General features: G+C 41.4%; 4 protein-coding genes across 4 annotated transcripts in view; all 4 read right to left on the bottom strand.

The window, feature by feature from the left end:
- LOC136706699 (interferon-induced very large GTPase 1-like) overlaps window positions 1-17,525 on the bottom strand; it is a 26,015-nt gene extending 8,490 nt beyond the window's left edge. The window contains exons 1-3 of the mRNA XM_066680292.1: window positions 17,377-17,525; window positions 9,196-9,277; window positions 3,734-3,868 (exon numbers count right to left, since the gene is read on the bottom strand). Of these exons, the coding sequence (XP_066536389.1) occupies window positions 3,734-3,868; window positions 9,196-9,277; window positions 17,377-17,525 (366 nt within the window). The remainder of the gene's footprint in view (window positions 1-3,733; window positions 3,869-9,195; window positions 9,278-17,376) is intronic.
- A 6-nt stretch (window positions 17,526-17,531) lies between these two features.
- On the bottom strand, window positions 17,532-47,337 carry LOC136706698 (NACHT, LRR and PYD domains-containing protein 3-like). Its single transcript, XM_066680291.1, has 13 exons — window positions 47,291-47,337; window positions 45,601-45,852; window positions 43,883-44,080; window positions 39,704-39,977; window positions 38,055-39,646; window positions 36,161-36,331; window positions 35,784-35,954; window positions 34,117-34,290; window positions 29,766-29,936; window positions 28,420-28,593; window positions 26,057-26,103; window positions 24,612-25,115; window positions 17,532-17,767 (listed from the first exon to the last, which is right to left on the bottom strand). The coding sequence occupies exons 1-13, from the start codon at window positions 47,335-47,337 to the stop codon at window positions 17,532-17,534; spliced, it is 4,011 nt and encodes a 1,336-aa protein (XP_066536388.1).
- A 10,377-nt stretch (window positions 47,338-57,714) lies between these two features.
- Window positions 57,715-95,286, bottom strand: LOC136707085 (NACHT, LRR and PYD domains-containing protein 12-like). The gene is made up of 11 exons (XM_066680967.1): window positions 95,167-95,286; window positions 92,614-92,683; window positions 79,200-79,946; window positions 73,152-75,176; window positions 69,206-69,376; window positions 68,565-68,735; window positions 65,650-65,820; window positions 64,521-64,694; window positions 63,951-64,112; window positions 61,090-61,136; window positions 57,715-59,182 (listed from the first exon to the last, which is right to left on the bottom strand). Exons 2-11 carry the CDS (start codon window positions 92,661-92,663, stop codon window positions 58,665-58,667), a joined length of 4,236 nt encoding a protein of 1,411 aa, XP_066537064.1. The 5' UTR covers window positions 92,664-92,683; window positions 95,167-95,286; the 3' UTR covers window positions 57,715-58,664.
- A 5,945-nt stretch (window positions 95,287-101,231) lies between these two features.
- LOC136707089 (NLR family CARD domain-containing protein 3-like) lies at window positions 101,232-138,086 on the bottom strand. The gene is made up of 9 exons (XM_066680975.1): window positions 138,001-138,086; window positions 133,862-133,934; window positions 133,250-133,708; window positions 126,038-128,101; window positions 119,975-120,145; window positions 117,716-117,886; window positions 108,788-108,961; window positions 107,273-107,319; window positions 101,232-102,166 (listed from the first exon to the last, which is right to left on the bottom strand). Exons 2-9 carry the CDS (start codon window positions 133,906-133,908, stop codon window positions 101,628-101,630), a joined length of 3,672 nt encoding a protein of 1,223 aa, XP_066537072.1. The 5' UTR covers window positions 133,909-133,934; window positions 138,001-138,086; the 3' UTR covers window positions 101,232-101,627.
- Between the last annotated feature and the right edge of the window lie 6,093 nt (window positions 138,087-144,179).

Genomic DNA, 144,179 nt, shown 5'->3' with positions numbered 1-144,179 from the left:
ATGGTCAGACATGTGCTGGGAGTATTTTTGTTCACCGTGTGATTCTTATTTATGTGCATAGTGGTTTATTTTGGGTTTACATTGTGTACAGGAACCCTGTGATCCAACTAACTGCTAGTCTTTTAGGCCAATTTTACTGTTTAATGCAGGAGACTCTGGCTGCACTGAGCAGTGCGTTCAGTGACAGACTGCTCCACCCAAGGTTTATGAAGGAGCGTTATCCCAGACCTTTCCTCTCTGCTGCTGTCAGACTGTACAACCAACACTGCTCCCAGTAGACACACTCTCTCTCTGACACACACACTCACACACACACTGTTAATACTACTGAGTGCTTCGCTTTCCCTTTACTGCTGTAACTCTGTGAATCTCCCAGAACTGGTGGTTTACTGTATATTAATATATAATTACTAATAGTCAACATTTTAAAATGTAACGCTTATAATGTCATTCTTTAAAGCTTTTTTCTGAGAGTGTTTGAAATAACAGGCTTTAATCATTTGTTGCCAAGTTTCTTTACCAAAAAATATTTCTGACCTGTTCCCTTTAATTGTACCCTGACTTTAGAAATGTTTTCTCTTTCCGTTTTAGGATAAAGGTGTTTTTCTTTCGTTAGAATTTCTTTAATTGAAGTGTGTTCCTTCTGAACTGATATGAAGTAAATGAATCATAGGGAGAACCTACAGGGGCCTCTAAACAAACCCCATTTCCAAAACTGTTGGGACACCAAATGTATAGTTTGAACAGAGACACCATTTTTCTAATTTGGGTTCTGTACATTACCACAATTCATTTTGAACAAAACAATTCAGATGCAGTTGAAGATCAGACTTCAGCTTTAATTCAGTGAGTTGAATAAAATGTTGCACAAAAACATAATGAATGCAATTTTAAACACAATCCCTTCATCTCAGGGGCTCAAAAGTCATTGGACAAATTAAATAATAGTAAATAAAATGTTCATTTCTATTACTTGGTTGAAAACTGATGTCTCATGGACATCACCAGACGCTGAGTTTCCTCCTTTTTAATGCTCTTCCAGGCCTTTACTGCAGCGGGTTTCTGTTGCTGTTTGTTTGAGGGCCTTTCTGTCTGAAGTTTAGTCTTTAACGAGTGCTCATCTTGTGCTGAGATCAGGTGACTGACTTGGCCGTGCAAGAATATTCCACTTCTTTATTTTAATAAACTCCTGGGTTGCTTTGGCTGTGTGTTTTGGGTCATTGTCCGTCTGGATTATGAAACGCTGACCAGTCAGTTTGGCTGCATTTGAGCACACAGCATGTCTCTGAATACCTCAGAATTCACCCGGCTGCTTCTGTCCTGTGTCACATCATCAATAAACACTAGAGACCCAGTGCCACTGGCAGCCATGCATGTCCAAGCCACCACACTGCCTCCACTGTGTTTCACAGATGGTGTGGTATGCTTTGGATCATGAGCTGTACCACACCTTCACCATACTTTGTTCTTTCCATCGTTCTGGTAGAGGTTCATCTGGGTTTCATCTGTTCAAAGAATGTTCTTCCAGAATGGTGCTGGCTTTTTTAGATGTTTTTTAGTAAAGTCCAGTCTAGTCTTTTTATTCTTGATGCTTATGTGTGTCTATGTGTGCCTATGTGTGCCCCGTGCAGTGAACCCTCTGTATTTCCTTTAATGCAGTCTTCTCTTTACGGTCGATTTGGATAATGATACGCCTGCCTCCTGGAGAGTGATCTGTTGTGAAGTGGTTTCTCTTCACCATGGAGATTATTCTCCCATCGTCCACCACTGTTGTCTTCCGTAGGTGTCCAGGTCTTTTGCATTGATGAGTCCACCAGTGTTTTCTGTCTTTCTCAGGACGTACCAAATTGTAGATTACGCCACTCCTGATATTGTAGCAATTTCTTTGACGGTTTTTGTTCTGTTTTCGCAGCTTAAGCATGGCTTGTTTCACCTGCATGGAGAGCTCCTTTGACCGCATGTTTTCTTCACAGCTAAATCTTCCAAATGCAGAACACCACACCTCTAATGAACTCCAGGTCTTTTATCTGCTTAATTGAGAAAGACATAACGAAGGAACTGCCCATACCTGCCCATGAAATAGCCTTTGAGTCAACTGTCCATTTACATCTGGTCCCTTTAAAAACAGTGTGGCACGTGTTAAAGAGCTGAAACTCCTGAACCCTTCATCCAATTTTAATGTGGATCTCAAATGAAAGATGAAAGTCTGGACTTTATGTCCATTATATAACTATAACTTGAATGTGTTTCAGTAAACAGTTAAAAAAAAAAAAATTGTGTCAGTGTCCAAATATATATGGACCTAACTGTATGTAAAATAGCTATTGTTCTGTATAGTGCCATGTTTTTTGTGGTAAATCAGAATGGTTTAAAATTGCACCGCTTGCTCTGATAGACTCATATTTTAAAGTTTAAATAAAATAAAATAAAAACCCATATCACTAATATGTTCTCACACATAACGTGAAGTGTGTTTGTATTTCCCCTACTCACTGTTCCCTACATTACTCATTATATAGTGCACTATTATACGGAACTGAATTCAGGACGATAATGAAAGATTTCAAACACAAAGAGACAAGAGAAAATGTCATTACATGTGAGTAATGTGATATATATTTATTAAATTGCCAGTTGTGATGTCATGTACCTTTCCAACTGTTTAACTGTGAGTTATTTGTGAGGGCCGACTGATAGAGAACCGTTTATATGTCACACCTGTCTCTGTGGACGCCTCGCTTCCTCCCTCACTTCATGCCGGATTACCACTTGAGTCTGTGAATTACTCTCGGGACTTCAGTTCCCATGGTTCAACGGATGGTCACATGACTCCATCGGCCAATGGGAACTCTTTGGTGCCCTCTGGGTCACCTGAGTTTTAAGTAACAGCTGTTTTGTATTTGGTCATAATCATTCAGTTAAGTGTATGAACCCAGGCTTTTGCATCTGCCACTTGTGAAGTATTGCTAACTCTTTGTTACTTACTGAGCGAACCTTGTTCATGAAACCCAACCCGTGTATGACCATTTCTTACGTTTCTCTTGACTCTACGTCTAAAGACGACTATTAGACGTATTTTGGACGTCCACTGACGTTATCGATTGTTCACCACTTACATTAAGATGAAATTTGGACGTCAATTGACGTTTAAAGTATGCCCTTGACGGACAGACTACTTTTAGACCTATTTTGAACGTCCAGGGACGTTCCTTGTTTACTGGGGTGTGTTTTTGGATCCGGACTGCTATTGTTTGATACGTTGTGTTTTGACCTCAGCCTGTACCTCACTATTCTTTGGATTGCCTTTTTGTTGTGACTGCTCTCTCTTTATGGTTTGTTTTGCACGTTAACATCTCTGAAGTAAATCTGTTCCTGCTAAAAACCCGCGAGCGTCTCTCCTGTTTAACATTATATGTTAATGACCACAACTGACTGTTCACTCACTGCAGAGGTAAATTAAATATTACAAAAAATGTTCATAATGAACTTCTGGGTTTAAACATCCACAAACACTGTACAGTATGTAGACAAAGAGAAAGCTTTATGCTGCCATCTAGTGGTTAACGGTATTGCTACATGAAATTACCAAAAGGGAGGTGAAAACTCCTCAGCAATGTCAGTGTCGAGGTAGTTTCCTGAATTATGAATATTACTGTTATTTTATTATTATTTTGTTAATTAATCTCTAGTTTACCAGTTTTCTTGCTCTTAATTTAACCATTGAAAGTGTTACCTCGGCTGTCTCCTCAGCTGTTGCCTCCCTGAGAGGTTTGGCAGGAGCCACCACTGGACGAATCGCTCTGAAGGAGGGAAGTCTGGTTGAGACGGGGCGGTATGGTTGTGGAGTTGAGGACGAGGCCCCTATAAACTGAGTTGGGGCAGAAGGATAGAGACATTCTTTAGGGTTTGTACCTGGTCAATTCTCCACTGCTGTTTGATTTTTGACATTATACCACTTTTTCTTTATAATTTGTTTTCATTTCACGAAGGAAAACTTTTTGACTAGAACATTCCCTGAATAAACCTGGCAAAATTCATTTGAAATGTGCAATAATCTGTCATTATACAATGAAATGTGTGTTGCGCATTTCACCCATCTGTGGCAGTGAACACACACACACACACACACACACACACACTAGTGCACTAGGGGCTGTGAACACACACCCAGAGCAGCAGCCATCCCCGGGCGCCCAGGGAGCAGTTGAGGTTTCGGTGCCATACTCAAGGGCCCCTCAGCCGTGGATTTTGGTCCCCAATTTTCCTGCCGCTTGTGGGAATCAAACCAATGACTTTTCAGCCCTAAGCCCTCTTCTCTAAACATTAGGTTAATGCCTGAATGAAGTTTTCCTTCCTAGTCCATTTTCTCTAAGAATCCCACATTAAAATCTCATTCTGTTTATATTTACAGAGGTTTTCTTTTGTTTATCTGAGTATTTTAAACACATTTCCTTGTTTGTTTAAAATAAATATAATATTTACAATATTTTATTGTTAGTACTGAAATGCTTTCATGGACAAATCATCCTCTTGGAAGTATAAAGTTCTGATTCTGAGTAGTTTTGAATGGAAGCCCTGAATGTCAAGGTGAATAAAAAAAGTTAACCGTTTTTTCCTGAGACTAAAGCCCTATTCGGACGGGATTAGTTTTAAATGAGGAGCTGGGGTAATGTCATTTCTCCACAAGACATCAGTAATGTTTACGGTGGATTCGCACTGGATCAGAAATCGCAGTGAACATAACAGATGTGGATCAGACACAGCAGAGATACTGGAGTTTTTAGACTGTCACAACTGTTCTGAGATCAGCCCTCCCTCCAAAAACATACAGCTCTCAACGACTTTATCTTCTAGTCCTTCACAACAGATAACGGGCGAGAAGGTGGTAAAGACGTTACTAATCCTTCACACAGTTATTATAACCGGTTTAATGGTAACAACACACGGCCATAACACGTGTGGAGGCTACTAGTGTGAACACAACATATCTACAGGTCGTTTTTTGGATTTGAGCGGGGTTTTTACTTAAACCATATCTTTCACTAAACCCCGCCTCCAGCTCCTCCTCCGCTCTCGAGACAAACAGTGAAGTACTCCTTTGTCCCACAGGTAAAACTAATCCCGTCCGAACAGGGCTTAAGTTCCACATTTAGTTTTTTGCCTGTTATACACGTACAAACATTTGAAAAAATATTTCTAGCATCACAAACATTTCCTCAAACCCAGATGCTGCACCAGCTTTGACCACAAGGGAGCTGTCCAAGTCAATTCAGTGTCCACAGGTGAAACAGCAAAGCTGGCCTTCATTCAGCTTTGAAATATTGTGCTTCAAAAATATTGCATTACAAATCGCAAAACTGATATGTGGAACACTCTTTCATTCTCGAAAATAACAGACACCCTAAATATACTCAGTGTACAATGTCAAAATCCTGTCTCATCTGTAAATGATTTGTTTTGGAAGAAATGTTGAATTCAGATTGAACTTTGTTACTAATAACTCACATTGGAATTATAAGGTTTTATTTGGCAAAACATGATAAAACAATGGAACACGGTTTACTCAATCTGTTTTTAAACATAAAATAAGTGCTGTGACATTGTCTGCTTGTGTAAGAAAAATTAAACGTACTGTTACATTTATGGAATATTTTTGATATTTATGACATTTCCTCTGATAATCTTTATTGTCTCTTTTTGATATCTCACATTTTAAGACAAATAATATTTGTCTTATTCAGAAAAGCATTGCAGGTTAAGTATAACAGTGTAAAGGTTAATGTTAGCTAGAAACCATGAGTTTAAATTTGGTTTATCTTCAGTAATAGTGTAAAAAGTGTGACTCTCATACACTAAAATGTCTCTTGGTGAAAGAAGGGGTTACAAATGGGTGGATGAATGAATAAAATATATATTAATTTTGTAATTCAGAAACTATCCATTAAACTATATACTTGTGTATTAGGTAAGACTCTAATTACCTTTCAGACTAAATATTTGTAAAAGGCATTTTTAAAGATGACAGAGAATGCGTCCATAAAATATTTTTTTTGTTTCACAACTGTACAAACCTTTCAAAACTGTAAAAAAAAATACTTAATAAACTGATTTTGGATGTAACAATTTTCACAAGTCACTGATTTTTTGACTGACAATGTACAGTTATGACTTTACCAAGTTCTTCATCGTTTCTGTTCTTTCTGCCATAGTCTCTGAGCTGTGTGTTTGAAGCGGTGATTACCTCACAGATAGAACCAATAGATAAAAGTAAACTGGGAGATTTATTTTCTAGATAAAGTACAAAAATGAATAAAAACCATGTCAAGGGACTGTTCCAGAATAACAATGTATCAATAACTAGATTTTAATTTTTATAATTCCAAGGAAACAATATAAAGCAATATATTCTTCAACAGATTGATTATTTCATGCCAACAAATTAAAATAGTTACAGGATGATTATACCACCTCCAAACTGGGTTTGCCTCACCTTTGATACTTCCTCCATCTTTTTCTTCACCCGTGTGCTGAGAGCCGACTGCTCCTGGATTCTGGAGTCAGGAGTGTGTTGCTGCTCTGAGTTTTATTGAATGTTAAAGCTGTATTCTTGTAAATCACATGACTGTTGAAACACAATAATTGATGCAGTGGGTGGAACCTATGAGGTTCTAATCATTTCTCATTCTGTTTGACAGCAGTGGATCTCTTTATATTTTTTAATAATTTATTAATTTATTTAACTATTTATTCAGTAACATTTTCTGTGAAGAGAACACCAGTGAGGTCCGCTGCTGTCACGGCTGCTCCAATCACACTTTACCTTTATTTATTTATTATTTGCTCATTCGCTCACTTTAGATTCATATTTCTTTTAAAACAGTTCACATTAGAAGTTATAGACGCACTCTTTATTTTAATCTACACCATCTGTCATTGTTAACACTGGAAGTGTAGCTACTCACCCCCCAAGTTCTGTCCTCTCTACCTTTCTCAGGAGTTTATCTCTGTCTTTGTCAGCAGTGTTTATATCCCGCTGCAGCTGAACACAGACGCCGCACTGTGTGATATTCACAACATTTTCAGAGCTTGAGTTGCACCACAAGGGCTTTGCCCTTATTGCTGTTGTGGATTTTAAAAGTGCCTCTGAAAATTCTGATCATTCTAAACTAAGGCAGAAACAGGAAGTTCAGGTTCAGAGGGCAGCCGCATGCAGAATAATGGCATTGCCTATGGACTTATCTCACTCTCAGTGCTATAGTTTGTTTTTATGTGTGTGTTATCCCTCACCCTTATTACATTCTCTTGGGCTAACATCGGTACACAGCAAATTCACCAGTGTTAAATCAGCACTATTAGTGTTAAATTAACACTGTTAGTGTAATAATGTCACACTCTCAGTGTTAAGTTAACACTAATAGTGTTGATTTAACACTGGTGAATTTGCTGTGTAGCCGACAGAATGTCCTGAAAACAGGAGTTTTGAGTGAAAGAATTGTCCACAGCTTAGTTTTTAAACTTACACAACATACCAGTGGACATACCTAGGAATCCCTCACTAACAAAATGGATGATTTTGTGTGACAACGATTGCGACAACGTCAGTTGTAAAAAGTGCTACATAAATAAATTTGATTTGATTTGATTTGATGATTTAAGGCTTCAGGTGGCAACAAGTAACATTATCAGGGACAGCTGCGTTATGCTCATCACTGAGACCTGGCTACATTCATCTATTCCAGACTTGGCTATCGAGTTAGAGGGCCACACAGCACAGTGTCATGATTGAAACAGTGACTCTGATAGAACAAAGGAGGAGGGCTTTGCGTGTACATTCATTACAACTGGTGTACAAATATAATAATGGTGGCTGGAGTTTTTAAATGTTGATTGCAGGCAGTTCTAGGGTGACCAGATCTGAGATGGTGAAAAAGAGGACACACGTCTCGGGGAGGGGGGGGAGCTCTCACCCCTCGCTGCTGTTGTATTCTTAGCTGAACCTATGTGTGCTTTTAGGTCCTTTACACCTTTATTTGCTTCACAAAACATGGGAATTTCTTTTTTACTTAATCTGAGAACTTACATTTACGTTTCGGCATAGCTGCTCGAGATGAGGGTGGGTACATGAGCTTTGCCTGACGTAAACAAGGACTACTGACGTGCAGACTGACCAATTAAATGTTTACAGAGAAGGTTATCGACCAATAACGGTAGCTCTACAGTCAGACCGTCCAATCAGAAGATGTTAGGCTACTTCACCACGCCCCCTTCTCGCTCAAGCGAACCAATCGGAGTAGGGGAGGGCGGGACTAGTTTGTGAACGAAACTTCTCGAAGTTCTATGTAAGCTCTAGAAAAACAACATCCCGGACGTTTGTGAAATTCCGCCCGGACATTTTTTTAAGTCTAAAAAAGAGGACCTGTCCGGGTAAAAGAGGACATCTGGTCACCCTAGGCAGTTCTACATTTCCAGGGAGTTTACTGTGGTCATGGTAACTGCTGTGTGCTTTCCACTGGATGCTAATGCTAACTAGGCTCTCTGACATTTGCATAGTAGCATTAGCTTACAATAGTTCATGTATCCTGATGCTGTGCATATAATAGTGAGAGACTTCAAACATGAGGATTTAAAAGCAGTGCTCCCTAAACTCCACCAACATATAAAGTGTGATTCTAGAGGTGCCAACAAACTGGACAAGGTCTATACTAACATCAAGCCGGGCTACAGGGACAGACCACTGTCAAACCTGGGCCAGTCTGATCTTATGTCTATGTTTTTAATCCCAGCATATAACCTCCTCAGGAAAACCATCCATATCATGAGCAGAACTGTTAAAGTCTGGCCTGATGGAGCATCTCAGCAGCTGCAGGACTGTTTAATACAACTTGTCAGGACCTCTCTACAGCACAGCATGGGTCAACCTGAAGAAAGGCATCAGTAAAGCCAAGGCAGATTACAGGAGGAGGATTGATGACCACCTGGACAACAAAGCAGCAGGTCTGGTAGGACATACAGAACCTCACCCATTTTAAGAGCCTACAGCTACTCCAGCTACTCTCTTACTGTGGGGGAGAGTGAGGCACACGTTGAGGACCATCAGTCTGAGTACGAGTGCTGAAAGACTGTGCAGACCAGCTCGCAGGGATCTTTACTAGCATCTTTAATAGGTCCCTATCCCAGTCTGCTGTTCCATCCTACCTGAGGTCCTAAACCACTGTCCCTCTGCCAAAAAGATCCTCCATTACCAGCCTTAATGACAGTCAGCCAGATGCCTTCACCCCTGTGGTAATAAAGTAGTACAGAGTCATATCTTACCATTCTTACCCCCCACATTTGACCCATACCAGTCTGCATACAGAGCAGGCAGGTCTATGGAGGACTCAGTAGCCACTGTTCTTCATACAGTGCTGACCCACCTGGAACATCGGGGGAGCTATGGTAGGCCCCGCTTTGTGGATAACAGTTCTACTTTTAACAGAATCCCCTACCACAGACTGACATGTAAACTGGTGAATCTAGGTCTACCTCAATCTACATGATTATGGATCAAAGACTTCCTGAAAGGAAACCGTCAGAGGGTTAGGGTAGGCCTCCACACCACAAAGATGAAGGAGTTGGTCATTGACTTTTAGGAGGAGATGTCTGACCTATAAACATCAATGGGGACTGTGTAGAGAGGGTTACAGACTTCCACTCCCTGGGTGTTCACATCAAGGCAGACCTAACCCGGGGTGTGAACACCACATAACTGATATAAGGAAGGCACAGCAGAGACTCTACAGAAGAGCTACAGAAGATCATTGGATGCTCTCTTTCTACCCTGGAGGACCTACACAGTTCTCATTGTCTCCAAAGAGCTCATAACATCATTAAGGACACATCTTACGCAGGTCACCATCTGTTTAAACTGTTACAGTTAAGCAGACGGTACAGAGCCATCAAAACACAGACTAATTATCTAAATATCTAACTAATTATCATATCTTTGAATGCTCTAATAGGGGGCGGCACTGTGGGGCAGCAGGTAGTGTCGCAGTCACACAGCTGCAGGGACCTGGAGGTTGTGGGTTCAAGTCCCGCTCCGGGTGACTGTGTGTGAGGAGTGTGGTGTGTTCTCCCTGTGTCTGCGTGGGTTTCCTCCGGGTGACTGTCTGTGAGGAGTGTGGTGTGTTCTCTCTGTGTCTGCGTGGGTTTCCTCCGGGTGACTGTCTGTGAGGAGTGTGGTGTGTTCTCTCTGTGTCTGCGTGGGTTTCCTCCGGGTGACTGTCTGTGAGGAGTGTGGTGTGTTCTCTATGTGTCTGCGTGGGTTTCCTCCGGGTGACTGTCTGTGAGGAGTGTGGTGTGTTCTCCCTGTGTCTGCGTGGGTTTCCTCCGGGTGACTGTCTGTGAGGAGTGTGGTGTGTTCTCCCTGTGTCTGCGTGGGTTTCCTCCGGGTGACTGTCTGTGAGGAGTGTGGTGTGTTCTCCCTGTGTCTGCGTGGGTTTCCTTTGAGTGCTCCGGTTTTCTCCGGGTGCTCCAAAAACACACATTGGTAGGTGGATTGGAGACTCAAAAGTGTCCGTAGGTGTCAGAGTGTGAGTGATTCTCGGTAGACTCCAGACCCACTGCCGCACTGAACTGGATAAGGGTTACAGACAATGAATGAATGAATGTTTTTATGTGTTTATTTCTGTTGTACAGAACTTTGGTTGACTTGCCGTGTTAAACGTGGTATATAAATAAAACGTATTTACTTACTAAACTTGTCAGAGTGGGAGGAATGCTGCAGAACGTAGTCTGTTTTATCCTTTGACAGAAGATCCATCCACACTGAAAAGCAAATATCTCCCTGTCAGAGAAAACTGTTGCTTTAGTGGTGTCAAAGGAACAAAGACTTGTGACATCTGCAAAAACATTTTGCAAGAGATAAAAAAAACAAACAAAAAAGCAGCCTGTAAAGAATGGACTGAGGAGGCAGCAGCAGAAACATGGGCTCAGTGAACTACTCGCATCTGTTTCACTTTCACCTGAACTGCAGGCAAGAAGTCAGGCAGGGTGAGTGAGAGCTGTCTTTAATCATATCATAGTTCATTTTTATATACATAGCTGTACATAGTACAAGTATCAGTGACATACACTGATAACTTCCCACTCACATAAAACAACATCATATAATGACAGAATATATAAAGTAAATCAAATATGCCGAATAAACCCAGTGAGATAGAAGTAAATATTTAAACAGAGATGTTAACTTGAACATCAAAGGAATAGAATAGCAATATACACAAAAAATATTCACTTCAATGTAGAAATGTAACAGCTGATGTTGCAATGTACATTTTTTTAAAGTAAAGTGCAAAAAAAATATATGCAAAAGAAATGTGCCACATTGCTGTGCAGTTGAGCAGGAGACAGGGAGTAGACAGAGAGTCTGATCCCTTCAGTGCGTTAATCTAACCTCACTGTCAGAATCCTGCTAGCTGCGTTCTGATTGGCTCGCTGTACCACTGCGTTTACACACTTCCATGTATTGTACTGTGCCAGCTCTGGTTCTGATCCGACATGAAAGACTGCCTCCACATGTCAGGCCCAAATAGCAGACTTGTGATTGGTCGTTTTGCGTCAGTCAGATTTATTTTCCTGCTGTAGTCAGTGGTTCTTGGCCACGTTAAAGGGAACATCTAAGATTGTGGGGAAACGCAGCTCCAAGCTCAGCATATTTTAAGGTAGAATTGTATGTTTGAGGGAGTATAACAACTGTTTGTACGTGTCTGGAGTTTTACTTGTCTGTAAGTGTCTATTCACTGTTCGAATTCCCACAGTAACATAGTAACTCGAGTTGTTTAGTTTTGTAGCACTGTTGCTAATGCAGTTAGCCGTATCCTGGAAAAAGTACTAAGAGTCACCCCCCTCTGGAGCAGCAATAGAGCAACATCCTCATCTCGGCCTGTGCTTTTAAGTGTCTGGAGTCTCTCTGTTGTCTAAATCAACTCTAGATTCCTCTGCCATGAGAGAGAGAGAGAGAGAGAGAGAAAGGGAGAGAGAGAGAGGGAGAGAGAGAGCCTAAAATACAAGAATAAGTATGTTTTTTTTTCATTCATTTACAGACCCTGGGGCTACACATTAGACTGGTTTGGAGCACACAAACTGAAGGGAGAGCAGCACATTGTAAACTGAATTTTATTAAAAAGTGTCTCTGGATTACAATTATGAACTACACCTTTAAGTGTCAACAGGTGACTCTCCTTAGAGACTGACAATGCGAGACTGCAGGAGGAAATAAAGTCTCAAAAGTAAAGAAACAATCCATTTTCTGTGGGGAATCAGTGGACACATCTAGGCCATAATTTCCCCCAAATTGGATCATAGTCTTTTAACACTGGTGTTTCCTAACTTTTCTGCTTTTTTCCTGTGGACGCACCCTGTTTAATAATTATAAGTGATTAATATTTATAAAAAAGTCCAGTGTGATGAATGAGTGTGGGGTAGTCATAGTTACTGTCTTGATTCAGAGTCCAAAAAACCTGCAGGAAGAAGCTCCTCCTCATCCTCTCTGTGGTTGCCTTCAGAGATTTTCTGGGACAGTAAAAGAAAAAAAAATGAAATGAATAAATGTGTGCATTTATTGTCATTATAAAATAATGCAATGAACTTTTATCTCTACATTTAACCCATCTTTGGAATTGAAAGCACACACACACACACACACACACACACACTTGGCCAAAATATGTACTGTTTTGTACAATATTTCCTCTGTCAGTCTCTAGAAAATCTGTTTCCGTACCATTTGAAGGAGTTTTGCAATATTCCAGGAAAATTCTTCTGTGACAGACCACTCATACGGTGTGTGAAGAATAAACGCATTTAGCCTCCGTGCAGAATAAAAACATATACACTGATCAAACACAACATTATGACCAGCGCTGTCTCTCCACTCACTGTCCGTTCTCTCAGCTCCTCTGACCACACTATAGTTACAATCACAATTACAGTTACACTACAATTACAGACTGTAGTCCATCAGTTGCTCTGCAAATATTATTTGCCCTGTTTCTTCCATAGTCAGGACTAGATGAATGGTATCCACATTTTGCATAACATCTCACAAGATAAAAACAGTATACAGTATTACCATGGGGTGGGTTTGGGGGGTGCACTGTGGGGCTGCACTGAGCCTGATATCTGTTATCAATTTATTATAGGCTTTACAGTGTCTTCTCTCTCTCTCTCTCTCTCTCTCTCTCTCTCTCTCTCTCGATGTAATACACATACACTTGTTTCTGACCACTCTGACTGTAACTCACTGTCTGTTCCACCCTCTCACTCAACATGGCTTACTTTTTTATTACAGGTTATTTTTTTATCTTCTGTTTCTATTTTTTTCCCCCAGACGTCAGAGGTCTTTGTTTCTTTGACACCACTCAGGTAACAGTTTTCTCTGACAGGGGAGATGCTTGTTTTTGAGTGTGGGTAAGTCTTCTGTCTACAGAAACACCAGAATATGTTCTGCAGCATTCCTCCCACTCTGACAGGTTTCACTACATTCATCCAAATTCAGCTCTTTGTGTTTTGTGATGTTTATGTGTGATTGTCCCAGGAGAGAGTGAGATGCAGTCCTTGAAAACTCTGAGAGCAGCAAAGCCTTCAGACTGAGTATGCTCTTCATACCTTGTGTATTTGTACTGTGTAAATTCCAGTGATTGTGTTATATTCCTACATGATCAAACATTTTTCAGCAGCTCAAACGTTGCCTTCTACCAGAGCCTGCTCCAAACTCAGTCCATAATACCTTCTTAGTCAGGTTTAGACACCTTGACTTAAATAAAACATTTGAAGACAAAGGTCTTGCTCATGAAACACAAGCAGAACAATCAATCATACAAAATTATAGCAAAAACATTGGTTAATTAAAAAGTTCATAAATATGAACACAATTTACACCTTTTTCTGAAAATGTTTAAAGTTTGTGCGATGTCCATTTGTGCAGACAGAGTAATCAGACATTACTGTACATTAACACAGATAATACATTTTAAATTAAATGAAATTTCACTCAGGAACCTCCTATTCCACTCTGTTACTCAGCTGCAGGGAGATAGTTTGCTGAACTTTGTTACTCATGAGGTCAGTCACTTAATTACTGTGTATTATTCCATTATAAAGGTTTAGGGTCTGTAATCCCCACCTGTGTAAACGGCTGATGTGCTGCTGCTGCTGGATTTAACAGACAGATCTGTATAGAGGACTTTAAGCCTGGCCCACACTACAGGATACTCACTCGATTCTGAGGCCGATTTGACCCTCCCAAACATCTCAATCTATCAGTTTTAGGGTGAACATGAATGACTATCTTTAAATGTAGTGTGGGGGGACGTGACTCTCAGGTGTGACATTAAAGATCATAAACCAATGAAATCCTAGTTGGGGTTATTTCACCATCATCTGCCATCTGTGTTTATATCATGGCTGTGTCTGAAAGGAGCGGAGTGCTGTAACTGAGACAGTGTCCTGAAGGAAGAAGGAGCAGAGATGTGTCTGTATATAAAACATGTTTAAAATGCTGTCTGTTTTTGGGTCAAGTTGTAATTATTCTTTAAAGGGAATGTTAGTGCACAGGTGCCCTGGAAGTGTGCTGAAATATTCAGTACTCTAATGTGCCTCAAGAGGGTGGTATCTAGTGTGAAACTCCTGCCTGCTCTCGTTGGTGTAAGTCACATGAGGTTTTGAGGAGCGGAGCTGTCAGTCAGTGTGTATGATTGGAAAGTGTGTGCCATGAGGGATTGTGTATTGTGGGGACTTTGAGAACTAACAAAAGTAAAACACTGAAAATTCTATGATAAATGTCATGTCTCAGGTTTTCAGCATCGGTTAGGATTTTAAAATTCTTTAGTGTGGGCCAGACATTAGTGTCTTTAGAGACAATACATTTATTACCTGAGAGTGATCCCTCACTGGTTAACTATTGAAACCCATTCTTTTATGTTTGTGCAACATTTTAGAGCCAGCTTTGTGAACAGAGATCAGCAGATCCCATGCTGTTCCACATTATACACTGGATCATTACAGACAGGAATTAAACATCACCAGTTTTAGTGAGAAATAGAACAGTGTATCATCAGTGTAGCAGTTAGAGCTGTACCAAATGACATTTTTCGGTAACTTCTGAGCTTTAGTTGAATAATTTGGCAAATATGTCATTTGTCGTTCAGAAAATCTGTGTCTGATGCCTGCTTTAAAATCCAGAGTCTGTGCTACAGCTCCCACTAACTCGCATATACACTGTGTAGCTAAGGGCACAGAGAACATGAGTTAACCAGAGCTTCCAGGAGGTGGTCTGGTCTAGTTTGAGGAATAAAGCTGACAAAATGAACTGTAGCTTTGCCACGTTTCGTTGTAAGTAGGTTGTTGTAGGGTGTTAGGGTATTTTAGGCTTCATTGTGGACATTTATTTTGAAGAGGTTGAATACGGATCGAGTGCTGGGGGAAGCAGAACTTTAAAAAAAACAGAATCACCACTATAGATCCTGAATACAGATGGAGTGGAGTGTTGCCTTTATCGATAGCCACATTTATCGCAAGAAATGAATACCTGAATCTCAAAATTAAAAACTGAATACCTACCCAATGAACGAATATCCGAACAGCTGAATATTTGTGTTTAGCCCCAGTCGCAGTGTTAAGAGGGATTGACCCAAGAGGAAGAATATACAAAAAATAATATAGAGCCTTGAAGTAAAATACAACTAGTTGCAGCTTTTGAAGAGGAGAATTGGCCAATGTTTAAAGATAAGTTTATCGTTAAGATATGAATCAAAGCATTTAAATGCAGTCCCTTGATGCCAACATCATGCTTAAGGCATTTTATAGCAGGGACTTTCAACCCGTGGGGTATCAGTCTTGGGGGTGGAAGCGCTTAACAGATAAATATAATCCTGCAATGTCCGTGTCCTGATGGTCCTTAGTAATTCATATTTACATCCACTGATCACAGTTCCAGAAAAAACACAGTATTTTCCTGTTTCTTTTTCCCCATTTCACAATGAAAAGCTCTAAAGACAGTGATAGGATAAAAGTAAGAAGTAAAACATAATTTGACAAGTTACAGAAAATAAAACACACAACATTACATTTAGGGTGTGGGAATACTGATTATTTATGAGACCTGAGCATTTGTGTAGTTTAATCTGGTATATTGCCCAAATGATTACTAAAGCAATAGTAACGGTTGTGTTGGCTTAATTTATTGCTAGATATTTATTTTTGTAATATCTTTTTGGCTTCTAGTGGCAGCTAATGTATTTTAGTTTGTCCTGTAATTAAAATATGTTTTCACCTTTTTTATTTAATGCATTTTACATTTAATGTCTGTGTGGGTTTCCTCCGGGTGACTGTCTGTGAGGAGTGTGGTGTGTTCTCCCTGTGTCTGCGTGGGTTTCCTCTGGGTGACTGACTGTGAGGAGTGTGGTGTGTTCTCCCTGTGTCTGTGTGGGTTTCCTCCGGGTGACTGTCTGTGAGGAGTGTGGTGTGTTCTCCCTGTGTCTGTGTGGGTTTCCTCCGGGTGACTGTCTGTGAGGAGTGTGGTGTGTTCTCCCTGTGTCTGTGTGGGTTTCCTCCGGGTGGCTGTCTGTGAGGAGTGTGGTGTGTTCTCCCTGTGTCTGTGTGGGTTTCCTCCGGGTGGCTGTCTGTGAGGAGTGTGGTGTGTTCTCCCTGTGTCTGCGTGGGTTTCCTCCGGGTGACTGTCTGTGAGGAGTGTGGTGTGTTCTCCCTGTGTCTGTGTGGGTTTCCTCCGGGTGGCTGTCTGTGAGGAGTGTGGTGTGTTCTCCCTGTGTCTGCGTGGTTTTCCTCTGGGTGACTGTCTGTAAGGAGTGTGGTGTGTTCTCCCTGTGTCTGCGTGGGTTTCCTCCGGGTGACTGTCTGTGAGGAGGGTGGTGTGTTCTCCCTGTGTCTGCTTGGGTTTCCTCCAGGTGCACTGGTTTCCTCCCACAGTCCAAAAACACATGTTGGTAGGTGGATTGCAGACTCAAAAGTGTCCGTAGGTCCATAGGTTCCTGCTGTTGACTGGTTCACTGCCATTGATGGGTTAAATGTAGAGGTTATATTTCACTGCACTGTTGTATGTATATGTAAATATAACAAAACAAAAAATAGCACTCTAACCTGCTGTAAGTGATTGGAAAGGCAGGTTAGAGACATCTAACATTCCACACTGGACTCCCTGCAATTTGCATACAGCCAAAACAGAGCCATTGACGATGCCATAGCCTTGATTCTGCACCCTGCCCTCTCCCTGCTAGAGAATGACACATATGTGGGAATGCTCTTAGTGAACTACAGTTCAGCATTCAACACCATTCTCTGAGGCTCGAAATCAAGCTCCAAAATCTGAGTCTGAACCATTCTCTGTGCCACTGGATCCTGAACGTCCTTAAGGGTGGACGGCAGGTGGTAAGAATGAGCAGCATCGCATCCTCCACATGAACCCTCAACACCAGAACTCTCAGGTCTGTGTGCTCAGTCTGCTCATTTACTCCCTGTTCACCCATGACTGCTCAGACTGAGACAGCTCCAATGTCATCATTAAATACACTGAAGGCAGGATGATCATGGGCTTCATCTCCAACAAAGATGAGGCAGTCTGCAGAGAGAAGGTTATCTTCCTGATCCACTGGTGCCAGGAACACTTCTTTCCTTAAAGGATTGCACACCCCATCTCCATAAATGGAGCCACAGTGGAGAGGATCTTCAGGTTCTTTGAGGTTCACATCCCAGAGGAATTTGGAAAGAACTCACCACAGTTGTGAAGAAGGCACAACAGCATCTCCTACCTCAAAGGCTGAGGAAGCTTGGTATGAATCCCTGCATCCTCAGGACATTCCACACTTGCACTATGGGGAGCATCCTAATGAGCTGGTACTGGAACTCAATGGTGGACATTAACAAAGTAAATGCAATATATTGCTATATTTAAGTAGTTTGGTATGTTTTTGATTTTACTGATGTATTTTTTCCAGTTGAATTTTTACACTTTAAACCCACTACTAAGTTCATTATCTTACTTTTTCCTTTTGTTGAATGTCTAAAATGAGGACTTCTACATTTACTGGCATAGTATTTTACCTTGAGTTTGTCTACTTTGACCACAACTGGAGGAACAGCCCAACATATCACCAAGGTTTAGGTCCCAAACCTCCAGGATTTACACACCAGCTGCTGTCTGAGGAAGACCAGGAGGAACTTAAAGGACTCCATCTGCCTAAGTCAATGTCTATTCTCACACCTGCCCGGCAGCAACAATAATAATAATAATTAATTAGTTACATTACTATACAGCGCCTTTCACGTTTGAGGGAACTAAAAAAAAAATCAGTGAGAGAGAATGTATTCTGAGAAGAGTTACGATTTGAGCCAAGATTTGAAGATGGAAAGAGAGGAAGTGATACGGATGGAAGAGGGTCAGGAGTTCCAGAGTGTGGGGGCAGCAACGGTGAAAGACCTCCCACACATAGAAGAAACCTACACATAGGAAAGCTCAGAAGAACAGAATCAGTATATCTGACTTTACGCAGAGAGACATAGTGATGTAGTAGCCTGGAGAGTTCAGTGGGAGTAAGGTAATGTAAGGCCTTGAATGTCAACAGCAGGAATTTATATTTAATATGTTGTGTAAACAGGAGCCAGTGAAGCTGGTGGAGGACGGGAGTGATGTGCTCAGATTTCCTAGTGTGTGCTAAGACTCTGACTGCAGAGTTTTGAATATCCTGTACTGGGCGAATGGTATTAGAATGTAAATTATAGAATAATGACTTACACTTGTCTAACTGTGATGTAATGAAGGAATGCACCAGTGTCTCAGCATCTTTACGGGAGAGCAGAGGACAGAGCAGAGGACGGAGTTTGGCTATACTACGCAGCTAAGAACCCCCGTTTACACTTGGTCACTTTATGTGATTAGAATCTAGATAGTATCCTCATAATGACTTAGCCACATGCTTTTACACTTGTTAGTCAAATGCGTCTCCAGTTCGTCAGACTGAAATCTGATTGCTATGAATATGCAAATCCACTTGCTATGTGCCAACCTCTCTCTCTCTCTCTCCCTCTCTCTCTTTCTGTTTTGTGTTTTTAACATTGCGTTGGATTTTACAAATGAAAAAATGCAGGTCAAGTTTTGAAAATGAACAGCTGTATATTAATGCTGTCTTTCTCACTGAGTCTGAAACTGACAGACTGCATCACTGCATTAGATTTTGAGTTAGAATCTGTTCTTTGTGTTAAATGTGCGGTTGTCATGGCTACAAAAGTTAATTTTAAAATGGCTTTGCGCCTAGTGATTCTGGACCCACAGCGACCTGAACTGAATAAGCACTTACAGACAATGAATGAATTTTAAAATGATAAATTAATATTCGCTCAGAGTTGAGACAAAAACACGTCCGACTTGATGTGAAGATTCCAATAGGTAAAAAATAACATCTGTTTATTCCGTGTGAAAAAAATCATACTCTGTGTGAACAGGCCTTTACACGCTGCTCGGACTAGATAGTGTCTCGATGGATACACTATGTCCCCTGTTTAGGATGACAATCATTTAATGAACTTACTAAAATCTGTTCACTAGAATTTAGAAGACCTACTAAATGTCATTTTCAGGTTAATGTGGATTTACTGCTGAACTAATTTGTTCACGGCTCTTTGTAAATACAGTTATACATCATTCATAACACATTATAACTCCTGTTATAAACCTGTGATTTCTGCTGAAACTGTTGAGGTTCTCACTCTTTACCAGTTTAACTTTAAATAAAATAATAATTTTACCTGGAAGACTACATTTCTCCAGGTAAAGGAGAAAGGAGATGATCAAGGTTTTTCAACAAGAATACTTTTCCTCCCCTGATCTTGGTCGGTCTCAGAAAGACAGATTCAATCAAACACTCACAGCAGTGCGGCTTTAAAAAGACTTTATTTCACCTTTCATTTCCACTTTCATTTTCATCTTTCCAAAGAAGAGAAAACAAGACTCTGATTCCTATAAGCTGTTAATGACATCATCCTGTAAAATGCTTCCTCTTGGCCAGATTCTACAGGACTATGGGCTGTTCCTATCACAGCTATACAGATGATACTCAGATTTACATGGCCCTGTCCCCAAACGACTCTGGTCCAGTGACTCATAAAGCAAGGGCCTTGAACACATCACTAACTGATAGGACACAACTTTCTGCAGCTGAATAAAGTTAAAATGGAGATTATTTGGGAACAGCACTGAGACAAAGATTGGCTGCGTATCTGGACTCGAGGGCCCTCAAATCTAAAGAACTGACTCACAACCTTGGTGTATTAATGGACTCAGATCTCAGTTTTAGTCTCATATTAAAGCAGTTACTAGATCAGCATTTTACCATCTTAAGAACATCAGTAGATTAGAGATTTTCTGACTAAACCAGAGCTGGAGAAACTTATCCATGCCTTTATTTCTAGCAGTGATTACTGTAATGGTCTCTGAGCTGGACTTCCACAAAAGACCATTAAACAACTTCAGCTGATTCAGAACACAGCCCCAGAGTCTCACTAGGAGTAAAAGAAGAGATCACCCCCCCCCCCTTCATCCTCAAATCCTTACACTGGAGACCAGTCTGTTACAGAGTAGACTTTAAGGTGTTATTACTGCTCTATAAATGTCTAAATGACCAGTGTATTCATCAGATCTGCTACAGAGACATGAGCCGAGCAGTGCGCTCAGATCTTTAGGAACTAGAGTTAGTCCTGCCTCATGTCAAAACTAAACATGGAGAGGCAGCGTTTAGCTCCGGTGCCGCTCTGAAACAGAACCAGTCTGAGAACATTAGAAGAGCCCTGACTTTAGACACTTTTATATCAAAACTGAAACCTTCCTGTTTGAGCAGCTACAGCTCAGTTTAAAACACTCTGCACTTTTATTCTGTAACAGCATTTTATTTCTTTTCTTTGATTGTATCATTTTAAACTGTTTTAATCATTTTTAATCTTAATTTTTAATTTTAATTTGATTTGGTTGATGAGGTTTTAGATCAGAGCTTGTCTCTGTGTGGTAGATTTTGTTGACGTGGTTCTAGATAGGGGCTTTAATTAGTGTGATAGACTTGGTTGTCGTGGTTCTAGATCAGATCTTGTCTCTGTGGTAGATTTGGTTGATATGGTTCTAGATTAGAGCCTGTCTCTGTGTGGTAGATTTTGTTGACGTGGTTCTAGATAGGGGCTTTATTTAGTGTGGTAGATTTAGTTGATGTGGTTCTACACTCTAAAAAGTACCAACTTAATTGAATTGCTTCAATTGGTAACAAGTAATTCAATTAAGTTTATCCAACTTAATTTTTTAAGTTTTTAAAGGTTGAACTTAAAAAATTAAGTTGGATAAACTTAATTGAATTACTTGTTACCAATTGAAGCAATTCAATTAAGTTGGATCAACTCTTCTCTTTTTAGAGTGTAGATCAGAGCTTGTCTCTATCTATGATTTGGTTGATGACGTTCTAGATAGGGGCTTTAATTAGTGTGATAGACTTGGTTGACGAGGTTCTAGATCAGATCTTGTCTCTGTGTGGTTGATTTGGTTGATGTGGTTCTGTGTGATACATTTGGTAGATGTGGTTGTAGATAAGGGCTTTAATTTGTGTGACAGATTTGTGGCAGCTTGTCTCTCTGTGGTTGACGTGGTTCTAGATCAGATCTTGTCTCTGTGTGGTAGATTTGGTTGATGAGGTTCTAGATCAGTGCTTGTCTGTAGATCGAATGTGTAACTCCACAGTTTCTGTGAACTTTACAGAGTCCTGTCCCACTAAGACACCACAGATCTCTGACCAGAGCTCTTCCGCTGAGAACTAGATCTGTTCCCTAACAACATTCAGTGACAAGTCACCTGCAGCTCACATTCCTCTAATCATCTTCATCATAACAGACTCCTCCCCCTCACCTTCAGTGTCAGTTATGTTCAGATTCTGTGCATCTGTCTACTATTCTATCTGTCAGACCCCAAACTAGTCTATCACACACACAGACACAGGGGAGTCAGATCCCAAACCCAGTGTAGAGCGGCTCAGTAAACTATTCCATCACACACACAGACACAGAGGAGTCAGACCCCAAACCCAGGGTAGAGTGGCTCAGTAAACTATTCTAACACACACAGAGACACAGAGGATCAGACCCCAAACCCAGGGTAGAGCGGCTCAGTAAACAATTCCATTACACACACAGAAACAGATGAGTCAGACCCCAAATCCTGTGTAGAGCGGCTCAGTAAACTATTCCATCACACACACAGACACAGAGGAGTCAGACCCCAAATCCAGTGTAGAGCGGCTCAGTAAACTATTCTAACACACACAGAGACACAGAGGATCAGACCCCAAATGCAGTGTAGAGCGGCTCAGTAAACTATTCCATCACACACACAGACACAGAGGAGTCAGACCCCAAATCCAGTGTAGAGCGGTTCAGTAAACTTTTCTAACACACACACAGACACAGAGGATCAGACCCCAAACCCAGGGTAGAGTGGCTCAGTAAACTATTCTAACACACACAGAGACACAGAGGATCAGACCCCAAACCCAGGGTAGAGCGGCTCAGTAAACAATTCCATTACACACACAGAAACAGATGAGTCAGACCCCAAATCCTGTGTAGAGCGGCTCAGTAAACTATTCCATCACACACACAGACACAGAGGAGTCAGACCCCAAATCCAGTGTAGAGCGGCTCAGTAAACTATTCTAACACACACAGAGACACAGAGGATCAGACCCCAAATCCAGTGTAGAGCGGCTCAGTAAACTATTCCATCACACACACAGACACAGAGGAGTCAGACCCCAAATCCAGTGTAGAGCGGTTCAGTAAACTTTTCTAACACACACACAGACACAGAGGATCAGACCCCAAACCCAGGGTAGAGTGGCTCAGTAAACTATTCTAACACACACAGAGACACAGAGGATCAGACCCCAAACCCAGGGTAGAGCGGCTCAGTAAACTATTCCATTACACACACAGAAACAGAGGAGTCAGACCCCAAATCCAGTGTAGAGCGGCTCAGTAAACTATTCCATCACACACACAGACACAGAGGAGTCAGACCCCAAATCCAGTGTAGAGCGGCTCAGTAAACTATTCTAACACACACAGAGACACAGAGGATCAGACCCCAAACCCAGGGTAGAGCGGCTCAGTAAACTATTCCATCACACACACAGAAACAGAGGAGTCAGACCCCAAATCCAGTGTAGAGCGGCTCAGTAAACTATTCCATCACACACACAGACACAGAGGAGTCAGACCCCAAATCCAGTGTAGAGCGGCTCAGTAAACTATTCCATCACACACACAGACACAGAGGAGTCAGACCCCAAATCCAGTGTAGAGCGGTTCAGTAAACTATTCTAACACACACACAGACACAGAGGAGTCAGACCCCAAATCCAGTGTAGAGCGGTTCAGTAAACTATTCTAACACACACAGAGACACAGAGGATCAGACCCCAAACCCAGGGTAGAGCGGCTCAGTAAACAATTCCATTACACACACAGAAACAGATGAGTCAGACCCCAAATCCTGTGTAGAGCGGCTCAGTAAACTATTCCATCACACACACAGACACAGAGGAGTCAGACCCCAAATCCAGTGTAGAGCGGCTCAGTAAACTATTCTAACACACACAGAGACACAGAGGATCAGACCCCAAATCCAGTGTAGAGCGGCTCAGTAAACTATTCCATCACACACACAGACACAGAGGAGTCAGACCCCAAATCCAGTGTAGAGCGGTTCAGTAAACTTTTCTAACACACACACAGACACAGAGGATCAGACCCCAAACCCAGGGTAGAGTGGCTCAGTAAACTATTCTAACACACACAGAGACACAGAGGATCAGACCCCAAACCCAGGGTAGAGCGGCTCAGTAAACTATTCCATTACACACACAGAAACAGAGGAGTCAGACCCCAAATCCAGTGTAGAGCGGCTCAGTAAACTATTCCATCACACACACAGACACAGAGGAGTCAGACCCCAAATCCAGTGTAGAGCGGCTCAGTAAACTATTCTAACACACACAGAGACACAGAGGATCAGACCCCAAACCCAGGGTAGAGCGGCTCAGTAAACTATTCCATTACACACACAGAAACAGAGGAGTCAGACCCCAAATCCAGTGTAGAGCGGCTCAGTAAACTATTCCATCACACACACAGACACAGAGGAGTCAGACCCCAAATCCAGTGTAGAGCGGCTCAGTAAACTATTCCATCACACACACAGACACAGAGGAGTCAGACCCCAAATCCAGTGTAGAGCGGTTCAGTAAACTATTCTAACACACACACAGACACAGAGGAGTCAGACCCCAAATCCAGTGTAGAGCGGTTCAGTAAACTATTCTAACACACACACAGACACAGAGGAGTCAGACCCCAAATCCAGTGTAGAGCGGTTCAGTAAACTATTCTAACACACACAGAGACACAGAGGATCAGACCCCAAACCCAGGGTAGAGCGGTTCAGTAAACTATTCTAACACACACAGAGACACAAAGGAGTCAGGCCCCAAACCCAGGGTAGAGCAGCTCAGTAAACTATTTTATCTCACACAGATGCACTGAGGAATTTGAAAACCAAAGCCCAAAACCAGCGTAGAGCGGCTCAGTGAATGTGGTGGTGAATGTGTATAAGTGTGTGAGTGTGTGTGTGAGAGGACAGATGGTGTAGAAGGACAGAGTGCCAGACCCCCAGTCCAGATACACTCCTACTCTGTAGCGAGAAGTAGAGACAGGCATTCTAGCTTCTTGATTATTGTGTCTGGCCCAGTAAACATTTTTGGAGCACATGAGACACCAGTATTTGGATTCACTGAATCCAAATTTCTTGTCTCCCTTTGTCCTGATATCTCTGTATGACACTGCTATATCAGGCCTCCACCCGCTCCACTCCACCTCCCAGTAACAGCGTCCAGTTAAACTCTCCGCACACAGAACCTGAAGACATTGATCAGACGTCTCTGACTGAGGTTTCAGAAACTCCACCTTCTTGTTTTCCCCAGAGAGTGAGAGATGAGGGTGGGCTGTGTTCGGATCCAGAGTCAGATTACAGGCATCTGCACACACACACACACACACACACACACACACACACACACACACACACAGATTTAAACATTTAAATCGCCTTTAAATGTTTAAATCTGTGTGTGTGTGTGTGTGTGTGTGTGATTAAAGATCAACAGTGATTGTACTTTTAAGAATTTCTCAGTATCAGCAATATATTTCCCCAGGTGTGATTTGGTGGTGGATCATTCTCAACGCTGCAGTGACACTGATGTGGTGGTGGTGTGTTAGTGTGTGTTGTGCTGGTGTAGACTGGATCAGACACAGCAGTGCTGCTGGAGTTTTTAAACCCAGTGTCCACTCACTGTCCACTGTCAGGTTCCTAAGGGCAAACAAAGTATGCAGAGCAACAGATGGACTACAGTCTGCAACTATAGAACCACACAGTGTTCCCGTAGGATCAGAGGAGCTGAGAGAGTAAACTGTGGGTGGAGAAACAAGCAGGTCATCATAACATCATGGTTGATTAGTGTGTATCTATTTATCTGTCAGCATCATTTATTTATATTTAATCCATCATTTAATTCAAAAAGGTAAACTGTCACATGTAAAGTGACATATTTCAAAAATTTGTTTAATTATCTTCATGACATACAGGCCATGAACACCTCAGCAAACTAAAATATCCCATGTGAATTCTCATGGAGGTGATCAGCATGTGGCACGACCAAGACCTCAGTGAAGCCCAGATTATTGTGATAGTGGCCTTCAGCTCGTCTGTAGCTGTGTCGGGTGTCTGAGATCTGTCTAGGGTTCAGGTCCAGAGATTTGGCTGGACAATCAGGAACAGTAATCTCATGGTCAGAAGTTATTTGGTCGTAGATTTGACACTGTGGGCAGATGCAACCTTCTTCTTGAGGAGGAAATTGATATCTCCATAAAGCTTGTGTGATTTAGTGTGTGATTAAATGTGTTTGTGGGGTAGTCATACATTTTTTAAGTCCTGGCTTCATCCTGGTCATCCCTCCGTGCTCCACCCTAAACACACCCACACACACACACACACACACACACACACACATTCAGAGAGAGAGAGAGGTACACAGGTTGGTAGTGTTCTGCAGAAGTAACATATCTGAATGCAATTTCACTACACAGGATATCCATGCTTAAGGCAGTAGAGTCCTCTCAGTCAGTAGGGGGCAGTATTGGCAATAATATTTTTCTGGATTAAATGAACATTTCTGACTCAGTATCAATTCATAGAGTGTTTACATATCCAATTCTCCAATAAAACTTTGCATCTATTACATCCATTTTCTGTTGGTGAACATGGGATTTCTCATCTACAAAGCACCATATTTAAAGGCATAGTTTGAATAAAATCAAAAAACACTTTTTTATGAAATTCAGAAGATGCTTCCTCACCATGTGCTGCTCTCTGGTCGGTTTGTGCTGGAAACAGGTCTAATGTTTTTACAAAACCCCAGTGTCTGTAAATGAGTTAAAAAATGAACTGGCTCGGTCCAGTATGCTATGCTTTCTCTCTCTCTCTGCTCATGTAAAAGGCATCTGGAGCACTTTTAACCAACAGAGAGACTCCAAACGTTGAAAAGCATTAACCTAAATTGAGGATATTGCTCATGACTGCTCCAAAGGTGGGTAACACTGATTAATTTTTGCTGTTTCAGATATCTTAAGGTGGAAATATCTCCAAACTCAGTAGATGGCTAACTGCATTACAGACAGTGCTACAAAACTAAACAACTCGAGTTCCTGTGGTAATTCAAACTGTGAATAAAAACTTAAAGTCAATTAAAATTTCATCCATGTACAAACAAATTCAAACACACCGTTCCACCTTTAAAAACGCAGAGCTCCAAACTGCATTTGCCCATAATTTTAAACATTCCCTTTAACATCTGAAGAATATTTAAAATATCTTTGTTCTGTTAAACAATACTAACAGAACCTATGAATAAATAGGTCATCAAATGATAAACATGTCAATACTGCTGTGTTCCATTGTGAACTAACACATTAAATAAGAACACACAAAAATAATAGAGCACTATTATCTATGGCCCCATATCAATGTCAAATCTAGAGGGTGCAAAACCACCAGGTTTTAAAAAGTTATAACATTTTGTATGTGTAAATATATCTCTTACAGTAGAAAGAAAAGAAATCATCTCCCAAAGAATCAGTTTCAGTCTGGGATTTGGGATCTACTCCTGGTGAATTATTCAGTCAAAACTCTTGGAATCAGCTAAGTATTAGTTTGCAAGCACATTCTGCATCCACCTTTGAACTTAAACAGACAGAACTCTGCATCATTTCCACATATGTATCATATTACTATGATCTCTACCCACTGTAAACAGTGGATAAACCATGAATCTTTCATGACTCTACATTTATCTATGGCTCTGGCACTATCCTGGTTAAAACAGACAGCAGCTCTGTGAACAGAGTGTGTAGTGAAGCACAGTCAGTGACAGTGCCTCAAGTTGCCCTGACCTGAAATCAAATGCAGAACTTTTCATCTTTGTATTTCTAAAATCAGAAATTGGGTCATCTCCCACTTTACATTTTCCCATTACAGCTATCACACAGACACTTGTACTAGTCCAGACTTGTCCCAGTGCGTGACAAATGTGTGAAACATTTTGAATTAAATGTGGTTGATGAGTGAGGACAAATTTCTAGTCAAGTGGAAAAAATATTCTAGAATAAACAGTGACACAGTTTGAAAGTGACGTTACAATATATATGCAGGCAATTCCTCTCTTTCTTCATAACAGAAATATTTTCACACTAAAATAATTCTATAATTTTAATTCACTCATTGTCTGTAACCCTTATACAGTTCAGGGTCGCAGTGTGTCCGGAGCTGACCCAGAATCACTGGACAGGCAGGAACACACCCTGGAACACACCCTGGAAGGGGTGCCAGTCTATCACCACACACCCACCCTGTCACTCACAGACTATATGTTTCACCTGGTATTTTTCCACCCTTTAGGTTTGACACTAATGTGGTACAGTATAGGTTTTCCCCAGATACAAACCAGATAATATTTTTTAGCTTATTAAACTCCTGCTTACCTGAGTGTCCACTGCCACATCACTAGAGAACAGACCCCTAAAGACACACTACAGATAAATGCTGTGGTTTACTTAGAAACTCTGTAGACTCTAATGAACTACTATGAGGTGGACAGACCTTGTTTCCAGACTTCCATTTGGGTTAGGGTGTGTGTGTGTGTGTGTGTGTGTGTGTGTGTGTGTGTGTGAGAGAGAGAGAGAGAGAGAGAGAGAGGGAGAGAGAGAGAGAGAGAGAGAGAGACTCACTGTAGTGTCTCCAGTGCACAGTGTGGATCCTGCAGTTGATCAGAGAGAAGCTTCACCCCAGACTCTCCTAGGTTATTGTAGGTCAGATCCAGTTCTCTCAGGTGGGAGGGGTTTGATTTCAGAGCTGAAGCCAGAGAAGAACACCCTACATCTGTTATCATACACCCAGACAATCTGCAGAAAGGAAGGAAAAGAGGAAGATATGACATTTAAATAAAGAAAAATATAGCTACAGAACAACACAAAAAACAAACACCACATTCTGAAAAATGTATTCATTAAAGGCAAAGTTCATGATTTTGGGGAACTGCTGTTCTCTTGTTCATTTATGTTATCCCAAATTTGGAGTCAGTTTCATCTTAATTAATAACAAAAATAAGTCAATATTACCCACTTATGGAGAAGGAATAGAACAACATTCACATCTTTTTACATGCTTTTCAAAGTTTGGAGATCTCTCCACTGTCCATAAAGCCTCCAGATACCATTTCTCATGGCTTAGCTAGTGACACACAGAGAGCAATGGAGTAAGCCACTCTGTTTTCCCATTTAAGAGAGTTAGGAATGTGTACAAATATCTAAGGATTTTCCTGCATGCAAACTGACTGGAAATTGATATATAATATTGATGTATGAACAATACCCTGATGCATTCAAATTCTGATCAAATGGTTTCCCAAAACTAACAGTGGGCATCAGCATAGGAAAGGTGTGAATTTGGAACTACAGCCCTGAGAGTGTCATTATTAGCTTTATTAGTTTACTGTTAGCTCCTGTTGAATATGTCTCTGATTCAGGAAATAGTGTTTATGGTTCTGATTATAAATTCTTTAATAAAGCTTTATTTTTAAATGTAAATTTAGTTACAAAGGAAGAAAATTCCCTCTAGAGAAAATGCAAAATATATGATTAGAAGCAACAGCATCTGCGTTGGTATAAACCAACACTAATGGCCATTGTGAGTGATTTAATGTACTGTTAACAAACAAAGAATGAGTTATATTCTCCAGAATTTACGCAGAGGACGAGTATTGGACATTCATTTCTCTGTTATATTAGCTTAGTTTACAAAATCAAAGATGCAACTCAAACAAACATAAACAGAGTTTAAAATCTCATCATGGGGCAGTTAAGGTAAAAGTATTGCATTCGAATTATAAATCAATTACATGTCTCCATTAAGGAAGTTATGCAGTGATATAGATGTTAGGCAAGGAAAACAGAATTAAACATGTGATATGCACAGACAGGGACACTGAAATGTAATAATCTAATACTGTAATTCAGCATATTGTCCTTTGAGGATTGAGATTGTAACAAAGACTAAATAAACAGTAAAAACTCACCCGAGAGTCTCCAGTTTACAGAGTGGACTCTTCAGTCCACCAGAGAGCAGCTCTAATCCTGAATCCCGCAGGTCATTGTTACTGATGGCCAGCTCTTTCAGGGAGTTTTTTGATTGTAGAACTGACCCCAGAGATTCACAGGCTTTGTGTCCAAAATTACAGAGACATAGTCTGAGAAGGAATAATACACATAGCACAGTAAAAACAGATAAGATAATATATCACATGTATAATAATTAAAGGGCTCTCTTTGTTGGAATAACTATGATCTTGTATAAAACAAAATCCAAAATAAATGAGAAACAACTTAAAGATAACAAATATCAGTGGGTGAAACCTCAGCATTAGCAATAAAGGACATTTCCTGTCCCACTGCACATTTTTAGCAATACGTATGCAAACACTACAATAAATACATTGTGTGGTTTGATTGATATCTGTGGTATTTAAGGGCAAACCTCACAACAACACATTTACACACATCTAACGGTAGAGAAAATGCAGTAGATTTCATGATAATCAAGAGGTTTCATTGTCAAGTGCTCCATTTTGAGGATACAATCTGGTGGTGTCCCTGACAGTGTAGCACAGTGATTTTTGTTCAGTTTTGCACAAGATCTAGGATCTTTTTCAGCAGCATGCCCCCAGGCTCACACTACTTTTGTGGGTGTGTGTTTGTGTAAAAAAGAGAGAGAGTAATTTGACGTCTGTGAGTATGCTATCAACTGTACAGTTTTTCTGCTGGGAGCCATCCCCTCAAGTGCAGTTTCTGAAATGTTGCACCCACTGTGTAAATGTGGTGAAATTAATGGGTGTCATCACATCTCCATGTCCTGTATTTGTCAATTCAAATTAAAAGCCCTCTGCAGAGATTTCATAAAAGTCTGAAGTAATAGCAGCACTGAGATTTTCTTTTGCAGGGTTGCTTTTCTGCTTGCGGGTGCTGTGCTGAGTGGTCAGAGAGCCGAAGTGTTTCCCTCGCAGGTTTGGCTTATCCAGTCATGGGTGCTGTTCTCTGTGCTACAGACTTGCACACACACCTGGATTTGGTGTGGTGGGTTTTGTGATTAATTAAACTCATCTATATTTTACTAGGAGCTTTTTCCTGCTAACAATCTAGGCTCTACATTCAGGACATTAACCAGGACTGTGCATGCTCATCCTCAGCATACAGAGAGGAGGTGCAGTGGCTGACAGACTGGTGTAAAGTCAACAACCTTCACCTGAATGTGAGCAAGACCAAGGAAATGGTTGTTGACTTCAGGAGAGTACAAAATAACCACTCTCCATTCAACATCGATGGGTTCTCTGTGTAGATCATTAAGAGCACCAAATTCCTCTGTGTCCACTTAGCAGGGAACTTCACCTGGACCCTGAACGCCAGCTGTTCTTCCTCTGGAAGCTGAGAAAAGCCCGTCTCCCTCCACCCATCCTCACCATCTTCTACAGAGGCACCAAAGAGAGCATCCTGAGCAGTTGCATCACGGCCTGGTTTGGGAATTGCACTGTCTCTGACCACAAGACCCTCCAGTGTATAATGAGGACAGCTGAGAGGATCATCAGAGCCTCTCTCTCCTCCATCATGGACATTTACTCTGCCTGCTGCATCTGCGAAACAACCAGCAGTGCGGAGAATCCCACCCACCCCTCACACACACTGTTCTCTCTCCTGCCATCGGGAAGAAGGTATCGCAGCATGTCTGCACTCGTGTTTTGTGTTGCATTATGATCCCGGAGGAACTTAGTTTTGTTTCACTGTGTACTCTATGTATACAAACAGGATTCCAAAAAAGTTGGGACACTAAACAAATTGTGAATAAAAACTGAATGCAATGATGTGGAGGTGCCAACATCTAATATTTTATTCAGAATAGAACACAAATCACAGATCAAAAGTTTAAACTGAGAGAATGTATCATTTTAAGGGAAAAATATGTTGATTCAAAATTTCATGGCATCAACAAATCCCAAAAAAGTTGGGACAAGGCCATTTTTTACCACTGTGTGGCATCCCCCCTTCTTCTTACAACACTCAACAGACGTCTGGGGACAGAGGAGACCAGTTTCTCAAGTTTAGAAATAGGAATGCTCTCCCATTCATGTGTAATACAGGCCTCTAACTGTTCAATCATCTTGGGCCTTGTTTGTCGCACCTTCCTCTTTATGATGCGCCAAATGTTCTCTACAGGTGTAAGATCTGGACTGCAGGCTGGACAGTACCCAGATCCTTCTCCTACGTAGCCATGATGTTGTGATTGCTGCAGAATGTGGTCTGACAATATCTTGTTGAAAAATGCAGGGTTTTCCCATGAAAGAGATGACGTCTAGATGGGAGCAAATGTTGTTCTAGAACCTGAACATAGTTCTCTGCATTAATGGTGCATTTCCAGACATGCAAGCTGCCCATGCCACAAGCACTCATGCAACCCCATACCCTCAGTGATGCAGACTTCTGAACGGAGCGTTATCCTTGGGTTATCCTTGTCCTCTCTGGTCTGGATGACATGGCGTCCCAGTGTTCCATAAAGAACTTCAAATCGTGACTCATCTGACCACAGAACAGTCTTCCATTTTGCCACACTCCATTTTAAAAGACCCCTGGCCCAGTGCAAACATCTGAGCTTGTGGAGCTTGCTTAGAAATGGCTTCCTCTTTGCACTGTAGAGATTCAGCTGGCAACGGCAGATGGCACGGTGGATTGTGTTCACTGACAATGCTTCCTGGAAGTATTCCTGAGCCCATTCTGTTATTTCTTTGACAGTGGCATTCCTGTTTGAGGTGCAGTGACGTTTAAGGGCCCAGAGATCACGAGCATCCAGTAGAGTTTTACGGCCTTGACCCTTATGCACAGCAATTGTTCCAGATTCTTTGTATCTTTTGATGATGTTATGCACGGTTGATGATGATAACTTAAAAGTCTTTGCTATTTTATGCTGGGTAACACCATTCTGGTATTGCTGCACTATCTTTCTGTGCAACAATGGTGGAATCCTCTTACCGTCTTGGCTTCAGACAGACACTGACACTCCGAGAAGCTCTTTTTATACCCAATCATGTTGTCAATTGACCTAATTAGTGTTAGCTGTTGGTTATATGCTCAATTTCCTTTTTCCAGCCACTTATTGCTACTTGTCCCAACTTTTTTGGAATTTGTTGACACTGTGAAATTTTGAATCAACATATTTTTTTCTTTAAAATGTTACATTTACTCAGATTAAACTGATCTGTCATCTATGTTCTATTACGAATAAAATATTGACATTTGCAATCTCCACATCATTGCGTTCAGTTTTTTTTCACAATTTGTTTAGTGTCCCATTAGTTGAAATGACAATAAAGATTAAAAATATGTTATGACAATAAAGATCTTAAATCTTAAATTGTAAATATTTTATACAGTCCTGCATATTATGAAAAGTTTTAAAAGAGTGAGACATGATTATTTCATTAATTTTTAAAATTACAATAAAAAATACTTGACTTGATTTTTCAGATAGTGTTGAAGGCATTGAACTCTAAATGTGTATATATTTATATAAAAGAACAACCAAATTCATTCATTCATTCATTATCTGTAACCTCTTATCAAGTTCAGGGTCGCGGTGGGTCCAGAGCCTACCTGGAATCATTGGGTGCAAGGCGGGAATATACCCTGGAGGGGGCACCAGTCCTTCACAGGGCAACACAGACACACACACATACACATTCACTCACACCTACGGACAATTTTGATTCACCAATCCACCTACCAAAGTGTGTTTTTGGACTGTGGGAGGAAACCGGAGCAGCCGGAGGAAACCCACACGGACACGGGGAGAACACACCAACTCCTCACAGACAGTCACCTGGAGCGGGAATCAAACCCACAACCTCCAGACCCCTGGAGCTGTGTGACTGCGACACTACCTGCTGCGCCACCGTGCCACCCAACAACCAAATTGTTCAATGAAAATATTAGGTTGTGAAAAAGTGAGTGAAAACATTGGGTTCATAGTCCCTCCCAGCAGTAAATATGGAAAAAACATAGATCAACCATAACATTATGGCCACTTCCTTGTTTCTACACTCCATGCTCTCATCTCCACTGACCAAGGGGAACAATTACAGATTGTAGGCCATCTGATGCTCTGCATACTTTGTTTGCTCCCTTTGAGCTGCAATGAGTTTCCACTGAATTTCTATTGTTTGTAGTGTTATACTCTCTCCTGCTGTTCACAATGGTCACAGGAGGGAACATCAGCAGTCGATGAATGTATGTGTAATGGCTGACTGCAGTTAGCAATAATGGAATCTGATTCCTTAAAGTTATTACCATCAGTGTATAAGTGCACGTAATATCATGAAATCTCACCTAAGAGTCTCCAGTTTACAGAGAGAACTCTTTAGTGCAGCAGAGAGCAGCTTCACTCCTGAATCCTGCAGGTCATTGTTACTGAGGTCCAAATATTTGAGACAGGAGTTCACTGATTGTAGCACTGTTCCCAGAGCTCCACCAGCTTTATTCTGAAGATTACAGCTATATAGTCTGGAAAGGAATATACAGGGAACAATTAAAACTGAGAGGATGATAATTAAATCTCTTTGTTGCTTTATTTATTCTAAGTTTATTTAAAAAAATCTTTATAGAATAAAATATATTAAACATTTTCTGTAGTGTGCCGCTGTCCCATTTCATTCTTCCAAACGGGATCCTCTTTCAGGATTTTTTTTTTGGCCTTCCCAAAAACTTTCTGCCAGATTCATGAATGCTGCATAAATACCAGATGTAAAAGGACAACATGTGTACGTCAGTAAATACCAGTGGTTTGCCCTTTAAGCAGACATGCACTTTTCTTTACTATTAGCATACCCTTACCATAATCCACACCCATGACTTTCAAATGACTACCATAAAAGGAAGCCCTTAGGCTGAGGAATCACAGCAAAAAGCCTTAAAAATCAGTTCTAAGCAGAAATCAATGTTTCTTTAAAGTGCATGTGAATATGCATCTTTTTTGCACTTATAATTGACACAACTTCCTTCTATGAGTTTGAGCCATTTGACACTCTCTATGGTCTCTCATAGAGGGATAAATGCCTGTGGAGTTGTTCCTGCTCTACACAAGCTCCTTCAAATGCCTTAATTTTGGGGTGCATGACCACACACTGCGAAAGGGCAGGGGCCAATGTGTGTGGTGCAGGTACTGAATTGCCTCATTTTGGTGTGCACCCTCATGTTAGTTACAGTGCATCAAGTGTAATCCCAGCTTAAAATTCCTGGGAGGATTCTTGGATGATTTAGGGCTTAAAGATTCCTGCATGTAATGCTCCATTGTCCAAGGAGACAAGTACAGACCACACCTGTGCAGGTACAGGAAGAGCATGGGATCTGTTGGACTCCCTTCTCAAAGCTGGCTCTAAAATTTTGCACAAATACAAAAGAATGGATCTGAATAGATACCAACAAATAATCACTCTCAGCTTATAAAACTGTATAGTTCCCAATATGCTAAAGTTCTTCTTGCAGAGCCCTGTCTCGTAAATCCAGCAGCAGTGCAACATCAGCCATTTACTCAGGTGGGTATTTAGACCCTAAACCCTTTTATATTTAAATAATTTGCAATAATGAAGTAACAGACTGACCACAAGAAATAAAATGTTTTAGCAAACAATTGCCCTGTATTTACTGGATGTTACAGGCTGAGTAACAGGCTGATTAGAAGATAATTAAGAAGATTAAGATATGAAGAAGATAATTGTTTGCTTGCAGAGTGAAATTTCATTTTAATTTATTTAGTCAATAAATCGGTATTAATGTTTAATTACTAAATTAAAATACATTCATGTCAAATGGCCCTTTTTGACAGGTGTAGACACCTCCTTAAGCACAGGTATAAAATTTGTGAATCCAGGCATTTACAAAAAGTGTTTTACCAATGATTTATTCCCAAATTTGTTCTGATCACATTCCATTGTTTATTTATATGTATGTTTCTGAAAAACATGACTTATTTTATGCCATTAAAGTTGACACTTCACCTGAGAGTCTCCAGTTTACAGAGTGGACTCTTCAGTCCAGCAGAGAGCAGCTCCACTCCTGAATCCTGCAGGTTATTGTTACTGAGGTCCAGCTTTTTCAGGGAGGAATTTGACTGAAGGCCTGATCCCAGAGCTTCACAAAATTTGTCCACAATACTACAGCTAGCTAATCTGAAAAAATAATTTACAGAGCACATATGTTAAAGAATTTGAATACTATCTTTATTTGGACTACATTTGATATGTTGTACAAAGGGAAGCATTAATTTGTCTGTTTTACTAACTCTATTAATGTCATGTAATCATGTATTTCAGTGTTTTATTTTACGGTTGAGCAATTAATTCACAAAAAATACTTAATAACCAATGAAACTCACCTGAGAGTCTCCAGTTTACAGAGTGGACTCTTCAGTGCAGCAGAGAGTGGCTCCACTCCTGAATCCTGCAGCTCATTGTTACTGAGGTCCAGCTCTTTCAGGGAGTTTTCTGATTGTAGAGCTGATCCCAGAGATTCACATAAGTCCTTGGTTAAAATACAGCAACTCAGTCTGCAAAGAAACAGCATTTTATGAATTCAAATAGTTTAAAAACAGAATTTTAATTTTGTTGACTGTCATTGACCATTTGCCTGTCCTCTTTTACATTGTTGATCCTTCATTTTTGTTTTGTTGTACTCTTTTGATTTTCTATTTTTTTTCTATTCTGCTGTTCTTATTTGCAACAGGTGGAAAAAACAGCACTCAGTGGATGCATTCCAGGTGTGATGGCTTTGCTAAGTAACGAATGAGTAAACTGAGTGAAATAATGACTTTTAGTGAAAGAGTACATATCAACAGAGGCTGCAGAGAACAGTGCAGAGGGAGTTTTCATATACATGAGGTTTTATTGTTGCTAGTAAGATTACAAAGTTAAATTTGCTGCTAGAAAAATCTTAAATGGTCTCACTATACGGAACATCTTAGCCTTATGCCCCTCATTTTCATCTTCTCTTCTTTTGTCTCCTGGTTTCCTTCTTCCACCTTTAGGTCCAGCTTATTTCCCCCCACCATCACTCTGCTGAACTCCACAGTAAACCGATAATCACTCCTGACCAAAAACTCTACTCTCCCATACTCCAGCCACATACAGTGTACACTGGACTCATTTATACGCTGTATTCACACCTTTTGCACAAGTATCTCTTCAGCCTTGACAGGAAGTAGAGACACTGCTGTTCTTTCCTGGTGATGGAGCTGGTGTTGAAGGACCAGGTGAGCTCCTCCTTCAGGTGAACACCAAGGAATTTGGTTCTCCTGACCATCTCCACTGTGGAGCTGTTGATGTTCAGCGGAGATTAATCCTGTCCTACTCTTCTGAACTTAACCACCACCTCTTTAGTGTTGTCCACATTCAGAGACAGATTGTTAACTCTACACCAGTCCTTTACAAGACACCCTTGTGTCATTAGTGAACTGATAATTGTGGTTTGAGCTGTGCGTTGCTGCGCTGTCATGAGTCAGCAGAGTGAACTGCAGTGGACTGAACACACAGCCCTGGGTGGCCCCAGTGCTCAGCATGGTGTTGCTGGAGATGTTCTTCTTGATCCAGACTGACTGAGGTCTCCCAACTACAGTCTGTAAACAGCATTCAAACATATGTTCTTCAATGTCCAGTTGAAGCCAACCAAGACCATGCAGCTTCTCCAGCAAATCATGGGCTAGGCTGTAACTTGTCTGTTTTCCAGAGGTGTGGGTGTAGCAGTGTCTGGTGGTAATATACATATATGGACATGTTATACACAGGCACACAATATACTGTGCCCATGTACTGAAGGGGAAAATAACTGAAAATAAACAAAAATAACCATTTTGGATCCATCACACTTAACATTGTGCAGTGTCCCAACTTTTCTGGAAATGGGGTTTACGTTTTATATTCATGTTTTTCTTCGCTGTTCTTGATTTAATTACTGTATTACACAATTAATTTTATTCTTTAAATTAAATTCTATTAGTGTGCTGTAATTTTCATCACTTTATCACTATATTTATAATTTTGTTTATGTTTTACTTTGAATATGCAGATCTGCTCTCAACAATGTTCTCAAATTTCTGAACAAAATAAAGTTGATATAGTGCATGTAACTAAGAAAAATTACTAAATCTAAATTACTAAAATTTCACCTTCAAACAATATAATCAATCATCAAAAGAAACACTATATATTCATATATTAAAACTGTGATATAAATGTGAATATGAGAAACATCACTGATGTAGATCTAACACTCACCGAGCTTTTTTGTAGACAGCCACAACTGGGATCAGTCTCCTATAACCCTCCTCTGATGTTCTGTATTTATTCAGGTCCAGTTCATCCTTCTCATCTTCTGAGGTCAGGAGAATGTAGGCTACAGCTGAACACTGTTCAGGAGAGAGCTTCACTTCTGAGTGTTTCTCTGAGTTTAGAAACTCCTCAATCTCTCTGTAGAGGGACTGGTCCTTCATCTCAGACAGACACAGGAACAGATTGATAGAGCGCTCTGTAGGGATTGGATAAATACCTGTTTTGATGAATTGTTTGATGTGCTTTATGGTTCTCTCTGGTCTCCTGTGTGTGTGGTTCAGCAGACTCTGTAGGAATATCTGATTGGACTCCAGTGAGAGTCCCAGCAGAAACCGGAGGAACAGATCCAGGTGTCCATTCTGACTCTCTACAGCTTTATTCACTGCTCCCTTCAGAAGATCATCCAGAGAAACCTTCTTAAACTGAACTCTGGATGCATGTGCTTCAGAGCTATTTTCATCATCAGAGCTCTCAGAACTGTTAAACGTATAATGAACATGCAGAAAACACTGCAGTGGCTCCATGATGTTGTTCTCATAGCAGTGAAACACAAAGACAGCAGCCAGGAACTCCTGAAAACTCAGATGAACAAAGCAGTAGACCTTCCTCTGGAGGATCACACACTCCTCCCTAAAGATCTCAGTGAAGATCCCCGAATACACCGAGGCCTCAGTGACATCATTACTGCTCTCTCTCAGGTCCTCTTCATAGAACATCACATTGCCCTTCAGCAGCTGTGTGAAAGCCAGTTCAGCCAGTTTCAGAAGCTCAGTTCTGTTGGACTCCAGAAGTTTCTTTGGGTCTCTCTCCTCTTTCTCCTCATACTTCTCCTTCTTCATGTTTGTCAGAGTGAGCAGGAAGTGTGAGTACATTTCAGTCAGAGTTTTAGGGATCTCTGTGTGACTCTGTGTGATGATTCTCTGAAGAACAGTGGCTGAGATCCAGCAGAAGACGGGAATGTGGCACATGATGTGGAGGCTTCTCACTGTCTTAATGTGGGAGATGATCTTCTGGGCTTGGTCTTGGTCCCTGATTTTCTTCCTGAAGTACTCCTCCTTCTGGGGGTCGGTGAATCCCTGAATTTCTGTCACACGGTGGATGAACCGAGGAGGGATCTGATTGGCTGCTGCTGGTCGGGAGGTGATCCAGATTAGAGCAGAGGGAAGCAGATCTCCTCTGATGAGATTCGTCATTAACACACCCACTGATGATGTCATGGTGATGTCAGACACTTTCTCACACTGTTCAAAGGCCAGTGGAACTCTGCTTTCATCCAGACCATCAAATATAAACACAGCTCTGAGCTGGTCATATTTCTCTGGGTCCAGATCTCTGAGCTCAGGATGGAAGGCACACAGAAGTCCATGAAGACTGTACTGATCATCTTTAATCAAGTTCAGCTCCCGGAACGGAAGCACAAACATGAGATCCACCTCCTGATTGGCTGCTCCTTCAGCCCAGTCCAGAATGAACTTCTGCACGGAGACAGTTTTTCCAATTCCAGCGATGCCTTTAGTCAGAACACTTCTGATCTCCTGCTCTTCTGCCCCTTTATCCTCTTTTCTGTCTCTGAGTCTGAGATCTTCAGCCTTCACTCCTCCATCAGGACCTTGTAGAGGTTTAAAGATGTCTGAGCAGTGGATTGGAGCGTCCTGCTGGTGTCTCCTGGGTGTTTTCTCCATCTGTAAAACCTCATGTTCTTCATTCACTCCTTCACTCTCTCCCTCGATGATGTAGAGCTGAGTGTAGACACTGTTCAGGAGGGTTTTATTCTCTGGGGTTCTGATTCCCTCAAATAAACTCTCGTACCTGTTCTTCAGGATGGTTCTGTGTCTCTCTGAAACTCTATGAAGATCATCCATGCTACACCTGAAGGAGACACAGTGGAAGAATGATCTTAGTATCCATTTATTAATTTCATATAACCACTTTATCACTTTCAGGGTCTCTGTGGGTCATATTGTAGTTCAATATAGTATGAATTAGTACATATGAATGAAAAGTTTTTAATTCTTAATCTTGGACTTTAATTTAGAAAATACATTTTTGGTTTGTGCCTCACCCTTAAAATTATTTTTTCCAGCTCACCCTAATGACCTAGAGCTTATAACAAACAAATGTTTTGTATACAGACTCTGTTGTATACAAACCTAGATAACATTGCGCAAAACGAATCAAGATGAAACAAGAGCAAAGAGACTACCATTAGCCTTATAGTTATTGTCACAGATGTGTTTCTGGTATTTAAAAAACAGGAAATGCCCTCGTCATTGGAAGGTCTGGAGAATCTATGGTGCTTTATATCAATGTCTTATAAATATAGTTTATCTTGTCGGTTGCTGACAGTGTGTGTGTGATCAGGGAAAGCCTGTTATTTTCTGTTCACACCAAGCTACAAAACTGAAGCACCGTGTTGAGACGACATTAAAGCAACTTGTTTACCAACAAGAAAACAACTTGAAAACAACAAGATAACATTTAGGTTTTGAACATTGCTAAAACCAAGAACCTGAACATTTTATCAGTAATGTGATCTACACTTGATAAAGGAACAGGGCATCGCTGGGAACAAGATATTTATTACTGGCTTACATTTCTATAAGGGTTCGACAGATAAAAAGTGCTGTAACTAATCCACAGACTCGTTTATTTTGAGTAACACCTCGCTCTGGTGGTCTTTAATAATCTGGAGATTTCCCACATTGTGGTGTAAAGTTAAACACAAAGCCGTACAGATGTAATTCACTTGTCAGAAAGTCAGTAACAGTGAGATGTGTCAGTGTACAGTTGTGTTCAAAATAATAGCAGTGTGTTTAAAAACATTAGTTAAGCACAAAATCTTAATAGCAGTTTTTATTTCCATGCATTGGGAACATTGCATACTGTTTTCCAAATCAAAACATGAAGAAAAATTTTAATAATTTTTAACTACTTTACAGAAAATACCAAACAATTAACATTGGGCTGTTCAAAAAAATAGCAGTATCTGCATTTGTCTTTTCTAACTCAAAATATGTACTCTTTTTTTTGGGATTTATCATTCCTGTGAATCACTAACCTAATATTTAGTTGAATAACCACAGTTTTTTAGAACTGCTTCACATCTGTGTTGCATAGAGTCAACGAACTTCTGGCACCTGTCACCTGGTATTCCAGCCCAGGATGCTTTGAATACATTCCACAATTCATTTGCATTTCTCGGTTTTGCCTCAGAAACTGCATCTTTGATGTCACCCCACAAGTTTTCTATCGGATTAAGGTCTGGGGATTGGGCTGGCCGTTCCATAAGCTCAATTTTGTTGGAATGGAACCAAGATTTTCCTCGTTTACTAGTGTGTTTAGGGTCGTTGTCTTGTTGAAACACTCATTTCAAGGGCATTTCCTCTTCAGCGTAAGGCAACATGACCTGTTCAAGTATTCTGATATATGCAAACTGGTCCATGATCCCTGGTGTGCGGTAAATAGGCCCAGCACCAGTAAGAGAAACATGCCCATCTCATGATGCTTGCACCACCATGCTTCACTGTCTTCAGAGTGTACAGTGGCTTGAATTCAGAGTTTGGGGGTCATCTGACGAACTGTCTGCGGCCCTTGGACCCAAAAAGAACAATTTTGCTTTCATCAGTCCACAATATGTTTCTCCATTTCTCTTTAGGCCAGTTGATGTCTTTTTTTTTAACAGTGGGACTTTGCGGGGACTTCTTGCTAATAGTTTAGCTTCACACAGGCGTCTTCTAACTGTCACAGTACTCACAGGTAACCTGAGACTGTCTTTGATCATCCTGGAGCTGATCATTGGCTGAGCCTTTGCCATTCTGACTATTCTTTGATCCATTCGAATGGTAGTCTTCCGTTTTCTTCCACGTCTCTCTGATTTTCCTCTCCATTTTAAAGCATTGGAGATCATTTTGGCTGAACAGCCTATTATTGTCTGCACGTCTTTATAAGTTTTACCCTCTCCAATCAACTTTATAATCAAAGCTCGCTGTTCTTCTGAACAATGTCTCGATCGACCCATTTTTCTCATGCTTTCAAGGAGAAATGCATGTAGAGCATGTGCTGGCTTCACCCTTAAATAAGGGACACCTGATTCACACCTGTTTCCTCACAGAATGATTGCCCTCACTAATTGAACTCCACGCTGCTATTATTTTGAACACACCCCATTCAATTAATTATGCAAATACACAGACTCAAGAGCATGCATATCATGAATGCTGAGTCTGTTGGTTTTCTGAGAATCTACTGCACGAACTGTTACATTGTTTGTCATGTGGTAATATAATTTATACCAAAAACAGTAATTATCTGGTTAGTCAAATTGGACTGCTATTATTTTGAACACAACTGTATTCATGCCATTATAGTGACACACAAGACTTTCTGTTTGTTAAATACATAGTAGAAAACAAAAGGCTGTGTCACAGAAACATTTTCCAAACATAAAGAAGAGACTATGATAAATATTACCTCAACAACATTCACCACATTTCTGTTGGAGGCTCCAGTAAAACACTGAGCTGCTCTGCGGTGGACGGTGGACCTACAGTGCTGAAGCGGCACAAGTGTGTCCCCAGTTCCGCTCTCAACTCTCTGAACACTTGAGCATGCATTTGTTTAGGTCCCAAAGAGACTTGTCTGGGGAAAAGAGGACCTCTGGTCACCACCAAACGGTTCCAAATTTAGTTCATGAAGTGGAATGTGAAATACGGCTAATCTAACCACAGATGGTGTAGTGGCACCACCTTAAGTTCACTCTGTGAAATACGACTGAAGTAACAGTTCCTATTCGCGCATGTGCATTTCAGCATTAGGTGTCTGTCAGTCAGTCAGCCAGTAAGCGCAAATACAGTCTGGCAACCATTTAGAGAGAAAAAGCCAGTGGTACAGTGATTATACACGTACTTTAAAACAGGATGCTCATAACCATGATGCTCATAAATGGAGACACAAAACTAGAATGTTTCTGAATTGCATGGCAGCACAACATCTCTGGCTACAGACATGCTTTATCTAAAGCCAAATCACAGTATCTCTTCAATTATGAATAACAACAACAAAAGAACACTAGATTTCCCATTTAATTAGTGTCAAAACTAACTGGCAAAAAAATTTAAATCAACACCATTGTCCCTTCTGATTGTTGTAGTAACTATTTCATGACGTTTTTAAATGTTAAAATTGATTGCATTTGACAGAAAATTTAAAATCTATGCAAAGTCATAAGTCATATGCAATAATAAACTCAACACTCAACACAGGATATGTTCCTAAAACTCTGAAACTAGCAGAAATCAAACTAATTACTAAAAAAACACAACCTTGACCCTCTTGAGCTCACAAACTACAGGACAATATCCAACCTCCCTTTTATTTCTAAAATCTTGTGTCACAGCAGTTGTCATGAAGTATCTCCGTCTGGATTTAGACCTAATCACAGCACAGAAACAGCTTTAACGAGTAACTGACTTACTCCTTTCAGTTGATAAGGGCTGTATCTCTATTCTGGTGCTGCTTGACCTTAGCACAGTATTTGATATCACAGATCATGCGATGCTACTTGATAGGCTGGAAAATCCTTTAGGAATAAAACGATCTGTCCTCTTTGGGTTCAGATCCTATTTGTCTGACTGTTATCAATTTGTTTATGTGAAGAATAAATCCTCATATTATTTAGATAAATATGGGGTTCCACAAGGGTCCATGCTTGGTCCTCTATTATTCACCCTCTATAAGATACCACTGGAAAGAATGATCTGTAAACATGCCATTACATTCCATTGCTAAACAGATCCTGCCAGACTCTCAGATCCTCCTTACCCATCAGTCTCACTGTCCCCACACTGTTCCCAATGACCGCCATGGGGTTTAGAGCTTTTACCCATTCTGCCCCCCGTTTCTGGAACTCACTCCCACAGGACATCCGTAATATTGACTCCTTGGACATTTTCAAGTCATGCCTCAAAATCAACCTGTTTAGCACAGCATACAGCCTTTAGACTGCTCCCTTGATTTTATGTTACTTTTTTAATGTTTACCTGTTTTTATTGTTTCTATGTTGATTCTATATGGTCTCCTGCTCTGATTTTATTCTTTTTATGTATGGTGACCTTGAGAGTCCTGAAAGAGTCCCTTTTCCTTGCCGCTATCACCCTCAGCTTGCTCATAGGAGGCTTGGACCAGGAGCTCTGTAAATCTGCTTTGTGATGATATTTCTGTTGTGAAAAGTAGTATATAAAAAGTAAATATATGAAGTAAATTATATTTAAGTAGTTATGATTAAATTAGAATTATAATAAATTAGAATTTCTTTAGAGTACACTGACAGTCAGCTGTTTGACGGCCTCTTCTCTGTCTGTGTCTAACTCTGTTCTGTTTGTTTTGTTCAGATGATTCAGTATATGTGTATTATTTTTCTTCCTGTGTTGCTGATTGCTGAGCCTGGTTCTTCATTGCTGCTTGATGTTTCTCTGCTTGCTATCACCAGTGCTAATGGCTGGGCCTGCTGATCATTAGAGGCTGTGTCATTGCAATTGATGGGTGATTAGGTTTGGATGATTCTAAGGGCCTGTTACTGAGAGGACTCTAAAAAGACTCTATGTTGGGGCCAAGAGAATTGCTGAAATATGAAATCTCAGACACACGCTACCAAGTGCAGCATTCTGCTCAGTCAACTTGCACACACTGCCCTCCTCAATGAACATCATGCAAACACTCCACTACTATAGAATCCCAAGAAGGTCAAATTTAGGCCTATAATTACTCTGGTCCACTTACTGACTTACTCACTTTAATTGTGGGTCTGGGTTTACTCCTGTGTATTAGTGCTCACTGCTGAGGGGGCTGCCTTCTCTTATATATAGTATGTAATGTGCAATTATTTGTCATTGTACAATGTACAACAGAATGTGTCTTCTGTATTTAACCCATCTGTGGCAGTGAACACACTTTCTCTCTCTCTCTCTCTCTCTCTCTCACACACACACACACACACACACACACACACACACACATACACGCTAATGCACTATGGGCTGTGAACACACACCCAGAACAGTGGACAGCCATCCACGGCGCCTGGGGAGTGTTTGGGGGGGTAAGTGCCTTTCTCAAGGGCCCTTCAGCCGTGGATGTTCCTGCCGGTTCTGGAGATTGAACCGGTGACCTTATCACAGCTATTCTGTAGTCTCAGTGTGGCTGTGTTTCTGCTATTCTTTAGTGATTTTTGTTCTCTGTAAAATTACTTGAGTAAGCTTCTATATGAATTAATATGTACTCTGTGTTGTTTTTCTCCCTAGAAATGCAGTAAAATATGTGGAACACATTGACCGTGCTACAGGTGTGTGCAAGAAGCTGAAGATGCTCTCTGTCTCTTATCTACTGTTAAGGTTTAACAATAGTGTCAGGGAAGAAGAGGACGTATACCCAAGACCAAGAGGCTTTAACTACTGCTTCATTACTGTCAGTGTCACACTGAAGGACAGGTACTTACTCTGGGTCTGAGGGTACACTGCTGGATTCAGGAGGTACATCTATGGACTTTCTCCTCATGGACACACAGCTGGGTTCTCCTCCTTCTTCTCCTTGTGGTTCTCCACAAGGTTGATGTATGGATTTGTCACTCTTCAGAGGCACACAGCTGGGTTCTCCTCCTTTACTGAAGTTAGGAGGTTGAGGTATGGACTGGTCACTCTTCAGAGACACACAGCTGGGTTCTGGAGATGCTGAGCTCTGTGGCTGTGATCTGAAAACACCAAACAAATATTATCAACAATTATTAACAATTTCCTAAACATTTCTCTATAACCACTCTCTAAACACTGATATATTTAAAGAAAAATATAAAAATATGTTAAGTTATTCTTCACCTCAGGTAACATTTGCATACAGAGATCATACATTATGCATTATACAGAAAGATCTGTTTATAATACAGATATGTTCAGATAATGTTATAAATTATACAGAGACATCAGTTTATAACACAGATAACAGAGGCTAGACTTTTTTCTGTTCTGGCACTCTGATAATGGAATGAACTTCCATTGACTGTTCAAACATCATAAGCTCTTACAGTCTTCAAACCCTGACTGAAGACATATCTGTTATGTAGTGGTTAAATTTTACCTGCTTTTACCTCAATACACCTACTTAAAATGTGTGCACAACTCATTAAAAACAGAGAGATTTCCAGTTAAACAGCGGCATGCTGCTGAATGAATGCCTTGAATGCAGTATCTTCTAAATATTATGTTAGTGAAGATATTGTCGTCTTTTATTATCGTCTGTACATTGCGGTTAACATTAGCCACCAGCTCACCTAGCTACTGTGCAGACTGTTGTTTTGGCTGGGAAGCTGTGAATGTGCCGCGTGTGTAGGATGGATGTGTGGAATGAGAACACACGTCAAGGTAGAATTAGTTTAACCTTTAGTTACGACATAATGAGCATTTACAGCATATGGGACTAGATAGCTCCAGTACCTAAACTAAACACTGAGCTCAATGCTGGGGCTATACAGTGATACTATACTGCTATACTGCTGTGTTTCACTGAAATAAGACCATGACATCCAAGCCAGCTTATCAAACCAGCCTTACCATCCATCAACAACCGTAAATACACATTTGCCTAGCCCCACTGTCACCTAGCCCAAATGCGTGCTCAGTGACACCAGTTCCATGTGAGCTATATGTAATTCATCACCAGCAGTCGCAATGACACAACACAGCACCCCACTCACCTGTCCTGTACTACAAATCCCCTAACACATTTTCATTATATTAGTTTCCCTTTAACTATCGATAAACCTGATGTCATTGTGTGTTAAATGTCCAGCTCCACCCACATTCTCTAAGAAGACTGAAATTCTCCTCTCTGTTCTCCAAAGTTAAACTTAGATGACCCCCTCATTTACTGGGACACACTCCAAATTAATTACAATGAGACGAGTATTAGACCTAGATTTATTTCAGAGGTAGTCCTGCTTAAAAGCATTTAGAGCAGAGTAAGTCATGTTTAACTGGATTTAGAGCAGAATTCGTTTTGTTTAACTAGATATTTAGTGCAAGTGAATTTCTGTTGAGCTGGATGTTAAAAGTAGCACTAATGCATTGTGTCTGTAATATAATGATAAGTGAATATTTTTACGTATTTTAATGCGATGTTATTGTCTCTCTCACTTTGGGTCAGAGGTTCCTCCTCCACTGCTGTAGTTAGGAAGATCCATCTCAGAGTTTCTTCACTGATGGACACTGGAGGTTATTCACTGATGGACACTGGACGATCTTCACTGATGGGCACTGGAGGTTATTCACTGATGGTCACTGGAGGTTTTTCAATGATGGACATTGGACGATCTTCATTGATGAACAATGGATGATGTTCATTGATGGGCACTGGGGGTTATTCACTGATGGACACTAGAGGTTATTCAATGATGGACATTGGACGACCTTCATTGATGGACACTGGACAATCTTCACTGATGGACACTGGACGATGTTCACTGATGGACACTGGAGGTTATTCCCTGAAGGACACTGGATGATCTTCACTGATGGACAATGGACGCTACGCGACACTAGAAGCTCTTCACTGATGACACTGGATGATTTTTACTGATAGACACTGGAGGTTATTCACTGATGGACACTGGAGGTTATTCACTGATGGACACTGGGGCTTATTCACTAATGAACACTGGACAATCTTCAGTGATGAACACTGATGGACACTGGAGGTTATTCAATGATTAACACTGGATGACCTTTACTGATGGATACTGGAGGTTACTGGATGGTCTTCACTGATGGACAATGGATGCGACACTGGAAGCTCTTCACTGATACACACTGGAAGCTCTTGTCTCTGCTCTCTGTGTCCATTTCATGTAGAAATAGTTACACTGAGGGGGAAACAGTTAATGAATTAAAAACATTTACTCAAATTACACTCTCCACATGCTCAGACCCATAATTTGTAATGCTTTTCATGAGAAATACATTTCCCTAATGTACAATATATAATTTTAGCTTACTGTCATTTAATGCTTGAATGTTCCAAAAATGTATGCAGGGAATAAAAAAAAAACTAAACAAAACAAAACAAAAAAAAAATTAGCACCTTAATTATATTAGCATTTCCCTTATACTGGGATGTGTATAACTCAGGCTTATTCTTCTTTTGGGAGCATCAGATAAACTACTTTTAGCCTAGAAATATTCCCCCTACTGTTTTATTTAGATGCATCAATTTTTAGTCACTCAGATCGTGTTACACGGTGTCCGTTTACAGGTTTGAGGTGTTTAACCATCTCACAGAGCTTATGAACACGAACACTCACATTTTACACTCTGTGCTTCTTTCCTGGTTTAAGCCCAGCTTAAAACATCCACTTAAAACTAAGCTTTGTGTGAGATTAAACTTATTCCTACACCACCACAGTCAGCTGTAAACCCATCAGTGTTCCTGGGTTCCCTCTCCACCATGTTGTAACCGGACTGAGTTTAATCACGAGCTGAGTTTTATCTAAACACAGTATTTAATTCAGAATGAACCTGCTTTATTCTCACCTCAGTGTTTCATATCTGTGAAAAAGAAACTCACAGGTTCCGGTGTACAATGCTGTGAAGGTCTTATTTCCACCTCTAACGATGCAGCTCCGTCATCTTTACCTCTTCAGGTGAGTTACTTTCACATTGAGCTCATTTGAGGAAGTACTGCTCTGATCACTTAGGTTCATTCAACTTTCCCTCTGAGATGATTCATAAAGATTGAGCTCAGAGTCATAATAAACCAATCGCTTTCTGTGGATTGTTCTAGAAAGTTTAAACTAATGCACGTTTTTAAAAACAAGCATTCATTTCAGTCACTATATATGTACCGCACACACACCCACCCACACACACACACAAACACAAACACACACACCCACCCACACACACACACAAACACGCAGCTGAACTGAATTCCTCAGCACCTTCCCACAAATCCAAATGAAGCCCATTCCCTCTGAGATCTCCCTGTTCCTCTCCACTCTGGCTCTCACATTGCCTCCGTCTCCATTCACACTCCTCCAAGGACAATTGTGTTTCTGGCTCTGAGTTCTACTGAAAGCAGCGGTTCTGGTTCTACTGGGTATGTTGAAGTCTGGTGTTGATTAAAGTGGAGAAGACATTGTGTGTTGATAAATGTTAGAGAGCTCCTGAAGAGATGCAGATGTCAGAGAAAGATGAACTACGTGACAAAACAAAGCAGAGAGACAACATTCTAGCTCCTTTTAGAAATACTTAATAACAATAAAAACAATTTATAATAATATTTAAAATAAAGTAGAAAGTTAAAGTTAAGGTAGCAGTTTGTAAGAGTATTCCTGACTGAGGAGGGGGTTAAATATCATAATAAATGGTATCAGTGTGTAGTGGACGAAATCTCCACTACAGGACGAAATCTCAAATTAATATCTCTTTCAAGTCAATCAGATGTCCAAAGTTAAAATCTCTTGTTTACTCAAGGCCACAACACAGACCCACATTTGTTAAGTCACCCGTCTGGTTTCTCTAAACATCAAATAAGATTTGGGAAGTGATCCAGACACCCCCAACATAGCAGTCAGCACCTTTCTTATTAAAATTCATGACACAAAAGGTAACACACGGCTCTCCTCACAGCTGGAGATGATCTAATCAATGAGAGTGGTGACGATCAAGAGGTCTCTCCCCATCTCTGTGAACAAACCAAGTCTTATAAATTATCCAACCTTAAAAATCTCTTTTCTACTACACAAAGAAACCCCTCTTTATTTCATATTTATACTGCATTTGTGTTAAACCCGGTTTGCTTGTATATTATATATAAAACTGTGGAATAATCCACCAGAAAACGATATATCAAGCTACAGGGAAACATGTTTTATTCCAATGTCTTTTTATAAGCAAAATAAGGAATCAGGAAATCTATTGATTCTGACCGAATCACTTTGACTTGATTCCCGCCAAACCCAAAGGGGCAGGCTCTAAGGACTAAGTACCACCCTTGACCCCTCTGAGCCAATCACCAGCTGCTCTGCTGAATCCTCAGGGTCCAATCAGAACACGTGCAATAGAACATTTAAAAGCCTAGGGCAGAGAATGAATATTCAGTTGGAATTCAGATCTTCAGTTCCAGTTTGGTTTGAAGGACAGAGAATCAAATAGGAAAGGAACGAATTAATTCAGGATTCATTTTCAATGAACAAAGGCAACTCACTCCTCTCAGAGACGCTCAACTCCACAAAAAGAAATCTCCCAAAGCACTGACTCCATTTTAAGTATTGAACCTTCTGCAGAAAGAAATAGTACTTTTGTGTTAACTGTTATTAATTTTATTTTATTTTACTTTGTTCATTTCTTTCTTTGATGCTCAACAAAGGCTTCCACATTAGAATTAATCAAAGGCTTGTAAACTTGATTTTGGCCAAGCAAGTAGACCACGTCTGAGATTAGTTTATCAGAAATTATAGGACCACGGACACTTGGCATTCAAACAAGAACAAACGCTTCACTGAGGCATTGAATCTGCCGCACAGATCGTGTACAAACTCAAGCCAACCCAGAGCCAGGACTGACGGTGTTTCCAAAGGCTTGGGAAATCCTTTATCACAAGGAATCACAGCCCTACCAGAGTACAGCAGATGAACCCAGAGAGGCAATACTTCAGGTTTCCTGACCATGGAGTTGACTGACTGCCCAGAACCTTCACTTCAGACCCTCATCTGGCTGCTAAAAGCTCATCCTTGAGGGATTCTGGTAGGCTTTCACGTGTGCTTTTAAGGGTTGAATGTCAAGCCCAATTCTTTTGATAATTACACACCCCTTTTAGTTCCTAGTTATCATTTACCTCCTAGTACTCTTCAGTTTACACACTCCACATGTATTAATTCCCTTTCATCGCACATTATTGAAGGTCATATGAGGGTTTTGTTTTGCCAATTGTTGTAACGTTTTTGTATTCACCGTTATTGAAATCGGGTTAGTGCTTTTTACAACTGATGATGTCACAAAGCAGCTTCACAGAGCTCCAGTAAGACAAAGTTTTAACATGAAATGTAAAAATGTGAAGAATGTCAAAAGGTTGTCTTTACAATGTAGCAGAGGTAATACATAAAATGAAAAGTCTCATTTATATAACTATAAACAAATTAGATAAATATATAAATTATAGTGGCTTGATCCAAAAGAACAGATCTGATTTAAACATGTAAAACATTAAAAATTATAAAAAGTCAAATGTATTATTCAATTAATTACATCCTAACGTATAAAAGCATTCAGGTGAAATTAAAATGATAAGAAATAGGAGAGTGGTAATAGGTCAAAGAAAATGATAACTTCAGAATAAAACAAGAATTAATTTTATAAAAATATCAAATGAAACAGTGGCAGGCTGAGGAGGTGGTTAGAGATTGAGTTTAGAATGATTAAGTCGTACCAGTGTGCTGAGATGTAATTGATCAAATTCAGGCGACACTCACTCATCTCCAAGTGTGGAGGCATTTCACTGATCTATAGTCCACCCCCCACCTGAGCAGGATGGTCTCTGTGTCCTCTGTGATGTCCATATCCTGTAACTGACTCCTCTGTTCACCCTGTCCTCCACCTGTACCTGTCCTACCTGCCTGCATTCTCTCTCTGTTCTTGTTTGACAACGAGGGTCTCCTTCAGGTGGCCTTTCTGTCCGTTCCTGCTCTTGTGGGACGCTAAAACCTCTGTTTTCATCACAGCCGCTCACCTCTGCTGGAGCTTCTCTGCTTGTCAGGATCTCAGACAATGAATGAATGACTTCAAACATTCTCCCACTGCCTCCATCTGTAACTGGTCTAAACCCACACTCACACAGACTTTTGGACACAGTACTGTCCCCAAGAACAGAACAAACCCATCACAGTCTTCTGCAGCTTTTTCCTGAGGGAGCTCAGAACAAATGCAGCGCCCAATAAATTCTTCACTTTTCACACGGCTCCATTTTTAGGTTCTTGTTTATTGTCTGGGGACCCCAATTAAAATAAGAGTTTTATTGTATTTATATAGCACGTTTATTAAAATATTTAAAGCAGAAAAACACAAAATACATGTCACGCCTATGTCTCAGGACTCAAATTCCCAGAATGCACCTGCCAGTCACATGACTACCTACCGGTCTCCCTCACCAGAGTTCTAATTACTCACACCTGTCTGTCTCCCTATATATACCTCACTCTGAGAACTGTTCCCTGCCGAGTATTGTTTTGGTTCTCCCATGCATACAACGCGTTTCCTGGTACTTTGTCTGACGGTCTCCTGTTGCCTACTTCCTGCCTGTGTACCCGATTTACGTCTCCTGTCTTGTCCCTATTGGTATTGTCTGCATTCTCTGGTTTTTGAACTCTGCCTGTTTTTGACTACGATTTTTGTCCATCCTCCGAGGTACTGTTTGCTCCTGTTTTTGAACTTTGCCTGCTTTGTGATTACTCTTTTGGATAACGACATTAAACAGACTGTTAACTGTGTTCCGCGACTGTCAGCTTTCTGTTATGTCCTGACAGAATACTCGGCCAACATGCAGACAGCGAACACAGATGCCGTCAGAACGGCTATAACTAGTCAGGGCCAGATGCTAGGTCAACACCAGCAAATGTTGACTAGCGTGACTCAATCTGTTGAATCTCTCGCTCAACAACAACAGAGTCAACAGCTCCAGTTGAAACAAGTGTTGGAGAGTGTTAACGCCCTTGTAGCGCGTATTCCTGCTCCTAGCCCTAATCCCAGTCCTCCTGTAGCGTCTGTCAGTTTGAACTCTCGTTATCCTGTCAGTAAACCGGAGATGTTTGAAGGCGATCCGGCCAAATGTAGCGGGTTTTTATTGCAATGTTCTATATTTTTTGAGAATTCTCCTCCCAGTAATGACCAGGCAAAAATCGCCTTTTTGGTCTCCCGTCTGTCTGGTAAAGCTCTTGAGTGGGCCACCGCTATTTGGAACAGTATAGTCAGTAACACTTATCCCGAATTTGTCAATACTTTCCGGGAAGTGTTTGACCATGCTAATGAGGGACGTTCTTGTGGTGAGATCCTTCTCACTCTTAAGCAAGGAGCCCGAACTGCTGCCGATTATGCGTTAGAGTTTCGGACTATTGCTGCTGGTAGTGGCTGGAATGAACCTGCGCTCATTAATGTTTTTCGTAATGGTCTAAATCCAGAAATACTCACGGAACTGGCTTGTCGAGATGACGGATTGACTTTAGATCAGTTAATTTCTTTATCCATCCGCCTGGACCAACTCCTACAAAAACGTCCTCGACCACCGTGTAAGAGACAAGAAGTTGTCAAGCGTCAATCCGCTCCTGGTTTTCTATTTCGCCCGGTACAAGGTCAAGCTCCCTGTCCTAATCCTCCTTCGGATCCTATGCAATGTGATAATATGCGACTTTCTCATGAAGAACGCCTTCGTCGTCTCCACGGTGGACTATGCTTATACTGTGGAGGATCCGATCATATTCGTCGTGATTGTACACGCCTACCTCCACGAGTCCGGACTCAAAACCTGGAGAGGAATTTTCGTGCTAACTTGGTGAGTGTACCCACAAAAGGGTTAATATCAAAATCTTTCCTCATACCTGTCAAAGTGTACTGCCAAGGAACTTCTTTTGTCGTTTCAGCGCTAATAGATTCTGGAGCTGAAGGAAACTTCATTCAACAATCCCTCGTTACCCGGCTGGGAATTAAGACTAAACAGTTGTGCAAACGGATCCAAGTCCGAGCTTTTGATGGCCTTCCCGTGGGAGGAGATTTCATCTCACAAGAGACAGTTCCTGTTTGGTTCCAGACAAGTTTCTTGCATCACGAGTGGCTTTCGTTCCTGGTATTACCCAAGGCGGATTTTCAGATCATCTTAGGACTACCGTGGTTAGAGATTCATAACCCAGCTATCTCATGGAGCCAACGCGAAATCACATCCTGGTCATCCTTATGCCAAACAAACTGTTTAGCCCTTAAAAACATTTCTATCCATTCCACTTCAGTAGAGAGTCCAGATTCAACCATGTCAGTAGAAATTCCTCCCGTTTATTCCCAATATTTAGAAGTTTTCAGTAAAACAAAAGCTACTAAACTACCCCCGCATAGGCCATATGACTGTGCGATAGAACTTGTTGAGGGTGCTACCTTACCTAAATCACGTATTTATCCTTTGAATTTAGAAGAAGAAAGAGTCATGGAGGAATACGTCAAAGAAGCTTTAACACAGGGGTTTATACGTCCATCAAAGTCTCCAATATCTTCGGGTTTTTTCTTTGTCAAAAAAAAGGACGGTGGATTAAGACCATGTATAGACTATCGTGCTCTGAATGATATCACCAAGAAATTTGTATATCCTCTACCCCTTATTCCAGTCGCATTAGAGCAACTTAGAGGTGCTACCATCTTCTCTAAGTTGGACCTTCGTAGTGCATATAATCTAGTGCGAATTAAGGAGGGTGACGAGTGGAAAACTGCTTTTAGTACCACCAAGGGACATTATGAGTATTTGGTAATGAGCTATGGGTTGGCAAACGCTCCATCTGTGTTCCAGGAGTTTATTAATGACATTTTTAGGGACATGTTGGGAAAATTTGTAATTGCATACATTGATGACATTTTGATATACTCTCCAGATGTGAAAACTCATGTAAAACAGGTCAGTCAAGTGCTTCAACGGTTAAAGGAGAATAACCTTTTTGTCAAAGGAGAGAAATGTGAATTCCATCAACAAACCATTTCATTCTTGGGATATGTTATCAGTGTGTCTGGTATAGTCATGGACGACCAGAAGGTCGAGTCGGTCGTAAACTGGCCAGTCCCAACTAACGTGAAAGAGCTTCAACGCTTTTTAGGGTTTGCGAATTTCTATAGACGGTTTATTAGAAATTTTAGTTCTATTGCAGCCCCACTTACTGCTTTACTAAAGGGTAGTCCTCATCGTTTGTGTTGGTCTGCTCAGGCCCAAAGTGCTTTTGAACGTCTTAAGACAGCCTTCACTACCGCTCCCATATTAAAACATCCTAACCCTGAACTCCCCTTTGTGGTGGAGGTAGACGCTTCAGAGACGGGTGTAGGGGCGGTACTATCTCAACGCAGTGGAGAACTTCCTAAGTTACACCCCATTGCCTTTTTTTCGCATAAATTATCACCTGCTGAACGAAATTATGGTATCGGGGATAGAGAACTTTTAGCGGTAAAGTTGGCTTTAGAAGAATGGAGACACTGGCTAGAAGGTTCTCTACATCCTTTCACAGTCTTAACTGACCATAAGAATCTTGAATATATTCGTTCTGCAAAACGTATGAACTCTCGACAAGCTAGGTGGTCGCTGTTTTTCTCCCGGTTCCGGTTTACCATCACGTTTCAGCCTGGTAATCGTAACCTTAAAGCAGATGCACTCTCTCGTTTTAATCAGAATGAGTCAGAGGAGAAAGGTGAAGAATCAAATAAGTTTATACTACCTTCCTCCGTTTCTGTGGCAGCTATCAGATGGGAGTTAGATGAACTGATTGCACAAGAAAATCGGTCAAAAGGAGTTTCTGAATCTTGCCCGGAAGGCAAAACTTATGTACCGCCAGAATTCCGTAATAGGCTGATTACCTGGGCTCATTCGTCACTGACATCTGGTCATCCCGGAGAGAGACGTACTACACAGCTTATTCTAGCACGTTATTGGTGGGGTTCAGTAAGAGCGGATGTACATGAATTTGTATCATCTTGTTCAGTTTGTGCTCAGGCAAAAACACCAAAAACCCTTCCGGCAGGTAAACTTATGCCTCTACCCGTTCCAGAACGTCCCTGGTCGCATTTGGCGCTGGATTTTGTCACTGACCTACCTCTGTCGGAGGGATTTACTACAGTTCTTACAGTCATTGATCGGTTCTCTAGAGGAGTTAAATTCATCCCAGTACCTTCATTACCCACGGCCCTAGATACCGCTAAAGCTTTATATATACATATATTCCGTCATTATGGAATCCCTGAAGACATTTTATCTGATAGAGGTCCTCAGTTTACGTCACATGTATGGAAAGCTTTCTTTGAACATTTAGGGGTAAATGTTAGCCTTACCTCTGGATATCATCCCCAGAGTAATGGCCAGTGTGAACGGGTTAATCAGGAGCTGGGAAAGTTTTTACGAATTTATTGTCATGAGAATCCACAAGACTGGTCCCAGTACTTGGTATGGGCAGAGATAGCCCAAAACTCCTTGGTCAACTCGACTACTGGTCTCACCCCGTTTCAGTGTATATTAGGTTATCAACCTCCGTTGGCACCCTGGACTGCAGCTACATCTGGAATTCCATCAGTCGACGAGTGGATGAAACGCAGTGAGGAGGTGTGGGAGAAAACTAATCTTCACATCACGGAGGTCCTTTCCCGGTATAAGGAACAAGCTGACAGACACAGATCAAATTCCCCGTTATTCCAGATTGGAGAAAGAGTATGGTTGGCTACAAAGGATATCAGGTTTGAGGGGAGGTGCAGGAAGCTCCTTCCTAAGTATATTGGTCCTTTTCGTATTTCAGATAAAATTAATGATGTTACTTACAAGTTAGAATTAACTGCACAATACCGGATTGCTAACTCCTTTCATGTGTCTCTCCTCAAGCCTGTGATCTCTGGTCCTTTGAATGAGTTGCAGCCCGACGACGTTCCGCCCCCGGCATTGGATGTTGGGGACTCTTCCACATACGCTGTGCGAGAGGTACTGGATTCTCGAAGACGTGGAGGAACTCTCCAATATCTTATTGATTGGGAAGGGTACGGTCCTGAGGAGCGTTCATGGGTACCAGCAAAGGACATCTATGATCCGGGTCTCGTGTTGGCGTTTCACTCTCGTCATCCTGAGAAGCCGGCTCCCCGTCCCAGAGGTCGCCCGAGAGGATCGGTATCTAATCCCGCTCCGTCCCTTCCTAGGTCTCGATCCAGAGGCCCACGTCAATCTCAGTCCTCCGCATGTGCAGAAGTCCATAGTTCCGGTGAATCTGTTCCGCTGGGTGGTCGTCGTCGTGGTCGTCCTCGTTCCAGGCCTCCTCCGGTGTCTTCGGGGGGGGGTACTGTCACGCCTATGTCTCAGGACTCAAATTCCCAGAATGCACCTGCCAGTCACATGACTACCTACCGGTCTCCCTCACCAGAGTTCTAATTACTCACACCTGTCTGTCTCCCTATATATACCTCACTCTGAGAACTGTTCCCTGCCGAGTATTGTTTTGGTTCTCCCATGCATACAACGCGTTTCCTGGTACTTTGTCTGACGGTCTCCTGTTGCCTACTTCCTGCCTGTGTACCCGATTTACGTCTCCTGTCTTGTCCCTATTGGTATTGTCTGCATTCTCTGGTTTTTGAACTCTGCCTGTTTTTGACTACGATTTTTGTCCATCCTCCGAGGTACTGTTTGCTCCTGTTTTTGAACTTTGCCTGCTTTGTGATTACTCTTTTGGATAACGACATTAAACAGACTGTTAACTGTGTTCCGCGACTGTCAGCTTTCTGTTATGTCCTGACAATACAAAACACAACAGAACATTAAAACAATTTAAATAAATGAGCTTAAAAAAACTGTGATCAGTGGCAGACGAGTTTGAAAGGAGAAGGTATTCTGGTTCATATTCAATAATAGCTTATTCTTACTCTTTAAACTAAAATATAGTTTAAATCTATATAATATAATAATATATAATAATCCAGAAATATATAAATTAATAAAATAATAACAATGTATATAAATAAACTGAGCACAACATAAACACATTCTCAAATAAAAGTATTAAAATATATTTAATGTATATATGCAATAATATTTGTATATAAAAAATAAATAAACAAATAAATACATTTTGAAATATATAAATTTTAAAATAAAGGATACTATATATACAACTACAATTTAATTTAATTTATATTTTAATTGATTGATTCCGTCACCCAGAAAAGGACTGGCGCCCCCTCCAGTGTGTGTTTCTGCCTTGCGCTGAGTGATTCTGTGTTGGCTTCGGACTCACCGCCGCCCTGAACTGGATAGGAAGGTGACAAACACCACAACAATGTTGTCAGCTCAGTCACTTGTTTCGGTTTTCGCTATCGTAGGTTGATGTTTTAGGGAAATGTTTTACATGTTTCTGTGTAACTAATGATTATGGCACATTATTTTTAGTGGTGAATGTCCAAATTTCTTGAACTCATCATGCCCTCCTTCAGGTATGGTCAGTTTTCCTCGAACTTGCAACCTGCGTGAGCTTCACATCTAGGGGGAGAATTAAATTCAGATTCCTGTTAGATTACTGTGGTCCTAGATCTGAGCTTTTCCAGAGCTGTGTCCACTGTGGTCTGTGGTTGATTCTGTTGCCTGTTTTTTCTCTGATTTTAGATTTTACCTTTTTTTTAGTGCCGTTTCCTGTGATTTTTGAACTGGATTCTGATTTGTATTTAAGCACACTCTGTACGCAGAAATAATACATATATTTGTCTCATTCAGATCCACCAAGGACTCAAACCCAGTGTAGAGCGGCTCACTAAACTATTCCATCTCACACAGACGCACTGAGGAACCTGGAAACCAAAGCCCAAACCCAGCGTGGAGCGGCTCAGTGAATGTGGTGGTGAATGTGTATAAGTGTGTGAGTGTGTGTGTGAGAGGTGAGATGGTGTAGAAGGACAGAGTGCCGGACCCCCAGTCCAGATACACTCCCACTCTGTTAGAGCGAGAGGGGGGGGCAGGTACTTTAGTTTCATTATCATTGTGTCTGACCGCGTATGTGTCACCAGAGCACATGAGACACCAGGAGAATTCATTGAATCCAAACTTCTTGTCTCCATTTGTCCTGTTCTCTCTGTATGACACTGCTATATCAGGCCTCCACCCGCTCCACTCCACCTCCCAGTAACAGCGTCCAGTTAAACTCTCCGCACACAGAACCTGAAGACACTGATCAGACGTCTCTGACTGAGGTTTCAGAAACTCCACCTTCTTGTTTTCCCCAGAGAGAGAGAGATGAGGGTGTACTGTGTTCGGATCCAGAGTCAAATTACAGGCATCTGTACACACACACACACACACACACACAATTATATACAACGGGATCATACAGACATACGAGACCAAAAACTCTGTAATTCTACAGATACAGACTCTATTGTCAGTGTCTAGCCCCCTTTCCCCCGGGTCTTCAGCGCTCAGGACCCCCACAGAGCAGGTGTGATGTGGTGGTGGATCATTCTCAGCGCTGCAGTGACACTGACGTGGTGGTGGTGTGTCAGTGTGTTTGCACTGATATGAGAGGATCAGACACAGCATTGCAGCACAGCATTTTTATACAGTTTCCCCTCACTGTCCACTGTGGGAGTGCTGACATTTGAAGAACAGGGTGGAAGAGGCAAACACAGTGTGTGGAGCAAAAGATGGGCTACACTCTGTAATTGTATAAAGTGACTAGACAAATTGGAGCTGAGAGAATGGACAGTGACTGAACAAAGATAGATGTGTCTCACACAAACTCCCCAAAGCTCCTCAAAATTACAACACAGTGAAATAGTAAATTTTTGGTAAGCTGTCATATTTAATTACACATAAAATGACTTTGTTTACTGTTGATGTGTATGGTTTACAGCCAATGAAAATCAAACAGTGACTTATGTATAACTTTTTTCCTTTTGATATGAGTTGCTTATGGCTCCTGATTATCACAAAGTGTACCTCAAATTATTAGAATATTAGATGCTCCAACAGCAAGTACAAAACAGAAATCTCCAAGGTAAATTCACATTATGTCCTTTTGTACACTCAGTACTTGGTCAGGGATCTTTACCATGAAACACTGCATTGGTGTGGCACGGCATGGAGACACTCAGCTTATGGCACTGCTGAGATGTTACTAAAGCCCAGGTTGCTGTGATAGTGGCCTTCAGCTCATGTGTATAGCTGGGTTTAGCTGTTACTCATCTTCCTCTTGAAAAACAGTCCTTAGATTCTGTATAGGGTTCAGGTTCAGAGCGTTGGCTGTCAGGCCATTCACAATAATATCACGGTCAAACCATTTGGTAGCAGTCCTAGCACAGTGGGCAGATGCTACGTCTGGCTGGGAAAACTGTTTGTTTCCCCCTGAGCCCAGGTAAGACTCTTCTGATGCCACCTGTTTCTCTACAAGTTCTTGAATGGACTTTTCTTGACAGTCCTTCAAGGCTGTGGTCCTCCATTACTCGTGCACCTTTGCTTATCACATTGTCCCCTTCCAGTCAACGTTTCATTAATCTGCCCTGATAAAGCATTCTGAGAACAGACAGCCTTTCAGCAATGACCTGTGGCTGACCCTCCTTGTGGAGGGTGCCAGTGAAGGATGTGTGTGCTGAACTAGGGCAGATACACTGCATTTATAGATTTAAACTGTGGTATGGTGGTGAGGGAACTAGGTGTGTAACTGGAAGGTTGCCGCTTCGATCCCCAGAGCCGGCCGGTCATGACTGAAGTGCCCATGAGCAAGGCATCTAAACCCCAACTGCTCCCTGGGCGCCGTGGCTAGGGCTGCCCTCCATTCCAGGCACTGTTCAACGTCCCCTAGTGTTTATTAGTGTGTGTAAATGTGAGACCCAATTCCTCTGTGTGCAAGAACAGTGCCCAATAAAGAGAGACTAATTCTAAATTCTAAATTACTCAACTTGAAATAAAATAAACTAATCATTTTAGAAAGTGGATTTCTTAACTTCATAAGCCATACTGATCAACCACTAAACAGTGTGAAATGTACATAATGTTAAAAATAAGTTATTAAACTTATGAACTGAGTTTTTAAATTGAATTACGAACAAAAAACCTTTTACATTTCAAACCTGAAAATGTGAGTAAAGAGACAAATACATTCTGTGAGTGGATGTTATGTATTTGTTATTGTGTGAATCAATCTCTGTGTGTGTGTGTGTGTGGGGGGGTGGGGGGGGTGGGTCCTTACATTTCTTTAGTCCTGGTTTCATCCTGATACTCCCTGCACTCTCCACCCTAAACAGAAACACACACACACGCACGCACGCACGCACACACACACACACACACACACCAAGGTCAGTAGTGTCCAGCAGGAGTAACATATGACTCTGTCTTCACGGCACAGAATATGATTAGGGCACTAGTGCATTATCTGTCAGTAGGGGGCGCTATGAACATTCATTTGTCAGAATTAAAAGAACATTTCTGAGGTTTTCTGTTTCAATTCAAAGTGAAATTACTCCTTATCTCCACTTTTACAGCTGTAATTAAACCTGTTGGTGAACAGTGGATTCTTCACCTACAAACACCATATTTAACCCCTGAATATTTAAACTGTGTCGTGTTAAACAGAACAAACAGAACAGACCAATACATATCTTATCAATACGTAAACCTGTTTCTGTGCTTTTACTGCAGAACATTTCTATGCTTATGATAATACAATCTTATACAATCTTCACTATAAAAAATTAAATAAACATCTGAACAAGTGGTTACAGACATTTAATGAATTAATGTAAACTTTAGGAACATTTTCTATGGCGCTATATCCATGTCAAAGCTAAAGACACAAAACCACAAAGACATTTTAAACAAGTTGTAGCACGTCCCATGTGTGTGTATATATATATCCCTCTTACGAGCAAAACACGAAACCCACAAGGTCAGAGACAGGAACTGTGTGCACACTGGTTATTATATCGAAATGAAGTGAAAGGAAGTGGGGGAATGCCTGGAGCTCAGGGGCTCTTGCTTTAATTTTTTGCATTGTAAACTTATATTGAGAGATCACTGAGGGGTGTATTTTTAGAAAAAAATACTTGGGGATCATGTTCCCTCCTTGGAAAGAGTCCCCCTGCCTTCCGGCCCCAATACACTGCTGAATATCACTTTCAAAATGTCATTTATTGCCTCTCAAATCTTTTTTCCTTTCAGTTTAGAAATTGTCCCTATACACCAAGCTTGAGTTTAGAAAGAGGTGCTTTTGACAATTTAGGTGTTGGTCAGGAACATTTCTGTCAGCAATTGCTATTGGCTGATGTCTCATGGCTTTGTGACTGACCTGCAGCCTTCTTCTTCTAGATTGAATCGACACTGTATTTCTGTCTCCAAATGTAAAGCTTTTTCTTACTCACAGTCCTGCAACATGGGGCAGATCAGAGTCTGGTTCCAAAGCTGTCCCACTGACCAGTGTCTATGTGAGTGTACATTATGAGTGTGTGCAGAATAATGCTAAAGTAAATAGAGTTAGTCAAGTGGGGCTCAAAGAAGTGACTCTTTGAATGTCTGGGGTCAATTCTTGGCCAATGATTCAGAGTCAAAACTCTTAGTATTGATGGAATATCTGTCTGCGAGCACATACTGCATTGGACTTTTATCATAAACCAACAGAACTCTGCAACAATTCCCCATGTGCATTATATCACTGATCTGAACCAGCATTATATAGTGGATAAACCACGACCCTATTCATTTATATATAGCTCTGGTGTTGTCCTGGTTAAAACAGCCAGCAGCTCTGTGAACAGAGAGCACAGCGGACAATCGTTAAAGTGACTATACCTCAAGTCGCCCTGACTTTCTTTGTGTGATATTACAATAAGTGAGCATGCATTTCCATTTTCTGTGTTTTTGTGAGTTTTACATCTGCACTCATGAGATATTTTCACACAAAAACAGCCTCTAGTATTGACAATGATGTGGTGCTTTTGGTATTTTCACAGCCCGCCATTACCTGGACACTTGGCTGATGAAGTGAGATTCTGATTAAAACATGGTGTGGTGTGTAGCATAATCATGTTTGAATAACAGGTTTCTGCTCGCAGGAAAGAGAACCACAGCCTTGAAATATTAGAGAAAGCCCCGTTGACAGGGAGACTGATGGAAATTTCACACATACGAGGGAAATAATTTTTAACTAGAGGGGGAAAGTTCATGAACAAACTTTGAATTTGGATTGTCACATATTACTAACATTGTTCTAATGTTAGCTTATATACTGCTTAATGGATATGAAGTTAATGTTGTAGAACAATCAATTCAGTAGTATTAAAAAAAACACCAGTTTGAAAAAAATTGCCAATAAATATAAACCGCCACATTAAAAAAAACCTCCACATTAAATAATTCCACATTTAAAAATGCTACTGGAAAAAATACTACTGGAAGCTTGCATTCCAAAATCCATAAGTCAGATTGCTCCAAAATGCAGAAGTAACCCAAGTGGGCTTGAAAACCCTAGGAGGACTAGCATTTATAAAATCGCTAAGAAAATAGTAATAACAAGAAGTAGATTATGAAGAACAGTAATTTGGCTCTGGCAAGCAGAATTAATGACCTTTCACAGGAATTATATAAAAAATGATGTATCCTAAGGCATAAAAAGTACAATTTTGGGAAGGGTCATTGGTTTTCTGGTATCTGAGCCAATGCAAAGAATTATTATTGCAGTCAAATGACTGCTGCTCAGCACTGCTAATAAAGACATTAAAGCCTGCTGTTCAGACACTTCAGTATCTTTAGAGTGTGTGCATCAGACTCACTGTAGTTTCCCCAGTGCACAGTGTGGACCCTAGAACAGTGTGTGTGTGTGTGTGTGTGTGTGTGTGTGTGTGTGTGTATGTGTGTGTGTGTGTGTGTGAGAGAGAGAGAGAGAGAGAGAGAGAGAGAGAGAGAGACTCACTGTAGATTCTCACTGTAGATTCTCCAGTGCACATTGTGGATCTTGCAGTAGATCAGAGAACAGTGTGTGTGTGTGTGTGTGTGTGTGTGTGTGTGAGTGAGAGAGAGAGAGAGAGAGAGAGAGAGTGAGAAAGAGGGACTCACTTTAGTTTCTCCAGTGCACAGTGTGGATCCTGCAGTAGATCAGAGAGCAGCTTCACTCCGGACTCTCCTGGGTGATTGTAGCTCAGATCCAGTTCTCTCAGGTGATTGGGGTTTGATTTCAGAGAGGAACAGCCTTCATCTGTGATCATACACCCAGACAATCTGCAAAAAGGAAGGTAAAGAGGAAGAGATACAAAGGTATTTGCACAGAGAAAAACTGTTCAGTACAAACACAGCAAACACCTTATTCCGAAATTACACATCAATACTCTGATATTAAACAGAGGTGTGTATCAAATATTTAGCCGTATACATTTTACACACTGGCATCCAGACAGTTAATAACAAATAAAAAAATGAGACGACAAGTTGATGATGTAACACAGTATTTACAGTACACTGTTTAACAAGTAAATAATAAGTAAACAAAACAATCTAAACCATGCCAAAAGAGAGACTTGCCTGAGTTTCTTAAAAAAAAGTAATAATGTATTTATAATATTGTAATACAGCATGTTTTCCATTGAGGACTGAGATTACACCAGCACTAAATAAACGATAAAAACACACCTGAGAGTCTTCAGTTTACAATGTGGACTGTTCAGTCCATCAAAGAGCTGCTCCACTCCTGAGTCCTGCAGGTCATTGTTACTGAGGTCCAACTCTTTCAGGGAGGAGTTTACTGACTGTAGAACGGATCCCAGAGATTTACAAGATTTGGCTCCAAAATTACAGAGAGCTATTCTGCAACAGAATAATACACAGAGCACAGTAAAAACTGTAAGCAATGGTGGACTATAACGAAGTAAATGTTATTTGTCACTGTACTTAAGTGCCTTTTTGTGTGTCTGTACTGTACTAAAGTATTTCCATTTTGGGCAAAATAATTTTTTTTTACATTCTTTGCATTTCTTACTTTTTACTCCACTACACAAAATCTTCCATTCTTTTTGGTTTATGTGTGAATAAAACTGTAAAATGGGTGTCTGAACAAATCTCCCGTCGCACAGCTCTCACACACAGCAGCACAGTTGCTAGGAGAAAAATGCAGTCGCCACACAAAAGACAAGTGAAAATGTTTTTCCGCCTAAACCCAATAATACCAAAGGCAGACTTTGTTTATATCAACTTTTTTGTGAATTTTAGTCTGTAACTAATCACTTTCAGTTCTTAGAACCGTTATTAATTAACAAAATGATTTGTGCCTAGTCCTGTGCAATAAAAGAATATTGATTGTTTTTGATTGGGTAATAAAGCTCAATAAATTTTCCCAGTGAGCACACTATCAGGCTCGTACACTCACACTGTTATGGTAAATGAACCGAATGTTTATTTTATTGTGTTATTGTTAATATTTGATTGTCCTTTTCATGTTCGGCCACTTTCCTGTTTTGCTTCTCTCTTTTTTTTTTACTGGTGTGTAGAAATTATACACACAGAACACCCAGAGGAATCCCATTCAGACAATGACAGAACACATCGAACACCTCACAGAACACACCAATCACCACAAAATGGACTTGAACTCTTAACCCCAGGACCCTGGAGCTGTGTGAATTAGACACTTGTTGTGCGGCTGTGCCTCCTACTTTCAGTTGAATGAATTTCCATTGACTTTCGATATAAATTTCTTAGTCACAGGAGTGATGGCTGCCCTCAGTAAGTGTTTGAGTTCATATAAAACCATGAGAAAACTCACCTGAGAGTCTCCAATTTACAGAGTGGACTCTTCAATGCAGCAGACAGCAGCTCCACTCCTGAATCCCGCAGGACATTGTTACTGAGGTCCAGCTTTTTCAGGGAGTTTACTGACTGTAGAACTGATCCCAGAGATTCACAAGATTTATCCCCAAGACTACAGCCAACCAGTCTGCATAAGAATGTAAATAGAAAAAGACAACAGAATGAATAAGAAGGAAATCTCATTTGTGTTTACTTGAATTATTTTATTATTTTATTTTTTTCTTTAGGTTAGTTCCATTGAGATCACAGATCTCTTTTACAAGGGAGACCTGGAACATTGAACATGACTTTTCTAATTATAACAATTCCTAAATTGTGCCCTAAAAGTTGCAGCCAGTTACAGCAGCTCACCACTAAGTATGGAATTTCTTTCACATATTATGTTTTACCCTTTCTGTATGTTTTATCTGGATAAGACCAGTAGGTTTTTTATCTATAAGAATAATGTCTTGTTCTGAATAACGAGTCCCTGCTTCCTAACCCACACTGCTAACAGGATTAGGTTTGCAGATTCTCACAAACTTATGAGAGGTTGTGGCTGTAAGAAGCGTCAAAGTGCTGTAAATAAAATGTGCACGTAGGCTGAGTGAGCGACACCATCCAAATCCTGTCTTGTGTTGATTATTTAAGGGACCATGCATATTCAATTTAATTAAGCAAGGATTCCATATACTATGATATAGAACTTATGGCAATACTAAACATTTGTGTGTATGTGTGTGCTTATGCACACAGTCAAGATGGCAACCAAAAATAGGTGGACTTTAAAAACCGTATGAAAACATGCACTGTAAAGAAAAATACACTGTCCAAAAGACAAGCCCTGCATTTTCATCAAAAATGTACGACTGGATGAATGCTCCTATTAACTTTGATACCACCAGAATAGTTAATCCCATCATGCAGTCACAGTTCTCAAGATTGAAAGCAAACGATGATGCCTGTATCTCTAGTGTTATTAACCGGTTCTCATGACTATACCTGTCCTCCAGTGGAAAATGGGATTGTGCAATTATTAAGAAGTTGTACTGATGTATTAGTGCCCAATCCACCAAGCCTTTGAGCTTTGCATTACTCAATCCTGCCAGATGGCACTCAAGATAACTCCGGAATAGAGCAAGTGTCTGTTTTAGAAATGTGTACCATGACAAAGTACCACATGAGGATTCTGTTGGTTTGTATAAGGTTTCAGGGACCACTGGAGACTAAATATTCCACAGTCTATTTTATTTTTATATTGTATGTAACTAACAAAAATATAAGTGGAACTTTTTCAATATTTAGAATATACTGGGGTTGCACTGTGGCTTGGTGATAAGCATGTTCGCCTCCCAGCGCTAGGATCTTGGGTTCAAGTCCCATCTTAGAACATAGAGGATTCTTATATGGTAAAGAAGGCATCACATTAAACACTCACTCTCCATTTTAAGATTATATTAACACTAAGATGTTTTATGGAAACTGGGTCCTGGGTGGTAAGAAGGGTGCTGCACTCATGGTGAATAACAGATAATGGTGAATAACAGTGTAATCTGAGACATATTATTGTGAAGGAAAAACCACTGAGCTGAGTTTACACCCATATTATATACAGAGGAAATGGGCTGCACTCATGGTGAATAACAGATAGTGTAATCTGAGATATATTACTGTGAAGGAACAAACGCTGAGCTGAGTTTACACCCATATTATCTACAGAGGGAGTTCACTCTCACCAATTTTGTTGCTGTTTACATCCCACTTGCAGCCAGTGCTGACATTTCAGATGATGCCATATTCTCACATATCCTGAGACTTCAGACTTGGCATCCAAGCTCTTTGTTTACCATCTCATGAAATATCAATCATATCTCAATCTCCACCACACTATCACCAAAATGCCACCCGTTTCTTATCTGTGCACCTAGGGAGAACAAAGATCTGGATCTTCTGTAGCAGGATTGGCCTTATCGAAGTACTGCAAGCCAAACCGGTCATGTGGATATTACCAAAGCTCACTGTTAATGGCGATGGGTGGAAGAAAGGACCCACCAGTGACATGACAGATCTAGGAGACTTTCACAAACAATGGAGAGGGAGTCCCAATGGATTGTCCGACATGTGCAGTGTGACCCCCACAGCCACAATTGGACATTCAGTGAGAAGTGATGCCCTCCATGTGTCATCCTGTTAGTGCAGCACCACTGGCAGACACACTCTGCCTTTAGGTTTCAGTATATGGTACTTCTAGTGTTAAACACCTAACTCTAAACTCAAAACACTTAAATAACTCAGTGAGATTTTGTCCTAGAAACACAATAAACACAAAACAAGAAACCATGAACAGTCTACTTTTCAAATATATACTGAAACAAAATATATGTTTAGTCCATTATTAGAGAAACATAAGGCGCACTTCATGGAACATGGAAAATCTTAGGTTCACCAGTTTCCACTGCAAAATGAAAGCAGCTGCGTTGCTAACGGGCTGGGTGTGTGCCGTGGGACATGCTAATGAGAGTTAAACTTATTGTGACCTCTAATGTTTAAACAATGCAACTGCATTAATAGCATAATAAACAGAAGTGATATTGTCTGTCTCCACATTTTTGCACTGATATGCATCATGTCATAATGCTTTATTACAAGTCTAGTGATGAGTCCCATTTTTCTCTTGGTGGGACATCTAACAAATCTGTGTGTGGATGCACCATGGTCAGCAGATCGTAGATCTTTGTTGAAGTGAGTCCCTTTCTCCTTTCATGCTTCCAAATCGATCTGGCCATTTGAGCCTCAGATGTTTTTAATAGGTACATTTTTTAAATAACATCACTGATTTACATGGTTTAAAATAAGTAGGTAAGAACTGACTAAATAAACCATGAACCTCACCTGAGAGTCTCCAGTTTACAGGGTGGACTCTTCAGTCCAGCAAAGAGCAGCTCCACTCCTGAATCCCGCAGGTTATTGTTACTGAGGTCCAGCTCTTTCAGGGAGGAGTTTGACTGAAAGCCTGATCCCAGAGATTCACAAAATGTGTACACAATACTACAGCTAGCTAATCTGGGGGGAAAAATGACAGAGTACATATACAATTGTAAACACAGTGGATATTATAGAACTAGAAAACTGTCTTTATTTGAGTTTCATATCATAGTATTACATAAAATATTTTATAAAATAATTTCTACTGATAATGATTGAAATGGGTCTGTTTCGCCTTTCACTTGGGCCAATCCTTGATTTCCTGTTTAGACTTAAATATAGTTTATTAATTAATGTGTAATCTTTCACACCCGGTTTACTGTGCAAAAGAGAATACAAGCTAAATAAATAATTAATACTAAATTTCACCTGAGTGTCTCCAATTTACAGAGTAAAGGATAAAAGCTGTGCTCAGACCCTAAAAACAGAGAATTTATACTTTTTTTACCTGTTTTATTAACTCTAATGATACATTCATACAATTCAGAATTTTCTTTCAGTAGCGCAATGAATTCGCACCAAAGACTAATTAAGCTATGAAATTTTACCTGAGTGTCTCCAGTTTACAGGGTGGACTCAGTCCAGCAGAGAGTGGCTCCACTCCTGAAATGTGCAGCTGATTGTCACTAAGGTCCAGTTCTTTAAGGCGACAGTTTTCTGACTGTAGGGCTGATCTCAGCATCTCAGAGCAGTACTCTATTAGAACAAAGCCAATCAGTCTGCAAAAAAGCATTTCACGAATGTGAGGTTAAAAATATCTTACATCAACATGAGGTGAAAAAATAATGATGTTGATTTTCACTAATAAGCCCTAATTTTACACAATATTCCTGAAATTGTTTAGTAAGGCATGCATGTAGTATGATACAGCTCTGTCCATAATGGGAGTATTTTAAAGTTTTTATTTGATTTAGACTTGAATTTTACTCTGGGATCAATAAAGTATGTATGTATGTATGTATGTATGTATGTATCTATCTATCTATCTATCTATCTATCTATCTATCTATCTATCTATCTATCTATCTGTGAGGAGCTCAATATGTATGTTTTTCTTCCCCTTCTGCTGTTGTTATTTGCCACAGATTGGAACAATGACAGTCAATAGTTGCCCTGAGTAACCAATGAGGAAAACACATTCCTGAGCAAAGTTAAGCATAGTTTTTTTTTTACATACGTGAGGTTTTTGTGTTGATATTAATCTTACAAAGTTAAATAGGCTATATGACAAATATCTAACTTTAAAGCTATACTCTTAACTTTGTGTCACACTAATCTGTGTCTCAGCATAAAGCCAGAAGCTTGGTTTCCATCCAAAACATCTGCATATATTTTGCAAAATAAAGACATATCAGTTGTGTAATATTGGGAGCTGTGTTTCCGTCCACTGCACTTTTGCAAATCTTCAGATGACGTAGCCTCTGTGATCAGGGTTGGCATCGACTGAGGGAGAAGGAGAGTTCTGAGCAAGTTGTTTATATCAAAAACACACTTTATATCAAACAGCTTGATTTAATATTTACTTGTTGGATGTCTGTGTCATTTCCGTGGTATAGAGCTTGTTCTTAAATGTTTTGAGAAGAAAGTAAAATGTTGTCTGTTTTGTCTGCAATATTCCACACATGCACTAAAATAAGAACCTTGGGTGGTGGGTAAAGTGTGGAGAGGAAAGAAGAGGAAGGGGGAATCAGTTAAAAGCCCATGGTCACGGTGTCAGTCTGGGCCTCTGAGGGGGTGCTGTTCACCAGCTGAAACGTCATAGTTTATTCAAAAAACACTTTCCATCACCCTTTTGTGCATTTGCACTTTACCAATATTGTAACTTTTCCACTTCATCTGAGTGTAATACACTCTTTGAGATATTGTTTTTTTTTGGCCTTTTATCATTCAGGTTTTTTATACACTTTTTCAATGTTCACAAAAACTGGCTGGAATACACTCTACAGTCACATCGTGTCTATCTCTGTGATTTTTTATAGGAAACATTCCATTCATTTCAACATTATTTGCTGCAACATGCAAATTTTGTGCTCACAATTTCCTGTGAAATTAGATTGAAATGAAAATATTGTCTTTGAAGTTCACAGAGTTCACAATTTTGGTGAATTTTGACACAAATTAGCATATTGGACCAATAGCGCTGCTTTTCTGTCTGTGTAACATATGATGAGCTCTGTATGGTCTCTGATTGCAACACCAATAAAAGTTACTGATCCAGGCTAAACAAACTGCAAAATCCCAGTGTAACAAGGGCTTATGCCTCTCCTTTTTAACTACTCTTAAGTAGCACAATATGAATATGATTTACTTTCTCTCATAAGAAATTAGACGTTTTGGATTTTTATCTTCAGAAATGTGGCTGACCAGGTTACCAGCCTCAGATCTAACTCTGACAGCATTTTCCAACAATATGAAAACCTAATTTTGAAGCGTTCAGCACATTTTCACCAACACAATAGGTTCTGGAACCCAAAATGTTTGCTGGGGGAACCAAAGAATTGCAGGTTTTTCAGAACAAACCGTGATGACATCTGTGGGTGTGACTAGTTACAGGAGCAAGGAGCAATGGTGACAGCATACAATGGAGCATACACTGTAGTTTTCTACATCTTATTGCAAAAAGTTGATCCACGTTTGCTTTTTGGAGAAAAACAAAGGTCTGTGACAACAGCACAAATATTTGCAGATCATCTATAAACTCTGCCATGTCACTTCTGTTTACTGCCACTGTGCAGCACCATCTGTTGATAATGTATTCTGTGACATATCTTCGGTTCCACTAAAACTGGTATAAACGCAGGCTGGTTCACTGAAAAGCACCAAAGTTCTTATAAGCCAGAACAGAACCAGTTCAAGAACAGTTCAAGAGTTCTTTTGGTGGAAAGGACTATGAGATAACATTTTTCTGATGCATAACTGCCTGGAAAGGGGAATCCTAAAAATGACACCCCAGGCTTATTTATGGTGGGAGGTATGCTCCAGTCAGTGTGTATTTGACCCCAGCCAAAGTTGCACAAACAAAGAAATATGTGCATTTGTATATATTTATATAATTTTTGAGTAACTCCACTTCACTGCTCAGATAATAATTTTCTTTCCTTTATACTTTCCCTCCCTGCTCCCCCTGTCCATGTCTCCCCTTCTTGCTCCTCCTCCACTCAATGCAACCTGCACTCCATTTCTGGCTTCAGCTACCTTGACTACTCTTCCCCAACTGGCTCTTGCTCTTCTCTCTCACAGATACTTTCCTTTACTCACTCTCATCTGCAATAACCTTTTATGTCCTCTATCATCCAGGCCTCCAAGATCCTCACAATCTGTCCCTTGTTCTCCGCAGCAACTGGAGACAACTAAGAAAGGCAGAGAGAAGGTGGAGGAAATTCCAACTTGACTTGAATCATCATTCAATTGTGAACTCCTCAATTGTTCTGTCTGGAGATGCAAGGCGCCTTGGTGTGTTTTTGGGTGACCAGCTATTGTTCACAACCCATATCGTGAACCTGACTCGGTCATGCAGATTCCTACTGTTCAACATCCAGCAGATCTGACCCTTTCTTTCTCAGGAGGCTGATTAGGTGCTTATCCAGGCTCTAGGCATTTCAAGGCTTGACTACTGAAACCATCAGGCCCCTTCAGCTGATCCTGCAGCCGCATGGCTTGTCTTCAGTCTTCCAAAGTTCACCCACGTCAATCCACTGCTGCACTCTTTACGCTGGTATCCTTTAGCTGCCCTCTTCAGGTTTAAAACTCACATGCTTGTCTATAAAGCCAAGAATACCTTATAGCAATGGTCAAGAGGTGAACTGCACCTTGAGTCTTTTGAGCTTCAAGTACAGCTCGACTTGACCTGCCAACCCTAAAGTCACACGGAGGACTAGAGTCAAGACTTTTTTCAGTTCCTATGCCCAGATGGTGGAACAAAATTCCACTGGCTGTCCGAACAGCAGACTCTCTTGCGGCCTTCTCCATCTCTTTGTGACCCACTTAGCACTTATCTGCACTTAACTCCTTTCTTTCTAGGTATGAGCACTGACTAGTTTTTCCTTCTAGGTTTGAGCACAGACTAGATTGTACTGTGAATTGCACTTTGTTCTTTCTAGGTATCAGCACTGGTCCTTGTTCTGCAAAGACAGGTAAATGCAGTTCTTTTTTTCTGATTTCATAACTTCTTTATATGATTTCTCTTATATTTTTAATTCTTCATTTTTGTTTGTTGTTTTTATTACTTTTATTATTACCATATTTATACATTTTATGTGTGCAGATCTGCTCGACTAAAAAAAGTGCAGAACAAAATATTTTTCTACCCAGCTATCCATTTAGAAAAGTGTATACTGAGTGCACTTATCAAAAGCCTACTTAAAGCAAATAAATAACAAGTAAACCAAAACAATGTCCTCAGTCATCACATGAAACGCTCTATATTTATATATTTAAACTGTGATATAAATGTAAATATGAGAGATATCACTCTGATGTAGATGTAACACTCACCGAGCTTTTCTGCAGACAGCCACAGCTGGGATAAGTCTCCTATAACCCTGTTCTGATGTGCTGAATTTCCCCAGGTCCAGTTCATCCAGCTCCTCCTCTGAGGTCAGGAGAATGTAGGTTAGAGCTGAACAATGTGCAGGAGAGAGCTTCACTACTGAGCGCTTCTCTGAGTTTAGATACTCCTTAATCTCTCTGGAAAGAGACTGATCTTTCATCTCAGACAGACACAAGAACATATTGATGGAGCGCTCTGTAGAGATTGGATAAAAACTTGTTTTAATAAACTGTTTGATGTGCTTCATGGTTCTCTCTGGTCTCCTGTGTGTGTGGGTCATTAGACCCTGTAGGAATCTGTGATTGGACTCCAGTGAGAGTCCCAGCAGGAACCGGAGGAACAGATCCAGGTGTCCATTCTGACTCTCTACAGCTTTATTCACTGCTCCCTTCAGAAGATCATCCAGAGAAACCTTCTTAAACTGAACTCTGGATGCATGTGTTTCAGAGCTACTTTCATCATCAGAGCTCTCAGAACTGTTAAACGTATAATGAACATGCAGAAAACACTGCAGTGGCTCCATGATGTTGTTCTCATAGCAGTGAAACACAAAGACAGCAGCCAGGAACTCCTGAAAACTCAGATGAACAAAGCAGTAGACCTTCCTCTGGTGGATCACACACTCCTCCCTAAAGATCTCAGTGAAGATCCCAGAATACACTGAGGCCTCAGTGACATCAATGCTGCTCTCTCTCAGGTCCTCTTCATAGAACATCACATTGCCCTTCAGCAGCTGTGTGAAAGCCAGTTCAGCCAGTTTCAGAAGCTCAGTTCTGTTGGACTCCAGAAGTTTCTTTGGGTCTCTCTCCTCTTTCTCCTCATACTTCTCCTTCTTCATGTTTGTCAGAGTGAGCAGGAAGTGTGAGTACATTTCAGTCAGAGTTTGAGGGATCTCTGTGTGACTCTGTGTGATGATTCTCTGAAGAACAGTGGCTGAGATCCAGCAGAAGACGGGAATGTGGCACATGATGTGGAGGCTCCTCGCTGTCTTAATGTGGTAGATGATCTTCTGGGCTTGGTCTTGGTCCCTGATTCTCTTCCTGAAGTACTCCTCCTTCTGGGGGTCGGTGAATCCCTGAATTTCTGTCACACGGTGGATGAACCGAGGAGGGATCTGATTGGCTGCTGCTGGTCGGGAGGTGATCCAGATTAGAGCAGAGGGAAGCAGATCTCCTCTGATGAGGTTCGTCATTAACACACCCACTGATGATGTCATGGTGATGTTAGACACTTTCTTACACTGTTCAAAGTCCAGTGGAACTCTGCTTTCATCCAGACCATCAAATATAAACACAGCTCTGAGCTGGTCATATATCTCTGGGTCCAGATCTCTGAGCTCAGGATGGAAGGCACACAGAAGTCCATGAAGACTGTACTGATCATCTTTAATCAAGTTCAGCTCCCGGAACGGAAGCACAAACATGAGATCCACCTCCTGATTGGGTTCTCCTTCAGCCCAGTCCAGAATGAACTTCTGCACAGAGACAGTTTTTCCAATTCCAGCGATGCCTTTAGTCAGAACACTTCTGATCTCCTGCTTTTCTGCTCCTTTATCATATTTTCTGTCTCTGAGTCTGAGATCTTCAGCCTTCACTCCTCCATCAGGACCTTGTAGAGGTTTAAAGATGTCTGAGCAGTGGATTGGAACGTCCTGCTGGTGTCTCCTGGGTGTTTTCTCCATCTGTAAAACCTCATGTTCTTCATTCACTCCTTCACTCTCTCCCTCGATGATGTAGAGCTGAGTGTAGACTCTGTTCAGGAGGGTTTTATTCTCTGGGGTTCTGATTCCCTCAAATAAACTCTCGTACCTGTTCTTCAGGATGGTTCTGTGTCTCTCTGAAACTCTGTGAAGAACATCATCTGCTGGTTGGTGAGACCCCTGCTTTATGGTTACTTTGCATGGATGAGGAACTGGACAGGATCTAGATCTCTTTCTGCACTGACCTTGGAGCTGATCATTCATCCTCCAGCTGAAAAAGACAAAATGTTAGAGTAATTGTAAGAGTCAGAAAGAAGTCATATATAATAAAATCAAAGCTGTTTCAGTAAAGCTGTCATGCTCTGGCCCTGTCTCGTGTTTTCCTGTGCTAGGAGCGCATGGTTCTGTTTTTGTTTTGTCCAGTGTCTCTGCCTTAGCTCCGCCCTGTCGTCAGTGTCTCCACTTGTGTCTCCTCTGTAATCCTGCCCCCTGTGTATTTAAGTCCCTTTGTCACAGTGTTTCTTTGGTGGACATTACCGTCCTAGTCTAGTCTGTTTGGAGCTCTCTCCTTGGTATGTTTGTAATCCTCTCTCATCCATTTGTACTTTCCTTGTATCTGTCTGGTCTGTTTATGTATTTGTATCCCTCTGGTCTGTTTATACCTTGTTTGTATCTTTCAGTCCTTTTCAAGAGTGGTCTGTTTGACATGCTGTGGTCTGTTTGTACTCCTCTGATCAGTTTATACTTTTGTTCTCCTCTGGTCTGTTTATAAATGCCTGTGTCTTGTTCATACCTTTTAGTATCTCTAAGCATCCCTTATCTAGGTCTATCGGCATAAGTATTCCTGTCTAAGTATCCCTATCTAGGTTTGTCTGTTTAAGTATCTTTGAACCCTTGGTCTGTCTGGTCTGTTTATATCCCTGTAAGCCTTGGTCTGTTTATCTTTGATTCCCTTGGTTTGGGTTTAGTCAGTAGTACTGTGTCTGTTTAATTTAGTCCAGTATTGTTTTTCTCTGTTTTGTTCAGTTATCTTATCTGTAATAAATCTGTGTTATTGTATTTGTGGCCACCTCCGTCGGTCCACCCAGTTGTGACAAAAGCACTACCTGGTAGAAATAAAACACCAGCACAAAAACAAATCACACAACCAGATTATCACCAGTGCTATACAGCTGAGGGTGGTTGTGATGATGATTTTACCCACAATATACAATCTAACTATTACATCTGAAATAGGGATTGTTGGTATCTAAATTTTTCATACAACTTCAAATAATTAACACAGTATAGGGTATTACAATGGTTGTGGGGGTAGGGATGCCCTGGCGGTCTATGTGAGCCTTGGATCTGTGAGTGTGGGTCCAGTGACCATTGTGCAGTTCAGCTCAGCACAGCATGACCACAAACACAGTAACCCCTTTTCTGAGAGAGCAATTTTAAGCGATTGATGCTGGAGGAACTGACATGTTTGAAAATAAGCTAAATAAAATGATTCTACACTGTTTAGAAGCACAGCTGGCCAGCTAACAGGCACTAGTGTTTAGCACAACACAGCAGATGGTTTTCCAGAGAACTGAACAGTTTTACTCTTAAACCTCCTAACCCTAATCTGAACTATTGTTGCTAATCTGTGTACTTCAGTTCAGAAGCTCCTTAGTTATTGGTTGTCAATGTCTTATAAACTTCTCCAAATATTATGTAGTTAAACATGTCACAAAAAGTGATGTTCAATACAGATGAAGAAACTAGATTAATTCTTGTTTTTATGTTTATAAAAATGTAAGTTAATCTTAAAGCAAAATTTACCCAAGGGTTGCATTAAGTCTATATACTAACCCCTGTGATTGCTAGGTGTTGCTAATATGGGAACTGAGAGACACTATTTTGGAGTCTGTCTAATCTGCTGCTTGCTTCTGCTATAAAGGGATATATGGACAAAATGGCTTGCTTGGTCTATACAGCACCTTGCATGTCTAGGCTGCTGAACAGACTGAATGAGCTGATCACCTGGGCAAGAATGAAGTTCAAGCCATGAAAACAATGAGTCTTTCATTGTAGAAAGGAGAGAGGAATGATAACATCATCTTCACCATAGGTAGGAAAAGAATCACCTATAATGTAGACTTGACTATAAGTCTGGGAAGACAATATATGTCTAGTCTGTCGGGGAAGGTGATACTCTCAACAAACCTGGTATAGACTGATGGAATCCAGCTACTGGGAAATTACAAAGTGTGGTGATAAAACTTCATCCTGTAACCAAAGATTTGGTGGCTACTGAAACCTTGTAAGCAAGATGGTTGCCAGACCCAATGCCTACATCTGCAAGTGGCTAGGGCTCCTTGGGTCTTCCCAGCAGAGCTTTGTGTGTGTAACATATTCCAGCTACCCCTAAGGTCTATCAATCTTGGTTACAGGCAATAGAATGCAAGGCTGCTGATAGAGCTGAAGGAGACCTTAGATGATACTGTTAAGAATAGTGGAGAGGGCAGTACTGCAGCACCAGGAATTATGGGTAGTGTAAGCAAACAAAGAATGTGTCAGAGGAAGCAGAGGAAGCCTGTTTCTGGCTATGACTGACAAGAGAGGAAAAGGCATGGAGAGCTGATAACTGCTGAAGGAGGCTTAGCTGCAGTGAGTGGCAGGGAAATATTTCTATAAACTGTTCTGGTGTAAGGGGCACAACATCAAAGATTGGTAGTCCTTAGCTGACAACCCTGCACCTAAGAAAGCTGGTAAATGTGGATGTACACCAGACTTATATCTGGGCAGGAACAAATTCAGTAGACTGAGAGTCTACTGGGATGGATCAAATGGAATGAAACACAATTCAAGAGACAAGATGAAGACCCTTTGAAGTGTAAGTGTGGATAGAAAAATCAACAACATGCATGGTAACCCATATTCACATGGAAAGATATGTGTACCGACAAGTGGGAACCAGGGCCAGGAAAAAAAAACACAGGGCCCAATATTGTGAAGACAAGGTGTGCAGAAGGCAGCTAGCTTTACAAACATTGGAGGAAAGCCAGTGAATCAGAAAAAGAAGTCATGAAAGCCCTCTAGGATGACCTCAATGAAAATTGCTAACCTGCCAAAGGCAGAGAATATATATATGTCGATGGTAGAAAAGGAAACAGAAGAAAGAGCAAGCTTCTCCAAAATTTCATTTTGATATGCACATGTAATTTTTATGGAGAAATGCTGTGTGTCAAATCAAGGACTGAATATATTCAAGGAATACATTCACAACCAATACAGTGGCCCTGTACGGAGGGGAGCTCCAAGTTGTGTACCCAAGCCTACAGAACCTGATCCTAAAGGCCAGGTCATCAGCAGCACCTGGTCAAAACAAAATACACAAGTTTAAAAGAACTGCCCGTGAGTCTTAAAAATGCTTTAGACTCTTTTGAAAACAATTTGGTCCAAACTGTGTCACAAAGGGGAGTAACTTTCTTTATTCCAAAAGAGAAGACCACCAAGTCAATTAGGCAATTCAGGAGCATAGCCCTACTGAACGTTGAGGGGAAGCTCTTCTTGTCAGTCTGATGGAGAACAGGTACATTGACACCAGCTGCAAAAAGGCTGTGTGCAACAACTTGCAAAGATCTGATCACAGATCCAATCCACCAAGTGGAAGACCTGAATGTTGTATGACCAAATCTGGCCAGTGCCTATGGATCAGTACCACATCAACTCATTGCTAATCCTCTGGACTTTTTCTACATCTCAGGTAACATAAAAGCCATAATAATGAAGTATGTCCATGACCTGAAATATGCTTCACATTACACCTCCAAGTGGCAGTGGCTAGAAGTTGAGATTGCAATGTGATATTCTATCTCTCCTATCTTTTTCATAACAGAATCTGAGGTCATTATAAATTGGAGTGAGGCAGGTCATGGGTGGAGTCTGACTACCAGTGGGTGCAAGGTTTCCCCCCATTCACAATTTATATGGACAATATTTCTTGTTTGCTGTTTGACACCTTGCATGTCCAGGCTCTTGAACAGACTGGATGAGCTGATCACCTGGGAAAGGACAAAGTTAAAAATCATGTGAGACTTTCATTATAGAAGAGAGAGGAATTATAAGATCATCTTCACCATTGGTGGGAAAAACATCCACTCCCCACATTGTAGATCTGACTAATCAAAGTCTGGAAAGATAATATACATCTAATACATCAGAGTCAGGGAAGAATAAGATGTGTGTGTGTGTGTGTGTGTGTGTGTTAATGCTCTTTAAATGCTGTGTTATTATTCTTATTTGGCACTGGAGGGCAGTAACTCACTTTGAGCTGGAGGGTTCATCTCCTTTGCCAAATGAAGGAGGTGTGAATAGGGATGGATCACTCTTCCCAGACACACAGCTGGGTTCCATCCTTTTACCGCTGAATACAGGAGGTTTGGTTATGGACCAGTCACCCTTCATAGACACACAGCTGGAGTCTCCTCCTTTACCGCTGAATACAGGAGGTTCAGTTATGGACCAGTCACTCTTCATAGACACACAGCTGGGGTCTCCTCCTTTACTGAATACAAGAGGTTCAGTTATGGACCAGTCACTCTTCATCGACACACAGCTGGGGTCTCCTCCTTTACTGCTTAATACAGGAGGTTCAGTTATGGACCAGTCACTCTTCATAGACACACAGCTGGGGCCTCCACCTTTACTGAATACAGGAGGTTCAGTTATGGACCAGTCACTCTTCATAGACACACAGCTGGGGTCTCCTCCTTTACTGCTTAATACAGGAGGTTCAGTTATGGACCAGTCACTCTTCATAGACACACAGCTGGGGCCTCCACCTTTACTGAATACAGGAGGTTCAGTTATGGACCAGTCACTCTTCATAGACACACAGCTGGGGCCTCCACCTTTACTGAATACAGGAGGTTCAGTTATGGACCAGTCACTCTTCATAGACACACAGCTGGGGCATCCACCTTTACTGGATACAGGAGGTTCAGTTATGGACCAGTCACTCTTCATAGACACAGAACTGTGTTCTGGAGAATTTGACTTCTGTGTTTGCAATCTGGAAAACACCACACATACATTATTTAACACTTTTCTAAACATTTATTTACAACCGTCCTCCAGACACTGTAGTTTTCTATGATATATCAAAATAAAATATTCTGAGATACGCTCAGATCACAGAAAAAATTTACTGTCTGATTTCCCATGTTATAAATGTTATTAAATATACAGAGATCAGGTTATAACACAGAACGGCACAGATCATGATATAAGATACACAGAGATATTAATAAACTCATAATTTAATTGGATTTCACAATTAAAGTGTTATATTTGCAAGTACTAGTATTCAACTTATCTTTATACACACTTATTCCATTTTTCAGTAGAATATTCATGCCCGTTGCACACGTGTGTTGTAAAATCACCCCTCAAAGATCTAGCGTGAATCAGCTTTAATTTTCATGCACATGGCAAATATGCAAATGCAAAGTCACAGAGATACACTGGGAGCACACAGGCTTTACACAGATCTATACAGGACAAAGAGCTCAGAGGAGGCTGGAATATGTTCCTTGCCAGAACTGTGGATGTGAATTGTGAGACATAAAAAATATAAATATTAATATTATTTTTTTTGCAGCTGTCATATCTGTTATGTAACTTTGAATTGTTTGTGCACAGCTTTGTTAAACTGTTATATAGTAACCATGACAATGGCAGTAACTTTAAAAACATTTATAATTTGTTTAAAGTTGACGTTTAATATTTAGCGTGTAATATTCAGATGTCATACAAAACCTTTGTACAAACCAGTTTAAAATGCATCAGTGCCAGTTGTGTTTCAAATAAAGTGAATATTTTTGTTGTCTTCCCAAAGTAACAATAATTATAATCATATACAAGTATATATTTTACACATTTGATTTAGTTTAATATTTTGATCATGATGTTCAGAGTTTGTATTGATTTCAATAGATAGAACCTGTTATTAAAACTTTCAGAATAAAAAACGTCAAGGAATAAAAATGTAAGTAAAAATACTTCAGGTAATAAAAATTCAGATTTTTATTTATATTATAGGGGGGCTGTCAAGCTGAAGAAAGAGTCCTATCAAGCCTGTTTGGCTCAGGGGACTCCGGAGGCAGCTGACAGGTACTGACAGGCAAAAACTCGGGTGTGGGAGGAGTTCAGTGAGAACATGGAAAACGACTTTCGGTCGGCTCCGAGAAGTTTAGTCTATGTTTAGTCAGTGAAGTCTATCACTGGGGCTGAGGTGGCCGAGGTGGTAGGGAAACTTCTTGGCGGTAGGGCCCTGGGGGTGGATGAGGTTCGCCCCGGGTTCCTCAAGGCTCTGGATGTTGTGGGGCTGTCCTGGTTGACACGTCTTTGCAACATCGCGTGGACATCGGGGGCAGTGCCTCTGGACTGGCAGACTGGGGTGGTGGTTCCCCTTTTTAAAAAGGGGGATCGGAGGGTGTGTTCCAACTATAGGGGGATCACACTCCTCAGCCTCCCCGGTAAGGTCTATGCGGGGGTACTGGAGAAGAGAGTCCGACTGATAGTTGAACCTCGGATCCAGGAGGAACAAAGCGGATTCCGCCCCGGTCGTGGAACACAGGACCAGCTCTTTACCCTCGCTAGGATCCTGGAGGGTGCATGGGAGTTTGCTCAACCAGTCTACATATGTTTTGTGGATCTGGAAAAGGCATTCGCCCGTGTCCCTCGGGGTATTCTGTGGGGGGTGCTCTGGGAGTATGGGGTACTGGGCTCTTTACTACGAGCTATCCAGTCCTTGTACAAACAGAGCAGGAGTCTGGTTCGTATGGCTGGCAGTAAGTCCGACTGGTTTCAAGTCAGAGTTGGACTCCGTCAGGGCTGCGGCGTAGCCAAGTGGCGGAGGGTGTCCGGTTTGGTGGTCTCAGGATTCCATGTCTGCTTTTTGCAGATGATGTGGTCTTGTTGGCTTCATCGAGCCGGGATCTCCAGCTCTTGCTGGGCCAGTTTGCAGCCGCGTGTGAAGCGGTAGGGATGAGGATCAGCACCTCCAAGTCCGAGTGCATGGTACTCAGTCGGAAAAGGGTGGAGTGCTCTCTCCAGGTTGGAAGTGAGATCCTGCCTCAACTGGAGGAGTTTAAATACCTTGGGGTCTTGTTCACGAGTGAGGGAAAGATGGAGCGTGAGATTGACAGGCGGATTGGTGCAGCGTCAGCAGTAATGCAGGCTCTGTACCGGTCCGTTGTGGTGAAGAGAGAGCTGAGCAGAAAAGCAAAGCTCTCGATTTACCGTTCAATCTACGTCCCAACCCTCACCTATGGTCACGAGCTTTGGGTAGTGACCGAAAGAACGAGATCGCGGGCACAAGTGGCTGAAATGAGTTTTCTCCGCAGGGTGTCTGGACTCGCCCTTAGAGACAGGGTTAAGAGCTCGGACATCCGGGAGAGACTCGGAGTGGAGCCGCTGCTCCTCCACGTCGAGAGGAGCCAGTTGAGGTGGTTCGGGCATCTGGTCCGGATGCCTCCTGGACGCCTTTGTTTGAATGAGCATTGGACCAGTTTGGGCTATGACACTACAAGTGGATATTTATTGTTAAGCGGGCTATTTATTTTGAATAAACACCAAACCTGAGTTAAAATATAGCACCTTTATTTGAGTAGGTTGTGCGTTGCTATAGAGAGCACAGTAAAATAAACAGCAGTCAGCTAAATTAATCAGGTAATTACAAATAAATATACAGCCTGTAGGTTTAGTCCATTTAATACATTAAATAATTATCCAGCAATATTTAACAAATAATTATTTATAAAGCAGTATATTTTATAGCGAAATTTAATGACAAAATCTTGCCTCCAGTGGGTGAACTAGCCACTGCTGTGGTCAGTGCTGCTTCATCTGTGGTTGTGCACATGCACTATGCTGCAGGGAGGGGACTGAACGCAGGTCACCAAACACACATGCAAGATATACATTAAGAAATTAATAATAATTACATTATAGATGTTAATATCAAAAGTGCTGGGCATTAATAAATTCCTTGCGTTTACGTCCATATCCTCGTCCTCCCTGCAGCCGTGACAGAACACCAGACAAAGGAGCACTCAAACCACAGGGGTATATAAATACAGGACAAACGAGGAACACCTGCAGACAATAATGGGACAGAGGCAGGACTAAGGCGGGACTAGGGCGGAGACAGGAACAAAACAATAACAGAGAGCCATGTGCTAAGTAAGCACGTGGTGGGATCAACAAACAGGACAGGGCCAGGATGTGACACCTATTATCTTGTTTGTGAGGAACAAACATTGCAGCTTGAAATAAAAGTGAAGAAGTGGCTGGAATGTTACATCACGTAACACTGTGTTACATGATGGAGTTCTGCATTTTTCATTCTCAAAAGACATTCTCTATAAAATATTTTCTCTATAAACAGGGAATTCCATTGACTACCATCCTGCATTTGTAACATGATTTTCTTTTTCCATTTACTTCTCATAAAAAAATTGAACTGACTGAGACCTGTGGAGGTAAGCTAGTATTCCCCAGTTACACTCATTTTCATTTGCACCACACGTATTAACACGGCCAAAACCATGCACTTAGGTTAAGTAGGTGGTTATACGATAACACATACACACACACACACACACACACATACATACATACATACATACATATATATATATATATTTTTTTTTTTTTTTTTTTTTTTTGTGGTGGTGATATATGAGCTGAGGGTCTGGGGGTTAAGCTGATGATGTCATCTGCATACCATGTTCTGTCTCAAGGTGCCATTGAGACGTATCACCACACCTTGACATCTAAGATTCTGAGAAAATGCTATTTTCTCTAGTTTCTCTAGCTCTGTGTCTTTTAAGGAAGAGTGGTATGTCAGATGTTTTATTGTTTAGTTTTGACCTGAGGCAGGACTAACTGACTAGTTCCTAAAGATCTGAGAGCTCTGCTCGGCTCATATCTCTTTAGCAGATCTGATAAATACACTGGTCCTACCCCATTTAGACATTTATAGACCAGTAATGACACCTTAAAGTCTATTCTGTAACAGACTGATATCAAGTGTAAGGATTTGAGGATCTCACTTTTGCTCCTAGTGAGAACTCTGGCAGCTGAAGCTGTTTAATGGTCTTTTTTGGAATTCCAGCTAAGAGACCATTACAGTAATCAATGCTAGAAATAAAGGCATGGATACGTTTCTCCAGCTCTGGTTTAGTCAGAAAATCTCTAATCTACTGATGTTCTTAAGATGGTAAAAAGCTGATCTAGAAACTGCTTTAATATGAGACTAAAACTGAGATCTGAGTCCATTAATTCACCAAGGTTGCGAGACAGTTCTTTAGATTTGAGGGCTCTCGAGTCCAGATACGCAGCCAATCTTTATCTCTCGTTGCTGTTTGCAAATAGTATAATCTCAGTTTTATCTTTATTCAGCTGCAGAAAGTTGTGTCCCATCCAGTTAGTGATGTGTTCAAGGCACTTGCTTTATGAGTTAACTGGACCAGAGTCATTTGGGGACAGGGCCATGTAAATCTGAGTATCATCTGCATAGATGTGATAGGAACAGCCCATAGTCCTGTAGAATCTGGCCAAGAGGAAGCATGTATACATTAAATAAAAGTGGACCAAGAATAGAACCCTGGGGGACACCACAGGTTACTGGCATTTTCTCTGAAATATTATTTTGTATTTCTACAAAGTAGTTACTGCCTTCCTGAGAGTCCAACCCAGTTTATGTGTCTATCTATAAGAATCTTATGGTCAATGGTATCAAAAGCAGCACTAAGGTCAAGAAGTTATAGAAGAGATACCTTTCCAGCCTCTGTATTTAAGTTAATGTCATTAATTACCTTGATTAGAGCAGTCTCAGTGCTGTGATTAGACTGGAATCCAGAATGGAATTTGTCTATGCTACTGTTTATAGACAAGAAACTTGTGATTTGCCTGAACACTATTTTCTCAATGATTATGCCACTGAACGGTAAATTAGAAATTGGTCTGTAGTTACTTATCTGAGATGATTTTAAATTGTTCTTTTATAGAAGAGGCTTTACAACTTCAGTTTTTAGTGAGCTCGGAAAGACCCCTGACATGAGTGAGGTGTTTACAATGTGGAGTATGTCTGGTGTAGTGTGAAACACACTCTTTAAAAATTTGTTTGGTAGTGTGTGGAGACTGCAAGTGGATGGTTTGAGATGATTAACTGTGTCAATCAAAATTTCATTATTAACAGTACTGAACTCTGACATTTTAACTAAGGAGTCTTTATGAGGTGATGGAGAGAGTACAGACTCATTGTTGGATATAGATGTACTAATCACTTGTCTGATATTCTGAATTTTAGTGTTAAAAAAGAATGCAAACTCATTACTTCTCTCAGTTGATACTAATTCAGGGGACATTGGTGTGGGTGAGTTTGTAAGTCTGTCGACCACAGCGAAGAGGATTGCCGTGTTTTGCATATTATAGTGCCGTATTCACATAGCTTATCTTTGTAGATTTCTTTGTGAATATGAAGACTTGTTTTATGCCATCTGCGTTCTGGCTTGTGACATTCCCCCTTTTGGATTTGTAGTGGATATGATGAATGTGTATTAATTTCTAATAAGAAATGTTGACTTTCTGAAGATGTGATTTTAAATACCCAAGCTTTTGCTAGTTTTCAGAGACATCTCTAACCAGGAATGTGAGATTAGCATCCAGAGCAGGCTCGTAAAACCTTTTAACTACCAAAACAACGGTACAACTGTTATTTAACCTGTACAGGCTTTACATGCGCAGCTTTGATGTTGGGTTTTTATAAGCTACTAATTCTCTCTCGGCACTCACATAGCATAGCATTCTTTGAATTTGGTTATCAATGTCTGTACCAGGGCCTGATACCTGAGAACAAAAAATGTGTTATAATACGGCAGCTACAGTTTTGTTTGTTTATTTAATTGTTTAATTATTCATTTATTTATTTATGTTTTTGGAATTTGCTGCAGGTTCTTTAAGCTTTTGAATGTTTTGCCGCAGACTGATTATAAAAAACGTGAAATAAACAAAACGTTTTGCTTATGCTGATATGACATTCAGTTGCGTTGCTATATGATATACCTAAATGGTTTTTTTTTGTTTAAATTATATCTTCTTGTGTGAAAAAATATTGTCACAAATGTGTGACTAGTGAAATCAAAAATATACAATAAAACAACAAGTATTTTTCAAGATGTACAGTTTTTGTTATTTTTCTCAAGTCACATGATTGAAAGTGCCATTTTTATAAAATTAGCAAGCAATAGAAATTATATTGTTTATAGGAAAACAATCTTGTTTACATTACAGGAAAGTTCTGTAGGGCAAAAAAGGTAAAAATCTACATTTTAACAATAGTATGATACCGTTTATTTAAGGGTTTCATACTTTAAAAGTACTAAATTATGGTTATATCATGTATATATAAAAAACAGTAGTTAACTGTACATTTTCACCACAGTATCAGTTAATTTAACATTAAGTTCCTGGCAACCCTGCTGCCAGTTCTTTACTGTTTTTTTAAAATGAAATGTTTTACACGGTGTATAACTTTGCACGTTTATTTCTTTTTACTTTCAGATGTGTAGTCTAGGGAAGCACAGAAGCTAGATGTTTAATTTAGAGCCCATGTGTAAATAGCTCATTTTGTACATATCTCACCAAGGTAAGATTAGCCACCGTTTGATTTGAGAGTGGGTTTTTTTTTTTGTATGTTCTCCAGCTAGTGATGGAGTTTAGATCAATTATTGTCTTTTGTTGCCTTTATGTTAGGTAAATAAAATTACTTTTATTTAAATTACTTTTAAGTATTTGTGGGTTGATTCGCTGGGGTGTTTTTTTTATTTGTTTTGTTTTGTCAGCACATGGCTGACATTACGGAGTGAAAGAAAATGTTTGTGCTTGTTTTACACACAAACTATTAAAAAATTAAATTATATGAAAATACTTAAAAAATACTATGCTATTATAGCATTTTATGTTTGAACTGAAATATATATTTTTGTGTTAATTTCTCATGTAAAATTTTATCTCCACAAAAAAAGGTTGTTTTTGAAAAATATGTAAATTAATTTTTGAGGCTGCTTTGATCGTACTGTTGAAATTACAATTTTGGGTAATTTATTTTTAGCCTATTTCAACGTTTGATTTTAAAAAAGGCATTGTAATATTAGCAAATGCATACATCTTAAATACTAGTGCAGTACAGGCATAATAAAATCATGTGAAATTAAACAATCTTTAGTGAAATGGTACAATATTAGGTATTAGGCATGGGGAAAGTTTTTAATATGAAATAGTTTCATTCAGTTATGCTAACTTCGTTTGAAGTCAGCACAGTGTGATGTTTGTGACATTTTCATATTTTTTGATTTAGATAAAACCCTAAAAAAATCACAAACTACATTACGAAATATGATTTGCATTAGTTTTAACTTTATAGTGGTGTTATTTCCAACAATTGACCAAAAACAAATTCAGAAAAAAAGTCCAAATGTTATTTCACATCGGAAACTCTGAATTAATAAACTATAAACCCTGAGTTAATAAAGTCTAAACCTCTTCAGTGGGAAGGCATCCCAGGAAATCCAGGATGTGTCCTTCACAGACCCCTGGACCCCTGAGGGTTCTCTCAGTGCGAAGGAGCAGCGAATCTTCTCAGAGCTCCTCACAGAGCTCATGCCAATAGAGGATGGTGGGGACATAGATTGATCCAATAATTGAGAACTTTAATTTATTGCTCATCTGCTCTTTACCACACAACCGACTGGAACCAGGACCTCATCACTGATCTAGGACAGATCCTAACTCTGGTCCTGGAGGACCCAACTGGCCTGTACATTGTTTTTCCTGCCCAAAGTAAATACACTCATTACCAACCATTTCCTGAGATGAAGTGGGTATGGAACAACAGGAAAACACAAAAGTTCAAGGCAGAAGAGTGTACCATGTACAAATGTCTTGCAAAAATTGAGGTAATTGGGAAAATACATTTTCAGAGCACTGTATAAAATGACCACAATATTAGCCTTAAAACTTACCGTACTTGTAGAAGGACTGTACGTATTAACATTTGTTGTAATTTTCTTTTTTATTATTTTATTCACCATTTTAAATAATTGGAAATATCTTTTGAGTTATTGTAACTTTTACTTGTTCTTTGGTTAAATCTGATACTTCTTAATTGCTATTTTGATCTTTCTTAATCTATTTTATCCAAAATTTTAATAAGAGTAAACGTGTAAGTTTTAACAATCCTATGATGATACTTACTGACACTTTGTTTTATAAATGTGCTTTAAATAAAGTTGCCTTGTTTCGGTTTAGACACTTCTTATATATTAGACATATTCTTATATGTGCCTCAGTCAGAGGAAAGTATCCTCCCTCTGTTTTTCAGTAAATCATCTATACTTCTTGACTTCAAACATGAACCTGAACATAGGAATGTTAAAATTAGTGATGGGTTGGTTTTGTGTTTAAAGTGGTGTACTACATCTTTACAGCTGAACAGAAATGTAACAAAATCCCTGACCAAAGCTACAGGTTATAAAAACATGACTAGAATGATGTTCCACATTCCCGACAGTAGAGCTCCACAACTCTTGTTTCATAAGAAGAGAAACCCCTGCCAGCGGGAGGAGAGCCCTTGACCCAATAAATATGAAGCTGTTAGTCAGTAAACTGGAGATTAATTGGAATGTTTACCTTCGTCCACACTTGAGCACTTCCAAACATTTACTGAACCATTTACTCTCACACCAGATTAATTCAGGAAACATTATAACAATGCATTTAATGTATAACAGTGCATACAGTGGTGGTAAAAACCTACAACTATAGAAATATTAAATTTAATCAGTGTAAGTAATAATAAATTCATTCATTCATTGTCTGTAAGCGCTTATCTAGTTCAGGGCGTCGGTAGGTCCAGAGCCTACCCAGAATCACTGGGCAAGAGACAGGAACACACCCTGGAAGGGGCATAATAAATATATGTTTTAAATAATATTAAGTTTAAACCTATAATTAACACATCTATGTGGCTAGGTGAAGTCTAACATTGTGGAGACTGTGTCTGATTTCTCCAACGTAAGAGAGGACACAGAGAGGAACAAGCCTGTACTCTCAGAAATACACACTTCACTCACACCACACACAGGCCCCTTGCCCTCCACCAGTCTAAAGGATTTTCACTTTAGAGTTGATTTGACGTGTTAATCAGTTTTTGGTCTTCTCTCAATAAACCATTTAGACTGCTTTTACTGTCCCCAAGGGGAAATTTCACTGATACAGGCACATCTTAAAACATCCTGAGTTCTAAGAACTAAGGCAGGAACAGTTACTAAACCTGCAAGTGACCTTCATGGTGAAGAGAATGAGGAAAACAACCTCAGAGAGTCAGTCTGGATTTCTGTCCTGAGATCCTGGTGGCCCAAAAAGCTCACTGTGTCTCCAGACCTGGGAGGAACTCTCCAACAATGTCAATAAAATAACAGTCTTCAGTGGATACAGTGCAGCCCTCAAAACAGAGTGAAAGAGTGATAATGGGGCATCCAGCCAGGACCAGCCTTTAGCCTTACAGGCTGTTTCCTCATTCTCCACATTCCAACAGCTCCTCCCATCCTCTGGCTGGATACAGAGCGTCCTGAGTCAATGGCAAGACCTCCTGAATGTTGTTTTTTCCTCTCCTCATATGTAGTAAGTTCTGATGATTGTAAACGTGCATTTGCCGAACCTATGTTGGACCCATATACATGTTTATGAGGAAAAATAAAGGAAGTTTCAACTTAAAGCCACATCTGCTCATAGGGCCACATTCAAACTGACCAACATGATTGATGGAATGGGCAGAGCCGTTGGCGCACAGACTGGGACTGTGAGTAGAAGCTTCGATTCCATCAAGGAGCAACTAACGGCTTTGAACACCAAGATTGAATGTTTGGAAGACCAGTGCAAAATTAGAACTTTGAATCAGAGGGACTACTAGCTCAAAATTCAGCTCAGGTCTCTGATTCTAACAAGCTGAACTTTATCTGTTTTGGCTGCCCCTGTTATCAGTGGCCTTGGCTGCTGATAATTTCAACTCCTCCAGAAGGAACGGTCGTCATGGAGATCTGCTGCTCCTCCTGTCTGAGATGCGGGCTCAAGGACACGTGACCGCTACTACATCTGGACATTTTCACGAACTGAACCTGCCCCCCCCCTTTCCCCCTTGAACATGCCTCCTACTGCTTTTGTCTACGCCACTGAAACTATTTGTGTGTATTGCTTTGTGTGCTAAAGGTGTTGTTTTTTTTCAAGATCACACACTGCTTCTTAAGGCACAGTCTGGGACCTTCTTTTTTTACCACCACTTCCCCAATGTTAATCCAGGTGTTTCTTCTAACTGTACGATGGCGCGGGAAACCTGCTGCGGTCACGTCTGTTGCACACACTTAACCCCTGTTTATGTGAGTGTACAGACGGAAGCTAATTTCGCTGCAATGTTGTACTTGTATAACTTTGTATGTGACAATAAAGATCCTATCCCATCCTTTCCTATCCTAACATGTCAAGAAAGGTAGTAAGATATTACGTAAAATTGTATTAGTAAATCAGTATTTGAGGCTGCCATTTATTTAAGTCCATCACCTGTGTTGCTTAAGTTTCATTACTGACAGGAATTTTCAGAACGTTAGTGCTTTCGTATTGTGGAATAATTCTGTTATGGACTGTACTCTTAGGTTCTGTTGCCTCTCGTGGCCAAAATCAATACAGTCCAACATTAAATGTTTTATCGTAAGATGTATTTGGCCTGTTGCACAATATCGGTCTGGTTCTCCCTCACTTTGCCATTTGAAACATGAAGGAAGAGAAGAGCTGCTATATCTGGGTGCCCCTCACTACGGGATCGAGGAAAACCAAATTAGGAACATGCACATCTACTTATTCATGCAGTTATCTAATCAGCCAATCATGTGGCAGCAGCTCAGTGCTAATGGGGCAGGAGCTCCAGGTAATGTTCATATCAACATCAGAACTGGGAGAAACAGATCTCAAGGATGCTGATCCAGGCCTGATTGAGTCGGACAGGCTGGTTTTGTTAAAGATGAGCCCAGCAGCAGGAAGTGGATTATGGAAAAGGAAAACCTATTCACTATTAATAAAATGTTTTGTAACTGTACATTTTATGTAGTGAACTAATTTACAAAACTTCAGGAATAAATATGCAAACTAACATGTTAATTCAAGTGAAATATCCAGCAGCTGAAAATATAATCCCAATTCCAAAGAAATCAGAACGCTGTGCCAAGTGTAAATAAAAATAAAATACAGCTATGTTCAAATCATTCAAACCTTATCATTAATTGAAAATAGGACAAAGCTAAATGTATTTAAATATTTAAAATGTTTTAAAAACATTCACACTGAGAAGTTTTTAAACAAAATATTTGCCCATTATTAATTTGATTGATTGACTCTTTTACTAAGGAGCCGTGCTGTTTTAATCCGTGCAGAATGTGGCCTGGCCTCGTCTCACTGAAATAAACAATGATGCTCCAAACTCTTTATATATCGTTCAGCATCAACGGTGCCTTCACAGATGTGACAGTCCTCGACGCCCTGTGCACCAACACCTCCTCCACACACACACACACACACACACACACAATCACGGGATGCTGGCTTTTGAACAGTGTGTTACAATAAATGTGTTCACAAACAGTGGATTTGGGAAGTGTTTCTGACCCATGCCGTGACTTCCACTACAGAAATCTGTTTTAAATTCAGTGCCATTTAAAGGCCCGAAGACCACAGGGAGCTATTACTGGTTTTGGGCTTTGTCCCTTGTGTTTACAGATGTTCCTCCAGATTCTTTGAAACGTTTGATGATGTTATGTGCTGTAGATGAAGAACCCCTGGTTCTTAATTATTTTAAATTTAATAAACATTATCCTGAATTATTTCACAATTTGCCCACAGAGTCTTTACTTCTGTATCTTTACTTCTGTAATGCCCCTTTCACAACTGCGTGATAATCCAGAAACCTTCTGGAGTTTACTCTGTGTATGAATGTGACAACCCGCCATATTCATCCCAGACATTACCTCCTCGCGCCCCGGTAAAGACTCCGGATGAAGTCAGAGCATGTGAGAACGCAGCAGGAAATGTTCCAGAGTTCCTCCTGCATGTGCTGCACAGGCTCCGCCCCCACACCTAAATCTCATAGAAAATAACCCGCTGTGTGCTGCGTGTGTGAACGACTGCTCTGGGACATCTCTGGACCTGACACAGAGTTTCTCTAGGAATTCTCCTGAGTTCATGTGTGAAAGAGGCATAACTGAGACACTGTTTGAACAAAATCATATCACTGACCTGTTAACAATCAACACTAGTTTACATTTTTGCAGCATTACAAAGTTTTATCAGTTATTCTTACTTGTGGGCACTAAAATTCAAAATGAGAAAACATCAAAAAACAACAAATGTTTTCAGTTTCAACCTTTGAAATATTAAAATAAAAATACAGAGTTTGATTTATTAAGTGTATTAAATCCTGTTTTATTAACATTTTGCAAAATGTCCCAACTTAACTGGAAATGTGTCTGTAATCCACAGTGAACATCACGTGTTAACATTTACATATTAATATTTTACACAGGTTTTCTCTAGAGGCTTCTACTGAGCTCCGATGGAGAGTCACTTACTTTTGGTCAGAGGTTCCTTCTTCTTCACCGCTGGAGTTCTGGCGCTCCATCGTAGAGTTTCTACTGTTCACTGTAAATTTAAACACACACCTGTTAATATCTGGGGAATATGGTTTAAATGTCCATAAGTTCAAGTTTAAGTTCAAGAAGTTTATTGTCATTTCAGCAGTATACAGTGTTTACAGCACACAGTGAAACAAAACAGCGTTCCTCCAGGACCAAGGTGCTACATAAAACCATACACAACATTAAAGTGCGACTAGTACAAATCTAGTGCAACATAAAACAGTGCACACACATTAAAGTGCAAAAGATATGGCTAAGAAAAATACAAAACAATGTCCCTACAGTACAATACAATACAATGTAATACAAGACAAGACAAAACCATATGTACGGAGGGGGTGAGGGAGAGAGACACTGCAATTTAAAGTGTATTTGTGCTGTAAACAGTAACTGGATGTAAACATGATGTAAACAGGACATGTGTAAACAGTTCACTCATTTACAGTCCAACAGACCAGTGTTTGCGTGAAGAAGTGTTTGTGTGTGTGTGTGTGTGTGTGTGAAGGGTTTGTGTGATCTCCCACAATGCTGAGTGCTTTGCGGGTGCAGTGAGTGGTGTAGATGTCTGTGATGGAGGGAAGAGACACACCGATAATCTTCTCAGCTGTCCTCACGATCCGCTGGAGGGACTTGCGATCTGCCCCAGTGCAGTTTCCAAACCAGACAGATAGATAACTAGCCTCTAGAGGAACATTAGTTATCATGGTACAGACTGTGGTAGTGAGACACTATTAACTGAGAGGATTAAATGATCAGAGTTTTCTGGTTAAGTCAGAGTTTCCCCTGTGCTGTGGGAACTGTGTAATGTGTGTTGTGTTAGAGAACTGCTGAGGAGGAAGAACACCTCCAGAGAAGAACACAATGAGGGACGAGGAGGAGAGAGTTCTGCTTCTTTTAGGAATTTTAATAAACTGTAAAATGAAAACACAGCAGTGCGGAAAACGGAAACCTTTGTTTTTCATGATTTTCATTGATTTCTAACATAATCATCTTTAAAATTGTTTTTTACACACTTTTTTGTTAGGAATACTAAACTGTAACTAACCATCCCAAACAGAACTGAAGTCTAAACATGTACCAAGAGATGTGGAGGAGTGTGTCTACTAGTGAGATAAGTAAGAGACACTGGTGCATAAAAGGCCTAAAAAAATGCCCTTCTTTTATTAAAAAGTCTTTTTTATTTAGTCCAAAATCAACAACTTCCATTTCATGAGCGGAAACTTTATTAGAAACCATACTTTTGATGATTTTGGATTCCATCTTTAAAAAATATACAGTAGAATAACTATTTTACATGGTATAAGAAGTAAATAATATGAGAAAATCGGGAACTGATATCTGTATTTATGGAATACATTTTGTATATTACCATTTCATAACACAGTAAAATTCACTCATCATTAAAATGGATTAAAAACCTGCAGAAAAAAACATTCCCTAATTCATAGATAAACAGAATGAATAACACAGGACTGATGTCTGACTTATAAATTAGAAAAGAAGAGTTTAATTTCATTTATCATTAAAATCACTGTATTACTGAAATAAAAGTTAACTCAGTTGATACGTGTTTGTTTTATGGACAGTTTCTGTGAAAAGACAATTTTATAAAGTGTTGACACTGACACTAAGGGTCTTCACGCTCTGTGACTCTTACCGTAAACCACTAATATCCGCGCACACACATCTTACATGGTTTCTACCGGATGAAGAACCGTTACTCGGAGAGCACGGAGACGGAGGACCACTGGTGACCCACTGAGGGTAAAGTTGGAGGTCCACTAGTGTTTTACACAGCGTTTTCTGGGCGGACCGCTGCTGATTAAACAGAGTTGTAGACTAAATGCAACATTTTAGCACTTTTCCATTCACAGTCCAATTTACATTTCCCCCTTCATTAGGTTCTTTTTGTTATTCTTTATAAATAAGATTCGTAAATAATTAAAATCAGCACAGTGTTAACATTTTTATCATTTAATCATTTTATATCAGTCTTACACTCATTATTATATCTCTCATAGTTGTTGTTAATATTTGTATTAGTGTGTTTTCCAGAATAAAAGTCTCTGTGAATGTAACTCTGTATGAGGAGATTATAAATGAGTTCTATCCGGTACAGGACGGTAATCTGAGGGGTCCGATGGAGGACCAGCAGTGGTCTACAGTCAGTGGTGTGACAGGCTTTTTATGCCAGTGGACAGATATATGCTCGCTGTCTGGGTAGTGGGACATTATCAGACTCTGCAGGTTTCAGTCAGGTTTATTTTGCTCTAAATCATTAATCCCAGTGTGTGTGAGGAGCTCAGTTCACCGCTGGAGTTTCTTCTCTTCACACACCGCCACCATTTCACCCCCCGCTGTTTATAACGGTCCCACGCCATTTCCTCCCCGCTCTGAGTTTAGTTTAACTCCCGAAAACTCTCAGCGCCACGTTCTTCCTTTAATCTACTCTCCATACTTCTACATTTCACTCAGGAATAAACTCACCGTGTGGAAATACAGCGCTGTTCTTGTAGATGTCCGTGGTTCTTCTAATTCCCTCGAATAATTACTAGAATTACTGTCTCCAAACACAACAAAACACACCCACTACGACTCACTATCGCCCTCTCTGTCGCCATCTAGTGTGTGCGCAGTATAACGTCTTCCTTCGGGCCTTTATTCTTTTTAGACTCACAAACCAAATAATTAATAAATAATAAATTAAACTAAAGGGTGAAAGTTCATGAACTTTTGTGAATTTGGCTTGTCACGCAGTGCTAGCATTGGGGCCACATTAGCTTATATGCTGCTTAATGGTACTTTAAAATACTACCTTTAAAACACCGCCAGCTTAAAGACTGTCAGTATAGTTTGACTGACATCTTACTAAAAATCCATTAAAAAAACATTTAAATCCTCCACCTGAAATAAATGACCACTTCAAATAACCCTTAAACCCACAAAAAGACACCAATGCATTTTAAACACTACATTTAAAAAATGCCCATTTTATTTAGACTTCCACATAAAATAAATGACCACTTCAAATTACACTTAAAACCTTAGAAAATGGCCAATATACACTGCTGAAAAAATAAAGGGAACACTTTACAAGGGAAACAACACAATGTAACTCCAAGTCAATCACACTTCTGTGAAATCACCAGGTAGAAATGAGAGGCACTTAGCAAGACAACCCCCACAAAGAAGTGGTTCTGCAGATGGTGACCACAGACCATTTCTCTGTTCTCATCCTTTCTGGCTGATGTTTTGGTCACTTTTGCATTTGTCAGTGCTCTGACCCCTAGAGGAAGAATGAGGTGGTGTCTACAACCCACAGAAGTGGCTGAGGTAGTGCAGCTCATCCAGGGTGGCACAGCAATGCAAGCTGTGGCAAGAAGGCTCTGCTTTGTCTGTCAGCACAGTGTCCAGAGCATGGAGGAGCTACCAGGAGACAGGCCAGTACACCAGGAATCATGGAGGGGGCTGTAGGAGGGCAGTGACACAACAGCAGGACCGCTACCTCCTCCTTTGTGCAAGGAGTAACAGGAGGAGCAAACTGTCAGAAACAGACTCCGTGAAGGTGGTATGAGGACCTGACATCCACAAGCAGGCATTGTGCTTACACTCCGTGGGGGCGATTAGCCTTTGACAGAAACAACCAAGATTGGCAGATTCTCCACTGGCACCCTGTGCTCTTCACGGATGAGATGCCATGGAGAATGTTCTGCTGCCTGCAACATCCTCCATGATGATGGGTTTGGCAGTGGGTCATTAATGGTGTGGGGAGGCATTTCTTTGGAGGGCCTCCATGTGGTAGCCAGAGGTACCCTGACTGCCATTATGTACCGGGATGAGATCCTCAGACACACTGTGAGATCATATGCTGGTGCAGTGGGCCCTGGGTTCCTTCTGATGTGTGACAATGCTAGGCCTCATGTGGCTGAAGTGTGTCAGCAGTTCATCTGAATGCTATGGACTGGCCCAGTTCCCCAGACCTGAATCCTTTTGAGCACATCTAGGGATTCATAACTCAACAACCGTATTTTCAAATTATCTCAGATTGACTGGTGATAAAAAGGGAAAATATTCCTACAATTTAAAAATCTCTAGCTGAATATATAATGAAGTTATGGGTAAATGTTTGACTGAAAAGTGAGTTAGAGTTGAAGGAGAGATTAAATGGGATGGGTGAGGACCAATTTTTGACATGATGGGTCTCGACATACCCGGATCCAACCGTGTGAAATCTCATGGCAGTAGTTTCAAAATTGACCGAGTTAGAGCAGGTTGAAATGTTGGCCAATGCATTCCTTTGAGAAAAAATCCCAATTTAGAAGCTCATATTCTGATATCCGCAAGTCGGAGCGCTCCAAATTGCACAAGCAACCTGAGCTGGCATAGGATCTACTCATCTAAAATAATTAAAATCAACATGGTTCAAATAAAATTAAATCAAATTTATTAGTTTAGTGCAATTTACAGCTAATGATGTCACAAAGCAGCTTCACAGAATTTAAAGGCCCCAGGAGAGTGAGGCCAGGGGCGACAGTGACACAGAGAAACTCCCTCAGAGCTGAGGAAGAACCTTCAGAGGAACCAAGGCTCACACAGGGGACCTACCCTCCTCTGGTCAATCTATTGGTAACAGTTAGGAGTTGGTGAGAACTTCAGTGTAGGGGCAGCTCCGAGGCCAGTGGTGGTGGCTGGAGCGTGGGCAGCTGGTCTGAAGAGTGGAGGAGGAGCTCGACAGTCATCCATCAGTGTCCAGTCACAGGTGGGGGTCGTTTACTCAGAAAAAGTTAGAGGGATGGAGTTAGTTGTGATCTGTGAATCTTTGGCTGAATGTAAAGCAGAGAATGTGAACATTTCCAGAGTGTGGCTAATGACTCTGGCAGATCTGACTATGACAGCTTTAACTAAAAGGAGAGGAACCAGAAGGACACACAGACGCGGGAGCATCCTGTAACACTGGCATCCCTCCGCTCCACCATCAACAAACCTGAGTGATCGCGTGAAGCGGCGGACGACACTAGCGTCTCAGTTTACTATAATTCCCTGTGTCCATGGACCCCCCGGATCTGCCGCCTTTATCTATGGAGGAGCATTAACTACCAAAAGCTTAACAAGATTTGAAGATTTCGACTGTCTGAGTCTGGAACATTTTCTGAAAGATCATGTGTCAAAATTAAAATTAAACAATCTTATTTTCAGTGTAAGTATCAGCCTTTCTGACACAGTGTACATTTCAAATTTAATTGTCTGTAACCCTTGTCCAGTTCAGGGTGGTGGTGGGTCTGAAGCCTAACCAGAATCACTGGGTGCAAGGTAGGAACACACCCTGGAGGGGCGCCAGTCCTTAACAGGGCGACACACACACATTCACTCACACCCTGCCGCCCCGATCAGAGAAGTTATAAAAGCTATAAAGGGAACTGTGTACCTCTTATTTCTCCAGTGCCGTTATCATACATTTCTTGAGTGTCAGGTCCAGAAATGCCCCAGATCGGTCATTCACACATGCAGCACCCAGCGTGAGATTTTCTGTGAGACTCTTCTTGCAGCAGTAAATAAAACACATGATTTAGGCATGGGGCAGGGCCTGTGCAGCACATGCAGGAGAAACTCTAAAACATTTCCAAAACCTTTCTCACAGGCGCTGACTCTTTATCGGGGCATTATTGCTCTTTCACACATGCAGTGTACACTGTTTTAAATGAACATTGATCAGTCTTTGATCTGAGACTTGTGGTTTAGAGGAAAATTTATTTCAGTTTCATATTTAATAATGGTTTATTAAGACTTTATGTTAAACTGTGTTGTAATTATTTTATTTTAAATCTACTTTAGTCTCAAAGTTCACCGCACTTTATAAACACATATATACATCATTTATATCTCCTTTCATAAACCTGTGTGATTTCTGCTGAATCTGTTTAAGTTATGATTCTGTACCAGTTTAACTTTAAATAAAATAGTACCGGGAATAGTACATTTCTCTCAAGGGTTTTCAACAAGAATAATGTGTCCTCAACCAGGGGCCTCATTTATAAAGTGTGTGTATGCAGAAAAACAGATCTACAATATCACACGCAGAAAGTGTGATTTATAAAGTATACTTTGTGTAAATTTGACTGTATATTTAAGCAAATTTTGACCCATGCGTACTGCGCGCAAATTTGTGACATAATATGATAAAATAGAGAATTGCAAGTAATAGCACAATACATCCTCACACGTACATGTCTGTAATGCATAAAGATTAAAAAACAAATATGTAAGGAAGATAATCACTCATTTAAAATAACTTTTTAAAATATAAAATATTTGGTTATTTTGCTTGCTGTATCACATTCTAATTGTAGTATTGTTTTACTCTTGCTTGTTTTATTTCACTCTGTGGTGTTTATATGTTTACATTTAAATTATTTTAGTCAATTTTTTTATCTCACTGTATTTTTACTATTATACTATTATTGTCATTATTAGTATTATCAATATAAGAAATTAAACTCCCATCATAAATACACAGTAATTTGTTATTGACTGGTAATAGTTGCAGATAATTACGAGCCTAAACAGCTGTAACAGATGCACAGTACAAGTTTATAAATTTAGCACAAAGTAAGGAAATGTGTGTAGATTATTTCTTTGTTCTAACAATGCAATAAATCTTACAGCATTGGAAACCTATTAGCTTCCCTTTTAAATGGTGCCACATTTGTAAGGAACATGCATTTGTGGGATTAGCAGTAGAGCTGAGTATGTGTAACAACAGGGGTGTGTAGGAGTGGTCGAGGATATTAACAGGAATGGAGGTAAGTACAGGAGACTTTTACTAACAACAACAACAAAACTAAACAGAGAGGCTAGGGAACGAGAGGGCTAAACACAAGGGCTAAACAGTCTAAACACCAAACAAGGCAGCTAAACACTAAACAATAAAGCTAAACAAAGCTAAACACTAAACATAGAACTAGATATAACGTGACAAGAGAGAGACACGAAGAAGAGACATCATGCATACAAACAACATTGATCCATTAAATGACCCACAACATGAACCACTGAACAGGACTATATAAAGACCACACCAACAAGAGACACATGGACACTAAAACACGTGACACTAGATACACAAGGGAAGGGTATCACATGACCTGAGAACAAGCAGGAAGCAGACACAAGACAGGGGAAACAGTCTTATGACGATGGGAGCACAAACAAGAAACAATACAAAACAGAACACAAAACTAAGCACGTTACAGTATGTGGTATTCGCTCATTAAAAATATTAAAAATGCCAAACAGCTTATTTTGCTTTTGCTATTGACACTTGTTTTGAGCTTCTGATATCCCCAGCACCTGATTGGCAGCACCTGTGAGAATGGACCCTGCTACAGTGGTCAGAAAGTGTCTGCTCCAACAATCAGCATGCCACGTTTGACTGATCTGAATATGGCCAGTGCGATAGGGCAATGTCAAACTGGTGTTCAGCAAAACCAAGTTGTGGCATTATTTGGAGTGAACCCTAGTACCATCTCCAAATTGAATGCCAAGATCCATATAACGGGGGATATCAAGAAGTGTCCCAAGAAGATGAGACCCTAAGAAGGTCGTTTCCTCATCTTGTCAGCACTTAGGTCTTCTACAAATTTGCAGTCAAGGTTTGCAAGATGATATGGCTGACGGCTCTCTGCCCAGACAATCTGGAACAGACTGGATGCAGCTAATCTCCGGTCTCATCAGGCTGCCAGGACTTGACTGACTGGCCTTCACTGTTAGGCCCGTTTGCGCTGGTTACAGCAACACATGCACTGGAACCTGAATATGTGGAGGAACGTTATGTTCAGCAATGAGTCCAGATTCTGCCTGCAGCAATTGAATCAAAGTGTGGAGAAGACGCGAACAGCTTTTGGTGGAGGCAGTGTGATGGTTTGGGTTTAAATTATGCAACCAGTCTGAGACTGAACTCTATTCTCTAAGATGACAACATTCTCCCCACTGAGCAGAGTGTGGAGTGGAGTGGAGTGGAGAGGAAGGAATGATCTGCCAGCTCCTGACCTCAAACCCATTGAACACTTGTGGGATCAGCTTTGGCGTGCCGTTTGTGCCAAAGTGACCAACTCAACCGCAGTGGCTGACTAGCGTCAAATGCTGGTTGAATAATGGGATGCCGTCCCACAGCAGTGTGTGACCAGGCTGGTGACCAGTGTGAGGAGGATGTAGAGGCTGTGTATGGTTCTTCCACATGCTACTGAGGCTCCTGTTTGTTAAATGAATAAATTATTAAATTGCCAATGTCTTGTTCAATCGTCCAGTTCACCACCAAACACCAAACGAGTTAATGGCAGAATAAGCTGTTTTTCATTGGCAGAGAGGATTTGGCAAATGTTTCATGGGTGCAACCCACATACTCAGCTCTACTGCTCATCCCACTTTCCCTCCAGAATCCACAGAGTTTTATAATTGAGGACACTGCTCTCAGTTGGTCTCAGAAAGACAGATTCAATCAAACGCTCACAGCAGTGTGGTTTTGCAAAGTCTTTAATTAAACTTTCATTTCCACTGGTACATTAATTTTCCCCAAAAAAGAGAAACACAGAGTAAAACTGAACTCAGGGCTGCTCACTTTACACAAGTTAATTTTCTTAGAAAAGTGCATGGTGTTAATATTTATTGGGATATAAATATGTAAGAGAAATATAAACACGGTAGATTTAAAGTGCAGTGATCAAAGAGCTGAACATGGCGATACACACAACACACATCAACAGCTAATTCTCATCCTGATTCCCATATAATATATATCAATAGTAACATCCCCTTTTATTCTTTCCACCTAATTCTCACACATCTCACACAGATACACTGAGGACTCATGACCAAACCCAACCCAAAAGACATGGTCCTGTAACTAAACATAAACAGTTACTGTAAACTTTTTTGTTGTTGTGATTAATCCATTATTTTATCTCACACAGACGCACTGACGAACCGTGAACAACTCTAAACCCAGCGTAGAGCGGCTCAGTGAATGTTGAGGAGAATGTGTGTAAGTTTGTGTGTGTGTGTGTATCAAGAGAGATGGTGCAGAAGGACAGAGTGCCGGACCCCCAGTCCAGATACACTCCCACTCTGTCAGAGTGAGAGGGGAGGTCAGGAATTTTAGTTTGTTTATCATTGTGTCTGACCCAGTAACTGTTCCCAGAACAGATCAGACTCCAGGAGAATTTATTGTGTCCAAACACACTCTCAGCTCCGCCTCCTTTCCTGCTGATTCCTCTGTATGAGACTGAGATATCAACCTCACTCCTCCCGCTCCACTCCACCTCCCAGTAACAGCGTCCAGTTAAACTCTCCACACTCAGAACCTGAGGATGATGATCAAATCTCTCCGGATGATCTGGATACGACTGATCCTCTCCCACATTCTCCACTTTTCCCTCAGACAGAGTGAGATGAGGGTGGGCTGTGTTTGGATCCAGAGTCAGATCACAGTAATCTGAACACACACACACACACACACACACACACACACACACACCACACACACACACACACACACACACACACACACAAACATTGGTATATACACACACATTCAGGTAAATGCACACATTCAGATAAACACGCGCATACACAAAAACACACACATAATACTTGTAATCCAACTGAAGGAAAATTTTAGAAGGCATTTAAAGTAATATGTTTTTACCAAGCTAGTTTCCATAATCCCACCTTCCACCAACACTCAACAGACACCCCATCCATTATTCTAACTTAAACCATAACACAACAGCAAAGATAAAACAAATCAATGTTTAAGAAGCTTCCTGATTAAAAATGTGCTGCTTCAACAACAGGAAACACAAGATGGAATTGAAGGTGATTAAAATTATTTTCAAAAAAGGAAATTTACAAAGACATTATTATGAACTAAACAAACAACCTAGGAGACCACATTCACAAGAAATGCAACCTCAATTGTATGTTCTTGGCAGTACAGAAATCATTACTCTTTGTTACTGCAAAGACAAAAAGAGATAACAGAATTGCTCATACAACATTATAATTCTCATTTTCTTCCATGAAGAGATGTCTCAATCTTTGAAGTCGATCCTCTGCAATATAGAACATTCATCAAAGCCTTTGAATATTGTGTCGAAAAAATGCAAGTAATAATAGAGCTTGTTTGTACCTTCTGGAAAGGTACACAAGAGGACAGCCACATGTGCTGGTTCATAGATGCCAGCATATGGCTCCTGAAAGAGGATATAGCACAGCTAAAGCTTTGCTTCAACAGCATTTTTGAAATGATTTATGGCTGGCTGGTGATGAAGGCTGAAGATGTTAAGTCTCTCCAAGATTATGCACTCTTTCTGTGTGGCTGTTGTAATGTAATGTCTGATTCACAGTACATGCATGAACTGGATATGCCAGCAAATATGAAGGCAATTATAATGAAGCTTCCATACAAACTGAGAGATAAATGGAGAACTACTGCCTGTGACCTCATGGAAACGTATGGGTGCAGGACACAGTTCAGTGATATTGTTGATTTCATTGAACATCAAGTGAAAATTGTATCAGACCCAATTTTTTCTAGAACCAGCTGTAAAAGCTGTAATTGAGGGAAAGTTACAAATCAAACCTAAATTTAAAAGAGAATATTTTGCCACCACCTTTGCAACCATTGGCAGGTATGTATGAAAGAAATCCAGGCAAACAAAATCTATCTAGAAACAACTCTAATACTTGCACATTTTGTTCCCAAGATCATTGTGCACAGTTGGAAAGAATAAAGCACAGGGAAAAGATTTTCATTCTAAAGGAATGCCTCCTCATGCATTGGGCATGTAAGAAAGGATTGTGATAGGCGCTTGACCTTTAATGCTTACCTTTTTTCTTTAACTTTCTTTTAACTTTATACCTTTCAAAATGCAGATGAAGCTGTCAATACTATCAATGATTCATTCCATAAGTTAAAATTGGATACGCTCAAGCATGTGATCATAAAAGGGCCAGGAATAATCAAGGGATTTTATCCTTTTGCTCTGAGATGCAATGGGAAGGGGGTGAACTCAGGAGGATTTGGGATGGAGTCCTGGGCATCCTGGATACGTCTGTGTAATGCCTTGCCCCCTCACCCAGGGCTTGAATGGTCAAAGGGAATGGAGGAGATGGGGTGGCAGTGGGTGCAATGTTGTTCAACAAGGGAATGAAGTGAGAGTGAAGGGGTATAAATAGAGCAGTGGAGATGTGATTGGGGTGTGGTCTAGCTTTAAACTAAATCACACTGTGACTTTACAAAATGAGACAAAGTCATACAGACTTATGCATTCTTGGGTCCAGATAATACATCTATTTTTTTTTCAGAAAATTTACTGACAAAGTTGCATTTGACTGAAAGAAAATCAAAACCTCCTCATCTTCCCTGCCCAGTCGTGACATTTATAATTATTTATAAATCTTTTTGAAATATTTCAAAATGGAATTGAAAGTGTAATTTGATTGGACATGCAGTTGTTAACTAAAATTACAAGTCTATTTTCATTTACAGGATATTGCACTGATTATAATGCAGGTTTGGGGCGGCACGGTGGCGCAGCAGGTAGCGTCGCAGTCACACAGCTCCAGGGACCTGGAAGTTGTGGGTTCAATTCCCGCTACGGGTCTGTGAGGAGTTGGTGTGTTGTCCGCATGGGTTTCCTCTGGGTGCTCCGGTTTCCTCCCACAGTCCAAAAACACACATTGGTAGGTGGATTGGTGACTCAAAAGTGTCCATAGGTGTGAGTGAATGTGTGTGTGTGTCTGTGTTGCCCTGTGAAGGACTGACGCCCCCTCCAGGGTGTTTTCCCTCCTTGCGCCCAATGATTCCAGGAAGGCTCTGGACCCACCGCGACCCTGAACTGGAGCGGTTACAGATAATGAATGAATAATGCAGGTTATACATTGTGTTCTAGACCTTGTCTTTATAAAATTTTCTCTAACTTAATTAACTTTCTCCACATTTATCTAAAACTAGAAAATTTGAACATATCAGTCCAGTTCTGTCATCACTTCATTGGCTGCCTGTTAAATTCTGCATCAATTACAAAATTATTTTATTAACATATAAAGCTCTACAGGGGCTCACTCCTGAATACCTTCAAGATACCATTTCCTATTACTCAGATCACAGAATACTGGATTTCAAATAGTTCCCAGAATACAGAAGGCCTCAGATTGGGGAAGAGCTTTTTCTTACAAAGCCCCCAACTCTGGAATGATCTTCCAGAAAATGTTCAAGACTCAGACATAGTTGCAGTCTGAGTCTTGCAACTCAGACTGTTTAGCTTTTGGTAGTTAATAGATAAAGGCAGCAGACCCAGGGGGTCCATGGACACAGGGAATTATAATAAACTGAGATGCTGGTGTTGTCCCTCCGCTTCACACAATCAATCAGGTTTGTTGATGGTGGAGTGGATGGATGCCAGTGTTTCAGGAAGCTCCCGCGTCTGTGTGTCCTTCTGGTTCTCTCCTCCTCCATGCTTCAGACCAGCTGCCCATGCTCCAGCCACCAAGTGCCTTGGAGTTGCCCACCCTACACTGAAGTTCTCACGGACTCCTAACTTTTATTACCAGTAGATTGACAAGAAGAGGATAGGTCACACCTTGTGAGCCTTGGTCTCTTCCTCAGCCGAGGGAGTTTTTCCTTGCCACTGTTGCCCTTGGCTTGCTTACCTGGGGATTTATACATCTTTACATCCTTTACTTTTTTGCATTTCATGTCAAAACTTCGTCTTACCAGAATTTTGTGAAGCTGCTTTGTGACAACATCAGTTGTAAATAGCGCTATACAAATAAATTTGATTTTTAGAAAATATGGGGAAGATTCACAAAGACTGTACTGCAGCTGGACTGCAGTGCTTCAAGAACCACCATGCACAGATGTATGCAGACATGGGTTTCAGCTGTCGCATTCCTTGTTTCAAGCCACTCTTGTCTTGAAACTCAGTCTTGAAACTCACTCAGTGTCTTGCCTCCAAAAAGGACTGGACTGCAGATGAGTGGTCCAAAGTTATGTACCCTGATGAAAGTAAATTTTGCATTTCCTTTGGAAATCAAGGTCCCAGTGTCTGGAGGAAGAGAGGAGAGGCACAGAATCCACATTGCTTGAGGTCCAGTGTAAAGTTTCCACAATCAGTGATGGTTTGGGGTGCCATGTCATCTGCTGGTATTGGTCCACTTTCTTTTCTGAGGTCCAAGATCAATGCAGCCATCTACCAGGAAGTTTTAGAGCACTACATGCTTCCTGCTGCTGACTAACTTTATGGTAGAGGTGGGCGATACCGAGAGTTTTGGTATCGATCCGATACCAAGTAAATACAGGGCCAGTATCACCGATATTGATACAGATACCAGAAGTCTTCGCTATATGCAGCTGTAGGAGCACAATACATGAGCAGGGGGAGGGGGGTGGTGGTGCTGCTCCTTGCAAGTTGACTAAGCGGGGTGTGGGGGCGCTGCTACTCGCAACTTCACAAAGGGGAGGGGGGCTGCTACTCAAAAGTTCATGAAGGGGGGGTGCGCCTCTCCTCGCAATGTGGCTCTGTGCTGCCTCGCACACAGACTTTAGCGGCAGAGCAGTGGGAGAGAAAAAAGACTTAAGTATCAATCTTTTCCATGAGTATTGATCAATACCAGCGTTGGTATTGATATTATCGATATTTGGATCGATCCGCCCCCCTCTACTTTATGGAGATGCAGATTTCATTTTCCAACAGGACTTGGCACCTGCACACAGTGTCAAAACTACCAGTACCTGGTTTAAGGACCTGTTCTTAATTGGCCAGCAAACTCACCTAACATTAACCCATAGAAAATCTATGGAGTATTGTGAAGTGTAAGATGCAATACACCAAACCCAACAATGCTGAAGATGTGAAAGCCTCTATCAGAGCAACCTGGGCTCTCATAACATCTGAGCAGTGCCACAGACTGATTGACTCCATGCCACGCCGCATTGCTGGTGTAATTCAGGCAAAAGGAACCCCAACTAAGTATTGAGTACTGTACATGCTCATACTTTTCATGTTCATACTTGGCCAGTATTTCTAAAAATCCTTTTTTGCATTGGTCTTAAGTAATATTCCAATATTCTGAGATACTGAATTTGGGGTTTTCAGTAATTGTCAGTTGTCATCAAATTAAAAGAAATAAACACTTGAAATATATCAGTCGGTGTGTAATGAATGAGTATAATATACAAGTTTCACATTTTTAATGGGATTACTGAAATAAATCAACTTTTCATTTATCTGTTTATAAAATATTTTGTTCATTTTGTTGTTTTTTTAATTAAAAGAACAACTTTAAACATTAAGGAGCAGATTGGATGAAGGCAAGTTTTTTCTTATTGCACAATTATTAGATAAGAATATACTCATTAAATTACTGGGATCAGGATAGGTTTAAAACAAATTGATTGAGAAACATTCAGTTGTACACACACATTCTCAAGTGTATTCATATATGAACACAAAAATGTATTAAAATATATGTATACAGACACAAAAACACCAGATGAGAGGAGACGTGTGTGTGTGTGTGATGGGAGGTTGCTTACATTTCTTTAGTCCTGATTTCATCCAGTTATTCCCTTGATGTTCCACCCTAAACAAACACACACACACACACACACACACACACACACACACAAGTCAGTAGAGTCTGGCAGGGGTAATGGATCTGAATGTGTCTTTACTGCACAGAATATCCATGACCAAGGCCATAGTGTTCTGTCAGTAAGGGGCACTATGAGCAATAATATATATCAGGGCCAAATTAATATTTGAGGCTTTCAGTATGAATTCAAAGTGAATTTACTCCTTTTCTCTAAACTTTTACTTTCATATTTTTTTAAATTTCATAATTCAACCTTTTTCTGTTGGTGAACAGTGGAAGCTTCAAATATCACCTTTAACACTTTGATGTGTCACAGACATGTTTCATAAATTTATAGCTTGGCTGAGATTGTTTGTTGCATGACAATGTCCATAAAGAGCCCGAGATACAAAGTAAAACACAGCAGTATTTTCCACCATGCGACCATAAATAAACCCAGAGCACGGTTTTCTTCCCAAATGTGGACAGCTGTTGGGTCCAGGGTTTCATCTCAGTGTCCACTGTTTCATAACTACAAGACAGACCCCTAATGTCCCCCTACAGATAAAGGTTGTGGTTCTTTAGGAACATTGTATCCTGTGCAGAGTTATTACAAGATGGACACACCTTGGGGTCTTTATCTTCTTCTGAATAAGAAGCCTCTCCTTGTGGAGACACACTGTTATTGTGTGTGTTATTTCCTTGACTGTTTGTGGTTGTACACAGAGCATGATGCAATGCGTCTTCTTCTGATGATTTCTGATCATGTGTCTGATTCTTCTGTGTTTAACAGAATCTAATGATACTGACCTTATCCACACTGTCTCTGTGTTTCACCATCAGCAACAACAGCAGCTCATTGGATTCCACAGTGCCCACAATGTTCTACAGGCCTATACCAAAATTTTAACCCCAACATCATCCAGACACAGCACAGCAATGTGTGTGTGTGTGTGTGTGTGTGTGTGTGTGTGTGTGACTCACTGTAGATTACCCGGAGTACAGTGTGGATCCTGCAGAGCATCAGAAAACAGAGTGTGTGTGGCAACCAAATGGTAGAATGAACTGGCTTTACGTACAGTGGACTCTCTCGCAGTCTTCAAACAGAGACTGAAGACCCATATCTTTATGACCCACTAATCTAAATGCGCACCATAACACTGCATTGCACATATACTGCACTTAACTACTTTCGAGGTATAGCACTGACTAGATGTCATGTATTGCACTTACTATATTTTGTTCCTGCTAGGTATAGCACTTACTAGATGTCGTGTATGTTTAGTTCTTCCTAGGTATCAGCACTTGTCATTGTTTTGGCAGTGTCTGAGCTCAAGAGGAGATTGGAATCAAACCTATTTGTACTAGTAAAGATAAACTCTCTGTTTGAACACTAAGCACTTGTAAGTCGCTCTGGATAAGAGTGTGTGCTAAATGCTGTAAATGTAAAATGTTTATGTATTTATGTAAAACATACTGTAGTTTCTCTAGTGCACAGTGAGGATCCTGCAGTAGATCAGAGAACAGCTTCACTCCAGACTCTCCTGGGTTATTGTAGCTCAGATCCAGTTCTCTCAGGTGGGAGGGGTTTGATTTCAGAGCTGAAGCCAGAGAACAACAGCCTTCATCTGTGATCATACACCCAGATAATCTGCAGAAAGGAAGTAAAAGAAGAAGGGATGTCATTTGCACAGAGAATACTCAGCTGCAGTTGAATTTAGGAAACTGTTTATTTATAATTTCTCTGGCATTTCAGCCCAGGCAACCAAGCTGGTGTAGCATTAAACTAAGCAGAGAGGACTTTTATTTCAAGTAGCTTCAGAATAAAATGGATGATGAGGTTCAGTTCTTCATATTCCTTTAAAGAGCAATGTGACCTGATGTTGATTAGTAAGGATGGAGAGAGTCACAAATTAGTTTGAAAAAGAAATTGGTAGCTGCTTAATCAACTTTTAATGTGGATGAATGAATAGAATATTGAGAGATTGTGAAAGAGATGAATGCTGTGAAAGGTTGGAGATCAGAAAAAGGGAACATTTTGGACTGATTGTGGTGGAAACACTGAAAGCATGGCCATCTTGTCCAGTAAGTACATAAGGTGTTTGGCACAAGGGATTTTAGGATTCAATCCTGAGATCTTAGTGTCAGATTGCAGAGTCTGAGGGAAGATGGAAGATGAGGTCCAAAAAAGATGGAAGCAGTGTAGGATGAGGGTTGGAGCTGACTTCTTGTAGCATGTCAGACATTAGCATGTTCACAAGTCCTACAGACTACAATGCTCCCCTTAGTCACAACATTTATGAGCTGGTCATTGGATGCTTCTTTGCTATTCTTGTTACTCTATGATCTATGTGGTGTGAGCTATACTAAAATGCAGCATTTATTAAATGTATTTGTACATGCATACATACATCTTTTCCGCTTTTCCATTTCAGGGTCGCAGTGGCAACAAGGCGAGCAAAGAAGCCCAGACGTCTCTGTCCCTTGCAACATCCACCAATTCCTCCTAGGGGATCCCAAGGCATTCCCAGGCCAACTAGGAGATATAATCCCTCCAGCGTGTCCTGGGTCTATCCCAGGGCCTCCTTCCAGTTGGACGTGCCTGGTATACCTCCAGTGGGAGGCGTCCAGGAGGCATCCTGATCAGATGCCCAAACCACCTCAACTGACTTCTCTCAATGCGAAAGAGCAGTGACTCTACTCCGAGCTCCTCCCTAGTCACTGAGCTCCTCACCCGATCATGGAGAGTACGCCCAGCGACCCGTCGGAGAAAGCTCATTTCGGCCACTTGTATCCGCGATCTTGTTCTTTCGGTCATTACCCAGAGCTCATGACCATAGGTGAGAGTGGGGACGTAGACTGACCGGTAAATTGAGAGCTTTGCTTTATGGCTCAGCTCTCTCTTCACCACAACGGTGCGGTACAGTGACCGCATTACTGCAGACGCTGCACCTATCCTATGGTCAATCTCACCATCTGTCTTCCCATCACTCCTGAACAAGACCCTGAGATACTTGAACTCCTTCATATGGGGCAGGTTCTCACCCCTTACCTGAAGGAAGCATGCCATCTGTTTCTGGGAGATAACCATGGCCTCAGACTTGGAGGTGCTGATCCGCATACAGACCGCTTCACACTCGGCTGCAAACTGCTCAAGTGAACGCTGGAGGCCTCCATGCGAAGAAGCCAGAAAAACAACATCGTCCGCAAAAAGCAGAGATGCCACCTCCTGAGCTCCTCGACGGAAGCCCTCCTGCCCCAGGCTATGCCGCGCTACCCTGTCCATGAATATCAGGAACAGGAGTAGAGATAAGGCACAGCCCTGACGGAGTCCAATGCCCACACTGAACAAGCTTGACTTACTACCAAGGATGTGAACACAACTCAAACTCTGAGAGTACAAGGACCGTACGGCTCGCCGGAGCGACCCTGGCACCCCATACTCCCAGAGCACCTCCCACAGAATCTCTCGGGGAACATGGTCATATGCCTTCTCCAAATTCACAAAGCATGTGTAGAGTGGAGTAGCAAGTTCCCACGCCCCCTCAGTCATCTGTGAAAAAGTAAAGAATTGGTCCATAGTTCCACAGCCAGGATGAAATTCGCATTGTTCCTCCAAAATCCTAGGTTCGACTATCGGACGGATTCTCCTTTCCAGCACCTTGGCATAGACTTTCCCCGGGAGGCTGAGAAGTGTAATGCCACAATAATTGGCACACTTTCTCCGGTCCCCTTTTTTGAAAATAGGAACCACCACACCGATTTGCCAATCCAAAGGCACCGTTCCGGAGATCCATGCAATATTGTATAGGCATGTTATCCAAGACAGCCCCACAGTATCGAGTGCCTTCAGTAACTCTGGGCGAATCTCATCCACTCCTGTAGCTTTGCCACTGCAAAGCTTTTTCACCACCTCAGTGACTTCAGCCAAGGAAATGGAATCTGACACCCCAGACAATTCTGGCCCTACCTCCTGCACAGGAGACATGTCTCTCAGGTTAAGGAGTTCCTCAAAGTGCTCCTTCCAACGGCCAACAATACGCTCAGTCGAGTTCAGAGTTTCACCATCCTTGCTGAGCACAGCTTGGACAGTGTCCCCCCTCCCCCTCCTGAGCTGTCGGAGTGTTTTCCAGAACCTCTTTGAGGCCGCCCGGAAGTCATTCTCCATGGCCTCTCCAAACTCCTCCCATGCTCTGAATTTTGCTTCAGCAACTGCCACAGCTGCAGCCTTTTTCACCTGCCGGTACCCATCCGCAGAATCAGAAGTTCCCCGAGCTAGCCAATCTCGAAAAGCCTCCTTCTTCCGCTTCACAGCTTCCCTCACCCCCGGTGTCCACCAACGGGTTCTTGGGTTGCCGCCATAACAGGCACTGACAAGTTTTTGACCACAGCTACATGCAGCCGCTTCGACGATGGAGGTCCGGAACAGTGTCCATTCAGACTCCATTCCCCCTACCTCTTCCGGAACATGTGAGAAGTTCTCTCAGAGGTGAGAGTTGAAAACCATCTGTACAGAGTCATCTGCCAGCTTTTCCCAGCACACCCTCACTATACTTTTGGATTTACCAGGTCTGTCTGGCAGCTTTCCCCGCCATCGGATCCAACACACCACCAGATGGTGATCGGTTGACAGCTCAGCCACTCTCTTTACCCAAGTGTCCAAAACATACGGCCTCAGATCAGAAGACACAACCACAAAGTCGATCATTGACCTTTGGCCCAGAGTGCTCTGGTACCAAATACACTTATGAGCAATCTTATGTTTGAACATGGTGTTCGTTATGGACAAACCATGGCTAGCACAGAAGTCCAACAACATCACACCACTCGGGTTTAGATCAGGCAGTCCGTTCCTCCCAACCACTCCTCTCCAGGTTTCCCAGTCATTGCCAACGTGAGCACTGAAGTCCCCCAGTAAAACAATAGAGTCAGTGCAAGGAATCCCCTCTAGAACTCTACTCACTGCCTCCAAGAAAGCTGAATACTCTGAGCTGCTGTTTGGTGCATACGCACACACAACAGTCAAAGTTTTCCTCTCTGCAAGCCGGAGCCGCATTGAGGCGACCCTCTCGTTTACTGGGACAAACTCCAGCTGTACAGGCGCCAGCCGGGGACTTGTGACTTTCCACCCAAGTGAGGTTATGTTCCACGTACCAAGAACCAGATTCTGCTGACAAGTTCCACAACGCCAGGGGCCCCTTCGCCCCCGCTCTGTGCCCGATGGGCATTGCACCGCACCCTTACTCTGGATCTTGCGGGTGGTGAGCCCACATGATTAAATGTATTTGTGCTCTCCTTAATACTATTGTGTTTAGAATTTTTGTTTGCTTTGTAAATGTTGTTATGATGTGATTCATGGGGCCAGCGGGAAACATCCTGGTTCCAGACCAGTACAATTGATGTTATGAAGTGGCCAGCCTAATCCCTAGGCCTCAGTCTGATTGCAATTTTTTGCTCTGTCCAGTTTTAGTCTGTTTAGCTCTCTCGGTCTGTTATATATATCTGTCTCCAAGTCTAGGACACTCTAAGTCTCTCTGTCTAATTAAGTCTGTCTATCTCAGTTTGCAATCTTTTGTTATTAAAGTCACTGAAAGAATATCCAACCCATATAAGGACGCAGCTAACACAGACATTGTGAGCAACCCTTTTGTTGGGTGTGCTATTCACCAGACTCCATTCCGTACAAGCCCCAGAGATCTTGTGGGGTATGTTTTGAAGGCTATGATGGCCTATGAGGATCCTTATTTAGGTGACATCTTGGATTTTATCATGAATGCACCTCTCGAACCCTCAACAGCTGCAGCACGTCTTCCTTGAGCAGCACATGCCCTTCGAGCAGCCCAAGTCCCTGCCTCCATGGACGTCACTGCAGGGCCCTCTGCATCTGTGGACGTCATTGCAGGGCCCCCTGCTTCCAAGGATGTCACCGCAGAACCTCCTTACCTCAAGGAGCTGCTGGCAAGATTAACTGCCACTCTGAATGGCCTTCAAAGGTGACCCCTTGCTGCTGTTCCTGTGCCGGCCCCCGCCATCTCTGTTTCAGCTCCTGTTCCTGTTCCAGTTATGGCGGCGAACCCCGCTGTCTCTGTTCCTGTGCTATTGGCGACCTCCGCTGTTCCTGTTCCTGTGATGGTGGCACCCTCTGCCACTTCTGTTCCTGTGATGGTGGCACCCTCTGCCACTTCTGTTCCTGTGATGGCGGCACCCTCTGCCACTTCTGTTCCTGTGATTGCGGCGACCTCCGCCACTCCTCTTCATGCGATGGCGGTGATCCAGGCCGCTTCTACTCCTGTTCCAAGGAGGGTGACTTCTGCTGCTTCTGATACAGTGAAGGTGGTGATCCAGGCCACTCCCAGTGATGGTGGTATGTGCCGCTCCTGTTCCCAAGTTGGTAGAATCCGGAGCTCCTGTGACTGTGGCTTCAGCCGCTCCTGTTCCTGTGACTGTGGCACCGGCCACCTGTGTTCGTGTCCCTAGATTGGCCCCAGGAACTTCGGGGTCGATTCCTAGAGCTGTACCTAAGCTGGCTTCTTGGACCTCTCCTCAGACTTTTGCCAGTCCTGGGCACTCCCCAGTGATTATTTTTGTTCCTTTATCGGTCCCTGTCTTAGTCTTAGTCCAGTTTCTGTCCATGTCCCAGTACCAGTGTCTGCTTTAGTCTCTGTTCCAGTCCCTGTCACCGTGTTTGTGTCAGTCCCTGTGAATGTCCTGGTCCCAGTTCCCTTGCCTAGTCTAGTCCAGTCTCCTGTTTTGTCTCGAGCCCAGTCCCCTGTGCAGTCTCTTGTCCGGTCTAATGTTTCTGCTGCTCTCCAGTCCAGTGTTTTGTCACCTGACTGAGTACCCAGCCTCAGTCCTACCCCCTGTTTCTAATCATGTCCAGTCCCAGTTCCCATCCAGTGTGCAAGCTCAATCTCCTGTCAAGTCTTGTCTCCACTCCTATCCTGTCTAGTCCACTCCAGTCCCTGTTCCAGTCCCAAGTCCCATCTCCTGTTCCCTTTTATCAGTCGCCTTTCCAGTCTCTTGTTCAGTCCCCAGTCTAATCTCCAGTTTTGTCTTCTGTTGCTCCCCTTTGTCATTCTCCTGTCCTGTCCTGAGTCCAGTCTCCTGTTTCCTTTCCTGTCATGTCCCCAGCTCCTCTCCTGCGCCAGCTCCTGGGGGGTCTAGGTTTACGCATTTAGGAGGGGGCATCTGTCATGTTCCTTGTCTGTGGTGTGCATTTAAGTTCTCTTGTCTCTATGCCTGTTTGTTGGACATTCCACCTTTGTTTTTGCTCTCTCCAGTCTGTCTGTCTCGTCTGTTACTTATTCCCTTGAAGTCAGTCTTTGTATCTCTCTTGTCTCATGCCTGTTTGTGTCCTTATTCAGTTTAGGTTTCTCTGTACATGGCTAGGTCTTTGTTTAGCTCTCCATGTCTTGGTCTCTGTTTAGCTCTCTCTGTTTATGTCTCTGTTTAGCTCTCTGTCCAGTTTTAGTCTGTTTAGCTCTCTCTGTCTGTTATATATCTGTCTCCCAGTCTAGGTCACTCTAAGTCTTTCTGTCTAAGTCTGTCTATCTTGGTTTGTTATCTTTTGTTAATAAAGTCACTGTGTTTTAGCAAGTGCATCCGCCTTCATCAGTTCTGACACAATGTACATTCATACATACACATACATATGCATACATACATATGCACATACATATATCTACATATACATATGCATACATACATACATACACACATACATACATATATACATATATAATTAAAGTGGCTGTGTGTCTATGTTTAGAGCTTTATGGTCCATGTGCATTAAATGTTTAATGTCCGAATGACCTGAGGGTAAAAGTTCCTTCTCAGCCTCTCCGTTCTGGCCCCGATGGAGCGGAGACGTTTCCCTGTGGGTAGCCATTCAAACAAACTATGGTTTGGGTGATGAATGTCCTTAACAATACATTTACCTGACGCTCTGCACCGCAAAGAGTAAATATCCTGGAGTTTTGGCAGGGCTGTCCCGATGATGCGCTCAGAGCAACGTATCACTCTTTGAAGGACTTTCTTGTCCTGGGAGCTGCAATTTCCAAACCAGACAGTGATGCTCCCAGACAGGACAGACCTGATGGTGGCAGTAAAACATTTTCAGCAGCACTGTGGAGATTTTGAATTTCTTCAGCCTTCTGAGATGGTACAAGTGTTGCCGTGCCTTTTTTATCTGGGTGGAGATGTGTGTAGTCCATTTCAGATCCTCTGAGAGGACACCAATGTACCTGTAGCTAGTCACTTTCTTGACCGGAGTGCCATTGATCTGGAGTGGTGTGTATGACCTCCTCCTCTTCTCTTTCCTGAAGTCTACAACCATCTCCTTGGTCTTGGAGAAATTCAGCTTCAGGTTGTGATTTTACACCAAGATGACAGTTGTTCCACCTCACTCAGGTAGGCCTTCTCATCATTGTTAGAGATTAGGTCAACACACCACTGTATCATCGGCAAATTTCACAATGGTGTTGGAGTTGTGAGTAGCTGTAGAATCATGGGTGTACATGTAGTACATGGGCGGGCTCAGTACACAGCCTTGGGGGGCCCCGGTACTGAGGTTTTTTGAGCTGGATGTGAAATTTCCCATCTTAACCAGTTGAGGTCTGTCAGACAGGAAGCTCTGTACCCACGGTTTCTGATTAGGAAAAACCTTAATACTTATCATGAGAATGATATCATCAGTTATTTTGGCTACAAAGCTCGTGACCACTTCCATAAACTCATCGACATCATTGGAGCTCATCCAAAACATGTTCCAGTCTACGTCACTCCTGAAGCTTCCTGAAGCATGGCCTCTGATTGGGCGGACCAGCGTCTGACCACTCTGGTTGTCTGAACATCCTGTTTTTGCCTTTGTTTATATTCTGGCATGAGAAAAATAGCCACGTGGTCTGATTTTTCAAAAGACGGGTGAGAGATGGCTTTATAAGCGTACTTGAATGGGGTGTAACAGTGGTCCTCCTCTTGTTGCACAGGCTACATGCTGATGTAAATTAGGCATAACTCTCTTAAGGTTTGCTTGTTAAAGTCCCCAGCCACAATGAGGACAGTGTCCGGGTGTTTAGCGTAGTAAGTAATTATGATATCATGTAGTGAGACTAGCGCAATATCTGTATCCACCTGTGGTGGAATATAAATGGCTGTAGTGATGACTGAAGTGCCAATGGCCTTCAAAGGTGACGCCTTGCTGCTGTTCCTGCGCCGGCCCCTGCCATCTCTGTTTCAGTTCCTGTACATTGGCAAGCAAAATACTGGGCAGAGGAGGACAATGTGCACTCTCTCGTAGTCTGTTTCGGACTCCAGCGCATTTTCCACTGTGTTTCTTCCTGTACTTCCTCTGAGGAGGCACGTTTTCATTATTAATTTCATTGGCCAAGTTAAGCTATCAAGACCTCAGAAAAAAGGTAAGTTGACCTGGTTCTTATTTCCAAAAGTCTGCTGAAGTTATACTGAATCAATGCCAGTGACGGGGTGGTGAAAAAACTCAAAAAACAAAAACAAAAAAATTAAATAAAGATCTATCAGAAAGCAGTTTGAGTGGAGCAGGCATGATGGCATCTGGCCTTACCAGCGCCATCAGAGTGAATGAATGACTTTCACTTTATCAAAATAACTTTTATCATGGGACAACACAGAAGATACAATGTAAGTGGTCAGTCTATAGCTTGTATAACAGTGTCAATTTGTTGTGCCCTCAAAATAACTCAAAACAGAGACATTAATGTCTAAAATGCTGGCATCAAAAGTGAGTACATCCCTTGTGCCCAATTAGCCATTTCCCTTCTGGTATTATATGACTCTGTCAGGAATCGTGGGGCGGACTGACGGAGGCGGATGCACACGCTAAAACACAGTAACTTTATTAACAAAATATAATGAAACTAAGACAGAGACTTGAGCAAAAACAAAACAAGGAAAAGCAGAAACAGATAGACTTAGGGTTAAATGATGACGGAGAAACAAAACAACGACAGAGGAAATGAAGCGAGGAACAGACGGGACAATACGAGGAACAGACAGACTGAAGGTAGCAAACGAAACGAATCGAAGACAGACAGACTTGGAAACCATGAAGCTCAACAATACAAATGACCGACAAACAGGAAGTGACACAAGGGAACTTAAATACATGACACAGACAAGATCACCTGGAACAGATAACGAGGAGGATGGATTACCAATGAGACTGACAAGGACGAGGGCGGAGACACAAACAGAGCCATGTGATAAGAGAGCACATGGCGGGGAAAACAGACACGACAGGACAAGGGCGTGACAGACTCGTTATTGTTACAAGGTCTCAGGTACTCATCCGAGTCTCCAATCACAGCAATGGACTTGTCTGTGTCCCTCCAATCACAGCACTGGACCCATGAAAGACCATGAAACTCACCTGAGAGTCTCCAGTTTACAGTGTGGACTCTTCAGTTCAGCAGAGAGCAGCTCCATTCCTGAATCCTGCAGGTCATTGTTACTGAGATCCAGCTCTTTCAGGGAGGAGTTTGACTGCAGAAATGATCTCAGAGCTTTACAGTCTTTATCCCCAAGACTACTGCCAGCCAGTCTGTAAAAAAACAGAGCAAAGTTAAACAGAGATGTTAAAAAAGGAGTAAGGCTCAGAATACCAGAGCTGTGCAAACCATATAACATGTGTCCATTCTCTCTTTTATTAACATACAGAAATATTTTATCTGCTGATGCCTTTGTCTGACAGGTTTCAGAATGTATTTTAAGTGCCTTGTGTTGAATGTAAATATATATTATTGAGTCTTGAGAGTACCATGCCAATAGCAATAGTCTAGCTATGTTGCTACAGTACTTTACAGGGTTTATAATAATAACAATAGCAATTAGTTAAATTTATATAGCGCCTTTCACAAACCCAAGGACGCTTTACAATCCACTTTACAAGTGGGAAGAAAAAAATTCAAAGGACAAAAATGAGAATGTTTTAAGAAGAGATTTGAATTGAAACGGTAAAATTTACAAAGGACATGAGTTCCAGTGTTTCAATAAATTGATCAACCTTTATTTTCAGTATATTGAAGGAAACCCTCATTTACAATATAGCTGAGCATTACCAGTCTTTACCAAGTCTTTCTTTAAACGAACATTAAAAATAAAACGAAAGTGTAGTCTTGAACTTGTGTTCTCTGGAGAAGAAGTAAAAATGGAAATCTTGTCATGAGCTCACTTTTAACAACATAGAAATTAGAAATGCTAATGTGTGTCCAATTGTCACCCCCTGGTCCTGTCTTCTGTTGTTTCCACCATGTGTTCACGTAGCACATCTTTGTGAAGATGTAGGCTCTTTGTTGTTGTTCCTCTCTCTGCCCTTTTCCCGCCTTAGCTCCACCCTCTCATTGTGCGTCCTTTGTAATCCTGCCCCCTTCTCGTTACCTATTCCAGGTGTCCCTTGTCAGTGTTGTCTATTTAGGCTCCTTTGTGTTACTTCCTGTTTGTTGGACATTCCACCTTTTGTTATGCTCACAAGTCATTTTGTCTCTGCTGTTCCTCGTTTCACTCTCTCTAGTCTGTCTGTTCCTTGATTCGCTTCTCTTCCTTTTGTTTGTCAGTCTGGTATGTCTGTTCCTCGCTTGTGCTTCTCTCATTGTCTGTCAGTACCATTTAGTCCACTCTCCTTCTCCAGGTTGACTCTGTTTAGCTCTCTGTGTTCAAGTTTAGTTTGTTTAGCTTCCTTTGTCTAGGTCTCAGGCTAGTTCCCCCTGTCTAGGTCTCTTTTAGCTCCCTATGTATTGTTTTCTGTCGAAGTCTCTGTCCATATCGCTCTGTTTTGTTGTCTTTTGTATAAATTAATGTCCTTGTGTTATTGCACGTGCGTCCGCCTCCATAAGTCTGCCCCAGTCCTGACAATAATATTAAATATAAAAACGAGAGGCTTTGTTGTCAGTGGCATGGACAGCGGTACTGTTGTTGGATATCCTGAAACCTTTTTTTTTTTTGGGCTGGGGAGTTTGGGCTGAGGCCGCTTCGTCTGATGTCTGATTGTTGTGTTAAACTGTTTCAAATGAATAATATATACCTTAAAGATGTAGAACCTAGTGTTTGGAGAAATTATACTTTTGCTCTATTCAGTCAAACATTGATCTAATACTAATTCATCAGGAAGGAGTTGAAATCCCTCCAATCATAACTGAGTAACTACAAGGAATAAAGAGAATAAATGACAGATGTAAGAAAACATACTCTCTCAGGTCTGTGAAGTGTGTTTTGTTTTGTAATGTTTTACCATTGATTAAGAAGTGGCACAACTCCACCTCAAACCTCTGAACAAGACCGTGGGGATTAGTCGTGTGGTGGTGAAGTCTCTCAGACTGACACATCTACATCTACATCTCAGGTGTCAGAGTGAGTGCTGACTCATGAAAGTTGCAGTTCTGCAGTTCTCCCATTAACCCAAGAGTTGAATCAGTGCAAAATCAAGACCTCTGATCTCTTTATTCACTCAGAGAGTATACCAGGTTAATGGCTAGAATTAATTAAATCTTTATTTGATGAATGAAGGTGTAATTAAGCATAATATAAATCAATGCAAGTTGTGTGTGTGTATTTGATAAACTGCACTGATCAGATGTGATTTAATACTTCACCTTCTACTACACTAAAGACTACATAAGCCATAACATCTCACCTGAGAGTCTCCAGTTTAGAGAGTGGACTCTCCAGTCCGGCAGAGAGCAGCTCCACTCCTGAATCCTGCAGGTCACTGTTACTGAGGTCCAGCTCTTTCAGGGAGATTACAGATTGTAGACCTGAATCCAGAGCTTTACAGCAACCCTTGGTGACTTCACAGCCACACAGTCTGCAAAGAATAAACATTTCATAGATGGCATTAAGCCTCTGGATTCTGAAGCTTTTCAGCCACATCAGAGATATTCTGACAAGCCTTGAACATTGTACACATTTCATCTTCCTGTAAACCTTTAATCCCACAGTGCTACACATAATAGTACAAATCAGCACCAAACACATGGTCTAAAATCGAGTCAAACAGGTTTTACTTGCTCATCCTGTTGAAGCTCTGTGCTCAGCTTTAAAATGCAGCCGTGTGTAAAATGGCCATTTCCACACCTTGTATGTGTAGCATCATAATCCTCCAGTAAGAGCTAGACAACCATGCTGTTATCATGGGAATAGCAGAACTTGGCTAATTGGGGCTTGTGCTCTCAGACTGAAACATGCCTTGAAACATACATACTGAAACATACATATTAACCTCTGGTCTTTTATCTTTAAATAACAAAATAAAAAATATATATATATATATTTTTCCACCTCTACTTTTTAAAGATTCCTGGGGAGTGTTTATAATGTTTCTAAGACAAAAACCCACTGAGATATTTAAGTGGACTGAGTAACCCACTGAGAATCTATTCTGAATGTCTAAGGAGTATCCCCTCATTTATAACTGCTCTGGATTTGTCTCCCTCTCTCCTTCTCCACCTCTAAATCCTGACGTTTAACAGAACATAAAAATGCACCAATGATTTACGTATTAGGAGCTACAATACATAGACTCATTAGGTACCCACTGTAGTTTTAATCAGGGTAGATTTAGATGGTTATGGAAGTAATATATATTTTATATTTATTCCCTTCCTTTCACAAGTTGCTTGTCCACCTAGTCCTTGATAACCCTACATCTCTCTCTTTTCACTATGTTCACAATCATCACCAATTAGATCTATACTCAGGGCTGTTTAATTTTAATAAACCTTAAATTTCTTCATGCAGGTGCAGACTGTCTTCAGTGAAAATGTCTCCACAGTACTCTAGAGCCCAGAGGTTCTGTGTGCAGAAGATAAAAGGTTGTAATCCTGATTTGGATAAATGAGAGATCTGATGATCTGATGAAAGGAGAGATTTGAGATCTGATTAAATCATTCATTGGATGGATCATTCATTCATTATCTGTAACCGCGTATCCAGTTCAGGGTTGCGGTGGATCCAGAACCTACCTGGAATCACTGGGCACAAGGAAGGAACACACCATGGAGGGGGCGCCAGTCCTTCACAGGGCAACACACACACATTCACTCACACACTCACACTTTTGAGTTGCCAATCCACCTACCAACATGTGTTTTTGGACCGTAGGAGGAAACACACCACACTCCTCACAGACAGTCACCCGGAGCGGGACTCAAACCCAGAACCTCCAGGACCCTGGAGCTGTGACAGAGACACTACCTGCTGCACCACCGTGCCGCCCTGCTGTAGGATGTATGACTGATAAAACTCTGACATTCACAGCAGGCCCAGCCTTTCAGGAATTTAGTTTAGGGCCAGTATGTACAATATCCCAACTAATAAAAATAGTTTTTGTACATTGGCAATTTACTTATCTGCTTAAAATAGTAACAATTATTATTATTATATTATTATAAAAAATATGACAATAATATTAGTTTATTTAGAATACAAAAAAAGCTTTTTAGTTTTGGGAAACCCTATACAAAAACTTTGAATGGTATAAATAAATAATAGGAGCAAACATGAGATCTTTTTTACTGAATGAAACTTTTTTTTCTGCCAGCTGAAAGTAAATACCGTCGTTCATGTGTTTGAGCACTAGAATCAATTATGATAGCAGTATAAAAGGAGAGCCTTGTTTTTTAGGTGTGTATTATACACAGGATTACTCCCAGAGGCTTTACAATGCAGCAACGAGAGTGCTATTTTTAGAATTGTTAGAGTCTGCTGTTTCTAATGATATGTAGAAAACACAGATGCCTTCAGGCATTCATTAGTTATAAAGCTGAGGATTTAAGTTGTGCTTTTTACCCCGCAAACTGCAGAATGTCGAGTCCAAAGTTACAGCTTCTTTAGTTAGTTTTCTGGTAACAAACCAACCAGACCAAACACAGTACTGTTGTGAAATCAAGTCTCACACTCATCTCTCCCCCCCATCAGCACACACACACACCTGCTCTGTCTTCCTGCTGCTCTCTCTGGTGTCGTCCTGCTTGGGTAAATAACCAGTTAGTAAGAACTGTGAGTGGGGTTCAACTCCCTGCTCTGGTAAAGCACAGAACAGTCTCTCAACTATTTTTCAAAAAAGCGACCTGCAATAAATCTAGAGACTTTTTTGTTGTTATTGGAGGCTTTTGGAGAGGTGAAACCATATATTGTTCTGCATTTACTGTCCTCAATGGGCAGCGGGCATTGCAGTGTGCTCCTCCACAATCCCAAAGCACTCACAAGCAGTTGGTCTCCCAGTAGACACAACCTCTCCACTCCTCCTCCAGAATGCAGATGAGTCAGGCATGCTTCTACAGCATCAATTATAAATGGACAATTCTGCAAATTTAGTGACGTCTAGTGAATTTCACCACATCCAACAGCTGTTTTGCTTGCTGAAGAGTTGACAACACTGCCATTACCATGTCAGAAATGCTGTCTTTTATTTCTACTGACTTTGATGATTTTGTTAAAGCTGGTGACTTTAACATATTACAATCACAAGGAATGTTTTGCCAAGGAACTACATGCCATATTGGATTATTTTGGCCTTTCACAGTATGTTACAGGGAGTACACATTGTCATGGTCACACGTTGGATATTGTTATCTCAAAGAGTCTCAACATGTGCATTATGGGCAGTGTCAAGAAAAGGATTATGAAGGACTGCACAGCTACACTTTTCCTGAGTAAAATGTGCACTACACCATGTGAACATTCAAACTTGATTTGATTATCTGCTGATTAGTTTTAACTAAAAAATCATCAGGGTTATGGATGAGATTATGGCAGTTAAAGTGATTGCTATGTCTTGCAAAGAGAAAGCACCATGTAGAAATGCTTCTGTTGTTCAAATCCAAAAGAGGGAATGTTGCAAGGCAGAACGCAGATGGCGTAAAACAAGTCTTCATATTCACAAAGAAAACTATAAAGGTAGGCTACGTGAATACAACACAATAATATGCAAAACACGACAATCTTATTTTTCTAGCATCATCAACAATAACATTAACAACAGCAACATCCTCTTCACCATGGTCCACAGACTCACAAAATCACCCACACCAATGGCCCCTGAATTAGTATCAACTGAGAGATGTAATGAGTTTGCATTCTTTTTTAACACTAAAATTCAGAATATCAGAGGAGTGATTAGTACATCTATATCCAACAATGAGTCTGTACCCTCTCCATCACCTCATAAAAGCTCCTTAGTTAAAATGTCAGAGTTCAGTACTGTAAACAGTGAAATTTTAATCGACACAGTTAGTCATCTCAAATCATCCACTTGCAGTCTTGACACACTACCAACCAAATTTTTAAAGAGTGTGTTTCACACTACAGTACCGGACATACTCCACATTGTAAACACCTCTCTCATGTCAGGGGTCTTTCTGAGCTCACTAAAAACTGCAGTTGTAAAGTCTCTTCTAAAAAAGCAAAATGTAGAATCATGTCAGATAAGTAACTACAGACAAGTTTCTAATTTTTCGTTCATTGGCAAAATCATTGAGAAAATAGATTTCAGGCAAATCACTAGTTTCTTGTCAATAAACAGTAGCCTAGACAAATTCCATTCTAGATTCCAATCTAATCACAGTACTGAGACTGCTCTAATCAAGGTAATTAATGACATTCGGTTAAATACGGAGGCTGAAAAGGTATCTCTTCTATTACTTCTTGCCTTTGATACCACTGACCATAAGATTCTTAGATAGACTCACTAATTGGGTTGGACACTCAGAAACCATCTTGAAGAGGTTCTTTTCTTACCTGGAAGGCAGGAACTACATTGTAGAAATAGAAAATAATATTTCACAGAACATGCCTGTGACCTGTGGTGTCCCCCAGGTTTCTATTCTTGGTACACTTTTATTTAATTTATACACGCATCCTCTTGGCCAGATTCTAAAAGTCTATGGGTTGTCCTATCACAGCTGTGCAGATGACACTCAGATTTACATGGCCCTGTCCCCAAATAACTCTGGTCCAGTTGACTCATTAAGCAAATGCCTTGAACACATCACTAACTGGATGGGACACAACTTTCTGCAGCTGAATAAAGATAAAACTGAGATTATACTATTTGGGAACAGCAATGAGAGATAAAGATTGGCTGTGTGATGGGAAAATGCATACTAACACCAATGAGTAATATTGATAATGATAATGATAATGATATCCCAATATATTCAGTGAATAATTATACTGAGTACTCCTGATTAAATATTACTAATGAACAATTAAGAGACATAGGACATATTGTGCTTATGACCTTAAAGGACTTTTTACATTGTGACCCAGGGAAGAGAGAAAGTTCAATGAACAAGTTGAAGCACATCCTGAGTACAGCCTGAACTTGACCTAACCATCTGCAATCATTTTGCTGACAGGAGTAAAACAGAAAATAACAGATACATGCATGGCATGAATGCCAATTAAGGGAATGTCTGGGTTTTTGCAATGAGACATAATGTAATAATGTCCAAATAGTACACATGATGCTTGGTGTACGTGCAGAAGGGGCATATGGCAGTGGGGTGTACGTGACTGGAGTCCTATATATACTGCATCAAATATTCAAATAAGCTAGATATTGGATAGAATTCTTGACTCCATGTCTTTATTCCTCTGATTTCTCCTTGGGCCTATGAGCATCAGTCTTCCTTCCTGGTGACACTTAGACTGATTGCCATAACAGGCTGCATATCTGGACTCGAGGGCCCTCAAATCTAAAGAACTGGCTCAAAACCTTGGTGTATTAATGGATCAGTTTTAGTCTCTTATTAAAGTGGTTACTAGATCAGCATTTTTCCATCTTAAGAACATCAGTAGGATTAGAGATTTTCTGACTAAACCAGACCTGGAGAAACTTATCCATGCCTTTATTTCTAGACAGATTATTGTAATGGTCTCTTAGCTGGACTTCCAAAATAGACCATTAAACAGTATCAGCTGATTCAAAATGCAGCTGCCAGAGACTCACACGGAGCAAAAGAAGAGATCACATCACCCCCACCCCCATCCACTAATCCTTACACTGGAGACCAGTCTGTTACAGAATAGATTTTAACGTGTTATTATTGGTCTATAAATGTCTTAATGGGGTAGGACTAGTGTATTTATCAGATCTGCTACAGAGATATGAGCCGAGCAGAGCTCTCAGATCTTTAGGAACTAGAGTTAGTCCTGCCTCAGGTCTAAACTAAACATGGAGAGGCAGTGCTTAGCTCCGGCACTGCTCTTCAGTGGAAATGTTGAAGACTGAAATGTTCCTGTTTGAGCAGCTACACCTCGGTTTAAAACATTCTGCACTTTTATTCAGTAACAGCACGTTATTTCATTTATTTTATTGTATCATTTTAAAATTGTTTTAATCTTTTTTTATCATATATTTCCTTTTACCCGAAATGTGGGTTTTAATTTAGTTTCTTCTGTAAAGCACTTTGAATTGCTTTTGCATGAAAGGTGCTCTATAAATAAACTTGCCTTGCCTTTCCTTGACAGTGAGGGGACAGTGGAGCTGAGAGAGAGAGGACAGTGAGGGGATAGTGGAGCAGAGAGAGAGGACAGTGAGGGGATAGTGGAGCAGAGACAAGAGACGGTGAGGGGATGGTGAGGGGACAGTGGAGCTGAGAGAGGGGACAGTGAGTGTAGAAACAGGGAGTTTTTTTAATGTTCTGGCTCATTGGTGTAAATGTAGACGTCACACTGATGTAGATCTAACACTCACCGAGCATTTCTGCAGACAGTCACAACTGGGATCAGTTTACTCAGGTCCAGTCCCTTCAGCTCCTCCTCTGAGGTCAGAAGACTGTTAGTTAGAGCTAAACACAATCCAGGAGAAAGCTTCATTTCTGAGTGTTTCTCTGAGTTTAAAAACTCCTCAATCTCTCTGTAGAGGGACTGGTCCTTCATTTCAGACAGACACAGGAAGAGGTTGATGGAGCGCTCTGTGGAGATGGGATCATCAAATTGTCTGATTAATTCTTTGAGGTGCCTCATGGTTCTCTCTGGTCTCCTGTGTGTGTGGGTCAGTAGACCCTGTAGGAATCTGTGATTGGACTCCAGTGACAGTCCCAGCAGAAACCGGAGGAACAGATCCAGGTGTCCATTCTGACTCTCTACAGCTTTATCCACTGCTCCACACAGAAGATCATCCAGAGAAACCACCTCAGATTCTTCTCTGTACCATGATATAAAACTCTGCAGTGGCTCTATGTTGTTGTTCTCATAGCAGTGAAACACAAAGACAGCAGCGAGGAACTCCTGAAAACTCAGATGAACAAAGCAGTAGACCTTCCTCTGGTGGATCACACACTCCTCCCTAAAGATCTCAGTGAAGATCCCACAATACACTGAGGCCTTAGTGACATTAATGCTGCTCTCTCTCAGGTCCTCTTCATAGAACATCACATTGCCCTTTAGCAGCTGTGTGAAAGCCAGTTCAGCCAGTTTCAGAAGTTCAGTTCTGTTGGACTCCAGCAGTTTCTCTGGGTCTCTCTCCTCTTTCTCCTCATACTTCTCCTTCTTCATGTTTATCTGAGTGAGCAGGAAGTGTGAGTACATTTCAGTCAGAGTTGTAGGGATCTCTGTGTGACTCTGTGTGATGATTCTCTGAAGAACAGTGGCTGAGATCCAGCAGAAGACGGGAATGTGGCACATGATGTGGAGGCTCTTCGCTGTCTTAATGTGAGAGATGATCTTCTGGGCTTGGTCTTTGTCCTTGATTCTCTTCCTGAAGTACTCCTCCTTCTGGGGGTCGGTGAATCCCTGAATTTCTGTCACACGGTGGATGTACCGAGGAGGGATCTTATTGGCTGCTGCTGGTCGGGAGGTGATCCAGATTAGAGCAGAGGGAAGCAGATCTCCTCTGATGAGGTTCGTCATTAACACACCCACTGATGATGTCATGGTGATGTCAGACACTTCCTCACACTGTTCAAAGTCCAGTGGAAGTCTGCTTTCATCCAGACCATCAAATATAAACACAGCTCTGAGCTGGTCATATATCTCTGGGTCCAGATCTCTGAGCTCAGGATGGAAGGCACACAGAAGTCCATGAAGACTGTACTGATCATCTTTAATCAAGTTCAGCTCCCGGAATGGAAGCACAAACATGAGATCTACCTCCTGATTGGCTTTTCCTTCAGCCCAGTCCAGAATGAACTTCTGCACAGAGACAGTTTTTCCAATTCCAGCGATGCCTTTAGTCAGAACTCTTCTGATCTCCTGCTTTTCTGCTCCTTTATCCTCTTTTCTGTCTCTGAGTCTGAGATCCTCAGCCTTCACACCTCCATCAGGACCTTGTAGAGGTTTAAAGATGTCTGAGCAGTGGATTGGAGCATCCTGCTGGAGTTTCCTGGGTGTTTTCTCCATCTGTAAAACCTCATGTTCTTCATTCACTCTTTCACTCTCTCCCTCGATGATGTAGAGCTGAGTGTAGACACTGTTCAGGAGGGTTTTATTCTCTGGGGTTCTGATTCCCTCAAATAAACTCTCGTACCTGTTTTTCAGGATGGTTCTGTGTCTCTTTGAAATTCTATGAAGTACATCATCTGCTGGTTGGTGAGAGCCCTGCTCCATGGACACTTTGTGTGGATGGAGAACTGGACGTGTTCTAGATATATTTCTGCACTGAGGACAGACAAAATCTCCTGATGGAGAACGGTCCCAGAACCTGCTGATGCACTGCCTACAGAAACTGTGTCCACAGGGGATAGAGACTGGATCAGTCAGAAGATGGAGACCCAGTCCACAATTGGACTGACCCTGGAGCTGATCATCCATCCTCCACCTGAAGGAGACACAGTGGAAGAGTGAGTTTAGGACTCAGACAAAAATAATTCATAACACAATCACAGAGAATATAGAGAGGATCTGTTCGCCTCCAATACAGGTGTTTTTCTGCAGCGCTGATGGGAAGCAAATATAATAACCAGCACAAACATAATACATGCAACTTGGTGGCAGCCATGGGCTTGAGGTTAGAAAAATGAGATGTAGGCCAGAGGGTCACCATCTCTGTGATGTTTAAATGTATTTCACTCAACTTTTTCCTAATTTCACAGTTAAATACAGTGTGTCTCACAAGCTGATGCTCAAAGCAGTGCACACATGGATAAAGAAACTGTAGAGAAACATAAAAATAAGTGGAAAGTGGCTTTAAATATTCCAAGTTTAGGACATTGCAGAATGCGATGACAACCAGTCTGTCAGGACCGGGCAGACTGACGGAGGTGGACGCACACACTATAACACAATAACTTTATTTATGACAAAAGATAACAAAACAAAGAGAGACAGACTTAGATAACTTGACAGGAACATTACATGAAGAAAGACTTAGTCAGAGAGACTTGAACATAGAGGAAACTGGGCAGACAGGGAACTGGAAGGAGAGAGGGAACTGGACAGAGAAACCTAGACTGTGGGACAGACTAACCTGGACAAAGAGAGCTAAACAGAAACTTAAACAGTGAGAGCTTAAACAGATACCTATACACGGAGAGACAGATATAGAGACACCTAAACCAAGTAAAGACACAGACTTAAAACAAGATAATGAGCTCTAATAAGCTAATTAACTCAAAACACCTGCAATGGCCTTTAAATGGTCTCTCAGTCTAGTTCTGTAGGCCACACAATCATGGGGAAGACTGCTGACTTGACAGTTGTCCAAAATACAACCACTGATACCTTACACAAGTAGGGCAAGACACAAAAGGGCATTGTAAAGAGGCTGGCTGTTCATAGACCTCTGTGTCCAAGCAAATTAATAGAGAGGTGAAGGGAAGGAAAAGATGTGGTACAAAAAAGTGTACATGCAATAGGGATAACTGCAACCTGGAGAGGATTGTGAAACAAAACCCATTTAAAAATATGAGGGGGAGATTTACAAAAACTGGACTGCAGCTGGAGTCAGTGCTTCAAGAACCACCACACAGAGACATGTGTAAGACATGGATTTCAGCGTCACATTCCTTGTGTGAAGCCACTCTTGAACAGCATCAGAAGCATCTCGCTTTTTTTGCTGAGTGGTCCAAAGTTATGTTCTCTGAAGAAAGTAAATTTGGAATTTTCCTTTGGAAATCAAGGTCCCAGAGCCAGAAGGAAGAGGAAAGGTTCTGTTTACCAGCTGTCTACCAGGAAGTTTTAGAGCACTTCATGCTTCCTGCTGCTGACCAACTTGGAGCTATGGAGATGCAGATTTAATTTTCCAACAGGACTTGGCACCTGCACACAGTGCCAAAGCTACCAGTACCTGGTTTAAGGACCATGGTCTCCCTGTTCTTAATTGGCCAGCAAACTCGCCTGAACTTAACCCCATAGAAAATCTATGGGGTATTATGAAGAGGAAACTGCAATACACCAGATGCTGGTGATCTGCAAGAGCAATCAATGGGACCGTTATGGCACTGTATGTCTGACACCCTCAGTTCCACCACTCATAGCACCCTGAGCCTACTATTCATATCTATCCAGTACTGGCAAGGCAGAATGACACCATCGAGCTGCTCATTCCCTGTACCACCAAAGCTAGGATCCTTGTGTTATGTGTAAGAAAAGGGACTGGGATGACCCACAGCTTCCAGAGGACATAGTTAGTGGCACACTGGGGGAGTGAACTACATCAGCTTCCATCTATCCCTCCCACAGTGTTATGTTCAGTAGGGAACTGATATGTCAGCATCCACTCAGGCCATACACATTTTCTCTGATGCATCAGAGAGAGCACGTGGGTCCATAAGCTTATCTTTGGATAGTGGGCAAGTCCGGCAACATCCAAGTGGCCTTTATGGCAGCCAGATCATGGGTAGCTCCATTATGGCAGCAGTCCTTTCTCACATTGGCACTCTGTGCTTCCCACACTGTTGCTCTGTTTTGAAGAAGGAGCTGACACTGACCATTACAAGCATCACATACTAGACAGATTTAGTGCTCTCACTCAGTCTCCACAATACCATCTGGCCAGTCAGCAAATCCATTTCAGATTTAATCCACCAAATGCGGGAGATCTGCGAAATTAAATCCACTCTCATACCATTCTGGGAAGTCATACAGTTACAGAGCACATGCTGATGACCATGTAGTTTGAGGTGGAAGGTGTAGTGTGGTATGAATGTGTATTAATTTCTAATAAGAAATTCAACTTTTTGGGATTTGACTTCAATACATAGACTTTTGACTGGTCTATCAGAGACATTTTGTCTTCCCCCAAACTGAGATGGGAATATGACAAAACAGGAAATGGGCATGACTGTGTGAAATTAATTTGACAATCAAAATGGATGGAATTCCTTCACATGTGTTTAAAATCACCTTTTTATATTAACTTATGTAGAAACCAAGGCCATCACATACTTTGTGTTTTATTTGGTTAAATTTATGTAAAACATGCTTTTGAATAATATTACTGAATAATATTAATATTAATAATATTAATCTGAATAATATTACTTTGTGTTAACCCATAATCTTTTATGTTGCAAAATCATGATTCAGAATTCTTGGATATTCATTCATTCATCCTCTTTTGTAAGTCGCTTTGGATAAAAGCATCTGCCAAATGCATAAATGTAAATGTAAATTCAACAGGAATCTTCCTTAAGTCTTTGTCTTTTCAAGTGTCATAAATTTCACGTGATGTCACTACTAAGGAAACTACAGAAAACAGCCAATAAGGAGCAAGAGATGCTCCAGTCCTCAACCCCTGAGGACCAATCAGGCCTTCAATGTGAGTTTCCTAAAATCTAAGTCTTCAAAGGTTCATCTTCTGTGGCTTCTCTTCAGAATGCTTCTCTTCTGACTCTTCTCTTCAGTCCATAACTTTCTAGGAATGCTCTTCAGCTCTCTTCAGGCTTCTTCAGAAGCTCTCCAGATCTCGCTAATGGCTCTCTCCTAAAACAGGCTTAGGCTCTTCCAGGCAGGACAAGCAAGACTCATAGAGAGAAAATGTAGAGAGAGAGAAATGAGGAGTGGAATGAAGTAGAAACTTCTTCCAGCCTGGAAGCTCAGCAAAGAGGGCCCAAAAATTCCAACCTGAATCTGCAATGCTCCAGAAAGCCCCATGCCAGAAAGCCCTGCGCATCGGTGACGTCCTGCAAGCCATCTCCACTCCTCTCCAGAGACACGTTAGGTCACTTTTTAAATCATTTCATAGGTCAGGAGATATGCTTTGTTGGGATAAATTCCAGCAAAAAAAGTAGAGAAATTCCCTCATATATTAATTTCCTGGCTCCCTCAAGTATCGCTGTAATCCATTTAATTATATGGATGTATAAGCAATATTCAATATTTGATATTACGATTAATAAACCAGTTGTGTGATAAAACCAATCATTGGTTATTTGTTTGTGTGTGCACTTTTTTGTATGCAATTATTACTTTTAGTTCAGATTCAATTTCGGAGCAAAGAACCTACAGCGGGTCAATGAGCATAAAAATTATTAATAATTAATTCTGGCTAATTCTGCTATATAATATGTAAAGTCATCCAACATGATGACCAAGCTGAGATTGGACAGGTAAAGACACTACAGAATTATTTTATGTTGCCCAAACAGGGACATAATAATAATAATAATGCTACAAAGGCATCATCAACTCAAAACCACTGGTACATGCTTCATCAGACATCTCAGATCCAGTTACCATCACACCCAACATGTTGTAGATGGGGCAATGGGATCCAGCCTCTCCTCAAGTCATCTACTCAGATGACAGAACTACACAGCCAGCACAGATTGAGACAGTGTAAGGTTCTCACCGACCAGTCTTGGGCCAAATTCATCAAAGATTATCTGTCCTCTCACCAGATCTGCTCAAAATGTCAGCAAGCGAGAAAGGAACTCGTCTCTGGCAGTATTGTCATGATCATCGACCCACAGCTACCTCAAACCTTGTGGTTGGTGGTCAACATCTCAGCTGTCATTTCTGGAACTGAGGGAAGGATACAGACCATGCAGATGCAGTTGAAGGACTGGACCTACACACGACCAATTGATAAGCTCATCAAACTTCCAGCCCTCCCTCAAGACACTCCTGACTGACTTCATTGACAGTTTTACTCCACAAAGTTAACCCAACTTGCTGCACAGACCTTGTTGCGTGGTTCGGGATTATAAGCACTGTTCACATGCTGAGCTGGTGGTTGGATGGTGCACAGCTAGTGAAACAATCAGAGCAGGTTTTCTCATGAGAACACATTGAGCCTTGACCTGCTGCTGCACAGAGTTGAGGTGAGCACACAGGATTAAAGGATATCAGCACAGCAAAATTTTACAACTATAGGGTTAATTGCACTGTGTTTACTAGGTTTCTTTACAGTATTGTTTTTCAGCCTACCTCTGTTATGATAATATAGAACACTATTATTTTTACATATTTGATTATTGAACATATTTGATGACAGTGTATGTGTATGTCATGTTTATAGAAACCATGGGTTTATGTAAACACAAAGTGGTAAAGCTAATAAAAGTGGCATGTTCATGGGTGTGTGAATAAACCAGCAGTTTGTAAAGTGACATTTTTCTGCAGAGCTAGAGAAACCCAGAGGAAAAACTAGCCAGAATTTGGATGACCCTGTAGTAGACAAGAGTTGAGAGGCGGCTGACAACAAAATTAAACAGTGATCTGGAGAACACACACACACACACACACACACACTGCACTGAGGCCCAGTCCTTCAAAGGGGTCCCAGTAAACACTGATCAGCTGAATGAAACCCATCAGTGGGGACAGCGGGGGAGCCCTGAGGTTGTTGCTGAACTATGGGAACTGAGACACTGTGTCTCAGTCTGTGTCTCATCTGTCAATCTCCACTTCTGAGGATTAACATCAGAGTCAGGGAACAACAGGAAGTGTGTGTGCTCTGTGTGTTAATGCAATTTATCTTCTGCTTCGTTATTCATCACCATCTCACTGAAGAACAGTAACTCACTCTGGGTCTGAGGGGACAGATCTACTGATGAATCCAAGAGGTTTATGCATCGACTGGTCACTCTTCATAGACACACAGCTGGAGTCTCCTCCTTTACTGAGTTCAGGAGGTACTGCTATGGACTGGTCACTCTTCATAGACACACAGCTGGGGTCTCCTCCTTTACTGAGTTCAGGAGGTACTGCTATGGACTGGTCACTCTTCATAGACACACAGCTGGGGTCTCCTCCTTTACTGAGTTCAGGAGGTACTGCTATGGACTGGTCACTCTTCATAGACACACAGCTGGGGTCTCCTCCTTTACTGAGCTCAGGAGGTACTGCTATGGACTGGTCACTCTTCATAGACACACAGCTGGGGTCTCCTCCTTTACTGAGTTCAGGAGGTTCAGTTATGGACTGGAAACTCTTCATAGACACACAGCTGGGGTCTGGAGATGTTGATCTCTGTGGTTTTGATCTGAAAACATCAAACATAAATATTACTCAACCCCTTTATATTTCCAGGCACTGTATAAACACTACTGCCCATAAACACTACTGTTTACATGTTAATATTTTATACAGGTTTTCTGTAGAGGCTCCTACTGAGTTCTGATGGAGAGTCACTTACTTTTGGTCAGAGATTCGTTCTTCACCGCTGGAGTTCTGATGCTCCATTGTAGAGTTCTACTGTTCACAGTTCACTGTTAATTTAAACACATACCTGTTAATATCTGGGGAACAAGGTTTAAATGCCCATAACTAGCCATATGTCTCTAGAGGAACATCAATTTCAGTCTCTGCTGCTCAGTGAAGACTGCTCCTGTTTCTCATGAGTCTAAAACATGAAGAGTGTGAGCTACAAACCCGTTTATCTGCTACTAACAGACTAACAGAGTGTTGACACTGAGACAGTTTCAGTTAGTCTTTAATCCTCTGTATTAAGGGAGAGTAGCTGATCACCATAAAAACCCTTCTCTGAGGATCTGAGTCTTAAACAATCAGATGTTTTTTTGTGCTAATCACCATAAAATAGGTCTGGTATTAAATATGCAATGTTTCAATCAATGCAGAATTAACAGTACCATTTTTAATTGGGTGGCAGTCTAACAGCCTGCCTCCAAAACTACTCATTGACATTTTTTTTAAAGATACATACATACATACATTGCCATTTTTTTGTTTTGTTTTGTTTTTAAGTTTAAACAAGTCTTTTATATAATTTCACTGTTTTTGTCTATTTTAATTGCTTTAAAAATATTTAAATATCTTGTAAATTTTAATTCTACTGTACTGTTTTGTAAAGCATTTTCAATTACTCTTGTTCATGAAATATGCTCTATAAATAAACTTGTATTTCCTAAATGTTAAAACTGCCAATTCCCTATGAATCCTGGTGATGCCTTGTTGTACTGGGCTTCACGCAGAGTTTAGAGTGGTACAACTGGACCCTCTGCTCAGAAATCAGTCACAGGGACAGAACTGTATGTAGTAAAGCTGGTTTTCCACTCTAAAATATGCATTGTTTTGTTTTTCTTACTGTCTTGCATCTGGTCTTTGTATTGTTTTATTTGTTAAATATGCACTTATTTTCATCTGTTTCTTGCTCCTTGACATTACTGATACATGATATCCACTATTGGATTAAGAGGCTTAACATTAAAGCAGGTAATACTGTATAGGAGGTAAATCCTGTCAAAATTCAAATGAAAACAATGAAATGAAAATGCAAATACAGTTTTGCCACTTCTTTTTCTAAACGTTTTTGCACAAATCATGAACAAATTAAATTATAAGCAATTTTATTTTTCACTCAAGCATTGGTCAGCACTGACAAAAATAAAAAAACTATGCTGGCATTTCATGGTCAAATTTAAAATGGAAAGTTCATGAAGAAAAGAAAATTCAAACACCACTTTGGCTTTGCTTTTTCTTGCTGAACTGGATAATGAGAATCAAAATTAAATAAGTATTTAGCTTTTCATTTGAACTACAGCACAGTTGTTTAGGGAGCCGTGACATATCTGCCCCTCCCTCCAACTAAGGGAAAGAAGAGTGTTTCTCAAACAAATAATCTTAACTGTGTAACCTCAGAAATACAGAACAAATGCGTCCAGTATTGGTTCAATGTGGAACTCTTCTATTGTTCACATACAGGATGAGTCCATATTTTACAGAATGGTCTGCAACTTTACGGGTGGCGTCTGCTTCAGTAATTGAGAGAATCATGGAGGGCGTTTCTAGTAACCCAGGCTCTGCAATCGCAGAGGCTTTGCCCAGCAGCTCCACGGGGGTCACGCAAGAGGCAGTGAGGGTAGCCCAGCCCACCCTGCCCACTGCTAATCAGCATATATTTGCATGTTATTCAGCCTGAAAAAAATGAAAAATAAGTCAACAGATTGAGAACAAATTGAGTTGGAATGGGCCATTTTCTGGACCTCCATTGTTGAAGCGTCTAGCAGGAGCTGTGGCTGCAAGTTTGTCAGTGCCTGTCAGGGTGGCAATCCCTGTACTTGGCGGTGGACACCCCGGGTGAGGGAGGCTGTCAAGCTGAAGAAAGAGTTCTATGAGCCTGATTGGCTCAAGGGACTCCGGTGTCAGCTGACGGGTACAGAAGAACCAAGCGGTTTGCAGTTTTGGCTGTCGCTGAGGCAAAAACTTGGGTGTTGAAGGAGTTCAGTGAGAACATGGAAAACGACTTTTGGTCAGCTCTGAGAAGATTCTGGCAAACCATAAGGCGACCCAGGAGGGGAAAGCGGTTTTCCACCAACACTGCATATGGTGGAGGTGGGGAATTGTTGACCTCAGCCAGGGACGTCATTAGGCGGTGGAAGGAATACTTTGAGGATCTTCTCAATCCCACCAGCATGACTTCCACAGAAGAAGTAGAGTTTGGGGACCCCGGGGAGGGCTCGTCTATCACTGGGGCTGAGGTGGCCAAGGTGGTAGGAAAACTCCTTGGTGGTAGGGCCCCAGGGGTGGATGAAGTTCGTCCCGGGTGTTTCAAGGCTCTGGATGTTGTAGTGCTGTCCTGGTTGATACATCTTTGCAACATTGCATGGACAATGGGGGCAGTGTATCTGGACTGGCAGACTGGGGTGGTGGTTCCCCTTTTTAAGAAGGGGGATCAGAGGGTGTGTTCCAACTATAGGGGATAACATTTCTCAGCCTCCCTGGTAAGGTCTATGCTGGGGTACTGGAGAAGAGAGTCCGACTGATAGTTGAACCTCAGATCCAGGAGGCATATCGTTGGCAGTAAGTCCAACTGGCTGCCAGTTTTCACCGGTTCTGTTAATAATTTTTATGGACAGACTCTCTCGGCATAGCCTGGTGGCAGAAGGTGTTCAGTTTGGTGGTCTCAGGATTCCATATCTGCTTTTTACGGATGATGTGGTCTTGCTGGCTTCATTGAGCCAGGATCTATTGCTGGACCAGTTTGATGGAACAGGAGATTGACAGGTGGATTGGTGCAGCACCTGTACCATTCCATTGTGGTGAAGAGAGAGATGAGCAGAAAAGCAAAGCTCTAGGTTTACCATTCAATCTACATCCCAACCCTCACCTATGGTCACAAGCTTTGGGTAGTGACCGAAAGAATGAGATCGCGGGTACAAGCAGCTGAAATGAGCTTTCTCTGTAGGGTGTCTGGACTCTCCCTTAGAGACAGGGTTAGGAGCTCGGACATCCTGGAGAGACTCGGAGTGGAGCTGCTGCTCCTCCACATTCAGAGGAGCCAGTTCAGGTGGTTCGGGCATCTGGTCCAGTTGCCTACCGGACATCTTCCTGGTGAGGTGTTCTGGGCATGTTCAACAGGGAGGAGAACCCGGGGAAGACCCAGAACACACTGGAGATACTACATGTCTCAACTGGCCTGGGAATGCCTCGGTATACCCTCGGAGGAGCTGGAAGCAGTGGCTGGGGAGAGGGAGGTCTGGGTTTCTTTATTCGGACTGCTTCCTCTCACCCCAGACTCGGATAAGCAGTGAATAATAAATTGATTAATTTTTCATTTTTCATTTTGGTTCTTATGAAGAAAAAGCAAAACCAAATTGCTGTTTGAATTTTCTTTTCCTCATTATCTCTTTCATTTTAGATTTGACCATGAAATACAAGCATAGTTTTGAAAATTATATGAAACAATATAAAAATTACATTTTGAGTTTTGTCATGATATTTGTGTACATATTTGGAAATGGTAAACAGTATTTGCATTTTCATTTTATTGTTTTCATTACTATTTTATTTTTGGCAGGATTTAAATCCTATAATACTGTGCCCTGGATAAGAAAAGAATAACCAAGTAACGTTACATTTTTTAAGTTTTTTTCTATGTGCATTTTCTTAGATTAGACTGTTATTTGTTGGTGTAAGGTGTATCATTGACAGATTTTACTGTTAGAAGTGGAAAAAATATATTACTACGAGTCTGTTGTGCACTTTTTTGTAAATATTTCAACATCGATTACTACTGGATCTGGAGTAAACAGGGTCTAATGCTGGTATTAGTCATTGTCAGACTTAGCTGGTTTTAGCCAGGTTTATTTTGCTCAAAATCATTAAACCTGGTGTGTGTGAGGAGCAGAGATCACTACTGGAGCTTCACTTTCAGCTTCACATTCTTCCTCTCTTCACACCCCTCCACCTTTTTTGCCCTGTGCTCTTTATCATGGTTTCTTACATTTTCTCCTTTAGGTTTAGCCCTGCTCTGAGTTTAACAATCTACCCTCCATTCGCTAAATAATCAAAACTACATTTTTATTAAATACTCACCGTGTGAAACTGCAGTGTGTTGTAAATATTTCACCTGTTTGTCTCCTATTTCTCTGTCTTTTCTATCCTCTCTTCTTCTCTCGGTCTCTTCTCTTTTACTTTCTCTTTTGATTAAGGAAGTAGATTCAGGTGTGTCACACCTTACTTCCTCTTATAGTCAACAGAGGGCACTGTTCTGCAGTTCAGTCTGAGTTCAGTGAGACTGTATCTGAGACACTACATTGGAGTGATACTTGTTAATGTTATTAATGTGATGGTGTTAATGTTATTAGTTCTGTAATGCAGACTGTACCACTGAGGTTAATAATGTTACCGTGAATCATTTTCACCCCATTCACTGCTGTTTTTCACTCTGTCTATTCCTAGCTCAGATTGAATGTACTCAGGTTGGCTCAGGTCCAATTTAGTCCAACACTGTTTCAGATCTAAACACAGCACAACACACACACATGAGGTTAGGGGGATTTCAGCAGATGTTCAGCTCCACAAGTGTTTTGGGGTGGGCATCTGCTGGACCTGGCAACCCTGCAGAAGGTTCTGATGTTGGACCCTCAGAGACAGACTGTGCTCCAGAGTCCCAGGAGGACTCATTCATTCATTATCTGTAACCGCTTATCCAGTTCAGGGTCGCGGTGGGTCCAGAGCCTACCTGGAATCATTGAGCGCAAGGCAGGAATACACCCTGGAGGGGGTGCCAATCATTCACAGGGCAACACACACACATTCACTCACACACTCACACCTACGGACACTTTTGAGTCGCCAATCCACATATCACGTGTGTTTTTGGACTGTAGGAGGAAACCGGAGCACCTGGAGGAAACCCACACAGACACGGAGAGAACACACCAACTCCCTGGAGCGGGAATCAAACCCACAACCTCCAGGTCCCTGGAGCTGTGTGACTGTGACACTACCTGCTGCGCCACTGTGCCGCCAATAAACAGTAATAAACAAAGTTAATGAAGTAATAAACAGTAATAAACACAGAGCTAATGAAGTAATAAACAGAGGGTTAATGAAGTAATAAACAGTAATAAACACAAGGTTAATGATGTAATAAACAGTAATAAACAGAGGGTTAATGACATAATAAACAGTAATAAACACTAGGTTAATGATGTAATAAACAGTAATAAACAGAGGGTTAATGACATAATAAACAGTGTAGTTTTATGTTGTTGGAGGCGTTGGAGACATACACAGACTTGTTATTGTAAATGTCCTAAGCCTGGTATTTACTCTGATAGAGCTTTCATTTTTCCAGATTTCAAAAGGTGATCTTATTTGTAAAAAGGTCTATGGATCTCACCATAGACGTGAGTAACTTTGCGACAGCTGTTTCAGTAAAACTGAGGCTGTGTGGTGAATCTGAAGAACACACTTGTTGAGTTAGTTGTGTTGAGAATTTTAAACAGTTCTTATTTGATCACTTTTTACAAAGAGCTGCAATTGGGTAGATGTGTAATAGTTTCGATTTCATTGTAGGTCTATAGCCAAAACCTTTGTGAACTGCTTTCATTGGGAGGAAGGATTGTTGTAAACTTTTTTAAAACTACAGCAAAATATGGATTCTGAAATATATCATTTGTGTTGTTTAAAGATAAAAGCTTTGATAACGTTTCATGTACAGAACAATACTCTTTGATGTGTTTGTTTGTGTGTTTCTCCTAGGTCTCTGTGAAAGAACACAGTGGGTGTTGATAAAATCCGTGCTGTGTAGAATCACATGGTGATGTTCATTAAAAGCTGTAAAGTCCCAGTGAAAGTGGAGTGTGATCGCTGTATAGAAGCTGAAACACTTGTTCTCAAAAACAGAGACTGGTCAGCTGTAAAGTTCTGTGTAAAAACACATCACAGCGCTGCAGAGAAAGGTTTAAGATTTGGTCGACACACACAGAACAGACCCTTTTTAAGGAACACCTTTCCTACGTCTGAACACTCAGTGATCTTCTCAGTTCCACTCTGTGCCACTGTGAGGGTTTAGTTACAGACTGTAACTACTAGTCTGTACAGACTTACAGTTACAGACTGGAGTCGTCTGCTCTCTGGACTTTATTAGCCAATGTTAACCAAGTTCTTCAGTGGTCAGGACCTCACAGAGCAGTGATGATTTGGGGCTGTGCTGGTGGTGTGAGTGTGTGTGTGTGTGTTGTTCATGTACGTGTCACATGCAGAAGTTGTTTATGGTAGGAGCAGCAGATTAAATGGACAGTGTGTGTGTTCCTCAAAGTGCTGATGAGTGTATATCACTGACAGTGTTACCTCAGTGATTCTGTGTGTGGGTTTGGGGTTATTTTGATGATTTTCAGTCTGGATACGAGTTCAAGGTTTTATTTTTGTGTTATTTTTATTGTTATTTTCTGTCCAAAAGTGTGGCTTCTGATGTGTGTTCACTGCTTATTTGCATTTCTCAAGATAAATACAGCTGCTAATAAATAAATCTGTTACGTAATGCATCTATCTGTTTTAATAATGTTTCTGCAGTGTTAAGGAATAAAGTGTTTCTTCTCGACACTGAACTGGTCCCCACAAAGAGTGAAAAGAGGTGATGTGTGTAATAATGGTTCCTTAGATATACTCCAAACTGAAATATCCCCACAAGTCACCCGAGGTCAGGGCAGAACACACTTTGGTGAGATATTTGTAATTTTAAGTGATTTTATAATTCACAAGTGCATTCTGACAAAGTGTCATCATCATCATCATCTTCTTTTCTGCTTTTCCATTTCAGGGTTGCGGTGGCAACAGAGCGAGCAAAGAAGCCCAGATGTCCCTTGTAACATCCACCAATTCCTCCTGGGGGATCCCAAGGCATTCCCAGGCCAGCCGGGAGATATAATCCCTCTAGCGTGTCCTGGGTCAACCCCGGGGCCTCCTTCCAGTTGTACGTGCCTGGTATACCTCCAGTGGGATGCATCCAGGAGGCATCCTGATCAGATGCCTGAACCACCTCAACTGTCTCCTCTCAACGCGAAGGACCAGTGACTCTACTCCTCACCCAATCACGGAGAGTATGCCCAGCAACCCGTCGGAGAAAGCTAATTTCGGCTGCTTGTATCTGTGATCTAGTTCTTTCGGTCATTACCCAGAGCTCATGACCATAGGTGAGAGTGGGGATGTAGACTGACCGGTAAATTGAAAGCTTTGCATTATGGCTCAGCTGTCTCTTCACCACAATGGTGCGGTACAGTGACCGCATTACTGCAGACGCTGCACCTATACTACGGTCAATTTCACTATCTCTCTGTCCATCACTCGAGAACAAAAACCTGAGATACTTGAACTCCTTCACTTGGGGCAGGTTCTCACCCCTTACCTGAAGGGAGCATGCCATCTGTTTCCAGGAGACAACCAGGGTCTCAGACTTGGAGGTGCTGATCCGCATACCGACCGCTTCACACTCTGCAAACTGCCAAGGGAAGAACCCAGAAGAACAACATCGTCCGCAAAAAGCAGAGATGCCACCTCCTGAGCTCCACTATGGAAGCCCTCCTGTCCCAGGCTACGCCGCACCACCCTGTCCATGAATATCAGGAACAGGGGTGGAGATAAGGCACAGCCCTGATGGAGTCCAATGCCTACACTGAACAAGCTTGACTTACTACCAAGGATGCGAACACAACTCAAATTCTGAGAGCACAAGGACCGTACGGCTCGCCGGAGTGACCCTGGCACCCTATACTCCTAGAGCACCTCCCACAGAATCTCTCGAGGAACATGGTCATATGCCTTCTCCAAATTCACAAAGCATGTGTAGAGTAGAGTAGCAAATTCCCAAGCCCCCCCAATCATCTGTGAAAAAGTAAATAGTTGGTCCATAGTTCCACGGCCAGGACAAAATCCGCTTTGTTCCTCCAAAATCCTAGGTTCGACTATCGGACTGATTCTCCTTTCCAGCACCTTGGCATAGACTTTCCCCGGGAGGCTGAGAAGTATAATGCCACGATAATTGGCACACTTTCTCCAATCCCGTTTTTTGAAAATAGGAACCACCACCCTGGTTTGCCAATCCAAAGGCACCGTTCCTGAGGTCCATGCAATATAGTTTAGGCGTGTAATCCAAGACAGCCCCACAGTATCGAGTGCCTTAAGTAACTCTAGGTGAATCTCATCCACTTCTGGAGCTTTGCCACTGCAAAGCTTTTTCACCACCTCAGTGACTTCAGCCAAGGAAATGGAATCTGAACCCCCAGACACTTCTGGCCCTATGTCCTGCACAAGAGGCATGTCTCTTGGGTTAAGGAGTTCCTCAAAGTGCTCCTTCTAACGCCCAACAATACGCTCAGTCGAGTTCAGAGTTTCACCATCCTTGCTGAGCACAGCTTAGACAGTGTCCCCCCTCCCCCTCCTGAGCTGTCAGAGTATTTTCCAGAACCTCTTTGAGGCCGCCCGGAAGTCACTTTCCATGGCCTCTCCAAACTCCTCCCATGCTCTGGATTTTGCTTCAGCAACTGCCACAGCTGCAGCTTTTTTCGCTTGCCGGTACCCATCTGCAGAATCGGAAGTTCCCCGAGCTAGCCAATCTCGAAAAAGCCTCCTTCTTCTGCTTGACAGCTTCCCTCACCCTGTGTGTCCACCATTGGGTTCTTGGGTTGCTGCCATAACAGTCACTGACAGGCTTTGGACCACAGCTATATGCAGCCGCTTCCACGATGGAGGCCCGGAACTGTGTCCATTCAGACTCCATTCCCCCTACCTCCTCCGGAACATGTGAGAAGTTCTCTCGGAGGTGAGAGTTGAAATCCATCCAGACAGAGTCATCTGCCAGCTTTTCCCAGCAGACCCTCACTATACGTTTGGGTTTACCAGGTCGGTTGACAGCTCAGCCCCTCTCTTTACCCGAGTGTCCAAAACATATGGCCTTAGGTCAGAAGACACAACCACAAAGTCAATCATAGGTCTTTGGCCCAGAGTGCTCTGGTACCAAGTACACTTATGAGAAATCTTGTGTTCGAACATGGTGTTCTTTATGGACAAACCATGACTAGCACAGAAGTCCAACAACATCACACCACTTGGGTTTAGATCAGGCAGGCCGTTCCTCCCAATCACTCCTCTCCAGGTTTCCCAGTCATTGCCAACATGAGCATTGAAGTCCCCCAGCAAAACAATAGAGTCAGTGCATGTAATCCCTTCTAGAACTCCACTCACTGCCTCCAAGAAGGCAGAGTACTCTGAGCTGCTGGGACAAACTCCAGCTGTACAGGTGCCAGCCGGGGACTTGTGAGTATCCCCACACCCGTCCGGTGCCTCTCTCCTCATGCAACTATCCCCTATCGAGGAGTTTGGTTCCAGAGCCCACACTGTGTGTAGTGGTGAGCCCAACTATATCTAGCTGGTATCTCTCAACCTCACACACCAGGTCTGGCTCTTTCCCCCCCAGTGAAGTTGTTCCACGTACCGAGAACCAGTTTCCGCTGACAAGTTCCACGACACCAGGAGCCCCTTCGCCCCCGCTCTGTGCCTGACGGGCATTGCACAGCACCCCTACTCTGGATCTTGCAGGTGGTGAGCCCACCTGATCCTCCCACATTGACATTTCGGGCTGAGCTTGGCCGGGTTATGTGGGCTGCCCGGCCACCAGGTGCTCACCGTCAGACACTACCCCCAGGCCTGGCTCCAAGGGTAGGTCCCAGTAACCCTCTGCAGGGTACACTGAGTTTTAATGGGTGTACTCATAGGGATGCTTTTGGATCATGTTTGTCTGGATCTTCACTCCAGACCTGTTCACCATGGGAGACCCTACTGGGAGCTAACAGCTCCAGACGACATAGCCTTAGAGGTTATGAGACCACACAAGCCCTTCCACCATGATAAGGCCCTGATCCAGGAAGGGCTGACAAAGTCTTAGCACGTTGGGAAAGGGTGGACCCAACATTGTGAGTATTCCTCCAGGTGCCCCCTCAATTCACAAAGACGTGTGTGTGTGGAGCCTCCTGCTTTATTTCCTACACCTTATCGGTGATTGTGTGTTGTCCTTCTCCATACACAGTGTGTGTTAGCCATCCTCTAGCCCTTCATCAGTGCTGATAACTGCATACAGTCTCAGCACTAAGTGCCTTCCTAAAATCTTCCTGAACAGTGTTTCTCTCTCTCTGCAGGTTTGATGGTGCTCACTCTCTCAGGGGCACCGTGGACCCTCCAAACCCTAGAAGAAGGAGCATCAGTGGACCCCC

The sequence above is a fragment of the Hoplias malabaricus genome, chromosome 9 (assembly GCF_029633855.1).
Source record: "Hoplias malabaricus isolate fHopMal1 chromosome 9, fHopMal1.hap1, whole genome shotgun sequence".
In the NCBI taxonomy this organism is placed as follows: domain Eukaryota; kingdom Metazoa; phylum Chordata; class Actinopteri; order Characiformes; family Erythrinidae; genus Hoplias; species Hoplias malabaricus.
The sequence above is the reverse complement of the archived record's forward strand: the minus strand, read 5'-3'. Positions and strand labels throughout refer to the sequence as shown.

What these genes read in the sequence shown, in the direction of transcription:
- LOC136706698 (XM_066680291.1), bottom strand. Translation starts at nt 47,337, where the DNA reads ATGGATCTTCCTAACTACAGCAGTGGAGGAGGAACCTCTGACCCAAA. An exon ending in TGTGCACTGGAGACACTACA is followed by an intron (nt 26,104 to 28,419) that starts GTGAGTCTCTCT and finishes GGGTGTGTTTAG; the next exon opens with GGTGGAGCACGGAGGGATGA. An exon ending in AAATTCCTCAGTGCATCTGT is followed by an intron (nt 17,768 to 24,611) that starts GTGAGATAAAAT and finishes AACTGTGGTGAG; the next exon opens with TTCTTTCCAAATTCCTCTGG.
- LOC136707085 (XM_066680967.1), bottom strand. Translation starts at nt 92,663, where the DNA reads ATGGAGCGCCAGAACTCCAGCGGTGAAGAAGAAGGAACCTCTGACCAA. An exon ending in GCTGTCTGCAGAAAAGCTCG is followed by an intron (nt 69,377 to 73,151) that starts GTGAGTGTTACA and finishes GCTTTTTTGCAG; the next exon opens with ACTGATTGGCTTTGTTCTAA. An exon ending in TGTAAACTGAAGACTCTCAG is followed by an intron (nt 64,113 to 64,520) that starts GTGTGTTTTTAT and finishes TCCTTTTTGCAG; the next exon opens with ATTGTCTGGGTGTATGATCA.
- LOC136707089 (XM_066680975.1), bottom strand. Translation starts at nt 133,908, where the DNA reads ATGGAGCATCAGAACTCCAGCGGTGAAGAACGAATCTCTGACCAAAA. An exon ending in TCTAAACTGGAGACTCTCAG is followed by an intron (nt 117,887 to 119,974) that starts GTGAGATGTTAT and finishes GTTTTTTTACAG; the next exon opens with ACTGGCTGGCAGTAGTCTTG. An exon ending in TGTAAACTGGAGACTCTCAG is followed by an intron (nt 108,962 to 117,715) that starts GTGAGTTTCATG and finishes TCCTTTCTGCAG; the next exon opens with ATTATCTGGGTGTATGATCA.